We start from the raw sequence: 128,002 nt of genomic DNA on the forward strand, positions 1-128,002 counted from the left end.
ACTGACCGTGTGTTTTTGGCATAGGGCGGCCTGTTATTTCCCCTTGTAGTGTGGGGTTGCACCTTCTATTCTGGGCCTTTCCCTCCCACGGATTCCTGGGGCTAGGAGGATGCCATCAGTGGGGCACTGGGTAACTTGCACACCCTGTCTGAAATGCCACTTCTCACCTGCTAAGGCTCCTCAAGCAGGGTCCATGGGTTGCTGGGGACTCAGGGACATCCTAGGCGAGGCCCTGTCCCCACTCCTGGATTCTGCCTGAAGCCTCTTGGGATGATGGTGGCATTCAGAGGTGATTCCAGACTGGACATTCCAACCCTGTAGGACCTCCTGAGGCTGGGGCTTGGGTCGAGAGGTGTCCATAGCCTTGATGTGCTAGCTCTTGGGCGGGTGCTTGATGTGTTTAGAGCCCCTATGAGTCACAGTGTGCACCCCTGGGTGAGGCAGTGTGGCCTGGTCCTCAGGGTAAACAGGAGACCAGGCTCAGGTGTCTTGTCCAAGGGGACAAGAGCCAGTCAGAGACTAAGGACGAAGTGGAGACTGAGCAGAGCTGGATGGAGGGCAAGCCAGGCCTTGAGTAGAGAAAAGACCTTAATAGATGTTCACACAACTAAAACAGCACCGCCCCCAACCCCCACCAGGGAGTCCTGGCATTAAACTTGCTGGATGGTGGGAAGTCAAGGTTCGGGGGACAAGTCAGGGCAGCCCTGCTGGGTATCAGCACTGGCCTGGGGCCATTGCCACACGCAGGAGGGGGGCCAGACTTTGTTCTCATTGGTGGCTGGTTACCCAGCCTATGTATGTGTGGTGGGCGCAGGCGGGAAACTGGTTTCCTGGAAAGGTCACACTCAGACTGGTGCACAAGTCTCTGAACTTCCCACACCACTCGCTGCCCTTGGTTAAAGCCGGGTCAAATGCCAGAGTGGCCGAGACAAGAGGGACTTCAGCCAGAATGCCCTCTAGCTAGGGAGCTGCTCAGGTCGAGGTGAGCTACAGTGTGGAGGGGGAGGGCTGGTGACAGTGTCGGGTGGGTGGTCCTTGTCCAGGAGGGGGCCGTTACAGGACAAGCAGGGGTTGGGGTGGGACAAGAGAAGCGATAGATCATGTGACCCCAGATTCTGCACAGGAGTGTGGCTGATGCCCCAGGAGGAAGCACGAGGCCCCTGGGGGTCTGGCTGTGGCTGAGGCCTAGCCACAGGGTGAGATGGTGACAGGCACAGGGGAAGTGTGGAGGCAGAGGGCCTGGGAGGGGAGCCATGGAGCTCTGAGCTGCTGTTATGGAGGCTTTAAAACCACTTCCTCTCTCTGCCCCTCTGACGCATTTAACAAGCAGGACATCCTGAGAACAGAGCGAGGGTGGCCAGCGAGCTTAGGGGAGCACTGTCCATCCCTACTTCCTCTTGGTAGTCAGGGCCAACCGCCAGCAGCACCACCACCCTTCGGAAGGACTTAGGGAAAAAGTGTTGCTGCTACAAAGTGGAAGGAGGCTCTGGCCAGGATCCAGACCTCTTTGTTCCAGGTGAAACTGGAGGAGAGACGGACACCAGCAGGCGGCAAAGGGCTCAGGGACCAGGAATGAAGGTGTGAGCTACCCCACTGGGTTACATAACCCACCCACCCAATGGGCATGTCCTCTGCTGGACAATGGGCATGTCTTCTCTGAGAGAGAAGCTGTCCAATGATCAAGGACCGTGGTCTATTATTTTTTCTTCCCTGCTGTCATATGGATTTTAACATATTTCATTCAATTTTAATTTTCCTTCTCTCTTTCCCCCACTATAATACAGGACAGTAGTGCCCAAAGTTTTGGTCACAGGATTTCCTTAACACTCTTAAAAAAAAATTGTTGAGGGCTTCAATGAGCTTCTGTTTATGTGAGTTATATCAACATTTACCATAGACATTAAAGCCAGTAACTTTAAAAAATGTATTACCTCCTTTAAAAATAATCCATTACATATTCACTTTATATAAAATTTAAAAACAAAACGTGTCAAAAACAAAAGCAGTGAGTGGAAGAGTAGCATCGGTCTGCATCTCTGCAAAGCTTTGTCTGGCTAACAGACGGGGTTGCACTCTTGTCTGCCCGTGTCCTCGTCCTGCTGCAGTGTGTTGTCTTGGTTGGAGAATACAAAGAAAGTCAGCTCCTGCCAGAAGGGTAATTGGGGGAGGACTTTGTGGACTCCAGGGTCCTTGGACCGCACTGGAGGCATGCTGTGGCAGTTAGCTTTAATGCACACATTCTAGAATATAGCGAGAGGACCATGACAAAACCAGAGGAGGAAGGCACCTCTGAATGTCCTCGGTTAAGAGTTGGATGAAGTAGTTGATGAAGCAGCTCCGATTGTCTCCCTTCTCCCTTCAGGAAGGGACAAGCCTGCTATGTCGCAGGGCCAGTTGTAGCACACTAGGTGGGCCAAGATTTTTGACGTGTGACACAGGAAGAATGTACTTCAGACAGCCAGACAGCCAGACAGCCAAGGGACTCAGCGTAGCACACTCCATCATTGTCTGTGGTTACCCAACATCTGGACACCCCTCCTTTTTGGGCAAGTCCTCTGCTGAGCATGTTCTGGCAGAGTCCTGTCTCCTCCTGGAGCCAAAGACGCCAGATCACCTCTCCCCATGCTCCGGAAGCTGCAGAATGAACACATTCCTGAGGCTTCCCAGTCATGTTCCCCTTCCTGGAACCTTAACTTGGCGAGACAACTGAGGAATAACTGGCAGTGGGGTGACACCGGGGGCACTTACTATTTAGGTGGTAGTGCCATGTGGCATCCTCACCAATGGTCCCTGAGGGACAGCCTTGCCTGGTTTCCTGCTGCACATCTCTCCATCCCTGTGCTTGCTGAGCAAGATCCCAGACTTCCTCTCAGTCTGAGCCACATGGATCCCCCTGACAGTTTACTTACGCTGGGCATGTGTGTGCCATCCAGACCCCTGGGGAGGGCTGGCTGAAAATGCCTGCCTCCTTCCTCATTTAGGGTGCTGCACAGCCTGTCCAGACTGCTTTTTCCTAGTTTCCCAGGGCGTCGCTGCCCGGCTGGTGTCCCTTGCCCAGGCTTGCCCCTTTCTAAGGCATCCTGCAAGGCCTGGGTACAGTACTGTCATGAAACTCTGGTGTGGTGCCTCCTGTACCCTTCCAGTCTACAGAGGGGTCTGAATGCAGGGTCTTCCTTATCTCGTTTCAAATCTATCCCCCATGCCCCACAGCTACTCTTCTAATGATTATTACAGTACCAAACAATTAACTTCCAAAATTATAGAATGCTTATAAAGCAGAGGGGAAAAATCATTCATAACCAACCACAAATTTTCTTTTCCATCTTTAAAACTATCTTGCAACATCTGTGCAGACTATGTTACTGTTCCTTGGATGTATATTGGCCCACTCCACTGAGGTTGGCCTTGGCCTTGTGCTTTGGCCAACAGAGCATGCACACTCGACACACATCACCTGTGAGCAGGGGCTACATTTTTGCTTACAGGATTTCGCTTGGCCTCTTGTGCTTCTGCTATGAGAAAGAACATGCCCCAAGGAATGCTACTCCTTTGCCTGGGACCCAGACTAGAAAAAGGGATGCCTGTGAGACCTAGGTCAGACCCACAGCCTGTAGCCTAACTGCTGCAGCCAACCTGTAGACCTGAGGGTGAGAGTTTGTCACTGTGGGCCACTGAGATTTTTGAGGGTATTTTTCCACAAAATATGACTAATACGTAGTTATAATAATACAAATATAACTAGTGCAGGAGAAACCAGTTACAGAATCTGACACATACTAAATACTGTGAAGAGTTAGCGGTGCATGGCAATTAGGTAAATCCCTAGGCACAGCTGAGACTGTTAATTTGCAGACTACACAACTTTCTACAATGCATCACTCCCAGGTTACTTAATGGTCCTGAAGCAGGAAAGTCTTTCCCAGCTGCGTGAGAAAGCTTGTAATTACCCTCAGGCACAGGCTCCCCAACACAAAGCCACCTTGGGGTAGAGCAGGTAAGGCAGGTCAGGTTAGGAGAGATTGTTCTAGGTCCCAACCAGCCCCTGTGGCCAGGAGGGACTGGGAATCCCACTGCTGCCCCAAGTCTGTCCTTCGACCCCTCCGGAAACCTGCTCCTCCACTCCTCAACCTTACTGAGGTCCATGTCGGAGATATTACTTGAGGATGGAGGGTCAATCAGGGGACACTGGGGTCCTGACAACAAAGATGGGACTGAAGTTCCAGGTGAAGATCACCCCAAGGGCAGCAGCATCCTTCTGTGCGTTTTGCATGCCCTGCTCTTGGCCTGTTACCTCCCACAGGTCGGCTGCCATCATGAGCCCTACCTTCTTGTCACTTTTAATTGTATTCTTTGTGCATGTGGCAGCCAGATTTGAATTGCTCTTCACTGTATCTGCACTTCCTAACACCAGAGTAGGTAGGCTCAGAGTAGGTAGGTAGGTCCTCAATGAATGTTTGAAAAAAGGAATGAATGAATCCTTGCTTACAAAATGTTAGATCCACTGCTGTTCAGGCCTGCTTCCCAAATTGACAGCTGGTGTAAACGGACAGTGCGTGCATGCATGTGACCTCGGCTCAGGCCTAGCTGACTAAACTGAGCTGCGGCACCTCAGGCTTTCAGGTCCCCAGGGTCCCAGGGTTGGCTTTTGTAGCAAGCATGTCCCCTCACCAGGTAACTTACTTATATAATTCACAGGAAGCACAATTTAGATTTTTACTAAGTTGCTAATAAAAATGAATTTCCTCCAGTCTTCTCCCCAGTAATATTATCAATACTCATTTTTATTTTAACCTCCTTCTGAAAGTATTTACTTGTTCTCAGTCAAAAGAACATTACTCTCCCAGGATCTAGCTTTTGCCTTCTGATTCTCTGGTACATCACCAGTACTTACAGAAATATTATGCTTTCTTTAAACCTGAAAAATTATTTCTCTGTTGCTGATAGATCAAATGATCCTGTGATCCTGTTGGCCATTTCTGGTTAAAGCCACTGTCTCAAGCTTCCAATGACAAGCAATACTTTATATTATGGTCAATGAATACTGTAAAATTCTTAGAAATGGACCAACCACTTGCTTACTTCAGGTGTTTTTGAACAGTTGTTACTACCTGTGTGGGAAAATTCAAGGTGCTAATTGTCACTTTATGATCTGGTACCACACTGGAGCATGTCACTTGTTCCCAAAGGATGGTGGCTCCTTCTTCTAAGAGAGAATTTAAAACTGTGAAGATTGGGTCACCTAACACCTGAGTATTAAGATCCTTGGGATTTTAAACCCCTATATTCATGCCTGGTACTTTGATAGATCCTACACTGGGTACATATTAATGGTTTAAGCAATCTTTAAGAATATCACAGTAGACATGTATCTTCAAATATAAATTTAAAAAATACTTTAACATAATACGTTGTACTGCATAGAACTAGAATTCAACATATTACAGTGCTAAAATAGTCATATAAATATCATATATGCATGGACTCACTGCATTAAAATATTTCATCTAGTAGGCTATCAAAGACTAGTATCAGTAAAGCCCAAAGAAAAACGATTTTAACAATAGGAACACTAAAAATAACAACTATGAGGTTTATAAACAGGTAATGGGAGAGAGAAGTCATTACATTTGCTTTCAATTTTGTCCCAATCAGGCACAATCTGAAATACAATTTTAGGCTAGCAGTGTATAAAAATACTTCTAATAACAATACTTTTGATAGGTGTAGTACCACTTTAAAAAAGCCTTAGCTGTGTAATTATTCCACTTGAGGACCTACTAAAACAATTTAACTTACTGCTCCCGTTAGCTCTTTAAGCACCAATCTGGGAAGCAAGTTTTCTCACACGTCACACACCACACACATCACTATATTTCAAATAACCCCCTACCTATGGCATACACTGATGAGTCACTGATAGGCATCCATCTCCAAGGCATGAGATGACGGTGTTTGGAGCCTGTTTTCAGTTCTAGGATTGGGATGGATGAAAAAGAGGCAAAAGTAAGGTAGGCTTTGGGTGTGTTATGTATGATTTCTACTTATTTATGGACACTCCCACAGATGAGTTTAATCTGGCATATCAATATTTAACTTGGGAGGTGGGGGAACATATTTTCCAGGGCTCTGGGTTATAACTACCCTGGCTTTCTTTCCAAATATTGGAGCAATTTTAGGAGCATCTGGAACCGATGTTTCTTCAGCATCTTCACTATCTTCATGATGTAGATCATATGAAATGTTCCCATATTCTCTCAAAAACGGGAAAATTTCAAGCAGAAACTGACAGAAATCTCTGCGAATACCAAACCACCAATGGTTGCCCCCTTTTCGCCTAAAGGTCGTGGCCATTAAAGTTATTAATGAAAGCCAAAGGGGGACAAATATGGAGATGTAAGAGAATGTATTGTGGCCATCCAATCTGTGAACCAGCAGGACCTCAAAAGTGAGCAGGGGCACGACAATGGTGATCCAGCTAATGGCCATGGTCACGTGTGTTCTCCGCTGCTCGGCAACCACATCCAGGGACCGAAGAAACAGGAGGGACCAGACGATGTAGTAGAGGACGACCAGACAGAGGAACGACATGAGGATCCAGAGGGGCACGAACACCACCAGCCATGGCCAGTGGATGATCCTGTCTAGCCTCAGGGCGATGAAGATGAACTGCAGGATGTTGACGGAGCACAGGATCTCCAGCTCCAGAGACCTATCATGTCGAAAGCCCCACACGCAGGCAGCCACGGACACGGGGGAGACGAAGAAGAGTGGCATGAAGACCAGCAGCCAGAAGTGGGTCCCCCTCTCCACCCTGTCGCAGACCAGGACTTCGAACATGAGCAGCAGCAGGTGGATGCCCACGGCGATCAACATGGCTTTGAACTCCACGCAGGTCTCCCCCTCGGTGCGGTAGCGAGGGTTTCGGGCCCAAACGCCCGCACCCACGGAGGCGCCTGCAATGACAAGGAGCTTCCACAGCCATATCGGGGCGAAGACGGCCCAGTAGCTCCACTGGATGATGCCATCCAGGCGGAGGGGCAGCAGCACCGAGAAGAGCAGCAGGCAGGCGTAGATCAAGAACTTACTCGGGTTGAAGTCCTGGAACAGGCCCCTGGGGTTCATGGCGAGGCCACTGCTTGCCCACCCGGGACTGCTAATCAGCTCTGCTCCGCAGGCGCTGAGTCTCCACCGCTCCCTGGGTCTACCGTCTTCCCCGCCCGGCCTGCGTCGCCTCGGGGTGGGCAGCGGCTGGGGGCAGCCAGGCCGAGGTTGCTACCCGCAGCGCCGAGGCGCTGGAGCACGTGCGCGCGGTCACGTGGCCGGCGGAAGCTCGGGGGCGTGGCATGCACGCCCTCGCTGCCGCGACCCGCGGCCCTGGACTGCGCGGGGTCCACGAGCCGCCCGCCTTCACTCCATACCTATTCCAAAGGCGGTTCCTGCGTGTGGCGCCGGCAGGAATGGGGGGGGGGGGCGGCTCCGGCTCGGGCTCGGCGCGCTGCTGACCCCGCAGCCGGCCCGTTGGCAGCGAGCAGGCCGCGACCGCGGTAGACGCTTCCTGGTGGTGCCGGGACCCGAAAGGCGGAGTGAGCTCACATCCTCCCGGCTGTGCCGGGGGCGGAGCCGGGGCGGGGCGGGGCGGGGCGGGACCCAGGCGGGGGCCAGGCGAGGCCAGGGCAGAAAGGAAGTCCGTGGGTGCGCGGACGCCTAGGGCGCATTGTTCTTGGCCGCGAGGTGGCTCCAGAGCCAGGAGCGCGGAGGGGGAATTGCGTGGGCACGAGTGCAGGCTGGAGGAGTGGGTGCGGGTAACTATGAATGCACAAGGCGGCGTGCCTGTGTGAGGCGTGTGTGCGCGCGCGAGGGAGGGAGGCCCGTGTGTGGAGTCTTTGCATGGGGTAAAGTGGGGGGCTTTGCCTGCAACTATGGCTACCAGGGCTGGACTCCGTTTGGTGGGGCAGTAGACGGTTCTCAGGCTGAGGCAGGGCACCTAGGCGGCAGCGGTGCTTATTCCTGCCCCTTTGCACCCAGCCGTGGAAGGCGTGTGTTGGGGAGGGTGTTAGGCCCCGTATTGCCCCATAGGCAAGGTCTGGGGCAGCATTTGAGGAAACTGGGCCCAAAGAGCAGGTGCTTCCTGCCTTAGGTCACCCAGCAGGTAGGACTCATTCAGGGCTCTTGACTTTATGCCCCTAATCCTCATTTTGACTTATTTGGCCTTGCCCCAGTCTCATTCTCACAGAACAAGGTTGGGGAAATCTCTGGACCAGAGGTCAAGAAATTTGGGTTCTAGTTCAGGTCTTGCCACTCAACCAGCTGAGAAACCTGGGCAAATTCACCCCCTTCTGTCTCGGCCTCAGTTTCCTGGGCGGCCCTTAGAGGTGCTGCTGCAGGTCTGATGTGGAGCACGCCCTCTTTGGCCAGCACACGGACCCTGGAGGACTCCTCCCTCTTCTCCACACTTCCCCTGCTGTGGGGAGCCCTGGTTGCTCATCCTTCCTGCCTGTCAGCCGCCACTCACCCACGCAGTCCCATTCCCTGCAGGGGTATGGATTACCAATGCTCAGCAGTGGGCTCTGAGGGGGTGGCCATCAGAGGAAGGCAGAACGCATCTGGTGGCGGGGTCTCCATGGGTGAACAAGGGAGGGCTTCCCGGAGAGAAGTGTGGGCCTGGGTCCAGACCTAGGAGCTGGCTTTCCCCTGGCTGGTATCTGCGGGATGTTCAGAAGCGTGGTGTGGGTGGACAGCCCCAGCCCTCAGCTCTCCCACAAGGTCTCCTGCTTCCACCTTAGCTGGGGAGAGGTGGGGGGGGATCCTGCTGAGAGAGCCCTGCCAGTCCTCAGGGGTCAGATATCACAGATGTGTCTTCAGGGAGTCATTGTGGGGAGAATGTTAGCCAAGTGGGGCTCTAGTCTCCCCCTCAGCCCCTTCCATCCAGAGTTGCTCTACTCTGCTTTGCATATGGATTTTTCTTTTACTATTGTCTTGCGAATAGGGATTTGTCAGCTAAAAAAAAAGTAAAATGTAAAACTCCTGTACAGTCCAACTATAAAAAGGGCTAATAAAAGCACGTCGGATTGGTTTGAGGATTAGATAAGTCAATACATAGAAAGCAGTTTGTATTTAAGAAAAGGGAACTATTAATATGACCACACGGGAGGGAAGCCTAAGCAGCCCTTTGGACCCGTGAGAACGGTCGGAAATCCTCCCCAGTCTCCTCTCTGTAGCCAGCTTCATGGCAAAGACGGGAGTTTGGAGTGTTCTCTCATCTCGAGCTCATTGAAGACAAGCACATGGTTCTCCTCATCCAGGCAGGGGCTTTGTGAGGTGGCCGTCACTGTGATGTGCCCCTGCTGCCCACTCCCCGGGGACGCCAGAGCCTGCCGGAGGCAGAGGGGCTGTCTGCTCCCCCTCCACCGGCGCTCCTGGGCCCATAGGCTTGGACCCAGTCTGTACACTGAACACTCTTCTTTGCCGTGTTGCCTGGTGTGGTCAGTCTCTCAGGAACCTGCTTTTGTTTTTATATTTAATTTTATTTTAAATATGTTTTTTGTTGATTTTAGAGAGGAAGGGAGAGGGATAGAGAGATAGAAACATCAATGATGAGAGAGAATCATTGATTGGCTGCCTCCTGCATACCCCACACTGGGGATCTAGCCTGCAACCCGATCATGTGCCCTGACTAGGAATCAAACCTGTGACCTTCTGGTCCATAGGTCGATGTTCAACCACTGAGCCACACCAGCTGGGCTATACTTACTTTAAAGTTCACATGGACTGTCTGCTATGTGCCAGGTGCTGACGACACAGCCGCCGTGAGGCTGGTATACAAGCCAGTGCAGGTGGTTGTGGGGCATGGGTGCTCCAGGCCACCAGCACAGGTCTGTGCTGTGTACATGGCCTCCTAAGATGTGTCGCCACTGCTTAACATCCTCAGTCCCAGCTCCTGGGAGGCCCTCCTGAACTGGCCCTTGCCCACCTGCGGGCTAAGTCCCTTTCCTGTGCGTCTGCTAACCTCTCCCCGAATGTTCCAGGCACAGTCTCCACGTTCATGCTCTGCTGTTCTCTGCTCAGAGTGGCCCACCTCCACATAGCCTCTCCCCTTCCTGGACCACCAAGACCCAAGACGGCCACAGGCCCCGGGAAACCCATTTGGTGGACTGGTGGCCCTTCTCTGACCTCCCACAAGATCAGGACTTTTTTCTATTACGGGACTCATCTCACTGGTTTGAGTCTGTTTTTTCTATCTTTCTTCCCATGAGATCTAAGTTCTAGACACCCAACCAGTGCTTATTATAGCAAGTGCTTGAGAAATGTTGCTGGAGGGAATGTGTGGATGAATTTGACCCTAACTCATGACTGTGATGCTCCTGCCCCAGATCCCAGATCCGGGGGTTCCCTTCCTCCCTCCAAGCAGTGTGGAACCAGCAGCCAGTCCGAGTCCTCTGGCCCACGAGTTCCCTACCAGCATCCCAGGCCCTGTGTCGTGCACTCCTTGGCAAGGGTGATCTGTCTGCAGAAACCTCATGAATTAGTTATTAGTTTCCAATTACCACTGTAACAAATTGCCACCAAACAGTGCCCACTTATTATCTTGCAGTCTGTAAGTGAGAGAGTCTGAGCACGGCGGCCCAGCTGGTTCTCTGCTGGAGCCTCCCAGGAATGAGGGTGTCGGCAGGCTGCTCTCCTGGAGGCGCTGGTGGTGAGTCTGCTCCTGGGTTCACTTAGTTTCTTGGCAGAATTCAGTTCCATGGAGTTGTAGGTCCGAACTTCCCGTTCCATTGCTGTCAGCTGAGGGTCGGTCTCAGCCACCCACAGTTCCTGGCCACTTCAGAGCCCCAGCAGTGAGTGGGTCAAGCCCTCATGCTTTTGAACCTTTTGCTGCTCTCTCTTCTGCCTTTCCTGTTTTTAAGGGCTCATGGGATTATATAGGGCCCAGCCAGATAATCCAGGATAGTCTATTTTAAGGTCAGCAGATTAGTAATTGTAATCCCATCTGCAAAGTCCCTTCAGAGCAGTACCTCTGTTAGTGTTTAACCGAATAACCAGGGGATGGTGGGAATGCTGGGGCATCCTTAGCATTCTGCTCAGTAGCCTGTGGGGCCAGCATGGCTCTTCCTACTCTGAGCTAGGAGACAGCCAGCTCTGGGAGGGCCCGGCATTCCAGAGGGAGTTTTTTTCTGAGGGCCCTCCATACGCAGACCAGGTTACCACTGGGTTCCCAGGTTGCCCTTGGTGACACCTGGGCGAGCTTGCAGTCATACCAGGCCAGTTCCCCTGAGCAGCTGGGCCTTGGACAGGAGTCAGGATTCAGTCATGGTCTCCTGTCTCCAGGAGACAGATTGCGTTGCTGAATGTCCTCCAAATGGATGGCTTGGGCAGGCAGGTGACCTCTACAGAAAGACCAAGGACATCTTCCCTTTCAGACCTAGTTGCTGGTTTGTTTCCATGAGCTTCTCCACAAGGAAGCCATGGCTCACTGGCCCTTTTCGTCAGTCTTAGCCCCCACCATCACCCCTTGGCCCCAGTCCCTAAAGGCCACAGGCTCTCCCCTCTTTCTGCAGTAGCCTCTGTGGGGGCCCTGACTAGAGTATGCCAGAGGTAGGCCTTACTTGCTATATGTATGTGCGTAGGTAATGACACAGCAGTATTACTATGTTAAAGCCCCCTTTATCCTACACATGTGCGAGGGCAATGACTTAGTAGAAGTACTACACGTACTGCGTAAGCACACCCTTATATAACCTACTAATGTTAATGTGATATAGATGTCAGCAATTGGTACGAGGCCTCTTTTGTTTGAGCGTGTATATAAGGTGCCACTGGTCAAATGTTGGCTGCTTTGTTCGTAATAAAGTATGTCCTACCTACCGATGGCTACTCATATGTCCTAATTCCTGGCGTCCAAACGGGTCAAGTCCCTGGCTGAGGAACTTGGACCCGACAATTGGCATAGTTGTCTTAGGATTCTGGGGTAAGTACCCCGTCTACCCCGCCAGAGGGCATGTGGCCTCCCATGGGGTTATGGTACCTGGTAGCGGTGGTCCTGATGACTTGGACCCCCCAGAGGACTGGGAGCAGGTTGAGGTAAGGCCAGTAGCCTTGGAGAAGGCTTTGTCATCCCTGATGGATCAGATTCCCAAAGACCAGCGGAAGGCTGCCGGGAAGGTAGGCTGGTTGCTCCTAATGGCCTTGAAACTGCAACACCGTGAGACACTGGCTCGGGAAGCCAAGATGCATGAGTTACAGGGACTGGAGGAGGCACTGGAGGCCGGTACGCGTGCTAGAGCAGGAGGTAGCCTCCCTGGGACAGGAGGGACCAGCAGAACGAAAGCCAGGAGACCGCTCAGAGGACAGTGTTACTGCTGGGGCAGTGGCCCCTGTGCTACAGGCATGACTGATCATGAAAAGGCGTCTGGAGCGAGATCAGCCTGTGGCCCCAGGAGGTGGGGCTCAAGGGCCGCCCACGGTTACTGAATTAACTACATATACCACTCTACCACCCAGAACGGGGAGGATTAGGACAACAGAGCCAGCAGAGGCTGGGGAGCCTATTCAGTGTGTTTCCTAAGGTTGTGGGATGACGGTACAGATAGCTTACAGTTGTCTCCACCTGAAATGGAAAAGTTAGCCTCCATGGCGACCCATCCTTCCTTGCAGCAATGACTGCAGGCCAGTCACTGTTTGGGAGCTAATCGGGGAGATCATTCCCTGATGGACTGGTTAATGGCGGCATCTCGAAGCATTTAGCAGGATACCAGATAATCGCCAGAAACCTAAGTAAACAGACTTTACATGCAGATTTAGTGCAAGTTATACGGGAAATGGCACGAGACAAGCCATGTTTAATTTAAGTACTCGTGGTCCCAAGGTAAGGCTTTACAATGCCTATGAAAGACTTCTCACCACAGCCGCGCCAGCAGCGTTGGGCTCTCTGGCAGCCATTTGGTCCCTTTGGAGATCTATAGAGCAAACCGCAGTCCGCACCAGTCGAATACATGAAGTACACAGCTTGGGGGATGTCAAGCAGTAAGAAAAGGGGGTAGCAAGACCCGTGACTGCAGAAACCTAAGGTACATAAGGCAATGTCTAAGACAATGGGCCCGGGATCTGGAAAAGCAGCGGGGACAGAGCCTGTGAAAATCTGCACACAAATATAGGTAGACCTGCTGGCTGCGGGGCTGAGAAAGAAAAAATAGATCAGCAGCCCAAGGACATACGTGCTGCTGGCCGATTGGAGGCAGTTACCAGTAAGACAGCATTTCCAGAAGCTGCTGAAGACCAGTATGCCTCCAGGACTGTTTAGACTCATCTGAGGAGAAAGAGTTTCATCTCCTAAACTAAGGAGCAGGCCGAGGCACCTGGTTAAGGGGGGACCCCGAGGGCTGGAGGCTGCATGTTGAATTCACTGTATATTGTCCCCCTGCAACGCGAACCGTGTGCTGGTGCTGGTGGGTGCTGGTGCGGACTGCAGTTTGCTCTGTAGTAACCTGGACAGATGTACGGGCCCGGTGGCGGAACTGTCCGTGTGCAGACAACTTTGACACTAGGCATTGGCTGCCTTCCCCCAAAGGCCTAGACAGTGTGTATCTCCCATACCATAATACATCTTGGGAATAGATGTCTAAAAGGGTTAATGATGACAACGACCCAGGGTGAATTCTGCTTGCAGGTGCGTGTGGTAAAGCCCATCACAAGGGGGCACCCGGGCTGTGAAACTGCATAGCCCCATGGAGTGGTGTGGGTGTGGCAGCACCGCCTCCCAGGAGGCCGTAAGGAAACTGGACAGACAGTATTGCAGCTTGAAAAGGCAAAGATCATCCGCCCACGCGCAGCATTCTCCAGTGTGGCCAGTGAAGAAGCCTGGCGGCACCTGGTGAATGACCGTGGATTACAGGGAAATGAATGAAGTGTCTACACTCCGTGATGCCGGCTGTAATGGATCTCATGGACCGCCTGACACTGACGTGGGCGGTGCCACCACATAGTAGATTTAGCTAATACTTTCTTTTCCATAGACAGCACCGGAGCATCAAGAACAGTTTGCTTTCACGTGGGAAGGTTGACAGTGGACTTTTGTCATTCTCCCGCAAGGATATTTGCACAGCCCTACCATCTGTCATGGTCTGATGGCACAAGATTCAGCCACCTGGGGCAAGCCTCCCACAGTAACAATGTTTCAGTATATTGATGACATCATGCTAACCTCTAATTTGCTTGCCGATTTAAACGCAGCTGTCAGTATTCTACGGCAGGCTTTAGACTCATAGGGGTAGGCGGTGAATGACTACAAGGTCCAGGGATCTGTCACATCCTTGGGAGGTGTCTGGTGGAGTAAGACGTAGGCGATACCCGAAGCAGTAATTGACAAGATGCAGGCTTATCCTCGACCCACAGCGGGGAAACAGTTACAGACCTACCTGGTGTGTTAGTCTTAGGTACTGGCGAGTGTTCATTCCCTGCCTGGTGTGGTTGTTGCGGCCCTTGTACCAGTTGTCCTGGAAGGGGGCGGCATGGGACTGGACTCCAGAGGTTGAGGAGGCCTTTCAGCTGCCAAGAGGGCAGTCGCCCAGGCCCACACCTTGCAGGATGTAGACCCGACACAACCATTCCAGTTGGACGTAACTGTTACCCCATCGGGATTTAGTTGGGGTCTGTGGCAACAGCATGGGCGGAGAAGGGTTCCCATCGGGTTCTGGTCCCAGCTCTGGAAGGGGGCCGAGAGTCGGTAGTCCCTCATTGAGAAACAGCAGCCACTTTTACGGCCTTGCAGGCCTGTGAAGCAATCACAGCACAAAGCAAGGTGCTTGTAAAGGCAGCTTATCCTATAGCCAGCGGGCTTAGGTCGTAGGTGACCATGCCCCAGACAGAGGGGCACAAACCCCACCTTTAGTACAGTGGGGGCCTATTTAGAACAGAGGGCAGTGGTGAGTACCAGCCCTCTGTCACAGGAATTGCAAACCCTATTGGGACCTGTAACATAAGATCCCATCAAGGGATAAAAGCCCTATAGAGGAGGTGCTCCCTAATCCATTCCCAGAGACCATGTGTATATGGATGGGTCTAGTGGGGGAATCTGTTACACAGGCATCAGTAGCTATCCATTTAGATCAGATGAACTGTGGCTCGATTCTAGTACTAAGCAAAGTAGCCAATGGGCTAAATTATGAGCAGGCTAGATAGTTTCGACAAAAGAGCCTAGCCCTGTTGGCCATTAGAACTGACAGCTGGGCTGTCTCTAAAGGCTTAACGTTGTAGTTGCCACCATAGCACCAACGGCAGTAGGCAATAGGACATCGTCCTGTATATGGACAGGAAATAGAGAAGGATACGTAGGGTATATATAGTAGGGCCTTTAAAGAGACAACAATATATCGTTTGAGTAGCCATCGACCGCTGTTTGCCCCTGGGAACGATGGCAGAGCCTTGGCAAGGGTCCAGGAAGTAGTACCCTCCCCTGAAGATCGGACTTGGTGGCTCCATCAGAAATCGGGGCACGTGGGACCACGGAGAGTGATGCAGGTGGCTAAGCGGTGGGGCCTGGCCCTATCCACAGGGGAAGCCCTCGCTGTAGTACAAGGATGTCCTTGCTGCACGCAGGCACACCCCATCCATATGGCCTCCAGGAGAAGAAGGGCCATGTCCTCAGAGGGGAGCCCCCTGCAACATTGGCAGGTGGGTTTCACTGGGCCTCTCCCTCAGGACCGGGTTGTAAGTATGCCCGGCTGTGGGTACTGCCACTGGCCTCCTTGCTTACCTGCGAGGGAGGCTGCCCAATGGACAGTTGTCTGAGGATTGGAACACTTGCGGGCCACCTATGGGCATCCCCTTAGCATAGCAAGTGGTAACAGAACCCGTTTCACAGGGAGAGAGGTACAGCTGGGCCAAGGCCCAGGATGTAGCTTAGCAATTTCACGTTCCATATCATCCCCAAGCTGCTGGGATAATTAAACGATATAACGGCCTGTTAAAAGACAAGCTCCACCTAGGGGCGGACCCACCTAGCCTAAAAGGTTGGGCTAGGCCAGTGGTCAGCAAACTCATTAGTCAACAGAGCCGCAGTTTGCCGACCACTGGATTAGATACGGCCATCAGATTGCTGAATAAACATCCCAGGAGGATGGGTGCCTCCCCCTTAGACTTGATACAGAGGTATCCTCATACACTGCATGTGCAGGTAAAAACGACAGATGAACTGTTACGACCCAAGGGACATCCATCTTGTTACTGCCTACACCTGCTCCCTAGCAGAAGGGGAAAGGCAGTGTAAACCTGGCCATGGACTGTTCATAGGGCAGGGCCCTAGGTAGCCTTCCTATCCCCTTGGGAAGCAGGTATGACTATAAAGTTACGTTGCATCCCTAGATCCAGCCCTGGCCAGTAACTGTGCAAGGCCAAGCCGGAAAACACGTGAAGGGAACTTTGTTAAAGGGGACTTACCCTATTACCCTCTGGCCAGTGCCCAGATTTCCCATAGCTTTCCCTTTGATGCCAGGCCCCTATGAAGGGGGAGATCCCGTGTGGTATCACCGCCAGGTCGTCCTCTGATTCCAGCCACAGCGCTATCTAGAGGAGACACGGTTGCTTGCATCTTGCTGGAAGGCTGTGATCTCCCTATGATGGTCTCAGTTTCTCTTTTGTCTCTAAGCATCTATATATATAAAAGGCTAATATGCAAAGTGTCCCCTCAGGAGTTTGACCGGGAGACTGGGAGTTCGATCGTTCGCTACGACGTGCGCTGACCACCAGGGGGTGGTGCGGAAGGAAGGCCCTGGCTGGCAGCCAGAAGGCCCTGATTGGCCCTGATTGCCAGCCAGGCCTAGGGACCCTACCCATGCACGAATTTCATGCACCAGGCCTCTAGTAGTATCATAGGCACACACCTATGCTCGAGTACATAATGCCTCCCATTATTAGGTGTGCACAGAAATTCCCCCAGAAGTGGCCAGTGGATTTCCATAGCGCATCCATCCACCACTGCTACCAATTAGACATAGTTAGCTACTCAAGACTTCAGCAATGTCTTCTAGGACTCTTTACGCTGAGCCATTAATACTTGGATCCGACAGGACCATAGCAATTCTTGCCCTTTTATAGGTTATACAGTTTAGAATGGATAAGGGTAGTTACTAGGGGAACAAGTAAAATTAAGAGAATCCACAGACATATATAGAGAGTAGCAGTGAAGCAATAGGAATTGCATTGTCAGCTGGCTGCCTCCAGAGTTATACTGTAACATAACTACTAATGCTAAGGTCCAAATGCAATAGAATAGAAAGCAATATACCAGCACAAAACATATAGATATATTAATCCCAGGGTACTTGTAGGTATATAGAAGGTATAGCTATCCCTACCTCCCAGCACATTATGTGAGATGTTGTACCTAGGGTTGGCCCTATATCCCTGGGCTAATCCTTAAGACTTTATAAGAGATTCCCCATAACTGGGACTCAGTATGCCACTGGTAGCATTGAGTTAAACAGACTCCCTAGTATTCTTACCCCTTAGCTGTATTCCTTCCTGCAGGAGGAGCAATTAAGGTAGAGTTAGAAGTTACAGTTTTAGCTGAGCATACAGCTAAAGTCTTGAATCAGATCTGACAAGCCTTTCCCCTAATAACATAAAACCATGCAGATACGCAAAGTAGTACTACAGAATAGAATAGCACGAGATCTGTTAACTACTACACAAAGGGGCACTTGTACCATCCTACATATAGAATCCTATACATATATACCTAACTAGTGACCTGGTGCATGGATTTATACACATTGAAAGGAAATTAATTAGAAGGTGGCCGGTGGGGTGGGACTGGGCGAGATGGGCCAGACACACTCTGGAGCCAACCTCCCGCCCCAGCGTCTGTGGAGTGAGCAGGGTCCCTCCAGCAGGTGGGGTCCCTCGGCCTGGCCTGTGGGGATTGGGCTGAAACTGGCTCTCCAACATCCCCCAAGGGGTCCCAGAGTGTGAGAGGGCACTCTGTAAAGTTGCTGTCGTACAGGGTGTGGAACACAAATGCAAGTGTGCAGTAAACCAGATTCAGGGCAACAGTGCACCAGCAACATTACCCATGGTCGAAGGTGGAATTGCATGGCCCCTGTGAGGAATTGGGCTCCCTCCTCTCTGGTTTTGGGGTGTGTCACCTGAGAACCGCCATGGCCAAGTCACTGCAGCTCAGCAGCTACTGCGTTGAGCATCTGCCCCGTTGTGGTCAGTGCATGTCATAGTGACTGGTTGGGCGGCAGGAGGGACACTTAGCATATTAGCCTTTTATATATGGAGACTAGAGGCCCGGTGCATGAAATTCGTGTGCGGGGCGGCGGGGGCGTCCCTCAGCCCGGCCTGCACCCTCTCCAATCTGGGACACCTCAGGGGATGTCTGACTGCCAGTTTAGGCCCAATCCCTGCTGCGGGATTGGGCCTAAACTGGCAGTCGGACATCCCTCTCACTATCTAGGACTGCTGGCTCCTAACCGCTCACCTGCCTGCCTGCCTGATCACCCCTAACTGCTCTCTCCTGCTGACCTGATCGCCCCTAACTGCTCTCCCCTGCTGGCCTGATTGCCCCTAACTGCTCTCCCCTGCTGGCCTGATCGCCCCTAACCGCTCTCCCCTGCCGGCCTGATCGTTCCTAACTGCCTCTGCCTCGGCCCCTGCCACCGTGGCTTGTCCAGAAGGTTGTCCGGAAGACGTCCGGTCTATCTGGTCTAATTAACATATTACCCTTTTATTAGTATAGGTAATCAACAAAATGTAACCAGTACCCTACAGGAGATATATTGGGAAGTACGGGCCATACAAGCCCTTTCCCATACCCCCTCCAAGATTAGTAGGATAAGACTATCAGGAGCATAGCGTTAGGCATTCTTAAGTTTTCCAAATAGGGCCAGTTTTACAAATAGGGTCATAACATATTGTAGTTTATGCTACTGTTATAGACTCTGTGTTCAAGGAGCTAGCATATAGGCCAAGGTACTCTGTAGAAGCCATCTGGCATAAGGGGTCAAGTGTGGGGGCCCTGACCACTCACCCTACGTATGCATGAGGGCAATGACTCAGTAGTAGCACTATATGTACTGCGCAGGCCCACCCTTATATAACCTGCTTATGTTAATGTGGCATGGACGTCACTAATTGGCACGAAGCCTCTTTTGTTTGAGCGCGTGTATAAGGTGACACTGACCAATCAGTTGTTGGCTGCTTTGTTCGTAATAAAGCATGTCCCACCTACCTACAGCCACTCAAGTGTTCTAATTCCGTGCGTCCAAAAGGTTCCTGGCTGAGGAACTTGGACCCGACAGCCTCCTTCCCACTCTCCTGGCCGCCCGCCCCCCTGCTCCCAAACCCCATCCCCCATCCACACTCTTCAGTGTGGCAGTGTGCCCAGGGTCATGGACTCCAGTCCCACAGGCTAAGGTGCAAGTGTGGGCGCTGCTGTCTCCAAGCTCTATGACCTTGGCAACTAAAGCAGCTCCAGCCCCATCTGTGAGATGGAGATAATCTCCCAGAATTGTGAGAGTAAAATGAAACAGTGTATGAAAACCCAGAATATGCACGATGACCCCGCTGCTGGCGCGGATGCTCCTGTCTTGGCAGTCGGAGAGGTATACCTTCTTTCCGGAAACCTGCCCCCCTGCAGGGCCGTGATCCTCTGCTGGCTCCTCTGGCTGCGGCACAGTGACTTCCCCAGGGCAGGGCCTCCTCTGTCAGCCTGCACCTGCAGGTTCTAGGCAGGTGTGCACAGGGAATGTACCGGGAAAGCACCGGTGGGTGGCGGGAAGTTGGAGCTGCTGTGGCATCTTTTCCCCCGTGCTGAGCAGTGGAGCAAGGCCAGCTTCTGGAGATAAAGCAGTTTGCTTCAAGGCAGCAGCAGAGCTTGGGTTTGCAGGGAGGTGCTGCTAGGCTTGATCGAGGACCTGCTGGAGCTCGCCAGCCCCTCATGCCGCACTGGGCTCATTATTTCAAAGCTCAATTCTGAAGCCAACTTTGAGGGGTGTGGTGACAAAGGCACCCACTTCATTTCACCAATGGGGAAAATAGGTGAAGTGCGGCCCAGCACCGTGACCATGGCTTTCTGCTAAACTGGCAGCTGCACACATTCCACTGAGCCCTACTGCCGGTTTATCTGGTGTCCTGGCCCTCACGGGCGCAGTGCAGTGGGAATGGCCCCACTGCAGAGCCAGACTCTGGTTGGTGCCCCTTGAGACTTAGGAGCTTTTCCTTAACTTGTGTATTCATTTAACGAGTATGTGTCAATCATCTGCCCTGTGACCCAGGCCCTGTCCTGACATGGGATGCAGCAGTGAACAGTTCCCACAGCTTCTCCCAGGGTGGCCCCTTCTCAGGTCAGGTGTCACCTTCTCCAAGATGCCTTGCTTGACCACCTCACCTAAAGTCGGCCCTGTCACTACTTATGTCATCCTGTTTTATCTCCTGTGTCTTATATGGTCACTAAATACATGCTCACGTAGGAAAATCTGGTAAATGCAGTCATTTAAAGAAAAATAAAAGCTTTATTTAGTCTTACCACCTACACAAAATCACTGTTAACCTTTTAATATAGTGTCAGTTGGTCGCCTCTGCATAGACATGTCATTGCCCACATCTCATTTCATCCTGCTCTTTTGCTTAATGTTAATTCGAAGACTTGCTTGTTCTCCCATTTTCCCGTCTTTGGAGCGTGCACTGCATGCCCGTGTGGAAATTCAATCTCCCACAGGGGGTTCCTGTTTGTTCCTGATGTCTCCTGAGTGCTGCCCACCCGGGAGAACTTTAAACTTAAATGAAATTAGTGATAGCACTTTCTTGAGTATTTGCAGGCCACGTCTGTAGTGAAACTCAGGCTCTACCCTGAGGAGGTGCAGATCTGTTCCCATTCTCGGCGGCTTCCTTTCCGCCTGCACAAGGGCCAAGGTTGAGACACGAGTTGCTTGGTGGCTGTTTGTCACTCCCCTTACCTGGAGCGAATAGCCCCTTGGGGTCCCAGCTTTACTCAGATGCCTCGTATTAGATAACCAGTCATGGGTATTTTTCCTTCCTTCGTGGTCCATGAAATAGTGGCATGTCTGATAGGTGTCTTAAAGGTGATGCAGTACCATAACTAGAGACAGTTCTCACTTTCATAAACACATTGTGAGCCTCATTTCAACGGGCCATTCTGTTAGGTCACAGGGCTATCCAGTGCATGACTCACCTGTTCCCTTGCTGTGCACTGCGCTGGCTTCTGGTCTCTTCTGAGATCCGGGCACCATGGGCTTACTACACTCGTCTTCTTCCTCATTCACAGGATTTCCTTCAGTAACTCCCAGAGGTCGGATCGTCTCAGAATGGCTATCTGGAGACACCGGGTACTTTAAAGCCTAGTGTTTTTAGAGGTTGGTTTCTTTCTTGTGTGTTGTCTGCAGAAATGGTGTGGGTGCTCACAAGTGGTCCAGTGCTTTTTGGTCTGGAAAACCCCCTGAAGGCGAACAATTAACGTGAATGAGGTAAAAGGCTGAAATCAAAAGCAGATTCGAGTATAAGAGGTGCATAAGATTAAAAGTCATCTAAACCTAGGACTGGATTTGACGTGTGCGAGTGTGTGTGTGGGGTCAGCGGGTCATTTGTTGTTGATCACAGTGACCTCCAAATGTTGTAAACCCACATACTGAGCACAGGGATCATTTAGTTTAGGCATGCAAATGTAGTTCAGTGTTATTAATTTAAATGGACTTTTTTTGTGGGTATGGGTGTGAAGCTTCCTAAGTTATAGAGCATTGTTAAACGAATGATAGGCAATCAAGTATCAATTGTTTTTGTTTACCGTAAATTGGCACTAAAATATTTTGAGCAGTTTGCATGTGTAATTTAAGCTTTCTTCCCATTCTTGTTTGTTAATGAACTCAGCAAAATATTTTTTTTTTTGTATACAAAGGTAATCCTCAGTCCTGTTCTAACCAAGATAGTGCCACGTGGATGAATGCTGTGTTTACTGGGGCAGAAACAGACATTTGTAACATTTTAACCCTAATTTCACTCTGGTTTCCTTTTATTGTTTTACTAGAGGCCCAATGCATGAAAATTTGTACAAGAGTAAACCTTCCTTCCCCTGGCTGCCGGCACCGGCTTCCCTCTGGCACCTGGAACCCGGGCTTCCCTCCTCTGGCTGCTGGCAGGCATCCGGGACCCAGGCTGCTTCCCTCCAACCCTGGCTTCATCAGGAAGGATGTCCGGAATGATGTCTGGTCTAATTAGCGTATTACCCTTTTATTATTATAGATTGACTGGTGCAAAGTGGCAAACAATAATACACAAAACCAAATAAATCTCAATGAAGAGCCTCTACATGTCATTCGGAGCCAGGCCCTGGGGTTTCCCAGGAACAGCAGGGTTCTTGCCATAAGGGGCTGTGTGTCTGCCGTGCAGGAGACAGCACACGGGGCCAGAGAGGCCACAGAGGCGACGCTCCCTGTGTCGGATTTTCAGTGACTTCTCATTTCTTACCACAAAATCCAAACACCTTACTTTGCCCTTCAAGGCCCTGGTTGACCTGCCGCAGCCCATCTTTCTGGCCTCATCTCACCACTTGTGGGGCTTCTGTGGCCACACCAGCTCCCTTCTGTTTCTCAAACCCTGACTCCCTGCTGCCTCAGGGGCAGCATTGACTTGTGAGTTTGGGCCATTGCCTTTATGGAGAGATGTAACTTAGAGAGCCTCAGGGGCCCACACATATGCTTCAAGCCATTCATTTGTCACTCATCTGTTGTAGCCAGACTGTCTACTAGGACCTGGCATGTGCTAAGGCCCTGTAGCCCTGGTTCCCAAGGACTGGTTACTCTACTGGACAGCCAAAGGTTACAAAAACCAAACACTGAGCATCTCTGAAAGAGCCAGAGAATAAACCACAGGTCGCTGGGCTGAAAGCAATGAAAAGCCAACTAAAAACTACAACAAAGAAGCATTGGAAATAAGCTGTAGGGTGAAGATTGGGCCAGCTGGGTGATCTGGGAGAAGGCTGTGCTGTTGGCTGTAACAGACTCAAAACTAGACCAATGCTGAGAAATCCCCTGGCGTGTTTAAGCATGAACCAAAGAAGGAACCACTTGGATTCAACTCCTAGCACTGTCATTTAACCAGCTGTGTGTCCTTGACCAACTGACTCAGCCTCTCTGAGCTAGGTTTTCTCATCTGTAAAATGGGGATAATGTCTGCTTCCCAGGATAGAGCTGAGATAATAGAGATACAGGGCCTGGCATATTTAGTGTGTTCCCCCTTCTTCTCGCTCTGTCTTGCCCTGTCTCTCTGTTCTGCTGCTGGAGAGAAGAGTGCCTGGCAGGGAACGAGGTGGGGCCACCCTCAGGTCTACATTAGGGTCCTATAGGTTATGACTAAAGGACTTAAATTATATACTGAACTCAATGACCTGGAAGCTGGCACTTTCCATCCTGGACCCGGTTCTGCTTTATACATTGAGGGGCTGGGCCTCCAGTGCAGGTGCACATGCCGCACTGCTGGCTTGCGGGCGGTCCTGGCCTAGCCCAGTCCTCCAAATCCCGGTCTTTGGGGGTGGGGCCCGGAATCCCATGTGTTTAAAGCCCCAGATGATGGCGGTGAGCAGCCAGGTTTCAGAGCCCTCAGCCTGTGGCCCCCGAAAAGCCTTGAGCCTGACAGTCCATGTTTCTCTCCCCATCAGAGACCCCGTGCCGCATGCAGGGGGGAGGTCTTCCATGAGCTGGTCTGGCCCAGAGCTCACCGGCTTCCATCCCAGCGGGAGGGTCCTCCGGGGCTGCCTCCCGAGGAAATGGCAGCTGGGACCAAGTCTAGCCCGCTGTGGAGGGGAAGCGCTGACCCCGAGACCTGGGGCGCTTTATCAACCCACGTCAGCCAATCGAACTGAAGATACATCTTTGAGGCTGGAGATACATTGTAGGATTGAAGCCTAGACCCAGAAATCCCTTCCTTCTCATGTAGCCACTTCTTGCCAAGAAAGAAACTGAAATCCTGCGGGGTTCCTGCTGGGCTTAGATTTTTGTCTCCTAACATAAAAATTGTTAACCGTTGCGGAGTTCTCCCTAATTGCCTGAAACAGCAATAAACTTCCCGGCCTACCTGGGGGGCCGTCAGGGCGGTGAGTTACTGTTTGCCTACGGCATTCCTACAGCGAGTCCAGCACTACCAGATTTCCCAGGAAGGCGGGTAATTTCTGGAACTCCCAAGTGCTTTTACAGAGCAGGGGGGTGAAGAAAGAGATTTGGCTTTACAGTTTCTAAGTAAAAAACAGTAAAAATGGTTTGCCACCTTTAGTACCAGAACAACAGATGTATCAGCAAAAAGGAGTGTCATAAATTATATGCTGAGGGTGGAGTTTGGGGCGTGTGGGGCAGAGGTACAGAGAATACCTAGTTTAACAAAAACAAAACAAAACAGGGCCACCTTTAGAAGTAAACAGAGGGCCCAACTTTCCCCTTAGGGGCTGGAAGGGGCTTGGGAAGGGGGTGGCCAGAAAACAGTTTTCAGTGTTAAATAGGACAGTGATGACAATGGAGTGATATGGTAAGATGAGCATGTTTATTTAGCGTGCTCATCTCACCATATTACAGGGCAGAGCCAGGACTGGAGCCCAGGCACCCCTGTGCCGCACCCTCTCGTCCCCCAATAGTGCAGGGACCCAGAGGAGTAACACCCACTTGGGCGTATGTTTAGGAAAAACTCTGGAAGGTTTCTACCAAACAGCTGGTTAGAAGTTGTTTGTAAAGAATTATTTCCTAAACTAGTGTCCTGGTGCACGGATTTGTGCACATTGAAAGGATATTAATTAGAAGAAATATTTTATTTTATTTATTTATTTTTTAATTTTTTTTTATTGTTTAAAGTATTACATGTAGTAGTACATATATCTCCTTTTCCCCCCCCCATTGACCTTCCCCCAGCCTCCCCTACCCCCTGTCGTATGCCCTGATCCCCCCCCCCCCCCAGTGTCTTGTGTCCATTGGTGTGTTTATATGCATGCATACAAGTCCTTTGGTTGATCTCTTTCCCCCACTCCTCAAAACTCCCCAGCCTTCCCGCTATAATTTGACAGTCTGTTCGGTGCTTTACTGCCTCTGTATATATCTTTTTGTTCATCAGGTTATAATGTTCTTTATTTTCCATAAATGAGTGACATCATGTGGTATTTTTCTTTCATTGCGTGGCTTATTTCACTTAGCATAATGCTCTCCAGGTCCATCCATGCTGCTGCAAATGGTAGGAATTCCTTCTTTTTTATAGCAGCATAGTATTCCATTGTGTAGATGTACCATAGTTTTCTAATCCACTCATCTGCTGATGGGCATTTGGGCTGTTTCCAAATCTTAGCTATGGTGAATTGTGCTGCTATGAACATAGGGGTACATATATTCTTTCTGATTCATGTTTCTAGTTTCTTGGGATATAGTCCTAGAAGTGGGATTACTGGGTCAAATGGGAGTTCCATTTTTAGTTTTTTTGAGGAAACTCCATACTTTTCTCCACAGTGGCTGCACCAGTCTGCATTCCCACCAGATGTGCACAAGGGTTCCTTATTCTCCGCATCCTCACCAGCACTTGTCGTTTATTGATTTGTTGATGATTGCCATTCTGACAGGTGTGAGATGGTACCGCATTGTTGTTTTGATTTGCATCTCTCGGATAATTAGTGACTTTGAGCATGTTTTCATGTGTCTCTTGGCCTTCCTTCTGTCTTCTTTCAAAAATATTCTATTTAGGTCCATTGCCCATTTATTTATTGGATCATTTATCTTCCTTTTATTAAGTTGTATAAGATCCCTGTAGATGTTGGAAATTAAAACTTTATCAGTGATAACATTTGCAAATATGTTCTCCCATATAGTGGGCTTTCTTGTTGTTTTGTTGATGGTTTCTTTTGCTGTGAAAAAGATTTTTATTTTGATGTATATTTGTTTATTTTCTCTTTAGTTTCCATTGCCCTAGGAGCGGTATCGGTGAAGAAATTGCTTCGGCATATGTCTGAGATTTCTCTGCCTGTGGTTTCCTCTAGTATTTCTATGGTTTCCCGTCTTATGTTTAAGTCCTGTTTCCATTTTGAGTTTATTTTTGTGTATAGTGTGAGTTGGTGGTCTAGTTTCATTTTTTTGCATGTATCTGTCCAATTTTCCCAACACCATTTATTGAAGAGACTGTCTTGACTCCATTGTATGTTCATGCCTCCTTTGTCAAATATTAATTGAGCATAGTGGTTTGGGTCAATATCTGGATTCTCTATTCTATTCCATTGGTCTATATGTCTGTTCTTGTGCCAGTACCAGGCTGTTTTGAGAACAGTGGCTTTGTAATACAGCTTGAAATCTGGTATTGAGATCCCACCTGCTTTGTTCTTCTTTCTCAGGATTGCTGTGGCTATTCGGGGTCTTTTTTTATTCCAGATGAATTTTTGGAAAGTTCTTTCTAGGTCTGTGAAATATGCCATTGGTATTTTAATGGGGAGTGTGTTGAATCTATAGATTGCTTTGGGTAGTATGGACATTTTAATGATGTTGATTCTACCAATCCATGAACATGGTATGTTTTTCCATCTCTTTACGTTGTCCTCTATCTCTTTTTTCAGTGTCCTATACTTTTCCGTGTATAGGTCTTTTATCATCTTAGTAAAGTTTATTCCTAGATATCTTAATTTTTTTGGTGTGATGGTAAATGGGATTGCTTTTTTAGTCTCTCTTTCTGTAAGTTCACTATTGGTGTATAGAAATGCCATGGATTTCTTGGCATTAATTTTGTATCCTGCTACATTGCAGAATTCATTTATTAAGTCTATTAGTTTTTTGATGGAGTCTTTCGAGTTTTTTATGTACAATATCATGTCATCTGAAAATAAGGACAGCTTTACTTCTTCTTTTCCAATTTAGATGCCTGTTATTTCTTCTTCTTGTCTAATTGTAATGGCTAATACTTCCAGTACTATGTCGAACAGGAGTGGTGAGAGTGGGCATCCCTGTCTTGTTCCTGTTCTTAGGGGAAATGGTTTTAGTTTTTGCCCATTGAGTATGATGTTGGCTGTGGGTTTATCATATATAGCTTTTATTATGTTGAGGTATGATCCTTCTATTCCCACCTTGTTGAGAGTTTTTATCAAGAAAGGGTGTTGGATTTTGTCAAATGCTTTTTCTGCATCAATTGATATGACTATGTGATTTTTATCTCTCAGTTTGTTTATGTGATGTATCACGCTTAATGATTTGCGGATATTGTACCATCCTTGCATTCCTGGGATAAATCCTACTTGGTCATGGTGTATCATCTTCCTGATGTAGTGCTGGATCCAATTTGCTAGAATTTTGTTGAGGATTTTGGCATCTACGTTCATGAGGGATATTGGCCTGTAATTCTCTTTCATTGTGTTGTCTTTATCTGGTTTTGGTATTAGGGTGATGCTGGCTTCATAGAAGGAGCTTGGAAGTGTTCCTTCCTCTTGAATTTTTTGGAATAGTCTGAGGAGGATAGGTTTTAGTTCTTCCTTGAATGTTTGGTAAAACTCCCCTGTGAAGCCGTCTGGCTCCGGGCTTTTGTATACTGGAAGCTTTTTGATGACTGCTTCCATTTCTTCCATAGTTATTGGCCTATTGAGATGTTTAGATTCTTCCTGATTGAGTTTTTGAAGGTTGTATTTTTCTAGGAATATGTCCATTTCCTCCAGGTTGTTCAGTTTGTTGGAATAGAGTTGTTTGTAGTATTTTTTAACAATCCTTTGTATTTCAATGGGGTCTGTTGTTATTTCACCTCTTTCATTTCTGATTTTGTTTATTTGGGTCCTCTCTCTTTGCTTCTTGGTGAGCCTGGCTAGAGGTTCATCAATCTTGTTTATCCTTTCAAAGAACCAGCTCTTGGTTTTGTTGATCTTTTGTATTGTTTCTTTGGTCTCTATGTCGTTTATCTCCGCTCTGATCTTTATTATTTCCTTCCTTCTGCTTAACCTGGGCTCTTCTTGTTGCTCTCTTTCTAACTCTTTGAGTTGTAGGATTAGGTAATATATTACCATTGTTTCTTGTTTTTTGCAGTAGGCTTGTAGAGCTATGAACTTCCCTCTCAAGACTGCTTTCGCAGTGTCCCATAGATTTTGGATTGTTGTGTTTTCATTGTCGTTTGTTGCCATGATGTTTTATATTTCTTCCTTGATCTTTCTGGTAACCCATTGTTTAATAGAATGCTGTTTAGTCTCCATGTGTTTGATTTTTTGGATTGTTTTATTGTAGTTGATTTCCAGTGTTATGCCACTGTGATCTGAGAAGATGCTTGATATGATTTCTATCTTCTTGAATTTGAAGAGACTTTGCCTATGACCCAATATATGGTCTATCTTTGAAAATGACCCATGTGCACTTGAGAAGAATGTATATTCTTTGGCTTTGGGGTGAAATGTTCTGAAGATGTCAATTAATTCCATCTGGTCTAGTGAGTCATTTAGAATTGATGTTTCTTTGCTGATTTTTTGTTTAGAGGATTTGTCCAATGGTGATAGTGGGATATTAAAGTCTCCTACTCTGATTGTATTGCTGTCAATCTCTCCCTTGATATCCTCCAGGAGTTTTTTTATGTATTTGGGTGCTCCTGTATTGGGTGCATATATGTTTACCAGAGTTATTTCTTCTTGTTGGATTGCTCCCTTTAGTATTATGAAGTGGCCTTCCTTATCTCTTGTTATGTCCTTCATTTCGAGATCTAATTTGTCAGATATAAGTATTGCTACCCCAGCTTTTTTTTTTCATTTCCATTCGCCTGAAAAAACTTTTTACATCCCTTCACCCTCAGTCTGTGTGCGTCTTTTTTTCTGAGGTGGGTTTCTTGTAGACAGCAGATATATGAGTCGTGTTTTCTTATCCAGTCCGTTACCCTATGTCTTTTGATTGGGGCATTTAATCCATTTACATTTAAAGTTATTATTGATAGGTATTTATTTGTCGCCATTTTTATTCTTTACCCCTGTGTTCCTTCTTCACTTCCTATTTCTTTTTTTTACAGCAGACCCTTTAGCATTTCTTGCATTGCTGGTTTGGTGGTAATAAATTCCCTTAGTCCTTTTTTGTCTGTGAAGCTCCTGATTTCACCTTCAAGTTTGATTGATAGCCAGCCTTGCTGGGTACAGTATTCTTGGATTCAGACCCTTCCTTTGTATGACTTTGTATATTTCATTCCATTCCCTTCTGGCCTGATGAGTTTCTGTTGAGAAATCAGTTGCTAGTCTGATGGCAGTTCCTTTGTAGGTAACTTTCTGTTCCTCTCTGGCCATTCTTAAGATTTTGACTTTGTCGTTGGTGTTTGCCAATTTAATTATAATGTGCTTTGGTGTCGGTCTTTTGGGGTTCATTTTGCTTGGGACTCTGTGAGCTTCTTGGATTTGTGTGGGTTTTTGCTTTCCTATATCAAGGAAGTTTTCTGTCATTATTTCTTCAAACAGGTTTTCTATTCCTTGCTCAGTTTCCTCTCCTTCTGGAACCCCTATTATGCGGATGTTGTTTTGTTTCGTGTTGTCCCAAAGTTCCCTTGGGCTCTCCTCCTGCTTTTTAATTTTTTTTTTTTTAGAAGCTGCTCTACTTGTATATTTTTTCCTACCTTGTCTTCTAGCTCACTGATGCGGTCCTCTGCTTCTTCTTTTCTACTCTTGATGCTTTCTATTGAGTTCTTTACAGCAGCGATATCATTTTTCATTTCTTCTTGGTTCTTCTTCATTTCTTTTTGGTTCTTACACATATTGTTGAATTTGTCTTCGATTCTTTTCAGCCACCTTATGACCATTTCTTTGAATTCTTTCTCTGACAGGTTGCGTGCCTCCATTTTGTTTACTTCCTTTTCTGGTGATGCCTGCTGTTCTTTCATATGTGGGCTGTTTCTTTGTCTCCCCGTGGTCTCTGCTTCTCCGGGTGTCTGGTTATGTAGTTCTCTCTCTCCTGCGTTGATTTAAAGGCACAAAATACAACACAACCAGGTATAATGTACAAGGCACTGAACAGAAATGTATTTATGATATTAATAACCACAAATAAAGGTGACTTCCAGGGAAAGGCAAATTAGAGGATAGGAGTGAAAGAAGAAGAGAAAAAAAAGAAAGGAGTGCAAAAATAAAATTGGGAAAAGGATAAAAAAAGTGAGAGACAAGAAAGAGAATAAGAGAGAAGAGAGGAACAAACTATATATATATGGGGAGAAAACTCCAATAGAACTGCCACTAATCCCAACAAATGCCAGCAACAAGTACCTGGAGATGAATACAAACTACAAACAACAACTAATATCAGCGAGGCGAGGGAAAACAGAAGCAAAAAACAAACAAAAATAAAACAAACAAAAAAGAATAAGTAAAACAATCTCACAAACAAGCAAAAAATCGATATTATCAACAATCAAGCAAACAACAACAAAGGACAGAGAGAAAAGAAATTTTTGGATAGTGAAGACAGAGAAGAGAGAGGTGTGTATGGACTTGGATCAGGGGATTGGAAATTAGGTATTTAAGTAGGGTGAAATTTTAACAGGGGGTAAAAAGAAGGAATAGGGAAAATCGAAAGCAGGAAAAGGGTAAAAGAAACAGGACAATAAAAGGGGAAAAGTTAGGAAGAGGGTGATGGCATAAAGGTAAAGTTGAGATAGAGTAAAATGATGCTAAAGGTAAGATGAAAATAGAATGTAGAAAACTAATCTCAAAGTAAAGAGAAAATAAAATGACACTTTTTTAAAAAAAAATGTAAAATAGTAGTAGTAATAATACTGATTGAAAATAAAAATGTAATAATTAAAAAGGTAAAATCAAGTGAGGAAAAAAAACACACATTAGTTTCTTAAGTAAAAGATGAAAAAAATAAATAAAAATGTGCCATAGTGAAGGCCATTCACTTCCTCTACTGTTCTGTTTGGCATGCCTATTTCCTAGTCAGGACAGTATTGCAGTTCCCTGCATTCCACTGTTCCTCAGTATTGTAAGCCAGACCTGATTTTTAAGCAGGCAGTGTGTCTTAATTTCTTGTATTCCTTTATTTGTGTTTACACAAGAGTCAATTTGTGATTCAACCCCTGGGTGGCAGTGTTTCTGTATTAACCTCCAGGTCTATTGGTCCTCTCTAGCCAGTGCTTAGATCCTGCTTTCCCTGTGGCACTCAATACCGGTTTGTGGGAGTGGTTGCCCCAGAGCTGGTTCTCTGATGGTTATTCCCCGCTCTGATCCCCAGGTTCCAGAAAAACAACTTTCCCCTGAAGTCTCTTAGGGTGTCCCCAATTGGGTGGTCCTATGTATTGGGCTTAGTAATCAGAAGCAAGGATTTAAAGAGGAAAAAGAAAAAAAGAAAAAAAAAAAGAGCCAGCATAAGTGTGCGAACTCCGGGGCTGCGCGCAAGTCTGTGCAGTCTTTTTTCCCCCATGGGTCTAAGCAGCCAGCACACTTCTAAAATTTTTAGGCTGTCCTTTTGCGTCAGATCAAAATGGGTTGCTTTTTAGAGTTCCCTTCTGCTAGCAGCTCTGAGGACCCCCTTCCATATTCACGGATCACGCCAGCCCCAACAGCCACGAATTTTTCTAGGCGCAGACTTCCCCTGGTCCTCCAGCTCCCGCAGTGCGTGCGTTTCTCTCTCCTGCTGGGACCAGAGACCTCACCTTATCCCAGGCGAAGTCTGACCTTTCCGTGGTGGAGTGTAGAGCTCCTCTGAATCTGCGTGTTTGCGCCAATTGGGAACTGGTGTTCTCGGGTTCACAGCTGTTCGGTGGGTGCTGTAGTTGTAGATTCCCCAGGTTCCCGAAAACATCCACTTTCCCCTTCAAGATGGCGCAGTCTCTCCGTCCGAGTCTGTTGCTCCAGGAAGGAATCCAGCAGCAGTGGGGGCTTCCCGGTCAGGGGAGCCCCATCCAGCAGTCTCCCACAGTCTCCTGGAGTATAGCTGTCCCTCAACTCACCAACAGACACTCCCCGTGTGACCACACACTCTCTCTTTGTTTTCTCACTCACGCACTATGTTGCAGTCTGCCTTCCCATCGGCAGCCATCTTCCTTTCCTCCTGATCTTTTTTCTAGAAGAAATATTTTAATATTGCTATTCGCCCTTTCTCTATAATAGAAGTGTCAACTAAATTCACGATCCGATCGACAGTGACAGATTGAAACACACACGTGAGATTGGCACCAGCAAGAGCCTTATATGTATCGTGCAAGTGCGAGTCAACTTAGCATTTTATAGATATAGAATAAACTTGCTTAATTAGACCTGCTTTCCGATGTAGCCAAACTTTTTTCAGCCCAGTGAAGCACCTCAACTTCTCTTTCAGGTAATTGTCAGCAACACAGCAGTAAATATCAACACGAAGCAGATTATTATTGTAGATCACGCAGGGAGAACAAAGGGTAAAATATTTAACTGCAGCAGTGTTTGACTATCCTGTGCAGTGAGAAAACCTGAAGTCATTTTCAAGGTCCACGTTTCTTTCTTCTTTTCAGTTGGGTCAAGTTTCTAAACTTTCTAAATCTCATTTTCCGGCTAATGAAAAGAAAATAGGATTCCACCAAGTCTCCTATCTATCTACTCCAGGACTTCTGTGAGGATCAAATGAGATGAGGCATGGGAAAACGATTCACAAACATTTGGTTAAAGTGTAAAATGTTTGCACCTGGCTATAAAGCAAGTTGTGTTCCTGGGCTAAAGAAACTCCAAGGAGGCTAGTTGCTAGGGAGAGGAAGCCGGGCGTTGCTGTGTGACGTCATTACCCGGCGCCCACAGTAACTGTTTGTGGGCTGTGGGCCACATTTTGCACCATGGGGTCTTGGCAGCATTGGCTGCTATTTGGTGGGCTGTCACTCCGGGATGGTGGTGGGGCCTGTGTCCCACTTGGGGGAAGCCGAGTGTTGGTTTGTCAGCGCCAGGTCCACAGTGCTGTTTATTTTTAAATGCCCAGTGCACATCGTGGCAGCTCCTGAGCGTCTGCCCCCTGGTGGCCAGTGCATATCATAGCTACAGTTGTATGGTTGAGCGCCTGCCCCCTGGTGGCCAGTGCACATCATAGCTACAGTTGGATGGTTGGACAGACACTTAAACTTTTAGATAGATAGATAGATAGATAGATAGATAGATAGATAGATAGATAAGAAATTCCTAACCATTCCAAAAATGTGTGTCTTGATCTTGGGTGAATAGAGAGATGAGGATAAGAACCCCTTTCTAATGTAATAGCAGGCAGTGCCTGGGACTAGGATTTTGAAAAGATGGCTGGAGGGGACCTTGCCCACCCCTGAGCATGGGGTCCCTGAGCGAGAGGCTGCTCTGTGTCCTTGCTCACTGATCACAGCCACCAGCAGTAGCATGTTGGGTGAGGCCAGTGGCCAGATGGCAGGGCAGTGAGGGGTGACACTCCTGAGCTGCTGGGTTTTCTCCTTTTCTGGTGACCTTGGTCAGAGCGTTGAAATTCATGGACAGCATAGATTCAGCCAGCTGGGTTCTGCAGTGGCGGTTGTGTTGTCCTTATCTCTCCATGTGGAAGTCTGGGTGTGATCACCAGGTTGTTTCTTTCCCTGCCCTCCCCCCTCTTTACCCCTCTCCCCCCTTCCATGGAGAGGACAGGGCATTAGCAGGCTGGGTCTGGCTCCTGTGCACAGTGGGTGTTGGCACCAGGCTTTGTGTCCTCACTAAGAGCAGATACCCTCAGCAGAGCTGGCAGGGCATAGCTTAGGCCCCTCTTCCAGCCCCCGGCACACTGTCGTGGGCCCCCAGCTTTCTGTCCTGCCCTCTGTCTGCTGGCGAGGCTGCTTCCGGGCCCAGCATCCTGTGGTGGCTGCTTGCCTGTTTTGAGGTGTGGAGTTGTGAGTCCGGATCCCACCTCTGCTGCTTGCTGGCTGGGAGCTCTCAGGACAGCAGCGTTGTCATCGCACCTCTGTTTGCTTTTCCTGTAAAATGGGTGCTGCTGGAACCCCCGTAAGGGGCTGAGTGCAGGCTTGGGAGTGCAGTCCAGTGCTGGTGTGCAGGAAGCCTTCCCCGACGGTTAGCCATTCTCCTGGTTAGGAAGGTGGTTTGATTATAGCAGCCTTGCTGTCTTCAACCTTTATCCACCGACTCCCTGCGACAGAGTCTGGGGAATGCTGGCTGCCAGATGCAAGGCTTCCTCACCAACCCGACTGACCTCTCCCGCTCTCGGATTAGAAAGAGGGCTTCCAGAGCTGCCTTCCAGCCTCTGTCAAGACCCCCAGGCTGTGCTCAGCTTCGGAGGAGGGAGCATGCTTTTACTGCCTCTTTGGTGGCAAAGGTACTTACTGTTGGCGTCTGTGCTAAAACTGCCCCGTTGTGTGGCAGGAGCACATTTCCTGCAGAGTTCCCCAGGAGTGCGGTGGGGCTGACTCCTGGACCCTGTCTCCAGATGGCATCAGAGAGGGAAGAGGCAGTGGTCAGGGCGAGACCCAGGGTGCCCATGTCCCCACCCACTGAAACTGGATTTGAGCCTTTATTTTGTCCTAACCCCTCATTTGGACACAGCTGGATTCCTCTCTTAAGATAAACAATACTGAACACCTATTTGGCATGTACTGTGAACCAGGCACTGTTGCAGGCTGCGAAGTAGGTACTATCATTGTCCAAACGTTTGCCCATGAGGACCCCGAGGCTCAGAGCGGTGAGTGCCTTCTTCAGGCTCAGACCGCTAGGAAGCAGCAGAGCCAGTGCACAGGCGGTCTGACTGCGGAGTCCAGCTTTGAACATCCGTATGCAGCCTCTCTCTACCAAGTGAGGAGCAAGTAGCTTTACTGAGCACCTACTATGCTCCAAGCATGTTGCAGGACTCCATAGTTAAAATCCACGATCAACTCCTTCTTCCCAAGGAAGCGTAAAGAGGGAGAGATGGAGAAGGGGGGCCAGCAGAGGGCTCTGCCCTTCTCTGCCTGGCTCTGCCAGTGGAGCTGATAGGAAAGGAGCTGTGGGGCCAGGCCTGGCCGGGACATCCCAGCGGGTGGGCAGAGGCTTCAGAGCCCCAGAGGACCTCAGCTCGCCCAGCCCAGGTGCAGCTGCCCTCTGGGCAGATAACCCAGAACACATGTGCCCATCAGCGGCCGCCAGGACAGCGACAGGCTGACAGCTTGCCCTGTGGGGCCTCCCTGCGCGCAGAAGCCTGGGCACCTCAGGCACAGCCCCCAGCACTGCTTTTCCAGGCTTCCAGCACAGGCGGGCGGGCGCAGCCCAGGTGTCTGACAGCTTCCGCTCCAGGGTCATGGCCTCTGCATCTAAGCCCCTGGGGACACCCAGGAGCTCCAACTTGGCAGTTTGGGTTGTAAAATCCAAAAACCAATTAATGTGGGGCTTGGGGGGAAATCTGTCTGACAGGTGGTTTGGCCAAACCTTCAGTCTCTTGTTCAGACAGAAGAGCGGGTTGCGTGCTGTGTCTGCAGCTCAGCACTGGCTGCTGCCAAGTAGGACAGCCCCTGTGGTGCTTCCTTCCCTGGAGGTCCCATCCTCCTTCCCAGGTGCAGTGGAGGTGTGGCTGGGAGGAGATGCCGGAGTTCCCCCAGACCCACTTTCCTCGCACACCAAGCCACAGCCCGGTTCAACACACTGGCAGTTCCGAGAGCCAAGTCACATGGTCAATTTGAGCTCTGAGGTATGAACCAGGGTCAGAGCCAGTGCCTGGGAGAGCCTTGGTGGGCAGATGCAGTGGGCAGCTTTTGGCCTGGCCTACCTCACAGACTCAGAATCTGGGGTGCACAGGAGTCCTGGAACCAGGGGGGCCAGAGCATGGACCACATCTCCCCTCTGATCACTCTGGAACAAGTACAGTGAGCAGGAGTTGGGGGTGCCCCCCCCAAATTGTACCATCTGGGGCCTTCCTCTATCTATTAGGGTCATTTCCTTTGGGTGGGTTTGGCAGCCAATACATGACAGGTGACCCTCCTTGGCTTGGGGCTACTAGTCCTCCTTTTCCTGACGGGAGCTCTCCAAGAGCAGCAGGGCCAGTGCTCCCCGTCAACTGGTGGGCCAGGGGCTTTTTCTGCAGCCAGTTAGGGGTCCCAGCTTCTGGGGAACCATGGCTGTGTGCAGATCTCAAGTGGGTCTCAGAGAAAGAGGCAAACAGCCTACATTTGGTTTATCTAGTATATGGGCTCGTGCGAGTGCACGCACATGCACACGCACATGCACACGCACACGCACACGCACACACACTTCCCTGGGGAACACTGACCTCACTCACAGCAGAGCCTACTTAGGGCCCTCAGCATGGGAGGAGGAGAGGGAGTCCTGGAGGCCAGGTGGCGTTTGCTTTCAGAGCCATTTCTGGAGGCTGAGATCCCAGGGCGTCTCATGCTGGCCCCTCCATCTCCTGGGGAGTGCTTTCCACATGGAGGCTCTCAACAGGGTTGACTCCGTCTACCCCGCTCAGAAACCTCCCTGTCTCCCTGGCAGGCCAGGTGTTCTACCTGTCATTCCGTTTGTGCTCCTGATGGGTTTTCCTAAATACATCCCCAATCCCTCTATTAATCAGAACTAGTTAGTTTTGCCAACCACTTCTGGGCTTCTTCAGTCTGGACTTTTGCCTCTCTCCGTACCCCTGCCTTGAATGCCCTCCTCTCTCTTCCTCCTCTGTGTTTGCCAGAGTCCTCTTTATTTTTCAAGCCCAATTCAAGCTCCACCTCTCTAAGGACACATCTGGCTGTCTGCTTCACTCTAATATGATGGCTTTTTGCTCTGAAGTCCTCTGAAGTTCTCGCTTCTGAGGCCTCTTTCCTGAGCTGTAAGATGGGACAATATCATCTTATGAATTTGTTGTGAAGGTTACTTGAGATGACCTTTATGAAAGTGGCCAGCACACAGTAGATGCTCAATAAGTGAGCATTTACTCATGCCTGGCATTCACTCCTTTTCCTGTTGAATGCCAGGCATGGCGATATGGACATAAGATTCAGTCTCTGGCCACTTGGGTAGAAGGGAGCCAGGAAGAGGACACCTTACTTCTCAAGGGGCGGGGGCAGCATGGAAGGCTCTGGTTGAGTTTGAAGGACAAGTGGAGACAGTTAGAGCACCAGAGGAGTAGGAGTAAGGGAAAGCAGTGGGGCACAAGGAGGGGTGTGACATGACTGGGGGAAGGGGCTTGCTAAGAGCAGTCAGGGAGGAGGCTGGCGGCCTGGGCCTTGCAGTGGCTGACAGCCTGGACTCTAGGGGGCGGTGGGGAAGTCACTGAAGGTTTTGAGGGGAAACCCCAACTCGGACTATGTGTGGAGTGGGTGGGAGAGGCAGACGCTGGAGGGCGGGGGTAGAGGGAGGGTGCCGACCCCAGGGGCGGCTGCCTGCAGGTGGTCCTGGCTCAGGCTTAGTCAGAGACCCCGGTCCAGGCCTCCCTGAGCCCTGTAGCCTCACGTTACTTTTCCTGGAATAAAAGGTGGAAAGTTTGGATTGCTATTTGGAGTTCTCTTGAACTTGGCCTGGATAAGGGAGGTGGACAGGCTCCTCCCTAGGACCCTGGTTTATTTCCCTGTGCGTCCCTACTTCCTTGCACTCATGATTATAATCAAATCCATACCTTGTTTATTTGCTGGGCAGGTTCTCCTCATGGACTTCGCCCTTCACTCCTTTTCCCACTGTGGCCACTGCTCCTTCAGGTGAGGCAGTTTCAGGCGGAGGGTGCAGAGCTTTGAAGACCAGCAAAGTGGGGGTGGGAGGCAGGGTGGGAGGGTGGGCAAAGATGACCTCCCCTCCTCTGGGGTCCCAGCCCAGCATCCCAGGACAGTCTGCTTTGCTCAGTCTTGTGGCCTAATACCCAGCACAGTGCCCGGCATCTGGTTTGTGGTCAGTAATGATCATTACGTGAGTGCTTATGGCATGCCAGAATCTGTCTCCAAGTTCCAATGTACAGCGGGCGCCCAACAAGCCCCTCCCAAACCCCCACGCCCCCCCTCACCCCGTGACAAGCAGTGGAGGAGAAGACCATGTCACCCTCATCAGAGTTTATCTGGCCTGTGTCTCTGCTTCTTGCTGCATTTCAGGAGGTCACAGTGCATGGGAGTGTGGTCAGGTGGCTGTGTGTGTGTGTATGTGTGTGTGTGTACGCACACACTTGGGGGGTTGGCAAGAGAGGGGTTGCATCTCTTCCACGTCTCTGAAATGTGCTGACCTGTTTCTGTAAATTGCTCGCTTTTCTTATCACTGAGCTTGGCAGCTGTTGGGGAATTTCTGGGTGGGTGGGGGATCCTGGGAGGAAACCACCATGGGACTGTTGTTTCCCTGGAAGCCCGAACACAAAGAAAGGATGGCGCAGAGGTGGTGCTGCAGAGCGGGTGTTTTTTCCCTTAAGAATAGCCAGCTCCTGTCAGAAAAAGGAAGGCAGTTATCTTTTAATCTCATGTTTTGTTCCTCCAACCCAGTGGTCTGCCGCTCTGTTGACTAAAGAGTTTGCCGACCACTGTCATATACTACCCTTTACCTCTTTGCACACAATATGCCACAATTGCCTAATCCTCACAGCTTTCAACTACACGGTAACATTTAGTCTAGTCCAGTGGTCGGCAAACTCATTAGTCAACAGAGCGGCAAACTGCGGCTCGCGAGCTGCATGTGGCTCGCGAGCCGCGGTTTGCTGACCACTGCTCCAACTGATGGCCCAAATGTGTGTGGGCTATCAGTAGTTGGGGGTAGGGCTGGAAGAAGGAGAGTTTCCACATTAAATAGTGGCTGGTGGTTCAGTTGGTTGGAGCATCGTCCCGTACACCAAAAGGTGGCAGGCTCGATTCCCAGTCAGGGCACATACTTAGTTGTGGGTTCAATCCCTGGTTGGAGTGTGTACAAGAGGCAACTGATTGATGTTTCTTTCTCTCTTCTCTCTCTCTAATCAATAAACATATCATCGGGTGAGGATAAATAATGAATAGTGGCTTTCAGGTGGGTGTATCTAGGGAGACCCACATTGCCCCACAAAGCTGGGCAGTGACCCTGTGATTCAGGTGTTATCACCCTCATGTGATAGAAGAAGCTCAGAGAGGTGAAGGGGGTTGGCCAAGGTCACACAGCATGTATTGATGGAGCTGCCATTTGAACATAGGTCTCTTGGCTCCAAAGCCATGTTGAAGCATCCCCCCTCGATGGGAGGAGCAGAAAGATATACACAGGCCTGCACTCCCCAGTCTTGTTCTAGATCATTCCATGCCTTCCCTCCATCAGAACTTACCATTTCCACATCCTGGCCTGCGTGTCGTGCCTTCTACTCTGTGTGTGGCTGAGTCAGGAAGCGGTCGGCTTCCAGGCGCCAAGGTGAGTGTTGGGGACTCTTGGGAACATTGCCCCATGGGAAGAGGGAAGTCCTCTCTACTGGGAGCTAGGCATAGGAACCAAGTCAGTGCTGAAAGCTGGGACAGAAGCAGCAGCCACAGGCCCCCGCCTCCCATCAGTCACAGGGCCCTGTTTGTCCTTGCCCTGTCAGAGCTGACGGGACGTGTCAGATAAGGGCGCCAGCAGAGAAAGCGGGGCGGAAATTAGCTGGTGGTGAGAGCTCTGCACCCTGGGCCTGCCCTCTGTTAGGGTGGACTGAATTGTAAATAATCCCTGGGAATCACAAGGCCCGAGTCCTTCCCAGGGAGAGAAGCAGCCCGTGTGCCTCCCAGGGAGCCTAAGGACCAGGGAGAAAGCTCAGGACAAACTCCAGTCTGCAGGTCAAACCCTACAGATTGCCTGGTGAGAACAGGGTCCAGAAATAGAGGAGACAGCCACCATTATGGCGGTTACTATCAAAAAATGGAAAATAAGTGTGGAGAAATTAGTGCACTGTGCACTGTCGTCAGGAATATAAAATAGTACAGCCATAATGGAAAATGCTATGGATGTTCCTCAAAATAGAGCTGCCATATGATCCAGCAACCCCACACCTGGATATGCACCCAAATATTTGAAAGCGGGATCTAAGAGATATCTGCACACCCATGTCCAGAGCAGCATTACTCACAATAGCCAAAACGTAGAAGCAGCCCAAGTGTCCATCAATGGATGAGTGGGTAAACAAAATGTGGTGTGTACAGACAATGGAATATTATTCAGCCGCAAGAAGGAAGGGAATTCTGACACGGCTACAACTAGGATGACCCTTGAGGACAGGATGCCAAGTGAAAGAAGCAGCCACAAAACGACAAGAACTGTATGACTCCACTTATGTGAGGCACCTGTGTCGTCACCTTCCTGGAGACAGGAAGTAGAATGGTGGTTGCCAGGGGCAGGGGGAGGGGAATGAGGAGTTAGTGTTTAGGGACTGAGTTTCAGTTTGGGAAAATGAAGAGTTCTGGAGGTGGATGGTGGTGATGATGGTGATGGTACAACAATGTGATTGTACTTAGTGCCAGAGAACTGTCCACTTAAAAACGGTTGAGATGGTGAATTTTGTATTATGTGTTTTTTACCACAGTTAAAAATTACAATAGGGAGGGCCCTTCTAGTTGCTAAATGCTACCCAATTCATGAATCACTTAATAAATAAATCCAATTAGGTCTTTAAAAGAAATACTAATTAACTCAAAACAAAACAAAACAAAGGAAATGAATGTGGACCAAGAGGTTCCTACAGGCCAGACTCTCACCAAGCCCTTTGCAATATTATATATGAATATGTATATATATACCCACATATATATATATATATATATATATATATATATATACATATACATATATATATATATATATATTAACTAGGGTCCTAGTGCACGAATTTATGCACCTTGAAAGGAACTGTGGGCTGTGAGGCTGTGGTAGGCACAGGGGTGGGTCTCAGCCTATCCTCTGTGCCCCCGCCTGGCCCCTCCCACCGTGGACCCTGGGCCCCTGTCTGCTGGCAGCCCCACTCCTGCTGCTACCGCTCCCATGTGCTGATGACACCAGCCCCGCTTGAACCCGCTGACAGTATGGAGTGATTGGGGCTGGCGCCAGGAGTGGGTGCAAGTGGTGGCTGCTGCCCCAATCGTCTCTCAGGAGCAGGGGAAGGTGGAGAAGCCCTCAGGGGTGATCAGGGCTGGCAGCCACTGCTTGCACCCACTGATGGTGCTGAGTGATCGGGACTGGTGCTGGGCATCGGCAGAGGGTGCAAGCATGGGTTCTGGCACCGGCTGTGGGTGTGAGCGGGGCTGGCACTGGCAGTGGGTGAGAGTGGCGGCTCCAGCGCCAGCAGCGGGTGCGAACAGGGTCAACGCTGGCAGTAGGTGCAAGCGCCGGGCGGGACCTCGGCGCATAGGAACACAGAATTTTCAGTAACCATCAGTGGCTTGCCCTGATGACAGCGACTGGCGCCCGCCTTGGTCTGGGGCCCCCACTCACCTGTCCACCATCCTGCCTCAGCCAATGCCCGCCATGTTCTGCACATACTCCCTGGTGGTCAGCGCACATCATAGCAACTGGTTGTTTGATTGTTCTGCTGTTGGGTCTATTTGCATATTAGCCTTTTATTGTATAGGATATTTTTATTGATTTCAGAGAGGAAGGGAGAGGGAGAGAGAGAGAGAAACATCAATGATGAGAGAGAATCATTAATCCGCTGCCTCCTGCATGCCCTACACTGTGCATTAAGCCTGCAACCTGTGCATATGCCCTGACCAGGAATTAAACCATGACCTCCTGGTTCATAAGTTGATGCTCAACCACTGAGCCACACCAGTTGTGAGAGAGAGAATCACTGATTGGCTGCAGTATATTATTTAATCACCCCATCAACCTCTGTGAACCAGCTCTCTCCTTGCAGGCAAAGGAGACTGAGGCTCGGAGACCTGATGTGTTGCCCATGCCCCTCAGCCGGGATGTGGCAGGCCAGGATTTAAATTATCTTTATGTTCTGGGTGAGAGCTGGTTCCTCTGTGGAGCTGCAGCATTGGGTACTCAGTCTGCAGGGGTCTTAGGATTTCAGTAGGGGGCCCTCGTACCCACAAGACAACAGAATACAAGGAGCCAGTAAAAACTGGTGATGAAAATGTATGGACAGATCAGAGTCACCGAGAAGGCTTCTTAGAAGAGGAGGTGGATTGGGTAAGGCTGTAGTCAGGGCTGGTCCACCAAGGTCACCCAACCCTGGGAGGAATGCCCTGAGGGAATGAACGGGCCCAGGCTGGGAGGGATTCCTTAGAAGAAGGGCTGCAGGGAGCGAGGGGGAAGAAGCAGGGCTGTGAGGTCCTGAGAAGCTGGGCCTGGAGGGGCACCTTCCTTCATCCTTCTCCCTGAGGGTAGCCCACCCACACACTATCTCTCTTGGGTCCCCAGCTGTCCTTGCTGGGGGGGTGCTTGCATGCCTGGGAGAAGTCCCTCTGACGGGGGGCCAGGTTTCTGGCCTGCTGCTCTAGCCTCCTTCTCCCCCAGCTGCAGCTGAGCTGTGACGTTGTTGATGGGTGTGGGCCACTGAGATTTGTCCACCCAGAGATCCCCGAGGTTGGGTAGAATTGTCAGATTTTTCAAATGAAAGTACAAGGTGCCAGTTAAATTTGAATTTCAGGACAACAATGAATACTTTGTAGTATAAGCATGTCCCCAATATTGCATCTATATTTGATGTAATAACCATAGTAGTCTTGGGGTTTTGTCTACTGAGAGAGGGGCAGGTGGATGGATGCTCTGGGTGTTTCTGGCCCCAGGCCTGCCACAGATTTAAATCATCTTTATGTTGGTCATCAAAGCCCTGACCCAGCCTGTCATGGCTCTGCTGAGACACCCGAGGTGGCCTGGGTCAAGCCTCCACCCAGTACAGATGGCAGGTAAGATGTGGGTCAGACAGGCTGGGTGCCTGACACTGCTCTGTGCACCGTGCACAGCCTGTAGTGGGAGACTGGCACTCTCAGCACCTTTGGGGCTGTGCTCCAGATCCGACCTGCTGTTCTCTGCATCTCCTGCCTGTATTCCCCCCCACCCCCCAGAAAGCACGCTGGCTGCCAAGTACCCTCTCCTATGTCTGCTATCTCACACCTACCTCATCAGGGCATCCCAGTTTGTGAATAGCACTTCCTCATCCCTGAGCCTCCTACTGACACTTCTTCCAACCACTCCCTCATCTATCTATCCAGCCAGCCAGCCACAAGTATTGAGCCTTGCAATGGGAACACAGTTGCAGGCACTCTGATGTGTTGGAGTGATTAGAGGAATTCATATTAAACATGAGCAGCTGACAGTAGCCTTCAGGTGTGACTTCTGGTCGACCCAAGGCCCCTGACTGATGGCCTGTGTTTCATCATCCAGTGATCTGGGGAGAGATTCTCTAGCCAAGTCCTTTAGACACCAGTTGCTCCTCCAAGGAAGTTTCTGGAGATGGCTTCAGGCTGTGATGAGATGGGACCAGGAAACCTGGGACCAGGAACCCTGAAAGGCCTCAACAGGTAGGAAGCTGAGCTGGCTCTGCGGAAGGTGTGGTCTCCCTCTCAAAGGGTTAGAGCGCAGAACCCCAGAGGTGCTCGGCAGCTGGTGCTCTGTATAGACGTAAGACTATCATTATACATGAAAACCGAGGTCCAGAGATGGGAGGTGACTTGTCCAAAGTCACACAGCCTTGCAGCCGTGGCCGGGAAGGCAGTAGGGACTGGCTAAAGAGTGGCTTTTGCTGTCAGGCACACCTGTCTCCAGGCCTGGCTGGCCTCTCAACCTGACAGCTATCTATACATGGAAATCACTCCTCCCCTCCAACTGTGCAGCAATGAAAGAGGCAGAGGGCCTTGTAGACCGTTTGGCACAGGGCCTGGCAAGGTGCCCGCTTGAATTGTTGCAGGGAGAGGGCGAGCCCCCAGTATTAGTTGAGAGGCTCCCCACGGCCTCACCTGCCCCCCACACATCCTTGGGGCCTTCTGAGTTCTGGGCCTCTCCTCCTGCCTGTCTGAGGGGAGGTTAGGCACAGGGCCGATGCAGGAGCTGACCTCTGGCCAGTCGGTGCCGTGGGGCTGAGGAGGCCCCGTCTGGTCTGCAGGGCACCCAGAGGAAATTGCTGCCTGTGATTTATGACCATATGGCTGTGAACCTGCACAGGTTGTGCAAGGAGGCCTCCTGCATGCCCCTCCCCCACGCAGGAATGTGACTCTAGCCACCCCATCCTGCTGGAACTTCCCATGTGGGGGCTTGGTCTCCGTGGGGACCTGCTGGGGAAGCAGCTCTCCTACCCCTGGGGCTACACTAACCTCATGGCTGCTTTATTTTGTCCTGTTTGCTAAATTTCTTCTTGGCCGTTGTAAAGAATTAAAACGCTACAGAAAAACATATTCCAGGAAGGGGAACTGTCCCAACACCCACCGAGAGGGGCGGGGTGTGTGACTCTACAGATGTGTTGCTTTCTTGTCAAAGCAGGGTCTTCTGGCTCAGGGACCCCTTTCCGGTCCGGAGCCACCCCAAATTCGGCAGACTCTGCCCTTGGGCTTGGCCCTGCTTTCCTGAGCAGCTGCAAGGGAAGAGACGAGGCTGTCCATGAAAAGAAAACCACATTTTTATTTATTTTTTTAAAAATATATTTTATTGATTTTTTTTTACACAGAGGAAGGGAGAGGGATAGAGAGTTAGAAACATCGATGAGAGAGAAACATCGATCAGCTGCCTCCTGCACACCCCCTACCGGGGATGTGCCCACAACCAGGGTACATGCCCCTAACCGGAATCGAACCCGGGACTCCTCAGTCCGCAGGCTGATGCTCTATCCACTGAGCCAAACCAGCCAGGGCAGAAAACCACATTTTTAAAGTGTTGCTAATGAAAAGTCACCGGGGAGGGTTTGACATTTGTGGGTGGTAAAGAGGCTGCACGGGGAGTGGCTGAGGGGCTGCCCCAGTCCCAGGGGGTCACTGCCTCTCCTCAGCTGCTGGGGCAGGGATGGGGGCAGCAGGGGCATGGGCTTGGGTGTTGGGGAGGACAGGGGCCAGAGAAGGGCTGGAATGAAGCCCACGCCTCTCTCTGGAGCTGGAATCAGCCTCAGGCACAGGAGGGAAGGAGAATTAAGGGTCTGGGGAACCATGGACCCCAGGACGTCACAGGAAGGCTCAGCGTAGGAGGCCAAGCTCCCGAGTGAGTCAGGCCTGAGTCTAGCCTCAGGCTCTACCCCTTAGTCCTATGTGACCTGTTAGCCCCTGAGGCCCAGGGTCTCATCTATCGAGAGAGGAACAGCTGCTCTGAAGCACTGCTGTGAGGGGCTGTCATAAGCGAGCAAATGGCCAATGTCTAACAGTGCCCAGCACACAGGAGGGATTCAGCCAACACTGCTTTCATCTCTCTTCCTAATGCACGTTTTGTGTCCTCTTTGTCTGTCTGTCTAGCTGCCTAGAGCTGGATGACTCCAGGGGTCACATGCGTTTGCACATCAGGGGAACACTTGGGCTGGGACCTGGATGCACTAACTGGGTGAGATGCAAACAGAGAGGTGGTTCCCCAGGGAAGGCTGGCTCTGAGACAGGACCAGCAAGAGCTCCCGTGTCTAAGGGGCCACAGAGTCACCAAGGAGGTCGAGGAGGCGTTCTGTGGCGGAGTCCAGTCCCCACTGCATTCGTGGTCGAGGCAGCTTCCAGAGACTTTGCCAGGTAGTCAGGAGAACATGTTAGCTGGGTCAGAGGAAGGGGCTCCCAAGGTGCTTTCATGCTGTTAGATGGGACCAGCTTCCTGGGAGACCGTGGATAATATAGGGTGTCCCCCCAAAGATGTATGCACACCTTTTGAATAATTATAAAGGCAGTGTTTATTAAAATACATTTCATTTTCAAAATTGAGCTGTCGGCTGTTACAGTGTGTACATTTTGGGGGCCAGCCTGTATTTCACATTGGAGAGAGCTCAGCACAGACTCCACACTCGAATCTCATTTTCTCTCACAATCAGTGCTTTGCAGCTGTCACCTTGCAGGGTTTGTATCTGGTTACCTGGAGGTGAGCACCAGATCCTGGTGGCTGTTTATGGTGATTTCTGGAAGCAGTGCCTACGTGTCTCCAGGCAGATGGAAGGAAGGCGAGAATGCTGGCAGGTGGTGGGGATTAGCAATAATGATGAAGTCTTACTACTCAATGACAAGACCCGGTTGACTTCACTTCTGGGAGGTAGTGCTTTGTAAACTATGAGGGCAGAAAGTTAAGTCCAACTAGTTCAATGATTTAAGAGAGAAGTGAATCCTTTTTTTTCATGTGTTTCCCAAGGAGATTACGCTCTTCTGGAAGATGAAAGCTCATCCTCTAGCTAATTACTAGAGCAGCAGCCATTCCCAGGAACATCTGGGTAGTTCCTGCTGGCTGGCTGCACTGCAGAGATGACATGGAAAGATGATAATGAGGGGAGAGGAGCACTCAATGCCTTCTCCATCCTGGCGGTGGGAATCGAGGCTCTCAGTTCCTCCCCTAAGGACTTGCCCTGGTCTAGGACTTCGGGTTTTCACCAAAATGAATGATACAAATGGCCAGGAAGGAGTAGGTGCCTACTGAGCTGCCTGCCATTGAAACATAGTAACCTCCATCCTATATAATAAAAGGCTAATATGCAAATTGACCAAACGGTGGAAGGACTGATCGCTATGACGTGCACTGACCACTAGGGGGCAGACGCTCAATGCAGGAGCTGCCCCCTGGTATCAGTGCGCTCCCACAGGGGGAGCACTGCTCAGCCAAAAGCCTCCACAGCAGCGCTAAGGATGTCCAACTGTTGGACACCCCCCAAGGGCTCCTGGACTGAGAGAGGGCGCAGGCCAGGCTGAGGGACCAACTCCCCTGAGTGCATAAATTTCAACCGGGGTCTAGTCTTGTATAAAAACTGCTGTTTGAAACGCTCTGCTATTGTCAGATAGTCCCTAGTCCTGTAAACTCTGTCACTTTAAGACAGTCTGTTATTCTGTAAAATGACTTCGTTTTTAGTTCAAATAATAGAAAAAGATAAACTTAACCGTCTGACCTTGCAAGCTAGCCATCCAATGTAATAGACTAATGCTGATAATAATTATGGCAAGTACAAACTCATTATGTATTCAAGGTTACAACTATCTGTAACAATAACTCACACAGAGCCCTTTGTAATATCTGCAAACAAAAAGGCTCGAAATGTATAAATATGGGAGACTTCCTATATGAGGGGCTCAGAGATTTGGATGAAACACCTCCCTCTGGGCCGCACGCAATAAATGACTCCTAATTAATTGGCTCATTAAGGCGGGTGTTGATTCGATGATTTACGATACAACACCATGAATCATTTATGCCCGTGTGAATGAGCCTGTGAGCCCGATACTGAGAATACGATGAGATAGCAGGGGTGGAGAGAGAACATTTGGACCCTGAGGACTGGAGAAACAGAAAATAAATACGACCACCGCACTGAAGATGGACTCCATCTAGTTTTGCTGTTTACAGATCTTTTCCAGAACCTTCAGTAGGCAAGAGTGGCTTTTTTGTTCCAATCTATAGATTGGCACCCTCCTTTATTTTCTAATTGAGGTGGTCACCGAGTATCAAATGCCCAGAAAGGATGCTAGACCTTGGCAGGTTCTTTCTAATACCAGCTGTTTATATAGTACTGCTAACTCATGGAGGAAGTCCCTAACGCTGGCTGCTGCTCTAAAAAATTGGTCAGCTGTCCTCCACACCCCCTCCCGCTCCTGCCTGGCTTTGGAGTGCTCATCTCCCTGAGGTCAAAGTACCTGGGGGGAGAGGGGCAACTTTCAGCCCTGCCTCTGCTTCCTCCAGGACTGGGCCGGAGAAACCCCTGGGTTAGTGGTCAGGTCTCTCACTCCCCTCCCCTTGCAATCTCCCCAAATCTCCTGTTATCTCCCTGTGCCTTATTACCCTGTAGCCTCTGGCCCTGTGAACCCCACTTTGCTTGGACCCCTGGAATAGCCTCCTAATGTCCACTCTCACACCTGCCCCTTACAGCCCATAATCTACACTGCAGCCAGAGTGATCTTTTAAACCTAAATCAAGTGTGTCACCCTCCTGGCTCAAACCGATTCCGTATCTTCCCACATGGAATAAATTCCAATCTCCTTATCATAACCTAGAAGCCCCCACCCACATAATCTTGCCCCCACCTCCCTCTCCCTCTTGTGTGGCTCTTCCCCCTGACTCGAAGTCCAGCTAGGCCTCCTGTCTGTTCTCAAGACCAGCTGTGTTCTGCCTTAGGAGTTTGTGCATGCTCACTACTCTGCTGGGAACATTCTCCTCCCCTCACTCCCAACTTTTTCCAAGATTGATTCATTTTCATCCTCCAAGTCCTAGCTTAAATGTCACCTGCCAAGATAGCTTTTTGACCACCCAATCTCAAGTCATTTGCAATGACACAGTTTGTAATTATGGAGTTGCTTGTTTGTTTACTGGTTTATTTATCTGTTCTTCTGAGTTGTTCATCACTGTGTCCCTAGCTCGGCACACTAAGCTATGTGGCTATTCCAAACAACTTCCAAACCTGAGTGCCTTCAAACCACAAAGGTTTGTTTCCCAGTCTTGCTAAATGTCCACCCCGGGCTGGTGTTGGAGTGTTGGTGCGTGCTCAAGGTAGGTCCCAGGGTGATGGAGCAGCCACACTCCCAAACATTCCCAGTGGCCATACTATACAGAAGAGAGCTCTGGAGTGTCTTTCATCGGCAAATAAATTCTCCAGTCCAAAAATGTGTCACTCCACTCACAAGTCATTGGTTAGAATAGCTCACACAGCCTCACCCAGTAACTGGGAAGTTCAATCCTACCCAGTGCCCATGACCCTGTTCCTGTTCCCTGAACTACTTATCTCACTTGGACGGGATGCTGCAGGCTCTCCTGTCTAAACGTGGATTTGATAAAATGGCACCACCATGCAGGTCCTTTCCGCCAGGCTGCACCGAGCTTGGTTGCACTATGATCGTGTTGCACACTCCCAGATGGGCCTTGGAAGGAAATGCTGCCCGAGGTTGGTTATAATAGGCTTGAGTGTGCATCACAGTTTCTTGTGGCAATCACAATTCAAGCTAACATCTGTTGAGGACTCACCAAGTTCCCAGAAAGGCACATGTGATCTCATTTACATCTTCACGCCTGCAGTGGGAGGTGCTGTTCCTATTGGGCAGCTGGAGAAACTGAGGGCTACAGAGGGGAACTTCCTGACTAAGTAATTGCTAGTTATATGGTGTAGAGAGGGCACATGCGCATTTCTTTAAATTGTCAGCTGAACCCGAGGCGACAAAGCCATGCCTTGGGAACATGCTTTGTCAAAAAGGCAAGGGTGTTATCAGCTTGACCTTCATTTCAGCCCAGGTGTCAGGTAGTGGGTTTTGATATGTAAATCCAGTCAAGCACCAGGAATGCTCAGGCCTACTCAAGAATGCAAATAATCTCCTTTGTTTAGACTTTTGGTGAAACTTCCTGGTATTTGGGGGTATAAACTAAACACACTGCATGGGCCCTGGGTCACTGTCTCTCCAGCAGAAGAGGGCAGTGGTCCCACCCGGTTCCCAGCTTTTTCCTTCCATGTTGTGTCTTGTCTCTTTCTTTCTTTTATTTCTCAATCCCCAGCTCCTCTACTCAGGAACTGGACCTGCTCTCTAGCCGCGCTGGACGCGGAAAAGAGAAAATAGTTACAATATGGTAGAGCCTCCTTTGAACCTGCTTCCTGATTCCAAGCCTATACACTTAATCCTTACTCCACAGGAGATGGTTTGGATCTGTTTTCTTTTCTAGGTTATAAATACCAGAGAGCTTCCTTTTTGAGAAGCCTCCTACCCTTCTCCCTTATAGTACCTAGCAAAGCTTCTGTCATATAATTAGCATGCAATATATACGAAAAGGGTAAAAACCGAATACTTGCTTTCTTCTGGTTACATGTTTTTGGTTAAGCCTGTTACTTAAGACTAAGCTTATGTGCATTTTTTTTTTTTCAATCCTCACCTGAGGATATTTTTTTTCCATTGAGTTTTAGAGAGTGGAAGGGAGGGGTAGAGACAGAAAGAAACATCTGTGTGGGACACAGGGACTGGCTGCTTCCCGCATGTACCCCGACCAGGCTGGGGATCGAGCCTGCAACGGAGATACCTGACCTTGACGGGAATCGAACCCTCGACCCTTCAGTCCGGGGGCTGACGTTCTAACCCCTGAACCAAACCGGCCAGGGCAAACTTCTGTGCTTTTTGATACAGCTGTTGGTGGAGGTCTGTTAGCTGCTTATACATAACAATCTAATCAAGGCACAAAGATTCTCATATAATACACATGTATCCTGATGTATAATTACCAACAACGAAAGAATTAATTACATGGTGCCAACTGCTGTGGATATCAAATTGAACAAGAACTAGTTTCCTTCCCCAGAGATTATACAGGCGGATATTTAAACAATTAACGACAATACAATGTGTTGTGCCGTGAGGTGTAGGGGTCAGTGGGGCCACAGATCCTGCGGAGGCGGTAGGGGGAGGATTCGGTTCTAGGAAGGGGCGGTTAGTTGCGAAAATCAACTCGGGGTGAGGCCCTATTTGATAGAAAGTTGCAATTTCCCGGGCTTTGGAGGAAGATGACAGGGGCAGGTTGTGGGAGAAAAACCTGTCGGCCATGAGCTTTCCCACTGCACTTCCTGCATCAAGGCTAGGGCTGGGGTTCGGATTCTTAACCTGTGACCTGGGTGAAGTATCTTCAGGAATTGGTCAAGTAACTCCATTACTGCTAATGGGTTGTCGTCATCAATCCAGCGAGTCGTGGCGGCTGGCGGAGGTCCTTCCTCAGGAGACCCTCCCACCCGCCCCAGCCGCGGGGCCCCTTCGACACCCGCGAGCCGCATTGTAACTTTCCTTGGTGTTCTGCCTCGGGTCTGTCTTCCCTTTTGCTTTCCACTGCTTTGGCCTTGCCCTTACCTAAATCCACTAGGGGAGCACCCTCCGCCCGTCCACGCCCGCACCCCAGACTACCTCCACACTCCTCCACTGCAGCATCGGTCACGTGCAGCGCGCCCGGCGACCAGAGGAGGAAATGGAGGGGGCGGGGCCGGCGTGCTGAGCCCGCCCCTCCCGCCTGAGGCGGCTTATCATTGGCCAAGCGTACCCCAGCCTCCCGAGGCTTGGCAGATCCTCTTCAGATTGGCTAATAGGCGCCCAATAGGCGTGGTCTCCAGGAGTGGGAGGGGAAGGAAGGGCGCGCTCTCGAGGCGGGGTTGCCCAGGCGACGCCGGGGGCGCGCTCAGGGGTGGGGAAGCGATCCCCGGCAGCTCAATGACAAATCGGCTGGGGACTGCTGGGGTCCGGCCGGGGAGGAGGCCAAGGAGAGGGCGGGGCGGGTTTAAGAGCGGCGTGCGGGTGGCGCACGGCCGTGGCGGCGCTGGACGTGTCCCAGGTGAGACTGTTCGGCCCGGCAGGACCCCCTCGGGGCGGTCTGGGGTGCGGGCTGAGGAAGTGGGGTGCGCCGCCCGGCGCTCGGTGGCCTCTTGCCCTGCTCTCTCCCTTCAGGGCTGTTGCCGGCGGTCGGACACGTCGCGCCTCGAGGCCGGCGGAGGGCGACGCGGGAGCCGTGGCCCGGGCACATCCCCCTGGAGAAAGCCTCCGGGCCTCCTAGACCGGTTTGGAGCTGAGGAGATGGGGGCGGCGCCCCAGCCTCTCCCTTTTCGCCGCTCCTTCCCTTTCCCACAAATGGCCTCCGCTTCCACTTCCTGCCCTTTGGGGCCTCCAGCCCGAGGATGGTCCACTTCCTCAGTCCCGTGGTTGCCGTTGTGGGCAAGAGAAGAGCTAAAGTGTTGCAAAAACTTTTAAGTGCCTTCAGAACTTCTACTTGGACTGAACAGGGGCCATGCTCCAAAAGTTGTTGGGTCCTGTCTTGAAAATGAGCATGAAGCTGTTTCTTTGCACCCCCACCCCCTTCCCCTTTAGTGTCTTTCTGATGGGGGCTGGCTCGGAATGTGGCTTCTGATAGGAAGGAGCACCATGGACTGAGCTGTGAGCCTGGGCCAGGCATCAGCACCCTCTCCGCGCCCTCCTGTGGGTCTGTAAGTTCCTCCGCCTCGGCTCAGGACTGCTGGTGGCAGAGGTGGCCGCGCCAGGCTCCTTGCTGGAGCGGCGTCCTTTCTGTGCTAATTTCAGGTGAATCCTGGAAACGCTGTAACTTGGATGTTGTAATCAAGAGAGTCTTCTGGGGAGAAGCTCTTGTGTTTGGCGGACTGATTTGGAATTGCCAATGGAAGGAGGCTTGACTTGATTGTTCATTTGAGTCATCTGTGCCTTGATTTCAGCCCTTGTAGAACTGAACTTTCTACTCTGCCCCAGTTTCCTAACCTCATTTCTCTTTAAGTTTTGGGGATGGGCAGTGGGCACGGATTATCACAGGGGACAGCGTATCTTTTAGATGTGTAAATGAGCCCTGTTCTAAGCCGAGCAGCAAGATTCTTGGATGTCAAAGCTTGCAGCAGGTTAAGGCAGTGTTTCTTAAACCTGGAGCAGTAGAATTAGAATATCAAAGATCCCAGAAATGGGATGACTGTGAAAGGCAGCATTGACTGTTGGGAAGGATTGCAGGGCAGGGTGTGAAGAGCTAGGTTTGATGCTGGTTCTGAAACGTTACGAGTGGTGTGATCTTGAGCATGGCTTTCACCTCTCTGTGCTGCAAAGTCCACAGCTGTAAAAAGGTGATAATAGTTGTCCTACATTTAGGGTTAAATGAAGTAAGGAGTGTTGAAGGTGTTTGTGGCAGTCCGGGTGGGATGGGAATAAGGGCAGTGATGTACTACATCTCATGTGTGTGGTTTTAGTCCATTCAGCTAGTCTACTTTCTTCTGACCACAAGTGGGCCTTTCCTTCTGTTTCTGTTCACTTTATTTATCATTGGAAAGTAGGTACTCTTATCTGAGATCTTAGCAAGGTTTCCCTATGCCTGAGGAGTAGGACCTTTCTCAGGATTTTATGTAGAAAAAAGTGGGAATATAAGTTATTAGATATGTTTTGGGACTATGGGACCTAGACACATGAAGATAGGAAAACAAGAATGGGACCTAAATGGGTCTTGGTAGAAGGTGGAAGAAGTGAAAAAGTTTTAAATCCTTGCCTTAATTCTTCAAGGCTCTTGCCTTGGCTGAAGATGGCTTGAGACTGGAAATTTTTAAACTAGAGTTGAGATCATCCTTTGTACCACATCACCCAACCCCACAACACCTTTTTGCATATCGAATTTGGGAACATCATTGGAAACCTTTTCTAAAAGCTAAATTTGGAGACAATATAACAGCCTAGAACTGTGTTGTAAGAGATCTTTGTGAACTCTTCTAACATTTCCAGTGTATTTTTCTCAAGATGTGCGTGAGTCCCACTTTTCATTGGCTCCAAATACTAAACAGCTCCTGCTCTTAGATGTGCAAGACACCTGGATTTGTCCTTTTTTTTTTTTCTTTTTAAAAGTGAATTCATGTGGCTGAGAATAAGTTTGACTCAGAAAGGTAGAGTACTAGAGAAAATGGAACTCAGGTGGAGGGGGATGGGGTGGTAAGGAGGTAGAGGGGAACTAACGTTTATTGAGCATCAGCTATCTGCTTGGCACAGACCCACAGATCTAACCAATACCAGATAAATATCTGGCTTTGGAGATAATATTTGACCTTGAGCTGTTTCCTTTAGCTCTTCAGTTCTTTTGGTACCTAGGAATACAAGTATGGTTGTATATGTGTATATTCTCAGATGTTTTGAGAGTAGAGGGGCCAGTAGGCCAGAGGGTGTATGAGCTTTTTGTTGGGTGAGAGTGGAAAGATGAAGACACATCATTAGTCTTGTACTGAGTTATTTGGTGTGCGCAACAGGAAATATTTTGCTTTCGGAGAACAAGAAAAATAGGTTTACTTGCGTTACGCTTATTGTGCAGTTATTCAGTGTCTGGTAAGTTATATACAAGAAAAAATATGAATTTTTATTAAAATGTTCTATTATTTTATGTTAATGATTACTCATTTATTTCAGCCCTTTGTATTCAGCATGTCTCTATCGAAATAAACCTATGTTTCTATGAAAATTGAAGCTTTTGTTTTTTTGCAGCCTACATACACTTAAACCTTGCTTATTTGGCCCGTGTTAGCCTTTGAGTTTGACATGCTTGCTCTACAACATGGTAGCTAACGTTTTCCCCAGAGCAAGTGATCAAAGAGAGAGAGAGAGAGAGACAGACAGACAGACAGACAGACAGAGAGGATAATCAAGATGGAAACTTCTGTCTCTTGGTATCTAATCTTGGAAGTGATGTACCATAACTTTTACTGGCACATGGACCAAACCTGGTACAGTGTGGGAGAGGACTGACTACACAAAGGGGAGCTTGAGGACCACTGGCATTCTTAGATGCTAGCTCCCACAATTTCTTTTTAAAGGTTGTTTAGACCAGATATTATTGAGAACATTTTTCTTTTATAAGCTTACTAAAGTATGTACTGTAGGAGATGAAAATACAGCTGGAATTTTTACTATTCTAGAAACTTTTAATTTTATACAGGAAACTTTGTTATTTCTCTGGTTCTTCACTATCAGATGCTAGAATTAATTAGCCAAATATGCAGTAAGTTAGGAAATTAGAAATTTAAATCTTGCTCATCCTTTGACAAAATGGAACAGCCGAGTTTTTTTTTAAATCCTAAAACAAATTGGTAAAAATTTATTGCCAAAATGATCTCCTTGATGAGCAGCTTAAAATTAGTCATTATCATCTGTGTATCTGTGTACTTTTAGAAAAATATTTTTATTGATTTCAGGGAGGAAGGGAGAGGGAGAAAGACAGAAATATCAATGATGAGAGAGAATCATTGGTCAGTTGCCTCCTGCACACCCCACACTGGGGTTGGAGCCTGGGCATATGCCTGACTGGGAATCGAACCGTGACCTCCTGGTTCTTAAGTTGATGCTCAACCACTGAACCATGCTGTCTGGGCCATTTGTGTATTTTTGAAAAAGAAAACTCACTGGCAAAGTAATTGAAAAAAATCTTGGTGAACCTAAATCAAACTCCCTACCCCCAGTTATTTTAAATCTTTGGACAATAAATATTTATATGCTTAGCAATTCTTAATTTCTCTTTTTTTATTTTATTATTTTTATACATATGTGTCTTTATTCCCCCATTACCCCCCACCCCCCACTCATGCCGCACCCACCTGTTGTCTGTATCCATTGATTAGGCTCATATGCATGCAAACAAGTCCCTTGGTTGATCTCTCCCCCTTATTCCCACCGACCCCCTCCTTCCCTGAGGTTTGAGGTTCTGATCGACATTTCTCAGTCTCTGGTTCTGTTCTTGTTCATCAGTCTATGCCGTTCATTATATTCCACAAATGAGTGAGATCATGTGATATTTATCTTTCTCTGCCTGGCTTATTTCACTTAACATAATACTCTCCATCTCCATCCATGTTGTTGCAAATGGTAGGATCTCCTTCTTTTTTACCGCAGGGTAGTATTCCATTGTGTAGATATACCACAGTTTTTTAATCCACTCATCTGCTGATGGGCACTTAGGCTGTTTCCAAATCTTAGCTATGGTGAATTGTGCTGCTATGAACACAGGGGTGCATATATCCTTTCTGATTTGTGTTTCTAGTTTCTTAGGATATATTCCTAGAAGTGGGATCACTGGGTCAAATGGGAGTTCCATTTTTCATTTTTTGAGGAAACTCCATACTGTTCTCCACAGTGGCTGCACCAGTCTGCATTCCCACCAGCAGTGCAAAAGAGTTCCTTTTTCTCCGCATCCTCGCCAACACTTGTCGTTTGTTGATTTGTTGATGATAGCCATCTGACAGGTGTAAGATGGTACCGCATTGTTGTTTTGATTTGCATCTCTCTGATGATTAGTGACTTTGAGCGGTTTTCATATGTCTCTTGGCCTTCCTTCTGTCTTCTTTTGAAAAGTGTCTATTTAGATCAGTTGCCCATTTTTTGATTGGGTTGTTTATCTTCTTTTTGTTAAGTTGTATGAGTTCCCTGTAAATGTTGGAGGTTAAACCCTTATCGTTGATATCATTGGCAAATATGTTCTCCCATGCAGTGGGCGTTCTTGTTGTTTTATTGATGGTTTCCTTTGCTGTGCAAAAGCTTTTTATTTTCATGTAGTCCCATTTGTTTATTTTCTCTTTAGTTTCCATTGCCCTAGGGGCAGTATCAGAAAAGAAGTTCCTTCCGCATATGTCTGAGATTTCCCTGCCTGTGGATTCCTCTAGTATTTTTATGGTTTCCCGTCTTATGTTTAAGTCCTTTATCCACTTTGAGTTTATTTTTGTGTGTGGTGTAAGTTGGTGATCTAGTTTCATTTTTTTGCATGTTTCTGTCCAATTTTCCCAACACCATTTGTTGAATAGACTGTCTTGACTCCATTGTATGTTCATGCCTCCTTTGTCAAATATTAATTGAGCATAGTGGTTTGGGTCGATATCTGGATTCTCTATTCTATTCCATTGGTCTATATGTCTGTTCTTGTGCCAGTACCAGGCTGTTTTGAGAACAGTGGCTTTGTAATACAGCTTGAAATCTGGTATTGAGATCCCACCTGCTTTGTTCTTCTTTCTCAGGATTGCTGTGGCTATTCGGGGTCTTTTTTTATTCCAGATGAATTTTTGGAAAGTTCTTTCTAGGTCTGTGAATTATGCCATTGGTATTTTAATGGGGAGTGTGTTGAATCTATAGATTGCTTTGGGTAGTATGGACATTTTAATGATGTTGATTCTACCAATCCATGAACGTGGTATGTTTTTCCATCTCTTTACGTTGTCCTCTATCTCTTTTTTCAATGTCCTATACTTTTCCGTGTATAGGTCTTTTATCATCTTAGTAAAGTTTATTCCTAGATATCTTAATTTTTTTGGTGCGATGGTAAATGGGATTGCTTTCAGTCTCTCTTTTTGTACGTTCACTATTGTGTATAGACATGCCATAGATTTCTTGGCGTTAATTTTGTATCCTGCTACATTGCCGAATTCATTTAATAAGTCTGTTAGTTTTTTGATGGAGTCTTTCGGTTTTTTTATGTACAATATCATGTCATCTGCAAATAAGGACAGCTTTACTTCTTCTTTTCCAATTTGGATACCTTTTATTTCTTCTACTTGTCTAATTGCAATGGCTAATACTTCCAGTACTATGTCGAACAGGAGTGGTGAGAGTGGGCATCCCTGTCTTGTTCTGTTCTTAGGGGAAATGGTTTTAGTTTTTGCCCATTGAGTATGATGTTAGCTGTGGGTTTATCACAGCCGTGGGCAAACTACGGCCCGTGGGCCGGATCCGGCCCGTTCGGCTGTTCTATCCGGCCCATGGAGCCAAAAGAGCGGAGGGTTCTCTTGCTCTCCCCTCCGCTCCTTTACTTTAAATTTATATTAGTTCACACAAACACTCCATCCATGCTTTTGTTCTGGCCCTCTGGTCCAGTTTAAGAACCCATTGTGGCCCTCGAGTCAAAAGTTTGCCCACCCCTGGTTTATCATATATAGCTTTTATTATGTTGAGGTATGATCCTTCTATTCCCATCTTGTTGAGAGTTTTTATCAAGAAAGGGTGTTGGATTTTGTCAAATGCTCTTTCTGCATCAATTGATATGACTATGTGATTTTTATCTCTCAGTTTGTTTATGTGATGTATCACGTTTATCGATTTGCGGATATTGTACCATCCTTGCATTCCTGGGATAAATCCTACTTGGTCATGGTGTATGATCTTCCTGATGTAGTGCTGGATCCGATTTGCTAGAATTTTGTTGAGGATTTTGGCATCTATGTTCATGAGGGATATTGGCCTGTAATTCTCTTTTATTGTGTTGTCTTTATCTGGTTTTGGTATTAGGGTGATGCTGGCTTCATAGAAGGAGCTTGGAAGTGTTCCTTCCTCTTGAATTTTTTGGAATAGTCTGAGGAGGATAGGTTTTAGTTCTTCCTTGAATGTTTGGTAAAACTCCCCTGTGAAGCTGTCTGGCCCCGGGCTTTTGTTTGCTGGAAGCTTTTTGATGACTGCTTCCATTTCTTCCATAGTTATTGGCCTATTGAGATGTTTAGATTCTTCCTGATTGAGTTTTGGAAGGTTGTATTTTTCTAGGAATATGTCCATTTCTTCCAGGTTGTCCAGTTTGTTGGAATAGAGTTGTTCATAGTATTTTTTAACAATCCCTTGTATTTCAGTGGGGTCTGTTGTTATTTCACCTCTTTCATTTCTGATTTTGTTTATTTGGGTCCTCTCTCTTTGCTTCTTGGTGAGCCTGGCTAGAGGTTCATCAATCTTGTTTATCCTTTCAAAGAACCTGCTCTTGGTTTTGTTGATCTTTTGTATTGTTTTTTTTTTTTTTGTCTCTATGTTGTTTATCTCCGCTCTGATCTTTATTATTTTCTTCCTTCTCCTTACACTGGGCTTTTCTTGTAGCTCTCTTTCTAACTCTTTGAGTTGTTGTAGGGTTAGGTAATTTATTTCCATTGTTTCTTGTTTTTTGCAGTAGGCTTGTAGAGCTATGAACTTCCCTTTCAAGACTGCTTTCGCAGTGTCCCATAGATTTTGGATTGTTGTGTTTTCATTGTCATTTGTTGCCATGATATTTTTTTATTTCTTCCTTGATCTCTCTGGTAAACCAGTCATTGTTTAATAGAATGCTGTTTAGTCTCCATGTGTTTGATTTTTTTGGGTTGTTTTTATTGTAGTTGATTTTCAGATTTATGCCACTGTGATCTGAGAAGATGCTTGATATGTTTTTTTTTTTTTCATTTCCATTCACCTGAAAAACCTTTTCCATCCCTTCACCCTCAGTCTGTGTGCGTCTTTTTTTCTGAGGTGGGTTTCTTGTAGACAGCAGATATATGGGTCGTGTTTTCTTATCCAGTCCATTACCCATTGTCTTTTGATTGGGGCATTTAAACCATTGACATTTAAAGTTATTATTGATAGGTACTTACTTATCGCCACTTTTATTCTTTACCCCTGTGTTCCTTCTTCGCTTCCTATTTCTTTTTTTTACAGCAGACCCTTTAGCATTTCTTGCATCGTTTGTTTGGTGGTAATAAATTCCCTTAGTCCTTTTTTGTCTGTGAAGCTCCTGATTTCACCTTCAAGTTTGATTGATAGCTTTGCTGGGTACATTATTCTTGGATTCAGACCCTTCCTTTGCATGACTTTGTTTATTTCATTCTATTCCCTTCTGGCCTGATGAGTTTCTGTTGAGAAATCAGTTGCTAGTCTGATGGCGGTTCCTTTGTAGGTAACTTTCTGTCTCTCTCTTGCCGCTTTTAAGATTCTTACTTTGTCGTTGGTGTTTGCCAATTTAATTATAATGTGCCTTGGCATCGGTCTTTTGGGGTTCATTTTGCTTGGGACTCTGTGAGCTTCTTGGATTTGTGTGGGTTTTTGCTTCCCTATATCAGGGAAGTTTTCTGTCACTATTTCTTCAAAGAGGTTTTCTATTCCTTGCTCAGTTTCCTCTCCTTCTGGAACCCCTATTTTGCGGATTTTTTTTGTTTTGTGTTGTCCCAAAGTTCCCTTAGGCTCTCCTCCTGCTTTTTAATTTTTTTTTCTAGAAGCTGCTCTACTTGTGTATTTTTTCCTACCTTGTCTTCTAGCTCACGGATACGGTCCTCTGCTTCTTCTAGTCTACTCTTAATGCTTTCTATTGAGTTCTTTACAGCAGCGATGTCATTTTTCATTTCTTCTTGGTTCTTCTTCATTTCCTCTTGGTTCTTACTCATATTGTCATATTTGTCTTCCATTGTTTTCAGCCACCTTATTACCATTTCTCTGAATTCTTTCTCTGGCAGGTTGATTGCCTCCATTTCGTTTACTTCCTTTTTTGGTGATGCCTGCTGTTCTTTCATATGTGGGCTGTTTCTTTGTCTCCCCGTGGTCTCTGCTTCTCCGGGTGTCTGGTTATGTAGTTCTCTCTCTCCTTATCCCAGGTGAAATCTGACCTTTCCGTGGTGGAGTGTAGAGCTCCTCTGAATCCGTGTGTTTGTGCCAATTGGGGACCTGTGTTCTGAGGTTTGCAGCTCTTCAGTGGGTGCTGCAGTTGCAGATTTTCAGGTTTCAAATAACATCCACTTTCCCCTTCAAGATGGTGCGGTCTCCGCATCCGAGCCGGTGGCTCAGGGAGGGAACGCAGCAGCAGTGGGGGCTGCCTGGTCAGGGGAACCCCGTCCAGCTGTCCCCCATCTTCTCCTGGAGTATAGCTGTCCCTTAACTCTCCAACAGACACTCCTCGTGTGACCCTCAGCTGTTCTTTCTATATGCTCCGGGACAAGGCTCGGGACATGTCTTTCTATTCCACCGCCATTTTGGTTCTCTCCTTAATTTCTCTTTTGAAACCCTGATACATTTTAATTATCCTCATGGATAGAATGGCTTCATTCTTTCAGCTTCTAGATGAAATCTTGCTGAAGTTTCTGTAGGTGGAAAGAAGTGTTTAGGAATCCTGAGCCTGAAGCCTCATTAAATGACCTCTCAGTTTCTTCCATCTCTAAAAATTCTGTGACTCTAATATTTTCATGTAACAAATATCCTTTGAATTTAGCATATTTATAACAAGAGCTCATAAATTATGTTAAACTGTAACTTCATATAATGAAGTCTTGGAATCATTTTTGTTCATCCTCACCCAGTTGAAGATGGTTAGGGTCACCATCTGGTTAGGCAGACTTGAAAAGTCAGCACAATTGATTTCCTTTCTTCTGGTTTGTGGCCCCTTTCCCATCCATTGTCCTAATTTATAGTCTCATATCTTTCTTATTTTTCATCCTACCTCTCCCATCATCCTCTTCTTTCCTTCCCCCTAAAAAACCAGGAAAGGATTGGTGGGCAGTCATTTATTGTAGACTAGCTGATCCTGTTATTAGGAGAGGGTTTTAGCTAATGTGCTTCTATTTGCATAGTAAGCCTTTAAAAAAATTCTCAAATTATATTTGTTCAGTAAGTTCTGCCACGTTTTTAAAAACTTCTAAAAGGGTTTTATATTCAATTCCAATGTGATATGTTTTTATATATGGGGTGGAGTTTTCCATACCACCAAGTAATTCTCAGACATCAGCGGGGTGTCCTACAATTTAACTCAATTCTGACACTGTCTATCTGGAGACATCATAATATTCTACAGGTTAAGGGCTCAGTCCCATAAGACTACTCTCCACTTCAGATACCAGTTATAAGCTCAGGTTGTTACCGTGCTTTTGACCAACTAGCTACTGATTGGAGGTTGCCATGACCCCTTCCTTGGATTTCAGATGCCAGTCTCCAGCTCAAGTTGTTACCTGAACTTTTCTGACCCATGACTGGCTATAAATCAGAGGTTCTCATAACTCCTTCCCTGGGTTCCATTAATTTGGTAGAGCAGCTCACAGAAGTCAGGAAACTGGTTTACTCAGTAGATTACCAATTCATGGCAAAGGATATTAAGGGACACGAATTAGCAGCCAGAAGAAGAGATGCATAGGGTGAGGTCCCAAACAAAGGGGCTCCGTCCTCGAGGAGGCTGGGCCAGTTGGCACGAGAAAGCGTTGCGGGTCCCCAGCCTGCAAACTCTCCGAAGCCCTCTGGGTGGGCTCTCATGGAGGCTTCAGTACACAGTCCTGACTGAAGGAATCATTGCCACTGGTGACTGATTGAACCCCAGCCTCTCTGCTCCCCAGAAATCAGGTGGGACTGAAAGTTCCAACCCCAGTTCAAGGGCCAACCAGCCCCCCTTAGGTGCTTTCCAAACGTCACTTCATTAGCAGAGTAACCCAGTTGTGGAAAGAGGCCTGTTATGAATAACTAGAGGCCCAGTGCATGAAATTCGTGCATTGGGGGGGTGGGAGTGTGTGTGTTCCTCAGCCCAGCCTGCACCCTCTCCAATCTGGGACATCCCTCTCACAATCCAGGACTGCTGGCTCCCAATCGCTCGCCTGCTTGCCTGCCTGATTGCCCCTAACTGCTTCTGCCTGCCCGCCTGATCACCCCCTAACAACTCCCCGCCAGCCTGATCGACGCCTAACTGCTCCCCTGCCAGCCCAATTGCCCCTAACTGCCCTCCCCTGCCGGCCTGCCCTCCCCTGCAAGCCTGGTTGCTCCCAACTGCCGTCCCCTGCAGGCCTGGTCACCCCCAACTGCCCTCCCCTACAGGTCTGGTTCCCCCCCCCCCAACTGCCCTCCCCTACAGGCCTGGTCCCCCCAACTGCCCTCCCCTGCAGGCCTGGGTCCCCCCCAACTGCCCTCCCCTGCAGGCCTGATTGCCCACAACTGCCCTCCCCTGCCGGCCATCTTGTGGTGGCCATCTTGTGTCCACATGGGGGCGGCCATCTTGTGTGTTGGAGTGATGGTCAATTTGCATATTACCTCTTTATTATATAGGATGAGACCATCACACCTTTATGACTCAGGCATTTTCAGGAACTGAGGGAGGAGGAGACACTAAGTATTAGAACCAAAGATGCTCCCACTGCTCTCATCATTCAGGGCAGTCCAAGGATTTGGGGAGCTGTGAGCCAGGAACTGTGGCCCAAGATCAAATATATTTCTTATAAATCACACTATTGCAGCCTCCTAAATAGTGTAAAAGCTAGGTAGGTTCCCTGTCCGCTCTCATCTCTAGGCCACACTTGCCTCTGGCCTGGCCTGCTGCATCTCCCACATCTGCTTGAGACCTCTCTGTTTTGCACACTATATTTAGAATGGTCTTCTCAGCATGGAAGTCTAATTATGCCACTTATTTGCTTGAAACACTTCAGTGGCTCTCCAGTGCTCTCAGTAAAAAGTCTAGAACGCCTAAACTGTAGGACTTACTGCGTGGTAAATGACCTTGCCCTTACTTTCCTCTAGTTTCATCTCATACCATGTTCTACCATTTTTTCCTGCTCCAGGCAACCACAAAAAAACTTTTTTCAGTTTCTTGATGGCTCCTTGCTTCCTCTTGCTTTAGGTCTTCCCACAGGCAAGAGAGCAGAGCCTGCAAAAGGGACTGGAGCACTTGGCATACTCACGGAGCTGGAAGAAGACAAAGCTGGCTAGAGAATGGTTGGTGTAGGGCAAGCATGTCAAACTCAAAGGCTGATATGGGCCAAATAAACAAGGTTTAAGTTTAAGTGGTTTGCAAAAAAACAAAAGCTTCAATTTTCATGGAAACATAGGTTTATTTCGATAGAGACATGATGGATACAAAGAGCTGAAATAAATTGAGTAATCGTCAACATAAAATAATAGAACATTTTAATAAAAATCAGTATTTTTTTCTTGAACATTAACTTACCAGACACTGAATAACTGCACAGATTAATAAGTGTAACACAAATAAACGTATTTTTCTTGTTCTCAGAAAGCAAAATATCTCCTGTTGCGCACACCAAACAAGTCAGTACAAGATTAATGACGTGGCAATTGGCTGCTAAAATATTCACTGCTAGTATTAGTGGAGATAGTAGTAAATGGTGCGCCTGCACGTAAGGCGCATGAGGCGCGTAAGGGAAATGTATGCAACATGATTATAGTAAGCAGTCATTATGTATAACAGGATATTGTACAAATTAAGTTATGAAATTTTTATTAAAACGTTTCTTACCGTTATATTGGCTGGGCACAAAAATATTCATTGTGGGCTGCATGTGGCCCGCGGGCCTCGAGTTTGACATGCTTGGTGTAGGGTCTTATAGGCCATGGTGAATAGAGGATTTGGATTTTACTCATGGTGAGCTACTTTTACAGGCTTTAAGCACACTTTTTAAAAAAAATCCTCACCTGAGGATATGTTTTTATTGATTTGAAAGAGGGAGGGAGGAAGGGAGAGAGAGAGAGAGAGAGAGAGAGAGAGAGAAACATCAATGTGAGAAACATCGATTGGTTGCCTCCCCTATCCGTGATTGAGCCCACAACCTAGGTATGTGCCCTGACTGGGAATTGAAACCACAACTTTTGGTGTACAGGACGATGCTCCAACCACTGCTAGAGCAGCACACTTTTATTTGCATTTTTAGAAAATTCACAGTCGGGGCTCTGTGAAGAACAGATGGAAGAGAAGCTAAAGTGGCGCTGAGAAGTCAGTCAGGGAGTTATGGCTGTTCAGTGGTTGGTGGCTGGGACTCAGGTGTAGCAGAGAAGATGGACAAAGCAGATGGATTTAAAAAGTGTTTTGGAGATGGAGTCAGTAGAATTGCACTGGAAAAGGACTGGGACCGAGGTGGGTATGTCCCGGCATGGTCTGGAATGTGTGAATTATTGACTTACTGCAGGAAAGATTTCACGATTCAAGTCCAGGTGATTTTGACACTACATTTATTAAAGCTGGACAGTAAAACAGAGGAAGGCTTAAGATAGAAGAGGCAAGATCACAGAAACAGGAGTGAGCCTCGACAGCTGCCCAGGCCCTTTAGGAAGCAAGTCACAGAAGCAGAAGAAGTGAGCCAGCTGCGTTTCATGGACTCGGGAAACAAGTTACAGAGGCAAAAGGAGGGCCCTTGGAGACAGATTCAGGGGGTTAACCTGGGATAAACTGCCACTGCCTGTTGCCCACTACCCCCCTGGTTGCAAGTCTAGTGGGAACCCTTAGAGCTTAGGAGAAAGAAAGCAAAGATACACACCTGAGGAAATAAGGGGGAAAGGCACAGGTGTATGAGCACTGGGTCCTTTGTCTTAAGAGTTTTTATCTGTTTTCTAAAGTCAGGAATTTTAGGGGAGATCTCAGGGGAGGATCTCAATAGAATATTCATTGGCTTTCCAGGGGTGTCCTTTAATATGCTGATGTATCAAAATGATGGTATCTGGGTCATTCTCTGGTCAATATCACCTTCAAAGAATGTCAGCAGCAGGGTCTGGAACGTGTAAACCATTTGCTCTAAGTATCCTTGGTTAGGGAAGATAAGATCTTGTGATTTATTATCTGGCTGTAAATTGCTAGACCAGTGGTCGGCAAACTCATTAGTCAACAGAGCCGCAGTTTGCCGACCACTGTGCTAGACCATTTAACTATCTGTCTCAGTTTCCCCATTCCACTTGCCAAGGAATTTTCCTAGTGTCTTACTATCCTGCCTCAGAATTGGTCATGAATTGAGTTTGGGGAGAGGCAAAGGGAATCAAAGATGACTCCCAGGTTCTTGGCTTTTTAGTAATGCCTCCTATATGACTGGTTATTTGTTTATTTATGTATTTAGTAATGCGTCCTATATGCCTCCTATATAACTACTAGATGAGGATTAATGGGGAAGGTGTATATTTAAGGGGGGAAGAATCAAGAGTTCTGTTTTAGGAAAGGTAAGTGTGAGGTTCTTGCCAGATTCCCATGTGGGGAGAGGTGGCAATTAGGCAGTGGAATATGAGTCTGGAGGAGAAGAGTGACCTGGGCTGCATTTGAAAACTTTGGGAGCTTCATATAAACTTGCTGGTATGGATGAGACCATTGAGTGGGAGAGCGTAGGGGTATACTGATGTTAGAAGCCCGGTAGAGGAAGAGACCTAGAAGACGATATAGAGAAAGAGCTGCTGGAAGAACAGTAGCACTGTGGGGGAATGTGCTACAGAGGCTGGAGGGACAGAACCTAGAGGGAGATGCCCAGAGGGATCTTTGAATTGGCCTGCTAGGGTCCTTTACCTTTTCAGGCAAAGTTTTATCACACTTGCTACATGCTCTTTTTTTAAAAGGAGGAGGGGGAGGAGATGGAAGAGGAGAAAGAAGCGTTTTCATTGGCACTTGCAACATAGTTTATTGGCGGTTTGACCAGACCAGTTTCCATGAAGTTATGCTGGGGGAGAAGCCCAGTTAGAAGTAGTGAGGGAAGGAATCGGCCTTGCTGCCAGAGTGGGGTCTGTGGGCCAGCAGCAGCATTTTGGATTAGGTTGGCAGTACATAATCTTAGGCTCCACTCCTGACCCACTGAATCAGAATATGCATTTGAACAAGATTCTCAGTTCATCTGTATCTACATTAAAGTTTGAGAAGCCTTGGTATAGATAACCAGGGCTATATAGAAATTGTGTCACCTGCTAGGGACATGTGGGGATTAAAAAGGTGTGTGTGTGTGTGTGTTTAGGGTGAAGATTAAATAGAGGAGTCTGTGTGCTGTTGGGGGATGATCCTGTAGAGAGGTAGAGAGTGACTAACGATGCAGGAAGAGAGGATAATGGCTGGAATGACGCTATTGGGCTTGGGGGTGGTGGCTGCATAGAGTCCAAAGCCGGTGTGGAGGGTTTGGCTTTTGCTAAGAGCAGGAGCATGCTCTCCATGTAGCCAGAGACAAGGAGGAGGTGGGCATGGACGTTGGTAAATTTGTAGATTTGGTGGAGGAGCAATGAGGGAGTTCGTGCTTAAAGGCTTCTGTTTGGGAAAAACGATGTAAGGTCATTTCTGGAGCATGAGTGTAGGGAGGGAGTAGGGCAGAATCTCAGTAAGATTACTAGGACGTGTTGAGTGGATTTTCATTTCTGGTTTATGATCATAAATGCATTTAATGTGAAGAAGGTTCGTAAGGCAGGTTGCATGATTTTCTTTCCCGCTACAGCAGTTGCTTGCCAGGCCCAGGTGCTGAAAAGTATGGTGAAAGGGCAAGGGAGGTAACTGTATTTGGAGGACTGTGGGGTTGAAGCTGCTTAAGGAGAGAAGTTGAGCCCAGAGGGAGCTGGTGCACAGAAAGGTTTGGAGGTCGGTGCTTGCAAGTATGAAGAAGACAGAGAATTGGGATAGGTAGGTATTTGAGCAAGTGGGCTCGAAGGAGGTGGCTGAGGCTGGAGGGTTAGGGGAAGAAACTCCCTGATGATGAAGTTCATGGTATATCCCTAGCAGAGTTAGGTAGAAGGAAGGAAAAAGTTTCCGGAGAAGAGAAGGTCAAGGACTTAAGAGAGACCAGGCTTTTGGATAGGTCATCCATATGAACATAGAAGTCACTGAGGAAGAAGCCAGGAGTTGGGTAGAAAGGAAGTCTGTGAACCAGAAGCAAATATCAGGAGGTCCATAGATGATAGCAGCAAGGTGGGAAAAAGGGTATTAACCAAACCCTAAAGATACAGGGCTTTTGCAAAAGAAAGGAGATTATTGGATGGAGAGAAGTACTGAATTGGAAGTGACAGTGGGGAAAGAGGAAGGACTCCCATCGCTCCTGACCCTGTGGCAATGGCATGAGAGGAAAGACTGCTTAAGATGTGCACACCTAAGCCTCAGGGAAAGCCAGAGTAGAGGGACATTCTTAGAAGAGGTGGAGGGTCTGCAAGAGTTTGCTGGTGTTCCCAAGGACTTAGGGCTGGGCAGCAGTGGGATTAGCCATCTGGGGTGGATGTAGTTCTGTTGGTATGGAAATCTCTCTCTGAAAGAGGGAAGAGTGGGGATGCCTGCATTTCTGGTGACGACTCAGTGGAGGGATGCTCTGCAGTATGCGGCCTCCTAGAGAGTGGTGGACCCTGATCTAGCACTGTGGGTTCCAGATCTTGGCTGGGTAGGTGACAGTTTCCTAGTGCTGGCTCCCTAAGGCTCATACACTGACAAAGCAGGGAAGAGAATGAAATGCAAGACAGTTTCTGTTAGAGAAATTTCAGGTCCTGCTGGGGGAAATTTAGGGTAGGTCATGAAATGCCCATCAATAATGCCTCTGAGGGCGAGTGACATTGTCTTCGGGGTGATAGAGAAGAAAAAGGGTCTGAAGGACCTCTGTTGATGATGATAATACTTCTACTTTTATTTCTGTACTGAAAATGCTCTCGGGGCTCTCAAAGCCTTTAATACTATTAAAAAGGAACAAGAGATGGAAAATGGAGTCACTTTTGCTAGGACCCACCAAGACTTAATACTTAACCTAACTACAGTTCCAGCCTCTCCCAGGAATGGAATTTTAGACCAATCAATCTGGAATTCCCTGGTCAGCACTAGTGAAACCATCTGCCTGATAAGACCCCTACATTTTCCCCAAAGGAAGGTGACCTTGTCTGAAATAATCCTCTTTTAACTTTTGCCCATCCGCTTTCTGCCTGTAAAAACCTTCCATTTTGTATAGCCCCTCCATGTGCCCTTCTAGTTGTTAGATGGGATGCTTAATAAAGCCAATTAGATCTTCACATTTACTCAGTTAAATTTGTTCTTTAGCAGCACATTCCCATTTGTTCCTCCCCAGGTACTCTGGGAGACAGGCAGGGCAAATGTGGAGAATTGAGGCCCAGTGGGCTGAAGTGACTTGCCTAGTCAGTACAGTGAGTGAGTGGCTGAATGAGGTCCAGAAGCCAGGCTCTGCCTTCCAGTGTGGTGCTTGGAAGGGGTCACCCCGGCTGTCAGGGCAAAGAAAATCTCCCGGGCCTGACCTCTTCCTCCTTGAAGGACTGCAGCGCCTCCTGCCTTGTTAGCAGAGCCTTGGCTCCAATTTCTTTCTCAAGACTTTCTAAATATCAGCATGATATTCACAAAACAGTAGGTGCTTACTCAGAGCCAGGTGTTATGACAGGTGTTTTCTTATTTTCACCTCACATAGTAACCCTGAGGATACAGATAGCTCAGACTGAGACTGAGAAAAGCAGCTTAACCAAGTTTCTAATAGCAGACTCCAGACTTTGAGACGAGTGTGTTTCCTCTTGTCCCACACTGTAGTTGGTATATAACTACTTTAAAAATTGTTATAATATACATAACAAAATTCACCATATTTGACACTTATAAGTATACAGTTAGTTCAGTGGCATTAAGTACATTCACATTGTTATACAGTCACTATCCATCTCCAAAACATTTTTTATCATCTTATCCCGAAAACTCTGTGCCCATTAAACACTCCGCATCTCCCCTCCCGCTAGCCCTTGGTAATGACTATTCTACTTTTCTGCCCGCTATGAATTTGACTATATGACCTCATATAGGTAAAATCACATGGTATTGGTCCTTTTGTGTCTGGCTATTTCACTTAGCATAATGTCTTCAAGATTCATTCATGTTAGAGCATGTGTCAACATTTCATTCCTTTTTAAAACTGAATAATGTTTCAATTGTATGGGTATACCACATTTTGTTCTCTGTTCATCATCAGTGGACACTTGGGTTATTTCCGCCTCTCTACTGTTGTGAATAATGCTTCTGTGAACATGGGTGTACCAATATCTATCCAAGTTTCTGTTTTCATATTCTGGGTACATAATAACTGCCTTTTGTTACACATTTTCTCTCAGGTCTTTGCTTTAAAACTTGTGCTCTAGTTGCCTGTGCATTTTTTAAATCTGTAATGAGCTTTCTGATCCATTGATAGAAATTCCAGTATTTCACACCAAGTTTGAAAGTCTTCTCCACCCCACTGCAGTCCACTAAGGGGGCAGCCTAGTGTTGTGGCTCAGAGTGTGGACTTGAGCCAGGCTGCTAGGTTCCGATCCTAGCCCTGCCATTAATTAGTTAAGTGATCTTGAGTTATACAGATTCTGTTTGAGTGCATGTGATATCCTAGTAGCAGTAGAAATAGTAGTACAGTCTCTAAACAGGATTTTATTTGGATAAATAATTTGGAGCAGTGGACATGTATGCTAGTTCCAAATTCAGCCTTCAGCTGTTGAGAGATGAAGTAGCTCTAATATCCCGAGGCTGCTTTGCTGATAGGAGGAACGAGTTTGTATAAATTGGTAAGAACTCTCTAGGGCCAGTGAGATCTCCAGATCCATTGAGGAGGAGGGCATGGTGGGAAAGGACTTCACTGCAGAAAAACTATACATTTTGAGAAATTATCAGAGCTTGCAAATCCCCTCCCACCATTCCTTGTTGCCTGTAGTTCAGGAAAGTTATCATAAAGTGAATTAACTTTTCAGAGTTTACCAGTTGTCACCTGCTCTCTTGCGGCCTCACAGCCTAGATGGAGAACTCGGGTTTTCTGTTCAGCGTGTACTGGGCACCTCCAAAGTAACAGGCACATTGGGCACTAAGGATGGATGGGCAGCTCCCAGTGTGGTGGGAGAGACAGGCGCATCTCGGAGGAAATTCTGCTTCACCTGAGTGCAGCATAGGTGTACTGATGGGCCTGGGGCTGGATGGAGAGCCGGGAGAGGCAACTGTGCTGGGGGAGAATTCGGAAGGTGGTGGGAGAAATATGCTGGCCCTGGCAGAGGAGTAGCATATCTTAGAGGTATAAACCAGAAGCAGGGTGCTTTCGATGAGCAACGTTAGAGCTTTCTGGTTTTGTTTGTTTTTGAGTTTGCTAATTTGTGTGTTTTTTTCTTTTGGTGGGAGACCAGATAAAGAAATGTTCCTTAGGGAACAGAAATAGCAAACAAATTTCCTTAGGCATACAGCATCACTGATTTAAGTTGTTTTGGGAGGAACCTAGATTATTCAACTTCCTTATTTTGATAGGCATGGAAACTGAGTCACACATGTATGAGAGTATGAAAATATTCTATTCCCCGATGCTAATAGCAATAGCAGTTGTGAGAGAGGAGTGGAAATTGAGTCTTCTCCTTTAAGTTAGTGTGTGGGGAAGGCTGAGTGGACAGAAAGAGAATCTCTGAGAACTGGGCCTAACTTAAGTATTTCTTTCCTGGACTTTGATTACTGGAATGCCCCAGTTAATGAAAAGCAGTGGAAATACACAAACTTACCAAATAGAGCAGGTCCGCAGCAGCCCTGCTGAGTTTGTGTCTGTTAAAGATGTTAGCCAGCCATTAGAGTCTTCTCTGGGTGGCCATGCAGCCAGAGCTGAGGGGCTGCGCGCCACTTCCCTGTGTTCCCTCGCTTAGCCAATGCCGGGTCGGCTCTCCACCGACCTGAGGGCCTGTGCTGCTTTATGAGATGGTCAGTCAGAAAAAATCTGCCCATTGAATAGCCATCAGCTGGTCAGAAATCCTTATTTAAATCAGTGGGGGAAGTGATAGGTTCTTATAAAAACTAGGTTGCTTTGAAGAGTTTTTTGTTAAAACTGTAGGGATTTTGCATATTGTATTGGGATACCTCGACCACTAGGGCTACAGTTTTTTGTTTTCTCTGAGACTTGTTTAATAAATAAACTTAACTTTACTTGATGGTCTGGTAATCTCTGTTTTAAGGGCCTGTGTCATAACTAGTAGTGATAACCTCATAGTAAGTTCAAATAAATATTTAAGTGATAAATATTATTGAGAGATTCAAATTCTTTAGTGACAAATTTTCAAAGCTAAAAAAAATAAAAATCAGTCTAGCCGGTGTAGTTCAGTGGTTAGAATGTCGGCCGTGCATCAAAGGGTCATGGGTTCAATCCTGGTCAAGGGCATGTACCTGGGTTGCAGGTTTGGTCCCTGGCCGCATGTGGGAGGCAAATCAATTGATGTGTCTCTCTCCGATGTTTCTCTCTCTCTCTCTCTCTCTCTCTCTCTCTTTTCTCTCCTCCTCCTCTTCTTCCTCCTCCTTCTCCCACTCTCTCTAAAAATCAATGGAAAAAAATCCTTGAGTAAGGACTTACAACAACAACAACAAAAATTAATGTTATCTACCTGTCAGACTTTGCTTTTGAAATAACATATAGTGCCTTAAACTTTTTATGCTTTTGACCGTGAGTAATGGAAAGAAGATATGGATGAATCCAAGTGTTAAATTTACACTATATACTAGATTTTATGATGACCATAGTTTGGGTAGAATTCATGTTATTTAGGTTGCAGCATGATTCATATGATCATAAAGGGAAATATTCCTACAGGAAGGAAAAGGTGGACCTGGGGCCTGCCTCATGGAGGTGGAGTGAAAGAAGTAAGTGAAAAGCAGAGAAAGAAAGGAATTGCAAGTGATCTACAGTGAAGGAAGCAGAAGGGCTGAAGTGGAGGCTGGTGCACAGGGGCCTTTCTGAGGTGCCGAGGTTCAGGAAGGCTCTAGGGCAGTGGTTCCCAACCTTTTTTTGGCCATGCCCCACCTAAGCATCTTTGAAATCCTGCTGTCCCCCCGTCCCCTGTGACATATAATTCTTAATATTCAAAAAGTGAACTCCTGTTCATGTGGAGGAAGTCTAAAAGGCCATTAACTTGGTCTAAACAAGCTTCCAAAGAACATGGCATCCATGAAAGAGAAAAATCAAAGAATGAAAGGACAGTTGAAGTAGTGAGGAAGAAATCACTAAGAAATTGTTAAAAAAATAATATGAAGTGATATGAAAAAATAGCAAATAAAGTTTCAAAACATAATAGAGAACTGAAATACATAAATGTCACAATAAATATTTATATACTGTATATGAGGTCCCTAGAACCATAAGAAATGCAAAAAACTCACTGTTAATAACTCATTCTCAAATTGCCCTGTTAAAAATCAAATTGCCCCCCTGTGGGGTATGTGCCCCACGTCGGGAACCACTGCTCTAGGGAAAGTGACACTGAAGTTTGTGAATGTTGATTGCGAAAGGCGTGGGTTGGGAGGTGTAAGAGTAGGTGCCATGAGGTTGGAGACATGGGGACTGTGATAGGGAGAGAAAATTGGGTTCTGGAAACATCATTTGTGCCTGACGTAAGCTTTATTACTGGACATGTGGTTATGTGAGCCAGTAAGTAACTTTTTTTGCTTAAGCTATTTTCAGTTGGGGTTTCTTTCATTGTGGATGAGAGCCCTAACCATACAAGGGGGCAGAATATTTGCATTCTCTGAAAACACCTTTAGTGGAGTTGGCCATATGTAGAGTTCAAGCTTTATTCATTCAGAAGGAAGTGTTTTGTGTCATATTTTCCCCCGGGGCCCTGCCTGGGTCTGGCTCCCTGGACTGAATTGTATGTATATTTTCAAAGCCGTAAGTACAGTTGGATTCCCTTGGTTGGAAGTGATAGAAACTCGAGGTAAGCGAGTCATGCCACAAAGGGTGACTTATCGGGGGACAGCAGTGTATGTCATTGGCTTGGAGCAGAAATAAAGAAACAAGCCAAGGAAGGGGCCGAGGATCCTGCAACCTGAGTGCTGCCCAAGACTATTGTGTTGTTTCTCTTCATGTGCTGATTCTGTCCCTCCTCCTTGCTGTAGCTCAGCATTTACTATTTGGCCAAAAATACACCATAGCTGCCAACCTGTAAAAATGAGCAGTCTGTAGACATGCTTTGTTTGCTCACAGTGCTTTTGAAAATTGATTTAGTTATTAGCTTTTAAAAGGGGAGATTTCACATAAAAATCCAAATTCCTGGCATCTCTGAAAAAATCAGGAGTCTGGCACTGGTAAATCCCAGAACGAGCTGGGGCCGAGGAGCTGCCCCTCCTCTCCTAAGGGGTGCTGTGCTGTCTGAGGGCCACAGCAGTCCGGCTGCCGTCTGTCTTCTGCCTGGGGGCTCCCTCTCCCAGCTTAGCCTTCGTGGACCTGGCCCACTCTGTGTGGTGCCCACACCTGACTTGGGTCCAGTGCCCCCTTGGGACCACTCAGTTTTTCCCATACTAACCTGGCATGTCTTATCGCCCTCACCCTTCACCTCTCACCTCTCCTGGAATAACCATGAAGGTGGCGGAAGGGAGCAGTTTCTATAAAAGGGATGCTAGGCAGACAGTCTCTTAAATTTCCTATTTGGAAAAAATTGTGTTCTCTAGTGAAATCTTTTTTTAAACTCATTTTTACCAGATGTACTTTTGCCCAAATGGCCTATTATTGTTTTTAATGTGTTATTACTGAAAGTAGGCCTCTGCTTTTTTATTTTGGAGGAGAGTTGGGAGCATTTTAGAGAAGCTTTAGTGATTTATGGCAAAAAATAAAAATAGCGTATGAAAGTATACGCCCGTTGTTTGACAGTGGTAGAAGTGTGGTTTGACAGCACTCAGTCTGAAGATTTGGAATTTTGTCGTAGATACTTCTTCACATAAAATGGAAGATTTAGAGTGTTCAAGCAAATCTTTAAAACATTGTCCTGAATTGAATTTCTAGGTTTTGTCAAGAGAAGATGAGCAATCTATACTTTTTTTCTCAGTGTAAAGATTCATAACTGAAGCCATGGCCCGCGTGGCTTGGGTTCAGAAGCCTGGAGAAAGAGCTGATGTGCAAATTAATACACAAGACAAGAAATATAAATTTAGAAAATTATGGGGAAGCCAGAGAAAGCTTAGTTCTAGTGACCAAGCTCCGCTGAATCTCCAGCCCATCTCCTTCTTATTTACTAGAATACACAATTGCCCTTTAGGAATGCAAACAGGCATTTCAAAGGCAATTTTTAGTAAACAGTAAAAGACCATCAGGTTAGGGGTGTTGCCTTTGGCCATTCATTCCACAGCAGGTAGTAATACGCAGATATTCAGCCTTCTGAATATCAAAGTCCATTCAGCCTTCTGATAGGACTTCTTGCATTTGTATACTAATTACTGTTGATCTTTGCTTCCAGCAATAACCATCCTCAGGAAACTAAGTAGTAAGTCCATGAGTGTATACATCAGAAATAATAAGCATTTCAGCTGGAATTTAACAATATAACATGGCTTATTCATTTGTTTTTATGGATGATTTAAGCTAGGACTACAAAATGTTGCTCCAAATGTATACTGTCAATCTTGCACACCTGATTTAGTTTTAAAATTAAAGTATTGATAGTATTTAATTAAGTATTTTTAAAAACTTGTTTTCTGGTTTCTAGAATACCTATTCTGTTCTAAATTGTGAAAATCCAACATATTTTCAAATCAGAATCACTTTTTTTAAAAAATTTATTTCATTACTTGAAGTGAACATACCATTTTCAATCTTCATTATTTTGTCCTATTTTTGGTAAAATTCTACACTTTCCCAAGGCCTAAATCCAAGACTACTTTATCCTGAAAGGCTATCATTTAAAATTGAAGGTGAAATAAAAAAACTTTTCAGACAAAAAGAGGTTAAAGGTCTACATTACCATCAAACCAGCAATACAAGAAATGTTAAAGGGACTGCTTTAAGAAGAAAAAGAAAAGGAGAGAAAGAGGATCATAGGCATAAAGAAAATAAAAATGGCAATAAATAAATACCTAGCAATAATCACCTTAAATGTAAATGGATTACATGCTCCGGTAAAAAAGACATAGGGTGACTAAATGGATAAAAAAACATGACCCATATATATGCTGTTTACAAGAGACCCACCTCAGAACAAAAAATACACACAGACTGAGAGTGAAGGGATGGAAAAAAATATTCCATGTAAATGGAAAGGAAAAACAAACTGGGGTAGCAATACTCATATCAGACAAAATAGACTTCAAAACAAAGGACATAACAAGAGACATAGAAGGCCACTTCATAATACTAAAGGGAATGATTCAACCAGAAAATATAACCCTTATAAACATACATGCATCCAATATAGGAATACCAAGTACATTAAAAAACTCTTGATGGACTTTAAGGGAGAGATTGACAGCAATACAGTCATAGTAGGAACTTCAACACCCCAATGACATCACTGGATAGATCTTCCAGACAAAAAATTAACAAGGAAACAGAGGCCTTAAATGGCACAGTAGATCAGATGAATCTAATTGATATTTACGGAACATTTCAGCCTCAAACAACAGAATATACATTCTTAAGTGCACATGGAACATTCTCAAAGATAGACCACATGTTAGGGCACAAAACAAGTCCATACAAATTTAAGAAGATTGATATCATACCAAGCATCTTCTCAGATCACAATGGCATAAAGTTAAAATCAACTACAATAAAAAAAACTCAAAACCACTCAAATACATAAAGGCTAAATAGCATGTTATGAAACAATGAAAGGGTTACCAATGAGATAAAGCAAGAAATTAAAAACTTCCCAGAAACAAATGAAAATGAACACACAACCACCCCAAACCTCTGGGACATGGTGAAAGCAGTCCAAAGAGGAAGTTCATAGCACTACAGCCTACCTCAATAAACAAGAAAAAGAACTAATAAATTATCTAACCCTACAACTAAGTGAATTAGAGAACAGCAAGAAATGCACAGAGGAAGTAGAAGGAAGGAAATAATAAAGACCAGAGCGGAAATAAATAACAAAGAGACAAAACATACAGTACAAAAGACCAATGAATCCAAGAGCTGTTTTTTGTAAAGATAAACAAGATTGATGAACCCCTAGTCCAGGGGTGGGCAAACTTTTTGACTCGAGGGCCACAATGGGTTCTTAAACTGGACCGGAGGGCCGGAACAAAAGCATGGATGGAGTGTTTGTGTGAACTAATATAAATTCAAAGTAAAGGAGCGGAGGGGAGAGCAAGAGAACCCTCCGCTCTTTCGGCTCCGTGGGCCGGATAGAACAGCCGAACGGGCCGGATCCAGCCCGCGGGCCGTAGTTTGCCCACGGCTGCCCTAGCCAGACTCATCAAGAAATAGGACCCAAATAAATCAGAAATGAAAGAGGCGATATAGCAATGGATACCACAAAAGCACAAAGGAATGTAAGCAATTACTAGGAACAGCTTATATGCCAACAAACTGGACAACCTGGGTGAAATTCCTAGAAATATACAATCTTCCAAAACTCAATCAGGAAGAATCAGAAAACCTGAGTAGGCCAGTAACAACTGATGAAATTGAAGCAATTTTTTTTAATACATCTTTATTGTTCAGATTATTACAGTTGTTCCTCTTTTTTCCCCCATAGCTACCCTCCACCCAGTTCCCTCCCCACCCTCTGCCCTTACCTCCCCCCCACTGTCCTCATCCATAGGTGTACGCTTTTTGTCTAGTCTCTTCCCACACCCCCCACACCCCTTTCCCCGAGAATTGTCAGTTCACTCCCTTTCTATGCCCCTGATTCTATTATATTCACCAGTTTATTCTGTTCATCAGATTTTTTATTCACTTGGTTTTTAGATTCACTTGTTGATAGACATGTATTTGTTGTTCATAATTTTTATCTTTACCTTTTTCTTCTTCTTCCTCTTCTTAAAGAGTACCTTTTAGCCTTTTATATAATACTGGTTTGGTGTTGATGAACTCCTTTAGCTTTTTCTTATCTGTGAAGCTCTTTATCTGACCTTCACTTCTGAATGATAGTTTTGCTGGGTAGAGTAATCTTGGTTGTAGGTTTTTGCTATTCATCACTTTGAATATTTCTTGCCACTCCCTTCTGGCATGCATAGTTTCTGTTGAGAAATCAGCCGACAATCGTATGGGTGCTCCCTTGTAGGTAATTAACTGTTTTTCTCTTGCTGCTTTTAATATTCTCTCTTTGTCTTTTGCTCTTGGCATTTTAATTATGATGTGTCTTGGTGTGGTCCTCTTTGGATTCCTTTTGTTTGGGGTTCTGTGCGCTTCCTGGACTTGTAAGTCTATTTCTTTCACCAGGTGGGGGGAAGTTTTCCGTCATTATTTCTTCAAATAGGTTTTCAGTATCTTGCTCTCTCTCTTCTGGCACCCCCATAATTCTGATGTTGGTACGCTTGAAGTTGTCCCAGAGGCTCCTTACACTATCTTCAAATTTTTGGATTCTTTTTTCTTTTTGCCTTTTCGGTTGAGTGTTTTTTGCTTCTTTGTATTTCAAATCTTTGACTTGATTCTTGCGGTCCTCTAGTCTGCTGTTACGTCTCTGTATAATATTTTTTATTTCAGTCAGTGTATGTTTAATTTCTAGTTGGTCCTTTTTCATATTCTCAAGGGTCTCGCTAAATTTATCGGCCTTTTCTAGGAAATTCTTGAAAAACCTTATAACCGTGGTTTTGAACTCTATATCCAGTTGTTTGCTTTCCTCCATTTCTTTCATTTGTGATCTGTTTCTTTGTCTCTGCATTTTCGCTGCTTCCCTGAGTTGGTAGAGTAGCTTTGTGTGGTAGGTGTCCTATGGGGCACAGTGGCTCAGCCTCCCCAGTTACCTGAGGTGGACACCCTTGGTGCACCCCTTTGTGGACTGTGTGCTCAGCCTTGTTGTAGTTAAGTCTTGATTGTTGTTGGTATCACTGGGAGGAATTGACCTCCAGGCCAATTGGCTGTGAGGATCAGCTGTGTCTACGCTGGGAGAACTTCTGTGCTGGAGACAGCCTTATGAAACAAGACTTGCAAAATTGCAAAAGCTTCTGCTCAGCTTGGATGGGGCAGAGTTTCAGGGCAGAGCAGACAGCCTTGGCTTCCCGTCAGCCCTGCCCTATGAGGCCCCTGGGTCTCAGTGTCCCTCGGTAATCGCTGCAAGCACCTCTGAGAGAAAGCCGCCCTCGAGTTTTGCCCGCTGCCAGACAGTCCAGTTTCTCCCCGAATGAGTCTGGGTTCCCAGAACCTCGCCTGGAGCTGGAGTTCAGCGCAGTCAGGAGCTTCCGTCTCCCTCCTGCTTTAGAAAGCCAGCCGTGCATTCAGACGTCTGTGCACTGAGGAGTCAGTCCTCTCTGTGCGCGTGCGCCTCCGGTCCTCTGCCTTCTGCAGCTCCCGAGTCTCAGTGCGCTTTCTCTTTTCCTGACAGTCCAGATTCCCCCAGAATGAGTCTGGTTTCCCAGAGTCTTGCCCGGGACTGGAGTTCAGTGCATTCAGGAGCTTCCGTCTCCCTCCCGCTTTAGAAAGCCAGCCGTGCACTGAGCTGCCCGTGCATTCAGCCGCCCGTCCTCTCCGCACGCGTGCGTCTCCGTACTTAAGCCTTTTGCAGCTCCTCTGAGTCTCAATGTGCTTTCCTCTTTCCTTCTAGTTGTAGAATTTCCACTCAGCCAGCTTTCCTGTGGTTCCGGATGGTGTCTGTTTTGTCTTTTAGTTGTAGTTTTGGTATTGTTGTGCGAGGCAGCATTTTAAGTGTTTACCTATGCCGCCATCTTGGTTTTCTCCTTAAAGCAATAATTTAAAAACTTCCAGCAAACAAAAGTCCTGGACCAGATGGATTTACAGTGAATTTTACCAAACATTCAAAGAAGCACTAGCACCTAGCCTCCTTAAACTATTCCAAAACACTCAAGAGGAAGGAACACTTCCAAGCTTTTTTTATGAAGCCAGCATTTTCCTAATTCCAAAACCAGATAAAGACACTACAAAGAAGGAAAATTATAGGCTAATATCCCTCATGAACACAGATGCTAAAATCCTCAACAAAATATTAGCAAATCGGATCCAGCAATATATTAAAAAGATTATAAACCATGATCAAGTGGGACTTATTCTGGGGATGCAAGGCTGGTACAGTATTCGTAAATCAATAAATGTGATACATTTTCAGATTCTCATTTGATTATTGTGATTTGATTCTCATTTGATGACTCTGTGATACAGACAAGGTGGCATTTGGACTTTACCTACCAACTCATTTTCTTCCAGTTTGTTAAACAAAAGACTACTGATTAGGCTAGCCTGAGACTAAGGTTCACTTAAGACCACCCGTTCCTGCTGACACTCTGCTTCGTGGTTTATATACTGTGATTTGCTTTCAGAATTTTACTTCTCAAGTGAATATGTGTTCTGGTATTTTAATTAATGCTAAATGGTAGAGAGCGTTATCTACTAGTAATGTATCATAGAACATTACCTAAAAAACATTTCCCAACTCCCTGCCGAGTCTTAGTTGGGAGTGCCTTTCTTCTCTGTATGTGTTTATTCTTATCCATCCAATGCCTTACAAGTTAAGTTGGGCTAGAAGACCCACCTTGCAATGGCCCCTCACTTTTTCTAGGATACATTTCTGCTTTTGTTTTGTCTTTGTTAATCCTCACCTGAGGATATTTTTTCCATTGACTTTTAGAGTGAAAGGGAGAGAAGGAGGGAGGGAGGGAGGGAGAGGGAGAGGGAAGAGGAGAGAGACAGAGACAGAGAGAGAGAGAGAGAGAGAGAGCGAGAGAGAGAGAGAGAGAGAGATTAATGTGAGAGAGAGACATCCATTGATTGCCTCCCGGCTGGGGATCAAACCTGCAATCCAGGTACGTGCCCTTGACTTGGAGTCAAACCCATGAACTTTCAATGCTCAGACCAAAGCTCTAACCACTTAGCACACCAGCCAGGGCTAGGATACATTTCTTAAAATAGCATTTTAGGTCCATTTGTAGATGAACATGTCATATCTTTTGGGAGTCATCACCCAGTCACTTCCCCACCGCACCTTATGCTTCAGTACTCTGGTGCCTGGTCCCACTCTGATGTTCATGCCTTCGCATGTGCTCTCTCTGATGCGTGGGACGCTCCCCTCTCTCACGCCCACCTGCTGAGTGAACTTTTGTTTAATGTTCAAGCCTTTCCTGATCCTCTTTTCCCAGAGTTCCTTATGCTTCACCATGCCTTGTGCTGTCTTTATCATTTATCATTGCGCGAAATTGTATTAAAATGTCTTTCCTTAGGAGAGTGAGTTTTCTAAGGGCACAGACCCACAGTTTCGTACAAAGTAGCACTTCAGTATTTTGGGGACAAAAATGAATCAAGCTACAGAGCTTCTGTGTTGATGAGTAGAACATGTTAAAGGGTGTCTGTTGGTGTGTTTTCCCGAGTCCCCTGTAGATCTCTGACTATAGGAGCTATGCCAGGACTTGGTCTTATGGGCCCAGGTCTGTGTATGGCTTTTAAGAACTATTGGCTAAGAACCCAAATAGTCCATTGGAGAGATCAGGAAGTTTGCAAGCCCCTCAGAGAGAGTTCTGAATTTTTTAGCAAAGGCAGTGGGGAGATTAGAATTGCTTTGCAAACAGTGGTGTATATGCTGAAGTTAGGGATGAAGTGTACTGAGTCTATAACTTACATGAAATGCGTCAGAATTTAAGATTGACGGGTAAATAGAGGGATGCCAGATGGCTGGGTGTGTGATAAAGGAAATGGAGTGAAATGTGAATTGTAGCACCCAGGTGGTGGGAACATGGATTCACTGTGCAGTTCTGTCAACTTTTCTTAAAGTTTGAAACTTTTCATAATAAAATGTTTGGGGAAAGGATACTTGCATTATTTTTAAGAACACACATATTGGCTAGGCATATAATAAACAAATCATCAACATGGACTTCCTGAGCCTTAATTATTTTTCTTCCTGGTATTTCTTTGTCTCTCTTTAGTCAAATCTCAGTTCTTATGTTGCTCCCTTAAAATTTCCCTGACCTTCAGGCTAATGTAGATGTTTCTCCTGTGTTCCCAGAGCACACCTCCATACTTCAGCCGTGGGATTTAGTATCCTGTGTTCATTTACTAATCTGCCTGAATCACTCGACTTTGAGTTTCTTGAATACAAAGACTGTTTCTGGAATGCTTTTGGTACAAGTAAGAATGAAAACAGTAACAATAAGTAGACTAACAGTAGTTTAAACAAATGAGTTTATTATCTCCAATAACAGAGGAGTGTGGGGGCAGCACGTCCAGTGTCCAGTCCAGGACTGGTTCAGGGTGGGCAGGCTGGCGCTCTGCCTCTCTCCTGCTTCCCTCATCACGTCAGGTGGCCTGAAGCAGTGTGTGGATTGGAAATAGGCACCATAGTAATTCAATTTCTGAGCTTTCAGCCGACATCTGTGAGTTTGTTGAATAGTCTTCAGTTCGTTTATTATGGTTTCTTCTAGAAAAATGGATTTTTTTTTCAACAGCTCAGAATTTTATAAACAGCTCACATGTTTATAAAAGCCTCCCACCTGGGAAATTATTTCTCCATTTTCATACAGCTATAGGAATTCATAGCAGCAAGGTTGCTTCAGAGGAACTGAGTGACAGCTTACTGATCTGGAGGCTCCAGCCTCCGCCACCAGCCTCAGCTCTGTGGGCCAGAAGCAGTTTCACCTCCTAAACCAAGGCCTTTTGGGGAGGCCTGCTCCTTATCCCACTTATTCTATTTTAGTCACAGCTCAAATGTGCTTAATTACGTAGTTAATTGCTTAAGACACTTATTAAAAAGTACATAATTAGAAAAGGGAACTGGAAAGAAGGGAGTAGAGGCAGATAAACAGGGGTGGAGGGGTGGGTCCCATTGAGGGGGGAGGGTCCCAGGCATGACCCACTCAGACCGGCCCAGATCACAGCGCTGATTTCTGCGGTGATGGCAATCCTTAAATCATCAAGAAAAGGTTTAAGTTCAGTTTAATAAAATGGATAGATAAGTAGGTGAAAAACATTAAAAACTACGTAGCTATGACCTCAAATAGGTTTTAAATAGCTATACTAATAAAAGGGTAATATGCTAATTAGACTGGACGTCTTCCGGACATCCTTCCTGACAAAGCCTGATGGGTGAAGCCGCCCCGTCCCGGTGTGCACATGGGTGTTATTTTTAAATGGAATGTAGTGCTGGCTGCTGGGAGAGTGGCAGGGACCTTGGAGCCGCCGCTCTAGCTGGGGGATGCGGCGGAGCCCACACCACGACTTCCCCAGGGCGCTGTTTGCTGGCCATTGAGGCTGTCCCCCCTGCAGGCTTCTGGCTCAGTCCTAAGCTTGGGCCGGGAAGCTGGATAGTGAGTTTCATGCTCTGTCCAAGCCTTGGCATAGATGACGAGTTCCCACCAGGGAACATTATCTTCTCTAAGCCTGGGCTCCGCTCCCTCATTCACATTCCGGGAACAAAACCACCTGCTTCTCTTCGACCTGGAAGCCACACCAGGCCAGACTGCGTGGCCACCAGTTCTGGAGCAGATTTCACACGCCCACATACTCACTAGCACACAGCACCCTGGCCGCAGGTGGACTCTCATCACCTTGTGTGGTTTGTGCCCTCGCTCTCTTGCTCAGAATGTCCCCAGTCCATATGTGCCCGCCCGTCTCTCCGGCTTACAGTTCTGTCCATGTACAAATGCGCTTCTGTTACTGCGGGTTATCTTCAGAAGCGGAACGCTGGAAAGGTGGCGTCTGACTGCTTTCTGGGGTTGCTTCTCTGCGTGCGGCTCCACTCCTCTCATTGTGGGCCTGTCCTCTGAAAAGCCCTGAGTTTGCATTTGGTTTATAGCCTGGTGGTGCGGACCCTGATGCAAAACAACTGTCAGCTTCAAGTGCCAATGCAGTGGGGGTGGGGTGGGGGTAGGGGGAGCTATATTACCTGGGATCTGTTGTTCAGCTTTGAGGATAATAGGGAGGCCTGGGCTTTACACCATGATACCACATAAAATCCAAAGAACTCTCAGTGGCTTCGTTTCCAATACTTTAACACACTGTAAAATAAATCTACTCTTTTTCTTCTCTAAATCTAAACAATCTTTTGTCATTAAAGTGAAGACGTAGAAAGAATGTGTTTACACTGGCTGGGCTCTTGGCCCTTAGCTTTTCACTAAAAACATGTTGTGTCCATTTTCAGAATGCATATCCCAAGGGTGTTCCAAAAAAATGAAAGAGTTCAAGGTTCAGTTCAAAGTTGACCCTCTTGGTAAGGAATGGGGGTGAGGGGCATAATACAAGCATTTCTCTCCAAGAGCGTACAGTTTTAGTTGGAGGGAATAAGACATACAGTATTAAAAAGTTCAGTATTTCAAGAGTTAAAAACAGTACAAGACAAATACAAGAGGTCATATAGTATTAGGCAAGTTTCAAATGAATGGAGGCTCAAAACTTCAAATGGCAGTGGCTATAAATGTTCAACTTGGTAAACGTGCATCTTACCCAAAGAACTTACCATTGCAATTTGGCCCTATGGCAAACCTTTGAAAACTCAGAGGTTGAATCTTAGTAATTGTTTTCTTTTATCTTAAAATTGCTTTGATTTTAAAGGCCTCCTTGGTCCTTTTCCAAACCCTCCACCCCCAAGATTTTAGTATATGAAAGCTGAGTAAGTTAAGGTTGTTGGTCAAGAAGTAATGCCATCATGATCTTCAAGGTAGCATTTTTGGTCGAAACTTACCCCACTTTCTTTTTATACCCTGTTTATTTCTACAAATTAAGGTGGTAATTGTCCACTCTGTTTTCTAAATTTAGTTAATGTTTCACCTCAACAAGCTGAGTAGATTCCAGAGCCCAAATACTAGGGACTGAGCATGCTGCCTGTCAGCGAAGCGCTCATTTAACCTCTTGGGTTGGCTGTTATGTCTGTCTCAGCAATGAAGACAGGAAACACAAATATAGTATAAGCCTCCAGACAGATACAGTGTGGGGCAAAAGTAGACTTACAGTTGTTTATATGGAAAGTAATACAGTATATAAAAGGCTAATATGCATAGTGTCCCCTGAGGAGTTTGACCTGGAGACTGGGAGTTCGATTGCTTGCTATGATGTGCGCTGACCACCAGGGGGCGGCACAGAACAAAGGAAGGCCCCAGCCGGCAGCCAGAGAAGGAAGGCCCCAGCTGGCAGCCAGAAGGCCCTGATCGGCCTGATGGCTGGACAGGTCTGGGGACCCTACCCATGCACAAATTTTGCGCACTGGGCCCCTAGTAGAAATATATAGATTAAAATACTGGCAGCAGACAACCTATTAATAGTGAGTATCTGTAGGTGGCAGGGTCATAGGTGATTTGTATTTATTTTATTTTTTATTTATTTTTATTTATTTTTTATTTTTTATTGTTTAAAGCATTACATATAGTAGTACATATATCTCCTTAGTCTTAAAAAAACAAAAGAAAAACAGATGACTGGATCAGAAAACTATGGTACATCTATACAATGGAATACTATGCTGCTATAAAAAGAAGGCATTCTTACCATTTGCAGCAGCATGGATGGACCTGGAGAGCATTATGTTAAGTGAAATAAGGCACGCAATGAAAGAAAAATACCACATGATCTCACTCATTTATGGAAAATAAAGAACATTATAACCTGATGAACAAAAAGATATATACAGAGGCAGTAAAGCACCGAACAGACTGTCAAATTACAGCGGGAAGGCTGGGGAGTGTTGGGAGGGGGGGAAAGAGATCAACCAAAGGACTTGTATGCATGCATATAAGCACACCAATGGACACAAGACACTGAGGGGGGGGTGGGATGAGGGCATGCGACAGGGGGTAGGCGAGGCTGGGGGAAGGTCAATTGAAAAAAAAAAGAATGAAAAAGCAAAAAAAAAAAAAAAATCCTCTTAAAATTAGGCAGGGCCCAGGTCAGTTTGGACAGTGGTTAGAGCAGCTGTGGGCAAACTACTGCCCGCGGGCTGGATCTGGCTGTTCTATCCGGTTCTCTTGCTCTCCCCTCCGCTCCTTTACTTTGAATTTATATTAGTTCACACAAACACTCCATCCATGCTTTTCAGTGACCTCCGAGTGTCGAGTCCTGAGGGCTGTGTGGGGTGTGTGATGGGGGGTGGAGTGAGGATACAGAGAGCGAGTCCCTAGTGCCAGCGTTCTCTGTGGCTCCAGATGACTTGGGGCAGGTAGGGCACTGGGCTCGGGGCATTCCCCCTGGTGGGGCAGTGCTGAGGGTACGTTGACCTTCATGGCGGGCCGTCTCCCCGCGTCCCCCTAACAGGCCCATCCCCATTCTCTCTTGACTTGGCTGCTCTGGCTGCACTGTGGTGAATGACTCCGAGGGCTGGGGGCTTTCTCGGCCCGGAGCCTAGAAGGGTTATTCTGAGAATGTCTGGGTTAGGCGTTCCTGGAGCGGAGGGATTGCACTGGGTAGAAACCAAACTGCCTCTCGTGTCTGTCTTCTGCATTGGCAGCTCTTCAACCTGTCGCAACCGCAGCAAACCAGCAGGATGGCTGCAAACAAGAGTAAGAGCCAGAGCTCCTTGGCCCTGCACAAGGTGATCATGGTTGGCAGTGGAGGGGTTGGCAAGTCAGCCTTGACGCTTCAGTTCATGTACGATGAGGTAAGCCCTGCCTTCTCCTGTCTGCGGTCAGGGTCCCCTCCCCAACCTATGCATGTGCCGTCCACCTACGTGCAGGGAGGATCATGGGCCAGTTTGTGGTGAGGTGCTTTCCCAATAGCTTCATATGGGGTCTAACCAGCAAACGCTTTGGATTGCTGATTTTTGTTAAGCCTGGTAGGGATGTGAGGGCCCCTGCTTGCATTATTTCCCTTGTTATTTCCCTTTGAGCTGTCTTTCTGCCAGGAGCAAGAGCGGGGAGAGACTTTTGTACAGGGATTTCTGAAGAATGGGTCTGATACTTAGCTTCCTGACAGTTAATTTTGGGAGCTGTTGAAAGGGACAGCTAAGCTGTCATAAGACGTAATTTTTTCTCAAGTGATAGATAGCAGGTAAAGCTTGCACCATCCTTGCTCAGGTTTCCATCCCTTGAGGTGGGTAATGCTGAGTGGAGCATGACAGCACAGTCTTGGTTCCTGTGGCCACAAATGCCCTTGCTTAGTGGCCGTTACTGATCCCATAGGCAGTGTTTGGATTAGAGCTCAACCCAGGGACCTCTCATGTGATCACATTTCACATGGGCACATACTGTACAGAATGTGTGAAAGGAAGCTGTCGGAACTACCATCCATTAAGATCATCACCCCTTTTCACTAGACTTTCCATCTGTCCAGCTTGTCCTGCTGTTGGGTGGTGTTGGAGTGACCATGGCCATTTTTGGGACCTTGCTGAGGGAAGAGGAATTAAGGACAGTTTAGTTGGGGATTGGTGGTATGTGTTTATGTGGTTTGTGGTGGTTATCACCGGCCATCCAGTGTAGGAATGGCTTCCAGAAATATTCCCCCGCCCACTGTGCTGACTCATCTGGCACTGGGACTTGAGTGCAGCCCAGGGGTGTATCTTGGTGTGGGCGTGTCCTATGACACCTGGCACTGAATGAGTGGGTGGTGGAGGTGAAACAAGGGTGGAAACATGGAGCTAGAAACTAGTCTGGAAAGTTCTTCCCTATCTTACAGGAAAGCTCAATAGAGGTATCCTAAATTTGATAATTGTCCTAGAAGTTTCATTACTGGTAATGTCGAGTAGTTGTGAAGCTGAAAAAAACCTTTCTAAACTATTAATAAAAAACAAATTTGGATCAACTAGGCTATAGGAAAGACTAAATTATATTTTTACTAGAGGCCTGGGGCACGAAATTCGTGCACTGGACAGCGGGGGCGGGGCGGTGGAGGGGGTGCTCAGCCAAGCCCTTTCACAGTCCAGGAGCCCTCAGGTGATGTCCGACTACGTTTTAAAAAAATCACCCTGTACTTAATTTTCTTACTACTCTTTTTAAACTCCCCTCACTCTCATATTCTGTTTTTTCTTTTTATTTAACTTTTCCTGGCCTCACCCCATTTTAGCATCCTTCTCTTTCCTGTTTTCTCTCCCTCCCTCCCTTTGAACCTCCTGTGGCCCCTCTCCCTCCCTCCCTTCTCCCTTCTCCCTTCATTCCCCGTGTCTGTCTCCTTCTTACTCCCCTCTCCCCCCCATTTGCCTTCCCCTTGTGAGCCTGAACCCTGCCTCCCTCCATCCTTCCCTATTATTACACCCCCCCCCCCACCCCCTGCCATGTTCACTGGTTTCTCTTTTAAACCTTTCCTCTCTGGGACCTGCTTCCAGCCCTGCCTGAGTGCACTTTGATATTAAAGCTTCCGTTTGGGGGGCATTAACCCCCAGCCCAGGGCCTAGCCCCAGCCAGGCCTTTGCTGCCCCCACTTCCCTGGCCTCCTGGCCGTTGTCCTCCTCCCATTCCCTGCCTGGGACGCCCCAACTTCTAGTCAACAAAGTACACTTAACACGCCACCAACCTAACCCTGCCCAGTATCTTTGGGGTCTAGCCCTTGGGGATGAAAGCAGTACCCTCCTTAGTGTCCTTAGCAGTACCCTCCTAAGCTGAGCCTCCCCTCCCAGCACGAGGCCCAGCGAGGGTGGCCGAGGCCCTCACAACCTGGGCACTGCTGCCGTGGAGCAGGAGCGCCTCCCCCTGAAAGGCCTTGAACTGTCCACCCCTCCTTCCCGACTGCCAGCGCCGGGAGCCACCGCCCTCCTCCTGCGTCTGGGTGAGGCTCCCCGCCCCGCGCCACTTGCGCCCCGCCCCTCGCTGTGCGCAGCTGCTCTGCCCCCTGCAGTCGCCACCCCCTCCCATGTGCAGCCCCACATTTCCTTCCCTTTTCCATCCCTGTGTCTTTTTCTTGTTCCCTTTCTGTATTTCTGTTTCTCCTCTCAGCTGTCTGCATGCAGGCCTGCCTTCCTCTCCCTCTCCTTTCTTCTCCCCTCCTATTGTATCCTATCCTATCTACCCCGGGCCTCGCAGCTGCCTGAGCAGGGGCGGGAACGCAGCCTGCTGAACAGTCGTTATGTGATGACGTCCCAGACAATTGGAATATTCCTCTATTATTAGTATAGGTTCTTTATAGGAAATATTGCAAAATCATTGGCATATGATAAGATACTCAAAGAATATACAGCAACCAAAAAAAACGTAGGAACATATTCTAGAGGTATGCCAGGCAGATAATTAATAAATGTTATTTTGCTGTACTGTGATGGCTATTTGTATTAGTTTTCTATTGCTGTAACAAATTACTACAAATTCAGCAGCTTCAAACAATGCATTTGCTACCTCTAGTTTCCAGGGGTCAGGAATATGTCATGGCTTAGCTGGGTGTCCTGCCCAGGGTCTCACAAGGCTGCCTTGGTGTCAGCTGTGGCTGTGAGCTCAACTGAGGCTCGGGTCATCTCCCAGCATTCCTGGGTGCTGGAAGATGGAGGATAGGGGTGCACAGCTCCTAGAGGTCCCTGGCACCAGGCCCTCTCCACAGGTGTTCACACCATGGCCGCTGTTTCTTCAAGGCCAGGAGGAAAGTCTGTCTGCTTAGCTATGACAGTTTCTTACATAAGTACATGTAATCATTGGTAATCTCATTCATGCCCATTGCCATATTCTGTTGGTTAGAAGCCAGTCATTAAATTTTTTTACAATGGATTTTTTGAAAAAGATTAAAAAAATGTATTTTTTAAATTGATTTCAGAGAGGAAGGGAGAGGGAGAGAGATAGAAACATCAATGATGAGACAGAATCATTGATGGGCTGCCTCCTGCATGCCCCACACTGGGGATCAAGCCCGCAACCTGGGCATGTGTCCTGACCAGGAATTGAACCATGACCTCCTGGTTCATAATTTGATGCCTAACCACTGAGCCACGCCAGCTGAACTGAAAGAGAATTTTTATTGATTTTTAGAGAGACAGGAAGGGAGAGGGAGAGAAAAAAGGAACATTGATGTGAGAGCGATACATCCATTGGCTGCCTCCTGCATGCCCCCTACCGGGGATCTCTCCTGGGTCATACTTGGCTGTATCTTATATGAGAAAGTTTTGTTTTTGATGCTCGCTTTTCTCTATCTCATATCTAGCAGAATCTCCTTAATTTGCCCACACATTTTTGCATAAAAGAAGAGATGTAAATTTTGAAGTCTGAGTCTGTTTTTGCTTATTAACCTGATTTGCTTAGGAAAAATTCCTTACTTTTGTAACAGGGGAAGAACAGAGGTTGAGGAGAGGAATTAAGATGAAGAAGACAGGATTAGAAGTGTAGTTTGTTAATGAGATGAGGGAAGGGGATTTTGCCCCCTAAAGAATTAATAATTGGCTTGGCCGGTGTGGCTCAGTGGTTGAGCATTGACCTATGAACCAGGAGATCATGGTTTGATTCCCAGTCAAAGCAGATGCTTGGGGGCATCCGGGAGGCAGGCGGTCAGTGATTTTCTCTCATCATTGATGTTTCTATCTCTCCCTCTCCCTTCCTTTCTCAAATTGATAAAAAAAATATGTTCTTAAAAAAGAATGAATAATTGGCCCTAGCCAGCTTGCTCAGTGGATAGAGCATCAGCCCTTGGACTGAAGGGTCCCAAGTTCGATTGCGGTCAAGGGACGTACCTCGGTTGCAGGCTTGATCCCTGGCCCCAGTCAGGATGTTTCTCTCTCTCTCTGTCTTTCCCCTTCTCTTCCACTCTCTCTCTCTCTCTCTCTTTTTTTTTTTTTAAAAATATATTTTATTGATATTTTACAGAGAGGAAGGGAGAGGGATAGAGAGCTAGAAACATCGGTGAGAGAGAAACATCGATCAGCTGCCTCTTGCACACCTCCCACTGGGGATGTGCCCGCAACCAAGGTACATGCCCCCGACCGGAATCGAACCCGGGACCCTTCAGTCCGCAGGCTGATGCTCTATCCACTGAGCCAAACCGGTTTGCACTCTCTTAAAAAAAAAAAAAAAAAAAAAAAAGGAAAGAGAAAAATGTCCTTGGGTGAGGATTAACAACAACAAAAAAGAGTGAATAATTGGCAATGTCCCATATTTTTGGTTGTCACATATGGGGGATGAGGGCAGGTACTACTAGCATGCATGCTCTTAACCTCCTCCAGCGCACAGGAGAGAACTATCCATCCAGATATCTGTGGTGCCACTGTAGAGAAGTCCGGATCAGAGGCAGAGCTCTGGGGACAGGAGCCCTCTGCCCTGCTCTGCCCACCCTGGGAGACCAGGAGTCTTCGTCTGGATTGTTCATTTCTATGATGTATGTTTGTATGTGTGAAGGGCAAGAGAGAGGGAAATTATGCATGCTGAAAAGTCCAGTGTTTTCTTTAGCTTCTTCAGAGAAGCAAAGGAAAGCTATGCTTAATCTTGGGCTATTTTTCTCACAGACTAACATATTTGAGGACTGGAAGGCAGCAGTAATTGAAGAGTCGGTAAAATGAAATCAGAGCAAGGGAAGAACAGAGTGGAGTGATGTGTGCTTGGGGAAGTCTTTCGCCGATTGCTCCATCAGCGTTGTCTAGCAGAACCTTCTCAGTGACGGAGTGTTCTGTGTCTATATGTCCAGTACCCGGGGCTCCTGGGCACTGCAGACCTGCCTGGTGGCTGCTATATGGACAGTGTAGTTCCAGAATCACAATTTTTGATCTTGAAGAGACCTCAGTCGTGATTCCCAGATCGAGCTGATCATAGAATCTCATGGGGGATCTTGTAAAAAATATCTTCTGAATAGCATTTCTTGAGTTGGGAACCAGGAATCTTTCTTTTTACAAAACCCACTGGCAGTTCTGACGGGTGGCCTGGTGTGGCAGCTCCTACCTGAAAGATCAGCTAGTTAACCTGATGTCATAGGAAAGGAAATTGTGTCTGTACTTGGGGAGGCCAGTGGTCTAAAGTGTCATGGGCCGTTCACACTCTGTTCCTGGTCCAATGCTTTCCCCGTGGTTCAGAAGAAATTCCCGCATATATGGTGGAATTGCCATGGAAATTGGATTATGGAAGGACCCACAGTCCCATAGTTCTTTACTTTTGAATTTGAGAAAATTAGAGGGAGATTTTAATCATTTTATCCTTGGCCTAAAATATTTGAAGACTTTTGAAACTATTTGCCATTTCCAGTGAGGTGAGGTTGATGATGGGGAGACTTCAGACTCTGAATGGCTAGAAAAGCCGGCCCAGTACAGGGGTGTGCGTCAAGTTTGTCTTGGACTTGCGCATCTTGGGTGTCTGGGACTGAATCGCATACAACCCTGCAAGGCCAGTGGTATGATTCATCTGAATAGATACATGACTTTGGAGAGTTCCTATTTCTGTGGAAAAATGTGTCAAGGTTGTGATCTAATCTATATATATAAAGAGCCAGGGTCCGTAATGTCCAAAACGACCGAACACCGGAAGTCAGTCCTGCAGTCAGTGCTGGGTCGCCATGGCACAGCAACCCAGCACTGACTGCCGAGGGGGCTGTGGATCAGGCCCGGAGAGAGGCCCGGAGAGAGAAGCAGGGTCTGATCTGCAGCCTCCGTGGCAGCTGTTGATCAGCCCTTGCCTCTCTCTTTCTCTCCAGGCCTCGCCAACAGCCGTGCCTCTCTTTCTCTCCGGGCCTAGCCAGCAGCCTCAGGGGCTGCTGATCAGCCCTGCCTCTCTGATCAGGCCCGGAGATAGGCCTAGAGACGCTGACTGGCATAGAAACTGACCAATCAGAACCAAATCTGGGTGAATTGCGAGGAGCCAATGGCTGCCTAGGAGGCGTAGTTTTTGACACTGACTGGCATAGAAACCAACCAATCAAAACCTAATCTGGGTAAATTACGAAGGCAGAGCCTAAGGTGGGGGCTGAGGAGGGGTTTTAAGGGCAACAGCTGTTTGGTGTAAGGTGTAAGAAAGCGATTCAATTTTTTAATGACCGAATTGGCATTATAGTACATATGGCTGGCTCTCAGTCCAGATATAGGGATTATGTATTTTTGTCTGCCAAGACCATCTCCTCCTGCTGAAAAAGGCTTTCCCCCCATTTAAACAATCCTATCCTATATAATCTATCTATACTAAAGGGTAATATGCTAATTAGACTGGGTTGACTGGCCATCTTCAGGACATCCGACTTCCTTCCAGACAAAGCCATGGTGGTGGGGGCTGAGGCAGAGGCAGTTAGGGGCAATCAGGCCAGCAGGGGAGGGCAGTTGGGGGCGAGATCAGGCCGGAAGGGGAGGGAGTTAGGGGCAATCCGGCAGGCAGAGGCAGTTAGGGGCAATCAGGCCGGCAGGCAGAGGGGTTAGGGGCAATCAGGCAGGCAGGCAGAGGCAGTTAGGGGTGATCAGGCAGGCAGGCAGGTGAGTGGTTAGGAGCCAGTGGTCCGAGATTACGAGAGGGATGTCCGACTGCCAGTTTAGGGAATCGGGCCTAAGTCGGCAGTCAGACATCCCCCAAGGAGTCTCCAATTGGAGAGGGTGCTGGCTGGGCTGAGGGAACCCCCATACCCCCGTGCATGAATTTTGTGCACCAGGCCACTAGTATTCTAATAATAAGCACCTTTCCCCTAGCACAGAGGTATGCAGTCATATCGGGACATTCTGACTCCTCTTGTCAGAGGAGTCCATGCAGCTCTAGTAGGTGTTAACCTTGAAAGCTCAGAAATATGCACTTGAGATGCTCTGAGGCATTGGAAATCACACTGTGGGGACAGGGGCTGGCTGAGTGTTTGTCTCTGTGGAAGGAGTTAAAAGAAGGACACTTGAGAAGCATAGGCAAAGTCGCATGCTCTCTATTTTAAGATAATTATTAGGGTAAATAGAAGAGAACCTAATACTAAAAATCTTTTAGTATTTTTATTCTTAGGTTTAAAACCATTTGAGCTGGTAGCTTCCAATTGGCAATGCAAGGCTCCTTTCAAGAGTTTTCTTCGGAGGTCCCTTAAGTTCGTGTTGATATTTTCAATTCAGTTTTTAAATCTTTAACAATTTAAGTTAGAGTTTTATTAAGATATAATTCACGTACCATGAAACTCACAGTTCAGTGATTTTTAGTGTATTCACACAGGTGTGTGAGCATCACCACTGTATGCATTTCTTCACTAGTTCTGCCCCAACCCATGCATACAGCAGTCATTCCTCATTACTGCTCCCCTGCCACCCCACCCCTGACAGCTGCTCTCTGGTTTTATGGATTTGCCTATTCTGGATGTTTTATAGGAATAGAATCATACAATATGTGACCTTTATATCTGGCTTCTTTCACATAGCACAATGTTTTGAAAGTTCATCCATGTTATAGTAGTATTTCTTTTTTTTAAAAAAAATGAGATAATTCATACACCATAAAATTTACCCTTTTAAAAGTGTACAATTCCATGTTTTTTTTTTAATGTATTCACAAATTTGTACAACCATCATCACTATCTAATTCCAGAACATCACCTCCCAAAAACTGCATACCCATTATCAGTCACTCTCCATTTCCCTTCCCACAGTCCCAGCCACCACTAATCTACTTGCTGTTTCCACAGATTTGTCTATCTGGACATTTCATATAAATACACTCATATAATATGTGACCGTTTGCGTTTGGCTTTTACTTACCCTAGTTTGTCAAGGTATATCAATGTTGTAGCATGAATAAGTCCTTCATTCCTTTTTAAGACTGAATAGTATCTGGATATGCCATGTTTTGTCTATCCTATTGTCTATTTGTATTGTGTCTATTTTTTGGCTATTATGGTAATGTTGCTATGTGCACTTATGCAAAAGTCTTTGTGTACTCATATGTCTTAAATTCTCTTGTGTACATATCGGGACATAAAATTGCCTGGGTCATGTGGTAACTGTATGTATAACTTTTTGGGACCTTGCAAAGCTGTTTTCCACAGCAGCTGCACCTTTTTATTATTCCCACTAGCAGTGGATGAGCGTTCCAGTTTCTCCCCATTCTCGCCAACATTTGTTATTGTCCACCTTTTTTATTATAGCATCCTACTATTTGTGAATGGTTTCTCATTGTGGTTTTGATTTACATTTCCCCAATGATTAATGATGTCGAGGACTTTTTCATGTGCTTCTTGGCCATTTGTATATCTTCTTTAGAGAAATGTCTATTCAGGTCCTTTGACAGTTTTTAGATTGGGTTACTTGTCTTTTCATTGTTGAGTTTTAAGAGTTCTTTATAGAGTCTGATTTACAAATATTTTCTTCCATCTGTTGGTTGTCTTTTCATTTCCTTGATGGCAACATTGAAAGCATGAAACTTTTAAATTTTGATGAAGTACAGTTTATTTTTTCTTTGGATGCATATGCTTTTGGTTTCATGTCTAAGAATGCATTGGTCATAAAGATTTACACCTATGTTTTCTTCTAAGAGTTTATAGTTTTAACTTTTACATCAGCTCTTTGGTCCATTTTGAGTTAATTTTTGTATGTGATATGAAGTAGGGGGTCCAAATTCATTATTTTGCATGTGGATATCCACTATACCACCTCCAGTTCAATTTTAATAGTACGTTGCTGTCATTAATTTACTTTTTTTCTGAATAGCTTGAATTCTAGCATCATTTAGACAGTTAACTTATTCAATGTGCAATATAATATAAAGAAAATAGCTTTGAAACATTAATATCATTATTACTAAGTATTACAAGCACTGAGGGAAGTTTCTTTACCGTTCTTTGACACTTTTTGTCCTTAGTCTCTTAGTGGGATGCATTCTATTAAAACATTCTATTCTAAAGTCTCTTGAATTCTTTCTCTTTGTGCCTACATTACCCATTTAATAATCATTTAGGTTCATTTAGCTTCAGTTTTTCTGTTTAACAGCTTTAAAATTTGTTTTGTTTGTCATGTACATACACATTAATATATATGTATACACACACACACAATACTATGTATGTATTTTATATACGTATATTATATACGTCTTATATTTTATTGTACCTATTTTTCTTATGTGAAGGTACACTGTTATATTGTGGATAACTTTATATATCAGTGCATAGTTGTCGTTCTCGGTTTTTGTAGCTGCATAGTATTCCATCTTGTGGGTTCCCATTGCTGGGCATTTGGGTGGTTTTTAACCTTTTACTATTATGCACAGTGCCACAGTGAGTAGCCCTGTGTGTTCCTGTGCAGGTGTTTCTGTAGGTGAGGTTCCTAGGAGCAGGTTGGTAGGACAGAGGATGAGTGCTTCTCTAGCTCGGTCAGATACTGCTGTGCTCACCTCCTTCAGGACTGGACTGTCCCGCTACAATTGGCAGTGTCCCAGGGCTCCTCCTCCCCAGAGCCCCACCTCTCCGGACCCCTCTTCCCTGGGCCCCTCCTCCCCGGACGCCTCCTCCCCGGCCCCCCTCCTACCCGGACTCCCTCCTCCCCGGACCCCTCCTCCCAGACCCCTCCTCCCCGGGCCCCTCCTCCCCGGACCCCTCCTCCCTGGGGCACCTCCTCCCGGGACACCTCTTCCCCAGAGCCCCTCCTCCCCGGACCCCTCCTCCCCAGGCCCCTCCTCCCCAGGCCCCCTCTTCCCCAGAGCCCCTCCTCCCCGGACCCCTCCTCCCCAGGGTGTGTTGTCAGACTCGGGCAAGTTTGGGGTGCTGGTTGGTAGGTGAAAATGGTATTTCATTGTAGATACAATTTTTGTTTTCTTTACTAGTGAGGAAGAACATCTTTTCGCAGGTTTAACATCACATGCGTTTACTTTTCTGTGAATTGTTTATGTCCATTACCACTTTTCCCCATTGGATTGTTGATCTTTTTGTGCGGACTGTTTGTATATAGCTCCTTGTAATATGGTTTCAAATATTTTTTCCTTGTTTGTCATTTGTCTTTGTTTATAGTGTGTTATGACAAACAGATTTTACATAGTCTAATTTATCAAATTTTTTTTTTTTACCTGGCTTCTGGATTTTGAGTCATAGTTATAAAAACGGCCTTTCCTACTTAAAGGTAATAAACGGATTTCGCCCATGTTTCTTCTAGTACTCGATGGCTTTATTTTTTACGTTTAATCGTGGACCCATTTGAAGTTTGTCAAGTCGTGTAGCTATTTAAGCCTCTTGATACTTCTTGTCAGATTACTTTTCAGATGAGTTTTTTACTTCTGTTGATTATAAGTAGGAACTCCTGTTTCTCACCTTTTTAAAAAAAAGTGTTTTTATTGATTTTTAGAGAGAGGACGAGATCGAGCACGCGACCCGGGCATGTGCCCTGACTGGGAATCAAACCAGTGACTTCTTGTTTCCTGGGTGGACACTCAAACACTGAGCCACACCAGCTGGGCTGTTCTCACCTTTGCCAGTGTTTGTATTATAAGTTGATACTGACAGTAAAACTGCCCAGTGTTCTGCTCTGTGCTTGGTTCCCTCATGTGTAAGATGGGAATTTCTGCTCTTGTTGTTTAACAACAAAATAAAAAATGGTAGAACTGAACAATAAAGAACAGAAGTGTTATATACGAAGTTATTTTTAGTTTATAGTGTCTTACACATAGTGTAGGCACCCAGTAATACGCAGTTGCTTATAGGTAAAGCACTTGTACGTTGACATTTATTTTTTGGCAGATTTTATTTTTCTACAACCTTTGTTAATTGCTGCTGCTGATGTTTATCTCCTTAGTTTGTAGAAGACTACGAACCTACCAAAGCTGACAGTTACAGGAAGAAAGTGGTTCTCGATGGAGAAGAAGTGCAGATCGACATTCTGGACACCGCAGGGCAGGAGGACTACGCAGCCATCCGCGACAACTACTTCCGGAGCGGAGAGGGCTTTCTCCTCGTGTTCTCCATCACAGAGCACGAGTCGTTCACAGCCACGGCCGAGTTCAGGTCGGTGTGCCTTCCTTCCCATGTCCTGGGCTTAGAAGGGGCAGTGGGAGGGCTGAGCTTGTAATTAGGAAGAATCTCTCTAAAGAATTCCCTGGCACTCTGAATCTTGTCACATTAGTGTCCACTATTTGTTATAATCTCTTTGGACTTCTCAGTTTTATAATAATTTCTAAATATCAATTATCTTCAGAATCTGTTGTCCCTGAGAGGGACAAAGCCACTCCATACATTCAAGAACCTGCCGTTTGCTTTCATATAAATCCTGAGAGACAGTGCTTGATAAGAGTTAAGTATCTTTTTTATAATTTTGCTAGAAAAGTAATGTTTGCTCTGTTTTGAGGCTTATGAATGGTGGTCAGCAGAGTGAAGGATGTGAGTCAGAGTGACCGTTTGCTGCCACCGGAAGGACTTAGCATAGTTGAATAGAAAGAACTGGCTTTAGAAGCAGGCAGACCTGGGCTTGGGTTCCTGCCACTCACCAGTTTCGTGACCCCGGGCAAATTTACTCAGCATCGGAGATGTTATTTCTTTATCCGAATCGGTGAAACGAAATGGTGTTTCAGACAGTAAATTCCGAAGGGCAGGAACTGCGGCTACCCCTTGTGCTGAATCCCCAGCCTTTTCTCAGTGTGGTCCCTAGTGAGCGGAATATTCCCTGCTATCATTCATTCGAAAATGTGGGACGATACCTTACGTTTATTTTGTTATAAGGAAGTAGTGAGCCATTAGTCAGAATTCTTAAGGAATTCTAATGGGAAGGGAGTCTTTCTCTTTCCCCCATTCCCTTCCCATTGTACACGGCTGTGTTTTTTCATCTGTCCTCCTCATAAACATCTGTCATGATGACTCTTTCCTGTAAGAACCAGATCTAGAGTCTGACAGGAAACTAAAAAAGAAAAACACAGTAACTTCTTTTCATTCTTTAGCAAGTTTGGTCAGAAATTAAGGTGAAAATGAGGAAGCTAAATATCCCCCCCCAAGATTTGGAAGGAAGCCTCCGTAAGCCAGGGGAGCCTCTGGGGCAGCTGAGAGAGTGGGAGGTAATAAGGGAGGCCTCAGAGTTGCAAGGCCTCAGGCTGAGCATCTCGATTCTCTGAAACTATAGTGTGAGACGTCCTATTACTTTTTAGATTCTGACACACCTTGAGGTTTCTGAATGTGGATGTAGCCCATGGGTTCGTAACTGTGTGTGCAGCTACAGAATCCTGTTTTTATGTCTCCTTGTGGTAAAACAGGACAGACGCACACACTACCTTCTTTTCTTCCCTTTCCTAAGCCTTTGATTTCCCATTGCTCTTAGACTCACCATGAGAGGAAATGTTGGACAGTTGGAGTCATCTCCAGAGAATAGATGGTGCCACCCTTGCCACCCTTGTCCTATCTCCCCTGGGTTACCTTCCGCCCTTCCCCCCCCCCCCCCCCCCCCACACACACACACTTACACTATTCATTTATTCTCAGAGGGTTAGAGCAGTCTCGTCTCATCTTAGGAGAAGGGTTTTGGTTGTGATTAGAGAAGAGGGATCCTTAGAAGAAAAAGGACAGATGACTCCCTAAAAGAAAAAGGAAGGGGTGCTAGTTCTCCTGACTTGAACTCTGACAAATCCCAGGGCTGTCCACGTTCCTTATGTTATTGGATTCAGGTGATTATCTGAGCTGTTGTGGCTACACTCATTCCCTTTACTCTATGCCTGTTAGCAGTTGTAAAGCATAGAATTTCTGTATTTATCTTCCACATTAGAAGACCCAACATAGAATAAAATGTTAATATACTCTATTTTGAAGTTTTCCCTGGATATATTCTATAAACTAGAGAAATGGGTTTTGTTACAGGAGACCAGTACTTGGTACTCCCATTTTTGGATCAATATATTTATTAATGAGCTAATTTTACTTGCCTGTGCAAGACTGAGCCAGAAAGCTATCAGTTTTTATTGTTCATAGTTTATATTGATCACATAGCTTCTAAATGTAGCAGGCTCTTTGACCCCTGTTGAAATGTAGGGGATAGCATTTTCAAGCTATCTCTAACTTTTCTTCTTTTTCATTTTTCTTAAAGTAATTTGATATCTGGTATTTCAATAGACTGTATGGGAAAAATTTTAAATATTTTTATTATGAAATGTTATCCTATATCATATACGAGTCAATGCAAATCTCCATGAAGTACGTTTTTGAAGGGTCTCTGATGTATTGGAATGTAGAAGTGTCCCCACTGGTTCAGAACAGTGCAAGTGGAATATTTAATTTTTTAAAATATTTGGTTTTGATTAGTAACTTTAGGCAGCTGTTTATTTTCAGTGGAAGTAAAATTTAATGTGCTATAGGTAGCAGTTCTTTTAGAGAAGATGTTTTTGAAGTACTTTTTTCATGGGCCTTGGAGTATTTCCTTTTTTTTTTTTTTTCACTTTGTGTGGAAAACTAATGCACATTAAATACAATTTCTGCCTAACGTAGCTGTCCGCTTCTGTGGCCTGTAATTTATTGTGTCTAAATGGACCTGGGGGTGGGGTGGGGAAGGCAGGTGCATACACACATGTAGACGTAATACAGCAGAAGTTGCACAGAACCAGGCTCACCGGGCTACTAGAGGCTCCTCTGATGTTTCTTTATATTCTTTTTCACTAAGGGGGGAAAATTACTGCTTGTGACCCACTAAATTGATTTCATGATCTAATTGACTGCTACGCTCCATATGAAAAACACTGGATTTTATAGCTTTTATTCTCATAGAGAAATCACGCCATCTTTTTTCTGGGGAATTATTAAGCATTTTATGTATGAAGATACTTCCTTTAGCTTGTTTTTATCCTAGCGGTCCCTATGTTTTTTTCTTCTTTTTTACCTAAGCATAAATTGGGGAACCTGATGAAATGCAGAATCCTGGGCTCCCATGGAGGTACTTACTTCTGTAGGGCAACTGCGGGGCCCAGAAATCTGCATCTGCAATGAGCAGCCCAGGCCATTCTGAGAACCAGGCATTGAAAACCCTTGGCCAGTTTATGGCAGGCTAGGGAATGCATCTTTGGCACACGGCGTAAGAATGCGATTTCTTCTTCTGCCTTTGGAAAGCATCTCTTTCTGGGTGGCTTTATTTTTGATGTGACGCTGTAGGGAGCAGATCCTCCGTGTTAAGGCTGAAGAAGATAAAATCCCATTGCTTGTGGTGGGAAACAAGTCGGACTTGGAGGAGCGGAGGCAGGTGCCGGTGGAGGAGGCGCGGAGCAAAGCAGAGGAGTGGGGCGTGCAGTATGTGGAGACCTCGGCCAAGACTCGGGCCAACGTGGACAAGGTGGGCGCTCTCTGTGAGTTTCTTGGAAACAGACTTGAGAAACAGCAGAATCCAGATGTCTCATCTGTTTGGTTTTAAGGGAACCGTTTATGGGAACTAGGGATTTTTCCAGGTCGATGTTGTAATGAGAAGCATTGGGAGGGTTTGACCATGGGTTTATCACAGCTCAGAGTCCTGTCACTTTGTCATGAGCCTCGTTAGAGGGCTTAGGGAGGGCTCAGCCTCAGAGGGCGGGGAGAAGAGGGCATGGTTTGTGAAGATGCTGCAGGTGGCACCAGCGCCGCAGGTCCTCGGGTAAGTCATTTCCTTTCGTTTCCTTCAGCATCCTTCCCTTACAGCGGCTGAGATGCCGTGGGAACGTAGCTCTTGTTATATTAATTAATCTACGGTGAAATTGGTTTCTTCAGCTTGCTTTGAGTCATGAACATAACCCCGGTGTTCCGTGAGGACTTCTCTGTAGCTTCCCCAAGCTCTCCCAGCCCAGGGCCTGGTCTCCAGGCACAGCTTGGGGCATTCCCCAAGAAACTCGGCCCGTGGTGATTTTGCCCTCATGGAATTATTGGATTTACTAGTATCCTTACCATCGCAGGCAGAGCCAAGGCCTTCTGTCTTAGAACTAAGCCTCTGAATAGTGCTTGCTGCAGGAGTCAACTCTCCAGGGATTTCTTTTCTCTTCCTTCCCGTCAGCATACTTTCCTTTTCAAACCTCTGAAGCTAATGAAAGGATGATCTTGATTATGATGAACTGTGACAGTTTGAAAATCCACCTACCAGTGATTGCTATCGATAGGCCTTTAAAAAATACACGTTCAACGTGGTTGTTACAGAGCTAAAGGAGACAGCTACAGATGTGCTCCCTGTGCCCTCACCTCTGCCCTCTCCTGGTTCTGCTCCTGGTTCATGCCTGTGAAGCCTCAGCCCAGTGCCATCTGCAGCCACTGCATCAGCATCCAACCCCCACTCGGCTTCCTCTGTTTCTCTTTCTTATGGAGATAAATTCTCCTGGACTTCTCTCCTGAAGAGGGAGCCATTGGCGAGCCAGCTTTGCTGCAGCTTGACACCAGCTTGGCGGGAGTTCACTTTAGAGGCACTTTGGCAGCAACCACACAGAGCTCTTCAGGTGTAGTGTGTCTGCAGCGTGAAATAGGCTCACCTGTCTGCCACTTTTTCTTTGTATTATTGTCCCAGCTCTTATGCTGATTCTGTGCTATGCCAAATCACTTTCTTTCTATACAATTGTTTCCTAGCTTAGAAATCATGCAGGAAATCGACATAAACTTTATTTTTAAGGAATCAGGACGATTTCTCAGCAGGGACTCTGTTGCCATGCAGTTTTTGGATGGGATTGGGGGGAAGGGAGGGCTGTCGCTCAGTGGCTTGTCATCGCCCCTTCCTCCACGGGACCTGCTTGACCTGCCAAACAAGAAGCAGCAGAAGCTTCTGACTGCGGCATTGTGTTCCTCCGGAAACAATTTACAGGAAGGGATGTTGTTGGTAAGATCAGCCCAGGAACTATTTTGTCATTTTTAAGTTGGACACCCTCCATTCCCCTCCTCTGCCTTTTGTTAGAACAAAAAGGAAAACCAGTAACATTTGAAGCACTTCACTGTGCTGTGTGGGTGGGGTGCTTCCCTGCCAGGGTGCTGACGTCAGCCTGCTTCAGTTTGGGGGAGTCCTCTTCTGTGCCTGAGCTGGTAGAAAGGCTCAGGCCCCACTCAGAAAGCCTCAGCACACTTCCTGCTGTGGTGCTGGGCCTGGGAAGAGAAGGCAGCTGTGGTCTGTGAACGGCCAAAGACAAGCCTGCACGCTGCCCCCACTGTGTCTCGTCATTCTCTAGGAAAAATCACAAATGTTTCTTTTTGGGGGGCATATTTTGTCTGCTTGGGTAGTCAGTACTTTGGCACAATTGCTGGTAGCAGAGGGCAAAACCCAAACTATTGTGACAAATGATAATCTGTATCTAAACAACATACTGACATTCAAAGAATGAGTCTCGTCTGTTCTTGATAAAGTTCCTTTCAACTGACATTGCAAGGAACAGCGGAGGGGTTGTTCCTCAGAATTAGGGCAGGCCAGGCATGTGCATGGAGAGGGTGGCCTGCCAGCACGTCTCCCTCCTGTTCCCCAGTTTCATATGCAGGAGCTTTTGTTTGTTTATGAACACCCCCCCCCCCCCCCCCGCAAACTGTGTTCCTGGGCCTGCGTAATGACATCCCCACCTTCTTATGGTCCTTGTAAGGATTAAACAAGAACAGCCACTTATATCATTTTCCTTTTTTGGTGGTTGGCCATGTTAGCAAGTCTGATTCCTCCTGTCACTCTCAGGATCTGTGACATCACCACCTGTAGTAGGTCTGTTTCGTGCTGTTTTATCCCTCATCATCCTGAGAGTGGAAGGGAAGGAGGAAAGAGTGGAGAAAGAGCAAGAGAGAGAGAGATAACACATTGATTGGTTGCCTCCTGCATGCACCTGGCCTGGGGCCAGGGATTAAACCTTCAACCCAGGTACATGCCCTTGACTGGGAATCGAACCCGAGACATCTTTGATGCTTGGGCTGATGCTCTAACCACTGAGAAAAACAGGGCAGTTAGAATATGTTTTTAATGTTGTTATTCTTATTTGCTCTAGATGGTTTGTTTTTGATGGCATATAGTAAGAATGAGTATGATTTTATGCTTGGTCTAATTGCTTCCTAAAATCATTAAATGGCTTTTCCTTCCTGTTCTTTTCACCCTTTCCTCCTCACCCCAGGTGTTCTTTGATCTAATGAGAGAAATCAGAGCAAAGAAGATGTCAGAAAACAAGGACAAGAATGGCAAGAAAAGCAGCAAGAACAAGAAAAGCTTTAAGGAGAGATGTTGCTTGCTGTGAAGAGATGTTGCCATGATGGCGGACGGAGTCAGTTGCCACTAAGGACATAGGGCTGTCGTTGAGGGAAGACTGTAGTCTACTTGTGTGCTCCCTGCTCACCCCAACCTCTTCACGCAGACTTCTTCAATGGGGAAAATATTGGTGAATCAGTGGCTGGCAGAAGTAAGCCCTTGACCTTGCATGGACTGGCCACGTGGTCAGGAGGCTTTGCAGTTCCCTCCTCCCTCTCTCCCTCCCTCCCTGTCTCCCTCCCTGAAGTTTAACTAAGTATGTAGTGCGAGAGGTAGGAAATAGTCCAATGTTAATTAAAATGGAAGAGGACTGTCATAGTGTTTTATTCCGCAACCCCCCCCCCCATTTCATAACATTACCACCTTTTGTTTAGAAATAAAAATGTCTTATTTTATTAGGTTTTGGGAGAAGGGGTGGGATAAGACTCCCCCAGCCCTTGTCAGCTTAACAGTAGTGCTCAGAAAAATCCAGGAAACTAATGATGCTGAAAAAGCCAGATTTTAGGGGGATATGTTTCTTGGCAATACCCAGTGGATTTGAAGTATAGCTAAAAAATAAACTTGAGTTCGCCCGCAGAGGTCAATACGAAGCTCATAACTCCTCTCACGTATGAGAAATGGAAGCTGTATTCTTCGCATTTAAATACTAGCCAGTGATCGTCTGTGTTGGCTGTTCCTTCCTGTGGCATCCTGGGTTTGGTAGGAGCTTCTTTTTAATGGACTGAGTGAAGAGTCAAGAGTGGGATACTTTATAAATGATGCACTTTTCTCATCAGATTTTAAAATATTCTTTGGCTAAATCCTCGCATAATTGCCAGTCCAGTGGTTAGGCTCCTTGTCTCCACTGGCAATCAACACATTCTGTCTTCCAGGTCGCTCCCCTCTGCACATGAGGAGACCTTCCGCAGGGCACGGAGTCCTGGGGATGCCAGAGCAGCACTGCCTTCTAGCTCAGGAAGCCAGCCTGTGCCAGGCTCCTGCCACCCCTCCTGGCGCTGCCGAGTAATTCTGAATTTAAAATTGGAATTAGTTGGGAAGGATAAGCCATTGCTCTTTTACCTCTGAGAACTGGCTGCTGTTTCTAATTTTTTTTTTTTTCCTGAGACAGCTATATACTTAGTTAGAAAAAATTTTTATTGGTGAGATATTGTTAATCTTTCTTGAATCAATATTCTACATTCAGCAATCAGAAAATTTTTCATCAGGAAAGGAGTACTGTGATAAAAGCCCAGTACTCACATTTTCCCCATTTTTCAGAAGTGACATTTCACACACAGGTGCCAAAAGTGAATTGAGGTGGGGGAGCAGGAACCTTTCAAACTCATGGTTATATAGAATTTGTGAAAATTATGGTTTGACTGGAAAACAATCTTGTATACTTCCCAAAGAATCATGGACTTTTGAATAAAAAAAGCAGACAAATACACATTTTCAGGATTTCAGCCTTATTATTTTACCCTTTTGTCATACATGTGAAATGCAGGTATTAAAGAAATTGACAGTAAGTTATTCATTATTCTTGTGTGATTTTCTGCAACATCAGACAAACTTTATTTCAATTCATTCTTTGAACTACACTGTGGAAAATAAAATTGTAAATACAAACAGTATATTTTAACAATTGTTCCTTTGGGAGAGATGACTGACTACTCTTCTTAAAATTAAAAAAATAGAAGGTAATCACACTCTTGAAATAACCTAGTACTTTTCAACCTAGTGCTGTTGTAGAAGACCGGAGAAAAACCAAGCAACGCTTAGAGAAAGGGAGTTTCACAGCTTTATTACGCCGGCGGACTCAGAGGAGTTTGCCTCTTAAAGTCTGAGCAAACCAATATGGTGGAAGCCCCTCTTTTATCCCTTTTTGGTTTCTTTGTCCCTCAAATATGGATGGGGACTTCCAGACCTTTTGTGGGCTTTGCAAAAAGCTCCATGGGTTGGGATGGGGGTCTTGAGATCATATCTAAGGGCCTGGCCTGGCGCCAGCACTGATAACCCACTCCAGGGTTGTGTGTTGTTCATGGTTTATGGCCTCTGTAAAATGTGAGCATTTAGGTAACAGGTCTTGCAAGACCAGTTTGTGGAGAAAGGGGCAGTGACTTAATTATAGGTCATCAAGAATGTGCATTAGATTGCTGGCACAGATTCAGATTGCTAGCCCCCCCAAACATCAGGGTTACATTGGAATTAGCCTTTTAGCCTTCTCAGTGCCACCTGTTGGATATCATTTCCCGTCATGAGTAGGTAGATTTTAGTAAGCACAAGAAATAAAAGATGGTATGAATTGTTTCATGCTGTGGAAATTATTTCATGATTGGTATATGTTATTAGTGTATGCCTAAAGTTAAATATTTAACTGAATAGCTATCAGAAATGGATCTTTCTAACAAAATAATTTATACATATGAGATTCTTTTTCATAGAAAAATGAGGCAGTGTTATTTATAAATTTGAAACATAGTTCTCGCTAATTGGTTTGCTATTGTGTCCATACCTAGTATTATTTTCTAAAGCATTCATCCTAGAAATGGGTGAGCACCTGCTTGGTGTCAGGCTCTGTGCTAGGAGCTAGATAGGATATTGAATGAGACAAGCAAGATCTCTGCTCTCCTGGAACTGATACTTTAGCGAGGAAAGAGACATATAAATGAAAATGTCAGGGTCAGTGCTTTGATGACAATGAAACTGGGTAATCTGATAGCAGCTGTTTCTGGGCAGTAGAGTTGTGTTCAGTTTGGTGGTCAGCAAGCTTCTCCAAGGAGGTGACATTCAAGCTGAGACTTCATGACCTGAGAAGCCAGCGTGGACCGGGGGGTCGTGGGTGCGGGGAGCTCTCCAGGCTGGAGTGCCACTGGCCGGAGGCCCTGGGGTTCAGGAGAAGAAAGCTCAGAGACCAGCCTGTGCTGGAGTGCAGTCGGGAAGGGCAGAGTGACAGGCAGGAGGTGCGACAGTCCATGATTTCGGAAGGTGATGCAGGGGAAGACCCCAGGTATATAATACCTGCAGGTACCTGTAACTCAGATCTAAGACTCCATCGGTTGTACGACGCCATCCTAATGGGTGTGCTACAAAGAAAGAAGAGCCTGCCAATTAGGTGAATACATCCTGATTTCAGTGACATAAGAATGTGGGAAAATTGTATGTTTTAGCTTATGCGAATTATGATACATAAATTTAAATTAAATGATACCTGAAATATAACATTTCTTTGGTCTAGAAATTACATGATAAGAAAATACCATAGAAGCTTAGTAGCAGATAAACATTGACAGTGGACAGAGACTAATATATACGGTTAGTGTTAATGGTAGTAAACTTGACTTTGATATTTCTATTTTAAAAACTCATCAAGTTACTTAATCAAAATGGTAAGAGCACGTGCTTTAGAATTCTAGGGGCCTGGAAGTGCTTGTGGAAGGAGCCCTTTCGTCTTGCTCTTGTCTCCCCAGCAGGTTCCTTGAGAGTTCTGTTGAACCATTGCTGTTCTCAGGTGTTCGGTGGGTGCTCCCTGGCTCTAAGTCCTCGCCTGCCGCCATGGTTTCTTGGTTCTCAGTCACAGACATTCCCAGGGGTGACTTGCTGTGGTAGGTGAGGGTTTAGCTCACTGCTCCCCTTGCTCCCATCCCATTTTTGACAGTAATAGCACTGTGTTTAATTCCTCTCGTGGTGACTATTAATACTTTTTAAAACTGTATTTAAACTTCTGTTTCTCACTCGATCGCCTCTTGACAGCATCCCGCGGCTCCCCACTCTGAAAGGGGAGGATGTGGCGCCTGCCCTCACCTCTTGATCTCACCTCCCAGCTTTGGTCAGCTCTTCCTTCTCTGTCACACTTTCACCTTATCAAGGTAGATGACATGGATATTCCATTCTCTTGCCATAATTCAAGCTTTTCTGCTTTATCTGTAGATGAATTCTAAAAGCCGAGTACCAGCCAACACGATGTGATTATGATGCAGTATGTGACTAGCCAGCCCTGTGGTTAGCACCCTTTCCCTGCACAGGTCTGGCCTCACCACACAGGGGAGCCGCCTGTGTCTGGTCCAGTGGGTTCTCCCTCAGTGGCCTGAGTCACCACATTTTAGCCTGCCTCATCTGTGCACTGTTTCCCCTGCAGTGCGCCCCCCTTCTCGTGTTTTTCTTAAGTTTGATGGCTTTTTTCTTGTTGAGAGCATCATTTTGTGCCCTCTATTCCCTGGCACCACTTTTTCTCCCTGTTGCTTGGGATCTGCGTCCTGCCCTGGAGACTTCCTACTTGGAGCTCACGGCTTGCCGGGCTACTCAGACCCTCTGCTGTCTAGGTCGGCATAGCCGCTGGGCTCATGTGGTTTTTCACTGGATACGGGGCTGCTTCACATTTCCCGGCTCACACCTCCCTGTCTTGGCCTCTCTCCTCACGTTGCTGGAGCACCTCTCCTGAAAGGGTGCCCTCGCGGAGTCTCTTAGAGCGCCCACAGCGTGGTCACCTTTGCCCTTAGCTGCTGGTCTGCTTTGGAATAGAATTCCAGGTTCAAGATACTGTCCCCTTAGCCCTGGGAGTCTGCTTCCTGTCCTCAGCATCTCCTGCGGCTGTTAAGCTGCTGTTACTCTCATTGCCACCTGTCTGGAGCGGCAGAGAATACTCTATCCACAGTGTCGGCCGCTCTGGGATGGTCCCCATGTGGTCCTTCTCCCCCGCCTGCACTCCGCAGAGTCTCAGGGAAGGCTCTGGCCCTGCAGCTCCAGGAGGCATGGCTGTGAGCCTGTGATGAGTTCCCTCTGCGTGCTGGGCTTTCTTTCCAGAGCTCCTGTTAGCAGCTTGTGCACTTCCTAGGTTTATATCTGTGTGTGTGGTTGAGAACAAAATCTTGCTTTGTCTCTAATTGCTCCTTTTTCATAGCAACTGTTTTTGGCCTTATGGATTTAATATCTTTACTTTCTGAGGATTTTAAGTCTTTTTAAAGTTAAATTCCCAGAGTTATCTTTGCTTGATTTTTACTTGTTTTTCCTCTTATTCTGTTCTTTATTTTTTAAGATGTAATTTCCCTCAAACATCCAGTGACCTCATTGTCCAGCTATAAACTTACAGAATAGAAAGCTCCATGGACACAAGTGGGGCTGCAAAACAGCAGGCTGGACTGGGGTGATCATGGAAAACCAGCCCTGGGCTAGGGACCCCTAGTGCCTAAACCGGGATGGTGTACTCCGGGCTAGCCGCTAGGCAGCCTCCTGTCCTCTGGACACTGTTTCTTTAAGACAGTGGTTCCCAACCTTTTTTTGGCCACGCCCCACCTAAGCATCTCTAAAATTCTGATGCCCCCCTCCCCCCATGGGATATAATTCTTATTATTAAAAAAGTGAACTCTTATCCACATGGAGGAAGCCTAAAAGGCTATTAACTTGGTCTAAACAAGCTTCCAAAGAACATGGCATCCATGAAAGAGAAAAATAAAAGAACGAAAGGACAGTTGAAGTAGTGAGGAAGAAGTCACTAAGAAATTGTTTAAAAATAATAATATGAAGTGACTAGAGGCCCGTTGCATGATATTTGTGCAAGAATAGGCCTTCCTTCCCCTGGCTTCACTCCCAGCTGACCGGGAGCCGGCAAGTCCTTGCTTCTGTCCGGAGCACTGTTCCTGTAGCGCCCTCTGCCGCCCGCTTCCCCTCATAGCAAGTGTCCTGCCCCTCCCGGATGCTTCTTGCCTGCATATACAAATCAACCTCCATCTTTGTTGGGTTAATTTGCATACCTACTCTGATTGGCTGTGGGCATAGTGGAGTGATGGTTAATTTGCATGTTTCTCTTTTATTAGGTAAGATATGAAAAAATAGCAAATAAAGTTTTAAAACATAATAGAGAACTGAAATTCATAAATATGTCACAATATATGTATATTTATATACTGTGTAAGAGGCCCCTAGAACCATAAGAAATGCCAAAAATTCACTGTTCATAACTCATTCTTGAATTGTCCCCTTAAAAATCAAATTGTGCCCCTATGGGGTGTGCCCCACATTGGGAACCACTGCTTTAAGAGCCCTGGTGGAGGAGGGACGGTTTCCTAGACAGACCTCTATGCACGCTCACCATTCAGCCATGCTCCATGCTCCTGCTGCTCAGTCTGCTGATTTGGGGACCCCGCTAGGCGGATCATCCCCTTTATAGCCCCTTCTTTCCTTCTCATCTGCCAATTTCGTCTGGACCTCAGCGTTCATAAGCCTGTCACATTTGTGTGTTGACTGGTGCCCCCCACCCGTCTCTCACATTGATGTTTGTCCCTCTCCCTTCCCATCTCTCAAATCAATTAAGACATATTTTAAAAAAGTAAACAAAAATAAAGTGAGGGTGTCATGGATTTTCCCTGAGGCTGGTTTGATTCCATTAAATGTTTTTTTGTTTTGTTTTTGTATCTCTTGGGCGATGAGTTTATTACTTGCTTTGAGAAGTAGTAATTTCTTGTTTATCCTTTTTTGAAATGTGTTTGACTTTGGATATTCTAGCTTTAGTGTGGCCAAGCAATCCAAGCTAACTTGCCTGTGCTGTTAGTGATTTTATGTTTTGTTTTTTTTTGTCACAAGGCTTGGAAAATCCAGTGCCAATGGATTTGGTCATCTGCCTTGCTCCCTGGCAAGGCTGTTTTTAAAAATGCATATTGCTAATATTAGTGGCCCGGTGCATGAAATTCGTGCACATTAAAAAGGGTTTAATTAGAGGAAATAATTTAATATTGCTATTTGCCCTTTCTCTATAATAGAAGTGTCAGAGATGAAAGAAAATTAGTAAAATGTATATGAAAACCTTCCTCCTGTCAGAGTCTGGGGCACACCACGGGACCCAGAGTCAAGTCCCTGTCCACCCACATGCGCCTCAAAATCACGTGAGACCCAGACCTGGCTGCCACCCCCCTCATTGGGATAGATCCAGACCTGGCTAGTCCCACCCTTGTCAAGCCCCGCAGGGCAGGGAACGTAGCCTCAGGTCCCCTGGCCTGGCGCCAGGATGGGGGGTGTGGCCTGAGGTCCCCCAGCCCAGACTGGGGTGGGGGGGCATGCCTTGAGGTCTCCCGTCAAGCCCCGCCAGGTGTGGGACATGGCCTGAGATCCCCTTTTAAGCCCCGCTGGGTGGGGGGCATGGCCTGAGGTTCCCCGTCAAGCCCCACCAGGCAGGGGGGGGGGGCGCAGACTCAGGTCCCCTGGCTCAGTGCTGGGGCTGGGGGTGCGGCCTGAGGTCCCTTGTCAAGTCCCACCTGGTGGGGGGCATGGCCTGAGGTCCCCTAGCCTAGCACCAGGACAGGAAGTGCACCTTGAGGTCCCCTGTCAAGCCCTGCTGGTGGGGTGTGGCCTAAAGTCCCCTGTCAAGCCCCACCTGGTGGGGGGCGCGGCCTGAGGTCCCCTGGCCTGGCACTGGGGCGGGGGGAGCAGCCTGAGGTCCCCTAGCCCAGCACCAGGACAGGAAGCGCATTTTGAGGTCCCCTGTCAAGCCCCACGGGGGCAGGGGAGGGCGTAGCCTCAGGTCCCTGCTGATTGCTTATTAAGGCTCTTTATGGGAAGTTGGCCTCAGCTGTGGGTGCAGCCATCTTTGTGATGGAGTGATGGTTAATTAGCATATTCCCTCTTTATTAGATAGGATAGACCACCTGACTTCTTACGTGTTAGCTACTGACTACTCACTTCTTGCGGCCTTTTGGAGAGGATGTAGTGAAAAGTTGAAAACCAACATGGGCTCCTGGGTCTATGGCTCGTTTCCTCTGTGGAGAAAGCTGCCTCCAGTGACACCCCCACTCCCGTCTTTGTCCAGTGAGGTGCTGGCGCCCATTCAGACACAGGGTAGCTAGCTCCTCATTCAGTCATTCAGTCTGTGCCACGGAGCCAGGGACGCACAGGTGCACCGACAGGATGGTGGGAAGAATTGCTGAGGGACCCACGGCCACACTTGGAATCACAGAGGCAGAGCACGCGCTGGTGTCTGTGCAGCGGGGACTGAGGCGAGCTGAGTAGCCAGACTCCAGGCTGGGCAGTGGCTGCTGGCCCTGAGCAGGGCGAGGCCCAGCTGCTTCCGGTAAGCAGCCCTTCTCTGAACAATCACCAGGCATCGAAGAGCCAGGGATCTGAGTGGTTTCAAGTTCCAAAATCCTTAGCAAAGTTAGCTTCTATCAACTTTATATTTTACAATAAACCTAATTATTTGTAGTAATTAAAATAAATATTTCTCAAGGCCAATATAGTACCAGGAACCAAAAGGATAAATTGGTAAATGTACTTGTCTGTTTTCCGTGATTACAACTGGAAAAGCTTTCTAAAATCTGATTTACCAGTGAAAACAAGTGTGTGGCATTATTATAGTAAAAGTAAGCCTTGGCGGCGACTTACAGTAGCCACACATCGGCTTCAGGGAGAGAGCTGACAGCGGATGGAGGGCTTCTCCGCAGCACAGCTGAACGCTGGCCCTCTCGCTCAGGCTGCTGGGGGAGGAGGGTGCAGCCCTCAGGGACGTGCTGGGCTGGCCTGGTGCGGAGCCTGGCAGAGGGGTGGCTTCCTTCAGGGCGCTGAGCGCTGGCTGCACTTCCCCAAAGCCATTGGCCACCTCGGCAACCCACGCTGTGCAAACTGTGCTCTTTGCTAGGGACACTCATTGTCTTTCTCCCTCATTGTCTTTAATGGTTAAAACATATTGTTTACCTCAGGCCCAGGCACGTGAACCAGTGCCCGCTGCCGGCTCCCTGTGCCTCCTGGCTGTCTGGGCAGTCACCCCGGACTTCCTGCTGCAAAATCCTCAGGCCTTTCAGTCTTCATAGCAGCTGCTGATGTTTCCCGATGTACCTTTTGTCTGGTTCTCCTTTTACCTCTGTCTGGGTCTCATTTCTTTATTGGCTTCACTTTTACCTGCTCATTTTAAAAGAATTTAGGTTTATTGAAGAATAATATATAAACAATAAAGTACCGTTCTAAGCTCAGATCTGGTAGCTTCTTCACCGCAAATGTCCTGTAGCTACAGAATACCACCAGCTGCCTTCCCGTCCCCATCTTTCCCTGCTCTCCCCGCTCTCCGTGCGTCCTCCCTGCCAGCTGGTCCTGCTGCTCGCTAGGGGCTTCCCGCTCACTCCACTTCTTTGGGCTTTCCTTGGGGGTCCGCATCAGCCCCCCAGGACCCGCTGCGCTGTGTGTGCCTCGCCCTCACCCCCGCCCTCGCCCTCGCCCTCGCCCGTGGGAGCAGCGAGCCCGCCAGCAGCAGCACAGGCCACGCTCTGCCCCTCCGCTGGGGCCTCAGAGCATGCCTGCTGGTTGTAGATCCTAGTGTTGCTAAATTGCATCAAATAGTTCAAGTGTAGAAATATAGCGCCTCCAGGAAGCACTTCGAGTGTCTTCCCAGCGTGGCACTGCCTTTTAAGGGCCAGTTCCAAGAGGCAGAGTGGCCGAGAGCTGGAGCCTCTCAGAGATCTGGGCCTTTCCCAGCCCAGCCTCCTGCCCTGGGAGCAGGCGTTTGCTCTGGCTGACACCCGTCCTGGGCTGTAGCTGAGCTGCCTTCCCATTCTCTCTGCCCTGTTCTTTTTAGCGATGTTTGCTGGCTCTGCTCCCCCCTGCCCCCCGAAACCCTCCAAAGGGTACCTTTTCAGTTTTTACCTTGAACTCTCCTCTCGTCCTTCCCTCCAATTCTTTCTTTCCCATCCTCACACTTGGGGATACCCAGTCTTCGGTGGTCTGGTGGTCACGGTGGTCTTCCCACTTGGTCTCTCCCTGTTTCCATCCACTGTGTGCACCCCCATCTTAGCAGTTGGCTTAGGGCACCCCCCAGAGTGTCCCCTGCCTGCTGTCTACAGAAGTAAGTACAAATGATTTAGCCAGCATTCGAGGCAATTGGTGGAGCTGCCTAGATAAGCATGCCACCTCCATTACAGTCACGGTCGGACGCTGTGAAAAGGCAGCTTTAAGATAAGCCCTATACATGCCCCACCCAGCCTTTCCCCAAACCTGTTCTCTGGGAATTGTGGAGCACTCTCAGAGCCCAGGGACCTCACCCGCCTGACATCCAAGTCCCCTCACCCCGCCCTGCGCACAACACTCATCCCTCCGGAGCAGTCAGGCTTGGGACCAGACAGGCCTGCATTTGAATGTTGGCTCTGCCCACGCTGGCTTGGTGACCCGGTGCATCTGGGAGCTGAAGATGGTCATGGCCGCTCGGAGGGGACGGTAAAGAGTTTGCAAAGTGCTCCCCTGTCACTCTGTGCCCTTCCTCATGCAGTTCATCCTGCCTGGAATCTTTCTCTTTAATTTCCAACCAAGTTCACCCCCTTTTGGGCCACCAGCCTAGAAAGATGCTCCTCCCTCTGAGCAGACATTGCCCCACACGGAGCCCTGACCCCCCCGTAGCAGGTTTTCCCCTCCAGCTCTTCCTTTTCCTGCTCTGACTTCTTTCCTTGGCATCCCTGCCTGCCTTTCTTTGGATCCTCCTGGTTCCTGCCTTCACTGTCTGTGCCCTCCCCGCCTCCCTGCCCCCTCCCCACCCCCCAGGCTTGGGCAGGGTTGGGATCTCCCAGAGCCTCCTTGGGTCATGCTGCTCAGTGCCTTCAACAGAGAAGCCTGTAGGCCTTTGTCTTTGGGGAGGGGATACCAATGCCACAGGCTCTTCCATAGGAAGTTGACTGTAAACTGGTGACCAAGAGCCATGGGCTCTGCATCCTGGCTGTCTTTTATAAAATTTTCTAGCCATCTTTCCATCTTATGGGAGGAAGGAAGTTGATATACCTGGAAAGCAGACTTAAAAAGTGAACTTGCTTTCTAAGTCCTTTCTTGAGCGGTACTTGTAATGTTGGCATCCAACAAGGTGGCTAGCAGAGGGCCGGCAGGGCCGGGTGTGAGGCAGATGTGTTGGGTACCTGAAACTCACATCAGTGTGAAACTGAAAACCCCAGTAGTTACCCATGGGCATGGCATGCTTTATCGCTTTGTGTGCGGATTCTGTGGGCTTTAGAGGGGTCTGGTCTCAGCTTGCTGTCCCTCGACTGCAGCCCACGGCTAGCAGAGCACCTTCCCTAAGGTGTCCCTGTGGGGGGCCTGGGGTACATCTCAGGCTGAGAATGGGGCAGGGCACGGGCCAGGTTGCATGTCGGGCAGTTACCGAAAGTGGGTCTTAGGGCGTGTGAAGAGAATACTTCAGAGGCCCTGGGTTTATAAGCCACAGTCCAGAAAACACCCAAAGGGACTGACGTACATGTGAATGTCACCATGCACAATGGTAATGAACTTGGTTTCTGAGCCATGTCAGGGAGGCAGTAATCTGGTAGAACTGCTCTTTAGCAAAAGGAACTAAACTTGTTTTCCTCTCTACATGTTCATCTGAAAGCCACATGCCATCCCACACACACGCACACACACACACGCACACACACACACACACACATGCACACACACATGCACAGACACACACAACCCCCCACAACAAACAAACAAAAAGACAAAACAAAAATAAATAAAAACAAAAGACAATCTGATTAGAGAACGCTCAGAAGACTGGTGTGATCAGTTCTGAATTTACAGTATAACACATGGCATGATGTAATGTTGAACGTTTATATGCAGAGAGGGTTGCTGATGTGTACAACCCACCTGCGTGGTTTCTGTAGATTGCAGCCCTGTGGTGGTGTCTACTTGTCCTGCAGCTCCCATGAGCCTCAGCTTCTGATGTGGCTGTCTGTAGATTGGTACCTTATACTTCTCCCTTAACCCTGGTTTTAATAGACATGTCTTTCAAATTCTCTTATTGAAGAATAGTAGTGGTTATTTGGGGAGAGGATTTTTTAAAAGATAAGAGTCATTTTAAAATATGCCTTTAAGAACTACGCCCTGCTATACCTGTTGTCTGTATTTACATTCTTTGGAATGTTCATCAGAGCTTGTTAGAGCATTTTTTGGATTGAAAGTTCCATAGACTTTAAACACATTTACAAAATATATTTTATTTGCTGTGACATGAGGTGGGTATTTTTACCAATAATAAGGAGGTACAATTAACATTTACTCTGCAGCTGTGGCCGGTTATTCTGTTGTGGTCGACAGAATCCTCGTATATGAGTAACTGCTCTTTCTAGACCAGGGGTGGGCAAACTTTTTGACTCGAGGGCCACAATGGGTTCTTAAACTGGACAGGAGGGCCGGAACAAAAGCATGGATGGAGTGTTTGTGTGAACTAATATAAATTCAAAGTAAAGGAGCGGAGGGGAGAGCAAGAGAACTGGATAGAACAGCCGGATCCGGCCCGCGGGCCGTAGTTTGCCCAAGGCTGTTCTAGACAGTGGAATCTGAGTTTGTGGCATCTTTTCCCACTGAAATGCTTCTCCATGGATGGACAATGCCGGCAAGGGCCACTAGAGGTCACCCTTCTGCCTCTGTCAGGTGCACTTGGCCACTGGGCAGGGTTGTCTGTATGGGGCCTCTCCATGCCCACTCCCCGGTGCAGCCCCACAGTGCAGGGAGGGGAGGTGAGCACTGTCAGGGGCAACTCTCCTCCCAGGGAGGAGGGTGTGAGCCTAGCACACTCCTTGGTGGGCTAAGGAGAGCCATTGGGCGGCAAGTGTTCATCCAGCGGCTATTTGTGGCAACTCCTGTGCCCGGCGAGTGCTGAAGTGGTGATGGGGGGGCTTCCATGACAAATAGGCGTCGCCTGGCCTCCATTTGGCTTACAGCCCTGCTGCTGTGCCGCCTGAGCCCTGGGTGCGGCACCCGGGGCGGCATGGCCATGGCCTCAAGGAGCTTCGGGTTGTTGGGGGACAGACACGTATGCTGAGGGTCATGTGGCAGCATGCGGGTGGCATGGCCATGCCTCGGGCAGTAGCATGCTGCGCTGGCAGGGTGCCCTCATGCTGTGCGGAATGGTGGGGGCGATGGAAAGGGAAGGGCAGCTTCCTGGAGGAGGTGATCATAAGGTAGATGTTGAAGGGAGGAGAGGAGAGAAGTAGGCAAAGCACAGATGACGGCAGCGATGCACAGCTCCGCACAGGGAGCCCGAAGGCCGCCTTCCCCAGGGGCATGGGCTGCGGCTGCCGTGAGCGCGGGAGGGCACACTGGGGCGTGGGACTCGGTCAGTGTTCGAAGCGCCTTTGGGGAGTGACCCACAGGTCAGGTTTGGGGTGGACCGCGCAGGGCCATGGCGATGCCTGGTGCAGGGCAAGGTGCCCAAGGAAACTGGTCCAACCCTTTCGCCTCCTGCTGCCTGCAGGGCCTCTTCCTCATGGGACGCAGCGCCTGCAGGCTGGCTGCACAGCTGTTTGTATTTAGGGGACGCTGGGAGGAAGAATGTGGGGTTTGAATAGAGCACCTCAAGCCTTGGCTTAACAACAAGGCTATGTGCCTTTTGATGAGTTGCTAAATCTCCCTGAGCATCATTTTCAACTCTAAAATTGGGATAAGGGCTCTTTCTTTTTCGGGTCTTTCGAGAGATTTAATGAGTGTCCGTGTATGAACACATGAACAGGGCCTACGTGAGTAAAGGGCACATGGTGGTACTCATCTCCATCAGCAATAAGTGAGAGGAGCATAAGACTGCAGAGAGTGAGCTCAGGTAGCCTCTTACAGGTGACTAGCTGGGATATTTAAAGGCGAGGGCTCGAATTGAGGGCGAGGGATGAGGAGAAACAGAGGGGTTTGGAGATGAGATATTTAAGAGGTAAAATCAGAAAGACTTTGTGATGGGTGGGGGAAGGAGGAGACCCACAATGCCATCTAGGTTCCTGTTATGGGTGGTCACATGGCCACCCTCTGAGACAAACCGCAGGAAGAAGATCTGCAATCTCACCGCGATGCCTCACTGTGGTGATCCAGCTGCCTGAGTGCTGCCCTCCTGCTGGTGGCTCCCTGCTGTGCCACGCAGCCCCCTATCTGCTGTGCCCACACCCCCTTCTGTGCCCACACGCCCCCCCGCTGTGCCCACACGCCCCCTGCTGTGCCCATACAACCCCCGCTGTGCCCACACAACCCCCCGCTGTGCCCACAAAACCCCCCGCTGTGCCCACACAACCCCCTCTGTCCCCCCGTGTCCCCCCGCTGTGCCCACACGCCCCCCCGCTGTGCCCACACAACCCCCCGCTGTGCCCACACGCCCCCCCGCTGTGCCCACACAACCCCCGCTGTGCCCACATAACCCCCCGCTGTGCCCACACAACCCCCTCTGTACCCCTGTGCCCCCCCGCTGTGCCCCACACGCCCCTGCTGTGCCCACACATGCCCCTGCTGTGCCCACACATGCCCCTGCTGCGCCCACACATGCCCCTGCTGCGCCCACACACGATCCTGCTGTGCCCACACAACCCCCGCTGTGCCCACACAACCCCCCGCTGTGCCCACAAAACCCCCCGCTGTGCCCACAAAACCCCCTCTGTACCCCCGTGTCCCCCCGCTGTGCCCACATGCCCCCCGCTGTGCCCACACAACCCCCCGCTGTGCCCACACGCCCCCCCCGCTGTGCCCACACAACCCACGCTGTGCCCACACAACCCCTGCTGTGCCCACACGCCCCCCCACTGTGCCCACACGCCCCCCCGCTGTGCCCACACGCCCCCCGCTGTGCCCACACAACCCCCGCTGTGCCCACATAACCCCCCGCTGTGCCCACACAACCCCCTCTGTACCCCCGTGCCCCCCCGCTGTGCCCCACACGCCCCTACTGTGCCCACACATGCCCCTGTTGCGCCCACACATGCCCCTGCTGCGCCCACACATGCCCCTGCTGCGCCCACACATGCCCCTGCTGCGCCCACACATGCCCCTGCTGTGCCCACACATGCCCCTGCTGCGCCCACACACGCTCCTGCTGTGCCCACACATGCCCCTGCTATGCCCACACACGCTCCTGCTGTGCCCACACATGCCCCTGCTGTGCCCACACATGCCCCTGCTGCGCCCACACACGCTCCTGCTGTGCCCACACATGCCCCTGCTGTGCCCACACATGCCCCTGCTGCGCCCACACACGCTCCTGCTGTGCCCACACATGCCCCTGCTGTGCCCACACATGCCCCTGCTGCGCCCACACACGCTCCTGCTGTGCCCACACACGCTCCTGCTGTGCCCACACACGCCCCTGCTGCGCCCACACACGCTCCTGCTGTGCCCACACATGCCCCTGCTGTGCCCACACATGCTCCTGCTGTGCCCACGTGCAACCCCCACTGTGCCCATGTGCCGCATGTGCTCTGCTGCTCTCAGCACTGGTTGGTTCCTTGGGCATCTCAGGGGCAGCCTCTGACATTGGACACCTTCGAGAGGTGGGTGTATTAGTTACCTACTGCTGCACAACTGTAGTGACTTAAAAAGCATACATTTATTATCTCACACATCCTGTGGGTCGCGGTCCTGGCACGGCTGAGCCCGTCTGGGCTGCAGCCAGGGCGCCGGTGCGCTGGGCTCCCACCTTAAGGCTTGAGGCGGCAGCACCGCTCCCAGCTCCACAGGTGGCTGGCAGGACTCTTTTCCTCGAGGGTGGAAGTGAGGGTTCCAGGGTCTGGCTGGCTGCGGACTGCAGGGCCTCGCCATGGCTCCTTGACGTGGCCTCCCCACAGGCAGCTCTGCCATGATGGCTGTCAGTCATAAGGTAACGCACCTGCCAACGCAACGCCATGAGCAGCGTGACATCCATCATGCTGGCCGTGTTCTATTGGTCAGAGGCAAGTCACAGCTCCTGTCTACACACAGAGGCAGGTGTGGCCACCCCCTTAGAGCATGCTTTTCCTCACCCCCTGCCCCTGGGTGCCAGGTTCCCTGGCCATAGCTGAGACTCAGAGGAGGCCAGGATTTTACTAGAGCTCCTGGAGGCAGAGCCCGTGAGCTCCCATGAGACCCCTCCCTGGGTGGTAGACCAGAAGGCCTACTTGGCTCTGTCCAATTCCTGATGAGGGCGCGTCCTGCCACAGGCAGAGAGGTTTTCTGAGGACGTGTACAAATGGAAGGTTTTATAGACAGAAACTGGGCTGGACAAGAGCGTTATTAGCAAAAGAAAAGGAAGGGTCATTTCGGGCAGGGCCCCCTTTCTTCTGGGAAGGGCAGAAGCATCTTCTCAGGCAGATGGTCTCCCGCTGTCTCCAGGGAATTCCAGGCTGGTTGCCCCCGGGTTGTGCTCTGGGGGAGGCGGACCCTGTAGCTGGGCTAGGAGTGAAGTCCTGATGGTGCCCAACAAAGGTGACTCCACTGGGTCTGTTCTTCTTAACACTGGCTTTAACACACTAAATCCAATTTTCAATCTGAAGCTATAAAAAGTTTTGACATATATTATTAACAGTCCTTTGACAAGAATGATGAACACAGTGCATATGAGAACTTTGTCTGCCTCATTGAAAGGGAAAAGCCCCTTTTTCTTTGTGCTTTGCTTTCCTCACCTGGAAAACGAGGGAGGCAGGATGCCTGTTTCTGGGGCTCTGCACTCTGGCTGCCCACCCCCCCTCCCCGCCCTGGGCTTGTGTTGAGGACCATGGAGCTGGAGCTTGGAGGTGGCGCTGGGGCCGCCGCAGACACACAGACCTGATGGTGAGGCTGAGACTCCTGGATCCCTTCTTCTCTCGCGTGCTAGACTTACTTGTTTATAATGCCTCAACTTACACATGACTTTTCAGAAACCTTTCATAAAGTGGGATTTAAACTTCACTACTACACTAGAACAGAAGCCAAGCTTGATCGTGAAAAATGTTTTAGAACGAATCTGGGGTCTTTGCCTTTCTGAAGCTAGTGGTGGGGCTCAAACTGTGCAGGCCTCCGGATTCCCAGAAACGCTGGGCCCAGGAGGCGGCTACAGGCAAACCAGGACCAAGGGGCAGGCGAGGGTCTGGCAGGGCTTCTCCCCTCTGCTCTGTCTCGTCAGGAAAAATGAGGACGGACTCCGTTCTGACAACCACTGGGGGCTTTTTCCAGCATAGCCCCCACCTGTATTGATGGGCACAGAAGGCTGACTCGTTCTAAGTCCTGATGGCACGAGGCCCACTGCCCCTTCTCTAAACAGTTGCCTCCACCTAGTGGCCGCAGGGCGTCCACTCCACCAAGGAAGCTGTGGCCGCGCTGGTGGAGGCAGCCTCTGACCCGCACTGCACTGCGGGCAGCGCCTGCCTGAGTCACTCCCTTGACTGAGGTCCAAGCGAGTTGTTTCGTTTAACGACGGCATTATTACAGGCCTGGGATTCTGTGCGAGTGCCAAGGCAGAGGGCGAACAATGCACAAACTCTTCAGGGAAACGTTCCTGCAGAGAGCGGAGCAGACAACATAAGCCCCACTGTTTGTAAGGGCCGGCGGTTTCAGTCGCATTTTTAGGGCATTAATCAATTTGTATTGTAACTTATAGGACTGCTCTTCCCACACTGAGTTCTGTTTACTGAGAAAAGATCTAGAAAGTAAAGGGGAGCTGAAGCCCTTCCCCAGAGCATTGCATGCCTTCGTCCAAGCCGCGTGGGCAGGAGGGCCACAGCCACCGTGAGGAGAGGGCGCGCGGGCCCTGGAACCAGCAGCTCTCGGGCTGCTCCGACAGCGCCAGACCTTGACTCCCAGCACACGGCCACGGTGTCAGCAGGAGCCCCGCTCGGCAGCGCCGCCGGGGCCCTTGGCTGTGATCAAATGCGATGGCCTTTACTTCAAGGACTGCTCTCATAGACCAAACAAGCTGGCCTTCGAGGTCTGCGGCAGTGGCGCCCGACACGTTCCTGCCGTGGGGGCGGGCAGTCCCAGGGGGTTGCCCACGACCTGTGAGCTGGACCCACGATGCCTCTTGTGCATCCCGCCCAGGAGCGGGAGGTCACGGGGACCATTGTGCATCATGTGCATTTTGTTCTTGGTCAGTGTGAGCCACGTGGGGCCGGCCTACAGCCCCACGTGGGAAGCCAGCCCGAGCTGGGGGCTTCCCCACAACGGCTGCTTTGCCTGTGGTCGTCAGGGCTTAGCAGCAGCATCAACCTCCTAGCACATAAGGAGCTGTGACCATATGCTGCTTTAAATTTCCAAGCAGACTTTTAATAGCAGCCTCGTGTTACCAGCTAAAAGTAGCTGTGTGCATCTTGCTGTATCCTTCCACACCTCTTCCCCCTTGCGCCCGGACCACTCCTCTGTGCCTCCCGAATCACAGATCCCGGTGAGTTTGGGCATCGAAAGACATCTCTTGGCTAATCCTGTTCATTCGGTGCTTATGTCAGAGCCGCCTGCCCGGCCCCTGCCCCGCCCCCTCCCCTGCTCAGGCCTCTCCACAGCCTCTCCCTCCCACCTGAGCATAGGGCTCCTCTGGACCAGCTCCAGAGCTTTCTTTCATCCCTCGATTGGGGTTTTATTTTTAAGAAGAAAGCCAAGCACATTTTTAAGAGCCACACCAGACACAGCAAGATCTTCTGAGACAACAGAAAGGTAATAAAGCAGCAGGCCGCTGGGTTAACCCAGTGAAGGATCCTGGGGCCTGAGCCAGCTCCCGCTAACCTGGGAGAACACCTTTGTTGTGTAGGAGGCAAATAACCCAGGGCAGTGTTTGCCTAACTCTTCTGTCCTTAAACAACTGACCCACGTCCTCACCTTTCCTTATCCCCAAGCCTTTTCCACCTGTGCAGGACATTCTTCACGCCTCATGCTTCTTGGTCGTTCTCTCTTCCCAGGGTTCCTCCTTGTCAGTACCTGCTTCCTGCCCCGCAAAGCTCACGCATGTGCATGTCATAGCTCAGCTTGATGCTCCTCATTATGTCATTTCCTTTGAACTATAATCCTTTCCTTCCTGTCCCCCAGCTGCCTGGCTTCTGCAGCAGACTATCTCCTTCTCCCTGCTGCTATCTTACAGCAGCCTCTTGTCCTGAAGGCCCCACAGACACAGGGCTGGCCCTCCAGTGGACACTGCACCCCCCCACCCCCCGGGCTGGGAGACCTGCCCTGAGTCTGCTGTCTTTCCTTTTTCCTTAGCATCTCAAGTGCATTTCTGACCAGTGGCCTCCACCGCCCTTGGTCACAGTCTCCCTGGCTGCTGGCCTGTGGTTCTTTGCCCTGTGGGTGGCCTCCCCCTCCCCGCCCCCCAAGGCCACACGAGCTCCCTGGAGCACAGGTCTGGCCATGCCGCTCCTCTGATCTTCAGAGGCAGGACCGCAGGCCCACCCACCCCTGCCCTCTCCCGCAGCACGTGTCTCCTGCTTCCCTGGGTGCCATCCGCATGGCATCATCTCTGAGTCCATGATGGGAGCGTGGGTGACTCTCCTGCGCGGCCAAGGAGCCCTTCATAGCCCCGCCTCGTGGCCATCAGCCGGGGGTGGTGGGCATGTGAGTGGGTGCTGTGCTTGGTGGGAGCATTTCCTTCTGCCTGAATGAGCCCCCCCTCCCCCTCCACCCAGTGGCCCCTTCTCTCTCCTGGGCAGGATCAGACTCTGGCTGCTCTGCCAACACAGTGCTGGGAAGTGCCCCACCACGGCCCTGTGGCATGTCCCCCACACCTACGTTCCTGCAGGGCGCCCTCTGTGCTCCATGAACCTGGGTGCGCTGGCACAGGATGAGTGCCCCAGCAGGCGAGGAGAAGGGCTTAGAGATCACGGTGGTGTTTCTGGGCCCAGGGCTTGATCCACAGCACTTCCGTCAGCCCTGGGAGCAACCTGGTCTGCGCGGTTCCAATTTAGAGATGAGGGAAACCCTGGGAGGTTGCATTTGCTTGAGTCCACACAGCCACTGGGGGGCAGAGCCAGGCCCTGACCCCAAACCTCCACACTGACACTGGATATTCTGCAGAAAGGGGGTGGGTGGACCCGGGGGAGCCAAGGCTGAGGCGCTGGGTTTGGTGAGAGAAGCCTGGAGGAGCCGCTGGTTTAGCAGAGCTGCTAGTGGGGTCAGAGGGGACACTGGCTGGAGTCCCCACGGTCTGAAGCTGGGGAAGTGTGTGCACAGTAGCACGGGGGGCCTTGCAGAGCGATTTGCCCGTGAGGTGGGGGGGCGGGGGGAGGCATCAGGGTGCCAGTGTTTCTGGCTTGGGTGATGGGATAGATGGGGTCCATGATCAGAGGGGGGAACAGGAACAGGAGACAAGCGCTGCCTGGAGTGGAGGTGGTGGGGGTTGGGGGGTGGGGAGAGGCTGCGGGGCTCAGCAGGTTTGCTGGGTTTGAGGGACCAAGGTCATCCTGATGGAGTGGTGAGATGGCAGCAGCGGGAGCTGCAGTTCTGTCCAGGTGCTGGGCCCACCCGTGGCTGGGGACCCACAGGCCGTGCAAGGCTGTGAGCAGCGAGCCAAGGCACTGGGCACGGGCAGGTCCTGCTGTGGGGGTTGAGGGGGCCCTCGGGCTGAGGACAGGCCAGCTCCCATGCTGCTCTTTCCACTCATCCTTTCCCATGGAAACGCTGTCCCTTTTCCTTTTTTAAAAACCTAAACTTACGGCCTTCCTCTTTAAGGAGGTCTCCCTGCCTCAGCTGACCTGCCAGGGTCCCTCTGTGTGTGTGTGTGTGTGTGTGTGTGTGTGTGTGTGTGTGTGTGTGTGTTTGGTTGTGGGGGGTGTTTGGCCACAAAGGCCCCTCATGCCAGCCGTCTTCTCCCTGTTCCTGCTCCTCGGCCCTTTCTGGGTCAGGGGTCCCCACAAATGTCTGTATCACCCTCACTGGCTTGATTTAGAGCTGCCTGGACCCCACTTCCAGAAACAGGGGCTTGGCCAATCACTGCTCCCTGCTCACTGAGGGATACGAGGGTAGGAGGCACCCACCTTTCCCTTTCTCTAAACCAGGGCCAGCAAACTGCTTCTGTGAAGGGCCAGATAGCAAATAACTTGTTTTTTGTAGTCCACACAGTCTCTGCCGCAACTTCTTAAAGTGCGAGAGCAGCGCTAGACCATATGGAAAGGAATGAGTATGAGTGTATCTCAATAAAACTTTATTTAAACATGGGTATAGTTTGCTGACCTTGCTCTAAACCATTCTCACTCTCATACTGGATAACAAACCAACTTTTTAGGGCCACCAAGCTGGGAAAGGGGAGGGGAGGTGGTTGCGGGGAGGGGAGAGGAGAGTGGCCTCACTCATTCCCTTCTCATAGGGAGTGGGCCTAGTGTCCTCCCCCATCACTGTGTGGTCCTAATCCAGAGCTGTTAGTTCCACACCAGACCTTGGCTTACCCTGAAATCGGTCTCCCTAGCTCCATGGCTCTCAGCCCTCTCCCTTTGTGTTAGTTCACATCCTTTTCCAATGCTCCGCTTGACAAAACATGAGACAGGTGTCCTCTCTCACCCTCCTCTACCAGAAAATAGTCTTAAGTTACAACAGGAGGCTAGGAAAGCTGTGCCCACATCCCATAGTTCTGTAAACCCGTGGTGAGCTGGACGCCGTGCCTGACGCCAGCGGTACCAGGATGACTGGTCCTCATCCCTATCCTCAGATATTGAGTGGAAGTTAAGGCCTGTGGCCCGCCCTTCCCTGGCTTTAGGGCTTTGAGGCCCAACTTGGGACTTCCATCAGCAGCTCTCCTTCTTTCACCTCCCCTCTGTGTAAAATCAGATGTGCGGATCCTGCTCCTTCTCCGCTGGTGCGAACATTCCTCCCCTCGCAGCGTCCAGAGCTTCGGAGCCTCTACCAGGCCAGACCGCCGGGCAGGTGACCATGTCCATGGGGTGAAGCGCGCCTCCCAGCCCCATCACCAAGGCATCTTCCCTGTTGACCCTGACAAGGGATTTGAAATTTCCTCTCAGTGCTGTTAAACTTACCTCCCGGCGCCCTCTGGCAAGCGCAATAAAAATACCTACTAAGTGTCAAGCACCTGAGAGCATCACCCATCTCCTCCTTGCACTACAGCTGTGAAGTCAGGAGCTGAGAGACTGAAGCTCATGGTGTTAAGTGACAGGCACAAGCATGGAATTTGAATCCAGGTCTTTTGAGTCTGAGCACAGTCCTTTCTGATGTCTGGCCATTGCCCCACCCACGAAGTGTGGCCTGCCTTCCCGGGTTCCACAGCTCTACCCCTCAGGAGCAGAAATTGGGAGTGCCAGCCAGGTGACTCCATCAGGTGGGATGGTGTGTGTGGTGGTGGGAGGAGTGGGTAAGACATTCCAGTACAAGAGGCAGTTCTCAGGTAAGCCGGGGGGTCAGCTGCAGGGGCCTGTGAGCTTCCCCAGCTCAATTGAGGCTCCTGGGAGTTGGGGATGGGGGTCATAAGCAGTGGAGAGGGGGGCTGGGGAAGGAGCAGGGAGATGTCTGGTTCCTTGGCCTCCTCCTCTGCCATCTCTCTGACCTCTTGCCCAGTAACCAGGCCTGAAAGGCATGGGCTCCATGCCAAACCCCAGTCTTGGCACATACCTTCCTCTCTGCCCTGGAGGAGCTTATTATTATTGTGCTTAACAGGAGGCTGAGAAATCAGCGCAAAGATGGGAAACTTTGTTTTCCGATGTAATGGGAGGGGTGTGTGGAAACAGAACTGGCAAAACAAAGGCTGACTGCTTCTCTGTTTCTCATGGAAGTGGAGACGGGATGGGAGCAGGTGTGGGGTATGTGGGGGTGGGGCACTGGCTTCTTAAAGGGGGCAGAGTGTGGGTCTCAGGAACCAGTTCTGATGTGAATGTGGGCCCTGTGTGCCTCTCAGGGCCCTCCTCACCCCCCGGGAGAGGTCTCCCCACCCTCTCGTGGCTGTGGACATGGGCTCCCTGCTCCATCTGAGCCCCTGAGGCCACAGTTCTCCACTCTGGTCTGTCCATGGAGACCAGGGTGCAGCGAGGAGAGGGGACACATGGAGTGAACAGGCTCAGACTGATAAGAGCAATGGCGCGGACTTGGCTTGCATCTCCCAGTCGCCGTGTTCAGCCTTACGCAGGTGACCGCCAGGAGCCCTGGCACAGCAGGTGCTCTCCATGCCACCTCACCTCACAGGGTCCTAGGAACTGCTTCCAATGAACGGATAAGGAAATGGAGCCATAGGAAAGAAGTCACTGAGCCCCAGAGACAGTGAGTGGCCGAGCCAGGCTTGGGGGGCTGGCGACCACGTGGCCCAGCGGGACTGCCTCCTCCATCGTGTGGCTGCCTAGTGGCCTGGTGTCTGGCTCCCACTGTTGGGAAGCGAATGTTCACCCACTTTGGCAGTGCCTGCAGGACCAGCAGCCTTTCCTACAGTCTTCATAGGTTTGTGGGTCAGGACTGTGTGACTGCTTCGAGCAGGCCCATGGAGCTCAAGCCAGCAAGTAGTTAGTTTCTTGCCCACCTCGGCCTGCCATTCACTGTCATTAGGTCCCTGGGCCTGCCCACCTCGGGCAGTGGACTCTGCACCTTTGACCCATCCTCCCTGATTTTCCCTTTCAGGGCCTTTGCTTGGACTGTAGGAATGGAGGGTGGGGATGTCTTTGGTTGGACTTTGCAGACCACTATCAGAGAGGGCTGAGATGTGGCAGGAAGGAGGGCTCTGGGAGTGTCTCCAGGGCCCTGTCTTCTCTGTCCCAGGGCAAAGGTGCCTACAAGAAAGGGGTCAGTGCTAGAGCCCTCCGTGTGCCCCTTGCTGAGTAGCAGTCATTAACTCTGGGGAACTGAAGGAAAAGGGTGAGGCTTTGGGGCAAATCAGGAATGAATGGGCTTCTGTTCTCTAACCTGACCACATGTGTTGGAGGCAAGTAGACACCTCGCTCTCCTCCTGTAAACACACCTTGTGCAGGCACACACTTGTCTCTCACCTCTCTCACAAGGAGAGATGCCCTTCTCATGCCCTGGCTTCGTGGCTCTCTGCTGCTCAAAGGACACTGCAACCTTGAACCAGCTCCCGAGGTTCCTCCCAGCAGGATGAGATGAGCCATCAGCAGGGCCTGCGCCTTCCCAGAGCCTGGCACGGCCCCTGAGAAGGCAGGTCACCATTGAGCAACACCCAGACAGTCTCGCATTCATTTCCAGCTGCCTCCGGGCCTTACTTGTTTTCTTCCTCTCTCCCCACCCTCTCTCCCCATAGTTACAGATTTTGCAAGATCCGCACAACACACGCACATGGATCCATCTCTCCCGGGCCATTTAGACTTATCAGCCCCGTGCTTCTTTTCCTCTTTAATATTGGTGGTGGCTGCCCTTGTGGGCAAACAAGCGCTGGTGTTTTCTCAGAGTGGGGTAGGATGGAGCCGCACAGCCTTCTGGGGCAGGCCTGGGAAGCTTTTTTTTTTTTTTTTTTTATAATGAAGGACAATATCTTTGTTTGTAATGAAAGGAAGGTGTGGGGAACTTAGTGTTCCTGCTGAAAAGGCCAATTCCTAGACAAGAATCAAAGGGAAAAGACTGCAATCTCCCTGAGATGTACTGATCTTCAGACGGTCTTCTTCACCCGGATCTTTGATCGCTGTTTTGGGGGGCATGAGCAGCAGGCTCCTCTCGAGGTGCCTGGTGGGGTGAAGGTGGGGGTGCCCAGTGATGGCTGTGGAATGCAGACTCAGAGGGAACACCTGAAATGCCTTTGGAGGGCTTCGCTCCTTTGAATCATGTCAGACATTTTGCTGCAACGACCGCTGGAGCTGGCAGAGCTCGGCACAGTGCTGTGTGGGGAAGGCTGGTCCACGTGAAGAAGCAGAGGGCAGGCTAGGGGGAGGATACACTCAAGGTCTTCCAAGTGTTTGCAAGAGATTTGCTGAGAAAATCCAAGTATGAGGGCAATTCATTTCCATCACCTATGACTCTGCACCCGGGTCACCGGGACCTTCTCTTCTTTATCTGAGCCCTCATCCCTCAACACCTGCTTCCTTTCCCCTGAGGACTCACTAGGCTCCCCGCTCTAGCTTCCTGTTGGGAGGGCTCTGTGAGGCCTGCCTGTGAGGTGGTGCCGGTGGCAGGCCTGCCCAGGCTCCCGCACACTCGTGCTCACCCCTCCAGTGGGCCGGAGGTTGGTATGGAGCAGCCACGTGGTCTGGGATGTCAAATGAGGGAGAAGTGAGCTGTCAGTGTGTCAGGCCAGAGTTTGGGGGCGTCTGTCAGAGCAGCACTGCAGCTAGCAGGGCTCACCCCACCGGCAGGCTGACAGCCCCCCGCCGCCCTGCATTCTGCGGGGGGCTGTTGCTTCTTGCTTTTAGTGCTGCTCGATGTCATCTCTGGAGTCAGCCCCTCACCTTCGTGTTTCTGCATCCCAAGCTCCCTTCTCTCCTGTCTCAGAGGATAAAGCGTCTTCCCTTTCGAACCTAGTGTGCTGTGCCCTCTGTTCTGACCTCACAAACCCACTTTGCCCCATGAATACTTTCTTTCTACAGTTCCATCTTTGTCTTTCACCGGCTCCAATCCTGGCCTGTGAATATGTTTAAATAGTGCCCATCTCTCTCTCTCTCTTTTAAAAATGTATTTTATTGATTTTTTACAGAGAGGAAGGGAGAGGGCTAGAGAGTTAGAAACATCGATGAGAAAGAAACATCGATCAGCTGCCTCCTGCACATCCCCTACTGGGGATGTGCCCGCAACCAAGGTACATGCCCTTGACCGGAATCGAACC

General features: G+C 48.1%; 2 protein-coding genes across 4 annotated transcripts; one reads left to right on the forward strand and one right to left on the reverse strand.

Moving 5' to 3' along the window:
* Positions 1-1,905: 1,905 nt before the first annotated feature.
* TMEM185B (transmembrane protein 185B) lies at positions 1,906-7,574 on the reverse strand. Its single transcript, XM_080668582.1, has one exon. The coding sequence runs from the start codon at positions 7,120-7,122 to the stop codon at positions 6,070-6,072; it is 1,053 nt and encodes a 350-aa protein (XP_080524708.1). The 5' UTR covers positions 7,123-7,574; the 3' UTR covers positions 1,906-6,069.
* On the forward strand, positions 7,572-104,241 carry RALB (RAS like proto-oncogene B). 3 transcript variants are annotated; one of them, XM_080668584.1, is made up of 5 exons: positions 7,572-7,583; positions 85,147-85,296; positions 96,250-96,458; positions 99,573-99,750; positions 102,503-104,241. In XM_080668584.1, the coding sequence occupies exons 2-5, from the start codon at positions 85,183-85,185 to the stop codon at positions 102,620-102,622; spliced, it is 621 nt and encodes a 206-aa protein (XP_080524710.1). In that variant the 5' UTR covers positions 7,572-7,583; positions 85,147-85,182; the 3' UTR covers positions 102,623-104,241. The 3 variants fall into 3 exon arrangements, with proteins under 3 accessions (XP_080524710.1, XP_080524709.1, XP_080524711.1); XM_080668583.1 differs by lacking the exon at positions 7,572-7,583 and adding an exon at positions 50,994-51,211; XM_080668585.1 differs by lacking the exon at positions 7,572-7,583 and adding an exon at positions 51,057-51,211 and having other exon boundaries at positions 99,573-99,763; positions 102,503-104,235.
* The last annotated feature ends 23,761 nt before the right edge of the window (positions 104,242-128,002 follow it).

This window comes from Plecotus auritus (genome assembly GCF_963455305.1).
Source record: "Plecotus auritus genome assembly, chromosome: 5".
NCBI classification, from domain to species: domain Eukaryota; kingdom Metazoa; phylum Chordata; class Mammalia; order Chiroptera; family Vespertilionidae; genus Plecotus; species Plecotus auritus.

Coding starts and splice junctions, on each gene's coding strand:
- TMEM185B (XM_080668582.1), bottom strand. CDS start 7,122: ATGAACCCCAGGGGCCTGTTCCAGGACTTCAACCCGAGTAAGTTCTTG.
- RALB (XM_080668584.1), top strand. CDS start 85,183: ATGGCTGCAAACAAGAGTAAGAGCCAGAGCTCCTTGGCCCTGCACAAG. Junction 96,459..99,572: donor ACAGCCACGGCCGAGTTCAG/GTCGGTGTGCCT, acceptor GTGACGCTGTAG/GGAGCAGATCCTCCGTGTTA. Junction 99,751..102,502: donor CTCGGGCCAACGTGGACAAG/GTGGGCGCTCTC, acceptor TCCTCACCCCAG/GTGTTCTTTGATCTAATGAG.